This window comes from Urocitellus parryii, chromosome 10 (assembly GCF_045843805.1).
Source record: "Urocitellus parryii isolate mUroPar1 chromosome 10, mUroPar1.hap1, whole genome shotgun sequence".
Taxonomy (NCBI): Eukaryota; Metazoa; Chordata; class Mammalia; order Rodentia; family Sciuridae; genus Urocitellus; species Urocitellus parryii.
This window is the reverse complement of record NC_135540.1, coordinates 106,903,423-107,047,601: the sequence shown is the minus strand read 5'-3', so window position 1 is coordinate 107,047,601 and position 144,179 is coordinate 106,903,423. Positions and strand designations below refer to the sequence as shown.

At 40.2% G+C, this 144,179-nt stretch overlaps 2 protein-coding genes across 4 annotated transcripts in view; one reads left to right on the top strand and one right to left on the bottom strand.

Annotated features, from left to right (window-relative positions):
- The window catches only part of Ociad2 (OCIA domain containing 2), a 16,767-nt gene extending 16,277 nt beyond the window's left edge, over positions 1 to 490 (bottom strand). For both annotated transcript variants that reach the window (XM_026386777.2, XM_077803535.1), the window contains exon 1: positions 446 to 490. The gene's annotated coding sequence lies outside the window, so the exon portion shown is untranslated. The remainder of the gene's footprint in view (positions 1 to 445) is intronic.
- Positions 491 to 68,142: 67,652 nt separating this feature from the next.
- Cwh43 (cell wall biogenesis 43 C-terminal homolog) lies at positions 68,143 to 125,435 on the top strand. Of its 2 annotated transcripts, XM_026386544.2 has the most exons (16): positions 68,143 to 68,185; positions 69,877 to 70,068; positions 74,524 to 74,644; positions 75,260 to 75,414; positions 77,523 to 77,724; positions 78,839 to 78,927; positions 84,441 to 84,698; positions 87,241 to 87,366; positions 90,064 to 90,143; positions 100,337 to 100,442; positions 101,468 to 101,603; positions 104,079 to 104,228; positions 109,031 to 109,175; positions 114,139 to 114,200; positions 120,150 to 120,305; positions 125,357 to 125,435. In XM_026386544.2, exons 1-16 carry the CDS (start codon positions 68,143 to 68,145, stop codon positions 125,433 to 125,435), a joined length of 2,100 nt encoding a protein of 699 aa, XP_026242329.2. The 2 variants fall into 2 exon arrangements, with proteins under 2 accessions (XP_026242329.2, XP_077659665.1); XM_077803539.1 differs by lacking the exon at positions 84,441 to 84,698.
- The last annotated feature ends 18,744 nt before the right edge of the window (positions 125,436 to 144,179 follow it).

The following is a 144,179-nucleotide window of genomic DNA, read 5'->3' as shown; positions in this document are numbered from 1 at the left end:
GGATGGGGGTGTTTGTAGAATGGACGAGGAGGGGTGCTATCCAGAAGTGACATACTGGAAACTGCGTCAACCCCAAGTCCCCCCAAACCCCGACCAGGGCCACCCCCTCCCCCAGACGGTGTGGCTGATGGTCAGGGACCAGAGGCAGGAGGGAGCGGAGGGGTTGGAAAGCGGCCAACGCCAGCCGCGCACCCTTCAAAGGGCTGCATTGTCTATGCGCCTGTCCCGAATACCCAGAAGGAAAGCGGACATCCCTCCCGTTGTCACCTCCCCCAACCCCGGGGCTCACCCATGGGGGTGGGGGTCGCTTCCCAGGCCGCGTCCCCGGCGCAGATCGCTTCCCTTAGCGGCTGCGGCCCTCTCCCGGCGCCTTGCTCACCCCCCTGCTCGGCCGCAGCCCCGCGCCGAGCCCGAGTCCCCTGTCCCCGGCGCCCCCGGCCCTCACCTTTCTTCCGCAGATCCCTCTCCTTCCTTCCTTCTTTCCTTCCAGCTTCTTTTGCTCCGCCCCCTCACCTCGCAGCTTATCGCTCGCTTGAGTCACCGCGTCAAAGTGCATCCCCACCCCCACTGGCAGTCTTTCTGGTGGTGACAATCGAGAGAGGCTGAACCCCAGCTTTTGCCACCACTCCGGTCCCCCTCCACGGTCCCAGGCCCTGTTCTGACACCCGGCAGATTCCACCTCCTCAGGGTCTATCAGATGACTCCCTCCTCCCCACCATCACGGCAGCAACCGTTTCCCCTGGCACCCTCCCGGGGGAGCCAGGCCACCCTCCCCGTGTGCAGTCCGGTCTACAGCCCTTGAGGGTGAGCACGATTATCCTCACTCTACAGGCCAGGTTGTGCAAGGTCACCCAGGAGTCCGGAGTCACACTCAGGCCAGCTTGGTCCCTGGCTTGGTCCTCTGTCCGTGGACTTGTCCCTTCTCTGCCACCTGCTACTAAACTGTGGGGGCAAAGTTACTTCCTGGGGGGAGTGCCTTTAGGGCTCTTCCCTGGGCTGACAGACAGGGACTCCTTGGGGGTGTTGAGATGGAGAGAGATTCTGAATCGCAGTGAAGGCTCTCATCACCTTTTCCTTCTGTCCCAATCTGTCTCCAAGACTTCAGCCTCAGCCCTGGCCCAGAGCTTGCCTTTCTTTGATGCCTACCACCCACCCAGGGCTTTTTTCTGTTCTTCATGCTCTCTCAGCTCTTTTCCACCCAAGCCCTGGCACGGAGGCCTCCCCTTGCCTGGATCCTCTCCCCATGACACCCGCCTGGCCCTTTCCTATTCATGATTCCCTACCGTTCTTCAGCAGAACCTTTCTTGTGGCCCAGCCCTGTAAAAAATCAAACCTTTTCTTCTCTTTCACAGCACAGGCTGCTATTGTTTTCTCTTACAGCACTGTTCACAGTTGTTATTATGTATTTATTATGTGTACAGTTGTATAAAGCCTTCCCTTTCCTTTCATGAAGAGCAGAACAAGATGGACTCTCTTTTGTTCACCATCAAGTCCTTTGCATCTCAGACATAGGAAGGCCTTCATAAATATTTCCTGAATAAACCATCTGGGTTCAAAGATTGTGAAGACACTGCTGTTTTTTGAAGATTTGTATCCGCGTCTCCCTCGCTCCCCAGTAGATTTCCTTAGACCACATCTATTCATGTGATTTAGTGAGTTCTTTCTTCCCATAGGGTGTTTTCTTTTCTCTTCACTCCTTTTCCTCTAAGTCAAAGGGTGCATAGTTCTGCTAATTTTATATTGTGTTGCTAGAAACCAGAAATGTGATTTGGCCATTTTATGGTCTGAAGGGATCAGCTTTGTAATTGGTTTTGTGGTATATATGAACAGCCCTCCATTACATTGAAGTCTACCTTGTAACAAATACTTGAAGAGGCATTTGTCCTTCAACTTCCTGCTTTAGTATAATTCATGCCCCAGCCCCCTCTACTTTCTGCCAGAATGTTCTAATAGGTCACCTTAGATAACTAGAAGTTAACATATGTAATGTGCATGGATTATGAGTTCCCCTGTTGGTATATGTTGGGCAAATATGATGTATCCATGTTTCATTCTGAGCATATTCAGAGATAAAAGAGAAAAGACACAGTTCCTTTCCACAAAGCATTTGTTACTTTCCAAAAGATAGAAAATAACATAGACTTGGCCCTAGAAATTGGTTACACTGAATGGAACCTTTGTTATTTTTAATTCAGCATTCTACAAGAATTAAGGATCATGACTATAAAGCTGATTATTACTGGTTAATGATACAAAATAGTGACTAGTTTAGGAAGTGCTAAATGGATTATGGCAGGATCCAGCTTCGACTCTTTCTGTTGCCCTACATTGTCCTCAGGCAACGTCCAAATTTATTAGCAGGATTCTATGTGATTAAGCTCTTGCCTGCCTCTTCAACATATCTATCTTAGGGCCTCCCAAGGGCCCTATTGAGTGACTGCTGTTCTCTCCTTTCATGCTTTTGCATGGGCTGTAATTCATCCTGAACCAAACTTCCGGCTTCTCCATCCCTCTGTCATTCACTCTTTAAAGACTGGACCATGGTGTCACCTTTTCTTGGAAACCCTGTCAGACCCAAGTTTAATTCCACACTTTCTGCATTCCTGTTGCACTTTGCAATGGTATCTGATATGTCTCTGTGTCTGAATATGTTTCTTTCTTTTCTTTTTTTTTTTCTTTTTTTTTTTTTTTTAGGTGTAGATGGACACAACACAATGCCTTTATTTTTATGTGGTGCTGAGGATTGAACCCGGTTCCCGCCTGTGCTAGGCAAGCGCTCTACTACTGCTGAGCCACAATCCCAGCCCCTGAATATGTTTCTTTATGCATATACATGTATATAAATGCAAGAGTCATAACCTGTATTAAACACTATGTGCCAAACTTGTATCGGTCAATTTTGTGTTCTTATAACAAAATATCTGGGACTTGGTAATATATAAAGAAAAGAGGTTTAGTTATCTCCGTTTTGAAGATTGAAAACCCAAGATTGTGTGGCTCCATTGGTTTGGCCTCTGGTGAAGGCCTAATGGTGGTTGGCATCGTAATGATGAGACAGGAAGCCAGAGAGGGATTGAGGTGTAAGGCTTTCTCTTTTTTAACAATTCACTCTGGTGGGAACTAATTGGGCTCTCATGAGAACTACCTTACTTCCTTCTGCATGCAGCGCTCTCAACAACTGACCAGTTCTTCCTAGGTCCCACCTCTTCAGGTTCCACCACCTTCCATCATCACCACACTGAGGATCCAACTTCTAACACAGAAGCCCTTGGGGGACCCTCAAACCACATCCAAACCATAGCAGCATTCTCCTGGTCCCTCCTCATCTTTTAACTGCATCCCACAGCAGTCCATGAGTTGTGATAGTGACTTATTAGTCACATGGCCAGAAAGGAAACTAGAATTTAAACCCAAGCTCCACAGCCATGTGCTTCAGATAATGCCACCTTCCTGTGGCTCAGCTGTCATCACACTACGTTAGAACCACTGTTACTCCCTCTTGAGGTGAGCTCCTTGTGGGCAGGGATTAATCTTTTTCAGAGACTGGCACATTCTATTAGCTCATGAATGATGATGGACAAATTGAATGAGGCACAGAATAACAAATGCAAGATACCTGGCCCTTTATTCCATGAGGTTTATAGTCTCTATTAGTCCTTCCTCCTTCCCTCCCTCCCTTCCTTCCTTCCTTCCTTCCTTCCTTCCTTCCTTCCTTCCTTCCTTCCCAAAATAATTTCAGGGACTTTGTTGTTGTTGTTATTGTGCTGGGGATCAAACCCAGGGCCTTGTGCTAAGCATGCACTCTACCTCTGAGCTACACCCCCAGCCCAAGTTGTGGGATCTTTTTAATAACACCAAAAATGCAAACTAGCACCCCAAATTTACAGATAAGAAAAAGGGGCACAGAAAAGTTAAGTTACACGGTCAAGGTCACAGCTGGGAAGTGTTATTTCCAGGGTTCAGACCTCAGTGGCCTGGTTCCTTAGCGCATGCCCTTAATCTCTACAGTGTATTGTGTGTCCAGCATCCTCATTGGGCAGAGGAGGAACATAGACTCATACACAACAAGGGACAGGGACAGGTGTCTGGGTAGTAAGGGAGGCAGAGGGGACCAGTCAAGCAGCTTGGGGGAGGAAGGAGATGGGGCTGTGCAGAGCGGCTGACTGAACAGCCAGGCCTAGTGGGGGAGGTGGGATGTACCTGGACTCTGCCCAGCCTACCCACAGCTTCCTCTTTCCTGCTTCCTCCAGGGGTCTCCAACTGGTTTCCTGTCTGGGTGTTTTCAGAGTGTGTGGAGGTGGGGCCTCTTGGACATCCATGGAGCAGCAAGAGCAGCCCTCGTCCTCCTGCCATTTTTCCCTTCTCAGCTCTCCACTTGCCATCTGCGGGCTCTGCAGGAGACTCTGTGAATCACGGGGATCTCGTGAGTCACTCATTCTCCCTCTCTGAGGAATACATAACGTCAAATTTCACAAAAGCAGCGCAGTCGGGTTTAAGTGAGGTGTCACACAAAGATGGAGCACGGGTTCTGCTTCCCCTGATGAAGTGGCACTGCTGTCAGGCGAGGCACGTTGCCAGTGCTGAGCATGAAGTTTTGGACCATCAGCCCAGAGCTCTGGTTGCTGGAGTTTCTTCTGGATTTGATGTTCAGACTCTGGAAGAGGCACAGCAGGCCCCAAAGATCATAATTTTGGTCCAGCTGGGGAAAGTCTGAAATATGGAAATGAGTGTACATTGATTTGTTTGTGTCTCCAGTCTTCGTTGAGACAAGTATATACTTTATTTCACTTATGTCCTGAAGGTAAATTTACTACTTTAATATTCCAGAAGTGCTTTCCATAGCTTCTGGCATGCAAAACCTTTGAATGCAAAAACCATAATGTTCCTGGTGTAGCAGAGAGGCTATGTGCTCAAGCAGATGCCAATATCTTATGGCAGGATTTCTTTTTACTTCATCCCAAGTGTACCTTCTCATCATGTCCTCATGTCTGTCCCAAGCCTCTCTCTAAAGCAACTCCCCCCCCCCACCTAGCTAGGGTGAGGGTAGGAGAAAAGCAGTTTGATTTTTCTGGAGCAAATTATAACAGGGAGTAAATGCAAGTCAGATTTAGTTCCTTGCAGGGCATAATTTCATTATAGAAGAGAAGCTTATTAATCAAAGTCTAATTGATTGAAGATCAGGGTGAGACTTGCTTTTAAAGAGAAATTTTCTAGATTTCTTTTTTCTTTTTTTGTCTGATTCGCTTTCCTTGGCATTAAAGGAATATGCTCCAGTATCCTGCAGTCCATGTGGGAAGGGTTGCCGGGGCTTTAGTTGTAGGTGCTCCAGGAAATTCAACACCAAATTCCCTCTTTGGAGTGCCTCCCAGGCTCCCTTCACATCGTCCTTCAGGTACCTGCAGTCTGCCTTGGCAAGCTCACACTGCAGGTCTCATTGAAAGCAACCATTGAGCTCCAGAGCCAGACATTGGCTCCAATTAATGCCCTGCTCTCTGCCTATATATGAATGATTGCTTGAATTGCTTGTTGCATAGGTAGGGAGAGCTCTTAAGTTACTCCAGGGAAACCCACCCTTCCTCCAAAGCCCCTGGGCTAGAAGTCCCTCCATGTCTGTATTTTAGTGCCCTCTTTATTTGCCTCTATTCTAGGATATGGGCTGTGTGAAGGAAAGCAGGGACTGTCTTTCTCACCTTCACATTTGTGACTGGAAATCCACATCAATGTGTTCATATAAGTTTTGTACTCTTTTGGCAGCCTGAAGCAATGATAGGTATTCTCCCTTCCCCATACCAAGAAAGTCACCAAGGGTATCCTTACCTCCAGGATGGTTAATGACTTTGGCCCTGCGGGGGTCAACGGAGTTCAGCAATGAAGCGTGAAATGGGCACTTGGAACAGTGCCCCTACGTAGCATCTTGCTGAAAAGAGCCCCAGCTGTGAGAGGAAGAGGGGGTCCCACCCTGAAGGGAAGGTTCTGAAAGCTTTTTGAGAGACTGGGAAGGGGGCACAGGGGTGCAGGTCCTGGAGTAGTGGGGACCAACCATTCCCTCCCTCCCACAGATGGTCTGTGTCAGGACCTCATGGTGAAAAGCTGCATGGTTCCCAGAGGGAGCAAGTGCACTAAGCCTTTTGCATCCCAGCCTTTGAAAGACCTAAGGCTGGGGGTTTGCTTTCAAGGGACCATGAAAATTTAGACAATGAACATTTCAGCAATGTCCAGAAGGGATCAATGGACCTTCTAGAAACTTCTAGATGGTTCCAGAGTCCCCAGATCCTTTCTCCTTCCCCAGAGAGAAGAGGATTGCTGCCCCCCTCCAAATTCTTGAGATTGAATTTCCTGAGTGGATGGGGGCTCTGAATGAATGTAACTTAATTCAGACGTAGAAGGACATGACCTTTCTTAAACAGTAATAAAGTGAGAGAAAATTCACAGCTGCAACACGTTCACGCTTGCGGCAAAGGTAGGTGCATAGAATACTTGGTGAGTTGATGAATGCTGGGTGGACCTTGAAATTTATCCAGTCTATTTCAATAATGCCATAGAAACATTTTTTTTTTTTATTCATCTACCTTGAACAAAGGCTTTTCAGGGCTATTTCCTGAGCATTTAAAGCACATTCAAATGAGTTGTCTTGGAACAAAGATTCAAAAGACTTTCGTGACTGTGAGTTAGCAGGAACATCGTGTTTGTGACTCACCAGTCTTATATTGTTGGTTGCTGAAGCAACTAAGCCTTGCTGCTGTACACTTTGTGAATAGATTGGGGTCTCCAATCTGAATTTGTACCAGAAAGTCCCACCTGATGTGATAAAGCTGTGAAGACAAAAATACCAAATTCTTATTTTGCATATTGATGTCCATTTTTCACAAAGCTTCCTTCTACATTTCCTAGTCCTTGTAAAAAATGCAAATTATTTAGGCTGTTATATTTTTAGTCTCAATTACTGGTGGTTATTCATACAGCGATGAATGAATTAAATCTAATGAATTAAATCTAAGAGATAATTGAAAAATGTTCCTTTAGTCATTAGTTTCTGCTCATTCCTAGTCTTTAGAGACCATTTTTGCTTTTGTTTTAGGTGGGCTCTCACTATGTGGCTCATCCTGCCTCAGCATCCTGAGTAGCTGGGATTACAGGTGCATGCTACTCCCTTTCCCCAACTCCCCACAGACTTCTTTCTAAGCTGCTGTCCCAGTCTACAGATTTGCTTCATTTTCCCCCACCAAAACCCCCAAGAATCAATCCTTGAATTATTTTAGTATTCTTTTAATTTAAATGATGGTCTTGCTCTTAATAGACTTTATTTATAGAACAGTTTTAGGAAGACTGTTCCTCTCCCAGCTTGGGCTCTTTTCAACAAAATGCTCTAATACAGGCACAGGCCCCACCCCCATCGTCAGCATCCCCCACCAGGGGCAGTGCGCTTGTAAAACTGATGAACCCCACACTGAGAAATCATTATCACTCAGAGACAATAATTTACTTTAGGATTCACTCTTGGTGTTGTCCTTTCTATGGGTTTGGACAAATGTCTAAAGACATGCATCTACCAGGATAGTACCATACAGAAGAGTTTCACTGCCCTAAAAGTCTTCTGTGCTCTTATTCATCCCATCCTGTCTCTTGCCACTTGGCAACAACTGATCTTTTAACTGTAACCATGGTTGTCTTTTTCAGGATGTCATAGTTGCAACCTTACTGTATGTAGCCTTTTTTAAATGACTTCTTTTGCTTAGCAATATGCATTGAAGTATCTAACATGTATTTTCATGGCTTCATGGCTTGTGTGTGTGTGTGTGTGTGTGTGTGTGAGAGAGAGAGAGAGAGAGAGAGAGAGAGAGAGAGAGAGAGAGAGAGAGAGAGAACTGAATAATCCTTTGTCTTAATGGACCAAAGTTATTTATCTATACCACTACTGAAAAACACCTTGGTTGCTTCTACTTTTGTTTTTCTCACAATTATGAGTAAAGTTGCTATAAACATCGGTATGTAGGTTTTTGTGTGGATATAAATTTTCAACTCAGCTCTGGTAAAGACCAAGAATCAGGATTGCTAGATAGTACCGGTTAGATGACATTTAATTTCACACACACAAAAAAAATCACTAAACTATCTTCCAAAGTGGCTGCACCATTTTGTGTTTTCACCAGAAATGAATGCGAGTTCCTGTTGCTTCATGTCCTTGTCAGCATTTGATGTTGTTAGTGTTCTGGATTTCGTCCATTCCAATGGGGTAATAGTATCTCACTGTTTTAATTTGCAATTCCCCAATTATATATAAGGTTGAGCATTTTTTTATGGCGCTTATTTGCCATCTGCATGTCTTCTTTGGTGATGTGACTGTTAGGATCTTTGGTCCATTTTGGGGGGACAGTGCTGGAGATTGAACCCAATGGTAAAGTGCTAGGCATGCACTTTACCATTGAACTACACTCTACCTGCTTTGGTCTATTTTTAATTGGGTTGTTTTCTTATTGTTGAGTTTTAAAAGTTTTTTTTTCATAGTCTTTAATCAGATATGTCTTTTGCAAATATTTTCTTCCAAACTGTGGCTGTCCTTTCATTCTCTTGATAGTATCTTTTGTACTATAGCAGAGAATATATATAATTTTAGCAAAGTTCAAAAACCATTCTTTCATAGGTTTTTCCTTTGTAGTTGTAAATTTACTTTATTTTCCTTCTAAGTATAAGAAGAGTATCTAAAAGATAGGTAGTAAGTGGAAGAAATAGAGACAGGCTGACCCATGGCAAAGCAGCCAGGCATATCTGAAGGGGAGACATGCCACTGGGTAACTGACCTGGACTCAGCAAATCAGCATTATAAGACTGAGGGTAAAAGCAATTGATGTGACTCAACCATCAGATGCAACATACTGTCCCAGATAAAATCTTAAATCGGATGGGTTTAAATAGCTGCAAAACCTACTTGGGGGATAATTATGGAAGCCAGAGTATGTCTTGAGTCATAAATGCTATTAAAATACATTAAGATTACTATTATGGCTCCTTAGGCATTGTAGAGAAGACAAAGTTTCTCTGCTTCTGATGGCAGGTGGGGTCTGCATAAATTGCAGGCCTCTGCAGCTGAACCAGCCTGTTTTAGTGTCAGCAGCTAATCCAGGCGGGGGATGTCTGCCAGTGTCAGCTCTATAGGTCACAGCTGGCAAAGCCAGATTCTCTACTGCCATAGAGTGGCGTGTTGCAGCTTTTCAGGGTGGCCATGCTCTCTAGTGTTGCTGCAGAACCCAGCAGAACACTGTCAATTTATTTGTGAATTCTTGTCTCATAAATTTGAAGAATGAAATTGATGAACACTATTGTAAGACAAGAATGAAAGAAGTAGGATTTATTCAGGTGTGGAAAAAAGGAACAGAACTCTCCGGGCAAGAAGGGGCCCTTTAGCAGGTTGCTGCTTGAACATGCTAGTTTAGGAGTTTACATAGCTCTTGGGTTAAAGCTATTGGTCCAAATTTATGCTAATCTTGAAAAATATTAATGCTATTTATTAGCCTTTGAGTCTGAACTTTCTTGAAATCTCCATGGGGCTCTGAGCCCACTCTCATTTTCTCCCACTGGCTTTGATCCCAGATTTTTGGGAGAATGAGGCAGGAGCTTTCCAAGTACGAGGCCAGTTGAGGCAATTTAGCAAGAACTAGTCTCAAAATAAAAAACAAAAAGGGTTGGAGTGTATGTAGTTCAGTGACAGAGTACCCCTGGGTTCAATAAACAGTACTGCAGAACAGAACAGAACAGAATAGAATCTTCAAAGTTTTAAGTGGAATCAAGTAATAGGTACTCTAAGGTAATCCTAGGCCTAGAATCTTCTGGCGGGAAGATTTAACTTCATTATTCAGGACACTGGACTAGAATTAATATTTTTCTTAAAAAATTAACAAACACAATATGTATTTATAAATATGTCTCTTGAAACAAACAAAGACATGATGATTTAGTCACAGTTTATCTTTGTTGCCCACAAAGAGGAAACATATGATTTTGTAGCTATGTCTCGTGTTTTTAGTTGGAGAAGTGCTGTACTTCAATTCATATTGCAAACAGCTTTATTTCTGAAGGTTTTAAGTAATTTTTAAATTTTGGATCTTTGGTTCAGATTAATAACATATTTCTTTTATTTCTTTCTTTCTCCTAATAAGAACATAGGGAATTTTTGGTCTTTAGAAACTATGAGGATTTTCTGACCTGTTACAATAGTATTTTTTTTTATTGTAGATTGATTCTACAGTAAACTGAAATCTTCAAGATTAGGTGGGTGTGACCAGGTGCCATGGCACACTGTAATGCCAATGACTGTAATCCCAATGACTCAGGAGGCTGAGGCAGGAGGACCACATGTTTGAGGCCAACCTCAGCAACTCAGTAAGATCCTGTTTCAAAATAAAAACTAAAAAGGAGGGGAATATAGCTCACTGGTAAAGTATGCCTGAGTTCAACCCCTGCCGCCCCCCAATGATTAAATGGGTGTGTATCAGAATAAAAACTAAGTATTTAGGTTAAAGTTCACAGTCTTAAAAATTCAGAAAGTTATTCTTCTTGTGAGGGCTGCAGTATCAAAATACTAGCTTTAGAAATGAGAACAATATTTGTTATGATGCTTTCACATACTTTCATTAAGGCAAAATATTATTTAAAATCCACATATAAACGATTTTTAAAAACCTGAAATTGAGTGCCAAGTACTATGCTCTGTGCTTTACATGAAATGCTTGTGTACTTCTCCCAGGCAGCCAGGGATCTGCTCATGCCTGTGTTTCCCTTGAAGGAACCAAAACATACACAGGTCAAAAGATTGGTCCAAGATAACACTGGTAGCTTTGATAAAGGTGGGACTGATATTTACCCAGCACTTACTGGGTCTCAGGCTCAGTTCTGAGTGTGGGGATATGGATATCAGTAGAACGTCAAAACCCTGCTGTGAATATTATGAAATACAGACACAGAGGAGTTTCACTTCAGAACTAAAAACTCCTTCTTCCGTGATTAGGCAACACTCTAGGCTGTCTACCTAGAAATTTAGCCCTGTAGACAGTTTGGTTTCTCCACACTGATCATAAGTCCCCAAAGAGTGGAAGTTGGGCTCTAAATCTGTACTCTTCCAGGAGAAAAAGCACTCTTTTTGAAGCGGCTGTTAACTTAAAACAAACAAAGCAACAAACAGATACACACACACATATGCACACACACTTTTCTTTTTATCTTTTTAAAGCATCATTCATTTTAGGCCAACTTTATATACACACAAGGTCATACCTTTTATAACTCAGGACTGCTAGGCAAACAGGACTATTACTTGGTGGTTGTGTAGATATTTGCCATAATTTTCATGCATTCCAATAACAAAAGCACACCATGGTGCATTTCTATAATAAAATGACCTGCATTTGTGAGAGGTGCCTGTAGCTTATTACATATGGCTTTTGCTGTCTTAGCAACAATGGTCCCTTCTTTCCTCAGTGTGTATTCATCTCTGCAATGGCCTGTCCTCCCTGGAACCCAAGGCAAGCACAGAAGCACTGCAGGCTCCTCTCATCATAATCATGTGCACATCTAACCCACCGGGCAGGGGGGTGGGTCATGGTGCAGAGTTGCTACTTGTTCAGTTACACAGGCAAGTAGTTCTCAATAAGGAAAATTTTAACAGTCTATTTTTCCCCATAGGCAGTGGGGAAAACTTTCCACAATTTAAAATACAGCACTAACTTTTCATAATTGAAAAATATTGTGATACACAAGTAAGTGGAATTACCTTCAGCAGTAACCATGGATACATGAAATCACAATCATTACAATTATTATGATATATATATATATATATATATATTTATGTTGAAAAATTCCTTATTTTAATATTCAAACCCCTTGATTCTGGATATTCATATGTGTGCTCCCTTTTAAAGCCTTTATGCAAAATTGAATTATAGGAAGTGAAAGGATCTTGAAATAAGATTTCCCTCTTCTCTGAGATTCTGAGCTAATACTCATTTTTTTTTATTGGTTGTTCAAAACATTACAAAGCTCTTGACATATCATGTTTCATACATTAGATTCAAGTTGGTTATGAACTCCCATTTTTACCCCAAATACAGATTGCAGAATCACATCTGTTACAGTCCACATTTTTACATAATGCCCTATTAGTAACTGTTGTATTCTGCTATCTTTCCTATCCTCTATTATAATACTCATTTTTTCTATCATTCATTGAGAAAAAGCTGCAATATGATTCATAGTAATTCTGGATTGCACTTAAAAAACAGAAACCAGGAGGTTTGAGCTATGTATAAATAATTCAACATAGTTGTAGGGAAAATTCTCTAGTTCTTTTGAATTTCATGAGAACAAAAAGCTAATTCTCCTTTAACAGAGAGACTTAGGCAGTGCAGAACCATGTCCTTATATTGTTTCAATAGGAGGTATCAAATCATGAAAGTTACAATGAAAATTGATAAAGCCTTCATTTTACATCATTTACAGAAATCATTTCTGTCTCCTTGAACACCTCATTTTTGTACCTCTACCTTGTAATCTTGACTGTGAAATAGACATTTTCGTATTAGTGGAGGGTTTCTTTCTGCTGTATCTTGTCACACAACAGTCAATTTGGCAGCAAGCTAAAAATCAGGCCATTGGTTGGATAAAGGCTTTGGACTGAGACTATAGAGGTTCCAGTTCTAGTTCTGGGTGACCTGCTTAGATTCTTATTGTAGGACAAAATGTGCAATCCTTCTGGGTCTCAATTTCATCATCTGTGAAAAAGGAGAACAGCTGACCAGATTATCTTTTTTGTTTTTTTTCTTTTCAGATTATCTTGAAGTTTTACTTCTAGTGGCAAACTTCTATCACATCCACTTTTACTACGGTAACCATGAAACAAGGTGGTAGCTGGAAGAGACTATGAACATCAAATTCATCAAGCAAAATTGTAACTTAAGTTCCTTGAAGAGTAGTCCAGTTGCTCATTGGGCAATACTGTTGTGAGTGGAGAGAGAGTGTCACTCTTGAGGTTTCCTTTCATTTGAAGGAACAACCCTGGCTCTGACACTCCTGACACTCTTTGTGATTTTACTCTGTTCTTGGGGGATACAATGACTTTTCTAATTGGTGAATTTAGGAGAAACTGGGTAGTGTGGCTGATGCTTCCCTGTGGGGTCCTCTTGGAAACTGTTGTATTTGCTCTTATGATTTAGACATCAGGTGTTCCCAAAAGTTCCTGTGTTAATGAAGGAAGTGAAATTAGTAGATTATGGGAGCTGTCACCTAGTCCATTTTATGGGTTAATAATTTGAAATAATTACTGGGTGGTAACTGTAAGTTGGAGAAGTAGCTCACTGGGGGTGTGCCTTTGGGGTTTATATTTTTGTCCCAGGTGCCTTTGTCACGTTCTGCTTCCTGGTTGCCATGAACTGAGTTGCTTTCCTCTGCTGCACCCTCTGCCATGATGTTCTGCCTCACCCTGGGCCCAGAACAACGGAGCTGGCTGACCATAAACTGAACCTCTGTAATCTTAACTCAAACTTTTCTTCTTCTGTTGTTCTGACTGGGTATTTTGGCCACAGCAATGAAAATTTAAATGATACACCCGACAAGATCTTGTGTCCCCCTCTATTGTTCCATGATAGAGACTTATAGAGTCAGGGTCTCTCTGGTCTTCCATGGGTAAGTTTGTCTGGTTCTGGTTTTAATTTTAGGAAATTCAGTTGGCTCTGAAATCTAAGACACATTCTGCAATAATAACTGGAGTAAACATGATATTCTGATTTCCATGTGCCTACATTTTTGGTCTATTACTTACATGGTTCAGAACTTGGATGGGGTACTATTTTTGGGGTTCCCTGAAGTCTCAATGACAAGTATTAAATTGTTTTAATAAATGACTTTGACCATGAACTTTCCACCTGGATTCACACAGGTCTTCTGTGAATCTCTATTGACTCTGATACGGCCTTGACAGGATTGCTGCAAATTCTGGCATTCAGAACGCCAGAGATCATTATCTCTATCAATGGTTATTGGGCTACATGGCACTCATGGTGATAAAATGGAAGCCAAATATTTATTTATTTATTATTATTTTGATAATTATTTTTTAGTTGTATTTGGACACAATACCTTTATTTCACTTATTTATTTTTATGTGGTGCTGAGAATAGAACCCAGGGTCTCAAACATGCGAGGCAAGCACTCTACCGCTGAGCCACAACCTCAGCCCTGGAAACCAAATATTTAAACAGTTACCCTATACCTTAAATATCATATCCATTTTACTACAGAGCTGAATCAAGATGGGAAGAAAGAAGTCCTTAATCCATCAATTTGGATGTTGGCTGAAATTAGAATAACTAATCCACCTCATTACCATTCATTTCCCCCCTGGAATCTTGAAAGGAGAAGGCCTTCAGAAGTCACAAAAGTAAATAATTTAATAAATATTGAAGAATGATATTAGTCCATTTTCTGTTGTATAATGACATATCTGATCCCTAATACTTTATACAGAAAATGACTTCATTTATTTATTTCTGATTTTTGAGACAAGGTCTGGCTATGTTGCCCAGGCTAGCCCTTGACTGCTAACTCCAGCAATCTTTCTGCTTCAGTCTCCTGAGTAATTGGTACTACAGGTGAGAGCCACTGCACCTGGCTGAAAAGAGCTTTGTTTAGCTCATAGTTTTGGAGGCTGACAGTCCAAGATCAGGCAGGCCAAATTGGTTTGATTTCTTGCTTGGGCCTCTTGGGCTACCCTACAACATGGCTGATGGCATCTTGACTAGAGTGCAGGTGAGAGGGCAAGATCACCAGTGAGACAAGAGGTCAAAGAGCAATTCAGGGATCAAGCTCCCTGTTCCATAAAACTCACTCTTGTGGGAACTAACTGAGGTTCCATGATAACAATTTAATCTCTTCTGAAGGCAGCACCCACAATGACCTCATCACCTCCTATTAGACCCCCCTTTTAAAGGTTTCACCTCTTTGACACGGCCACCCTGAGGACCAAGCTTCCAATGAGCCCTGGGGGAATAAACCACATCCCAGCCATAGCACGGGCTTAGTAAATATGGTACCTGGGCTTTCTAGGTGCTAGGGGATATGTAGCAGTGGCCTGAGCAGACAGGATCCATCTTTTCAGGGAGCCTGTATTTTAGTGGGAGGAGATACACAATGACCAAATAATCAAATAAACAAACAAGTGAATAAAGTAAGTGAAAGTAAATGAATTAGTGTACTGTAGTGGCACAGTATCTGGAGCTAGGCAGCCTAGTCAAAGCTTGGCTCCATAACTTACAAGAGGTGTGGGCTTTGGGAAAGTTCTTTAACCTCTCTGTGCCTCAGTTTCCCCACCACTAAATGGGTTAATAAAACTGCTGAGGCTTGTTAGGAAGATGAACGTTAAATATTTTGCAGAACAGTGTTTGATATATAGTAATACCAACACAAGAAAGAGAAAAAAGAAGTATTGGGTGGCATGCAGTCAGCTCTCTGTCACTATGACAAAATACCTAAGAAAATCAATTTAAAGGAGGAAAGATTTATTTTGGCTCACAGTTTAGAGGTTTCAGGCTCATGGTCAATTGGCACCAGTTTCTGGGCCGGGTGGTGAAGAACATTATGGAGGGGAATGTATGGTAAAGAAAAGCTGCTCACCTCGTGGCAGCCAGGAAACACAGAGAAAGAATGGGTCAGGACAAGATGTGCCCTTCAAGGACATTCCTCCAGTGACCCTCTCTTTCACCTTCCAAAGTTTGCATCACCTCCCAAGAGTGTCACCGCTGGCGACCAACCCTTTAGCACAAGGCCTCTGGGGGATATTGAAGATCCAACCATGACAAGTGGGTTTGTGATTGTTGGCTGGCAAGAGAAGATGTCGATGTAAAGGTGACATTTGAATAAAGACCCGATGGAGTCAGCCTCTCAACTAACTCAGAGGAAGAGTTCTGGGCAACGGGAATAGCCTGGACTTGCTTTGGGTTCTGAGAATGGCCAGAGCCTCATGTTGCTGCAGGAGAGAAGGCAGGCACAGAGAGGGCTGTAGATTTGGGCCTCCTGAGAAGCAGAGTGTAAGACAGGAGTTTAAACAGCTGTGACTTATGGAGGATGTTCTCACAGAAGAGAGGAAAGCAGAACAGAGTGGGAGAGGGAACTGAGCTGGGACAGCCCTTTGGGGAGTTCTGGGGCAAGAAACAACCCCAAAGGTGGTCTTTCCTTGAGACAAGTGGGTTGGCCTTTAGCACCCCTCTATCAGCCACCATTGGCAGTGAGCTGCCGGGGAGGTGACTCCAGTCTGTTCTCATCTTCCCTACTCAACATCTAGTTCTTCTTCCCAGCTGTGGCCCAGGCCACCATGAGATATTGTAACTGTTAGCTTACAGAGATGGAAGCCACAAAGAGATGACCTCCTTCCACGACCCCTATCATGGCTCCTCCCTACCTCGTGTCCAGCTTGCTTTGACCTACTCACCTGCACCAGGCTGGTCAGTGGCTTTTGGCAACTTTTTTTTTTCCTCTGCTCTTACTTGATTGTGTAAAGTCTAAGTGCATAATAAATTACTCCGTAATACTCACAGCGTTCTTACTTCCCTATCGAACTCAACTGTTGCAGGAGGGAAATATAATTATCTCCATCTTATTACATTTCCAGAGGCATTTTATCATTCCTTATAGATTGCACACCAGACACCTTCCTGGCTGGCTGTCCTTGAATATAATCAATATATATCAATATAATCATGTAGTGCTGAATATAATGTCCTTGGTTTTTCCGGTAGGGAAAGCACAAAGGAACTCTTTGGAAAAAAAACCTTAATGAATCAATCTAAAACTCCTTTTCAGTGAGACATACAGCTAGAGATACAGAGGAAAGGCCAACCTTCCCCTCTCATATCTTGCAGAGAACTAAAAATCCTCTTCTATCCCTCAGGCCTGGATTGGGGATGTTATGTTCTGGTTTCTTCTCCCTGTTCTTGGTTTGAGCCTTTCCCCTTCATCACACAGCACTAAGCTGGAGAAGGGCTAGCAGGACTAAATTCAGTCATGACATTGCTAAGTTCTCTCATTCATAATATCATGGTGCCATGGAAATTGTGATGGCCTGAGACTCAGTATCTGCTTTCTGATTCTCATTGTCAAGAACCTTCTGTAGGATAGGGGGAAAATTATCAGCCTCCCTGGGCTTTAGTTTCTTTGTAATTTGTTTTATAATAGCAATGTTAGTAGAATAGGTATATGGTCTTCTGCCATATACCTAAATTCATTGCTCTTGTAGAGGCCTTTTAAAGGGTTTTGATGGTAGTTCAGTGGTAGAGTACCTGTTTAGTCTGCATGAGACCTAGGGTTCAAATCCTCAGTCCAGCAAAAACAAAAACAAATAAAACCTTTTAGAAACTTATGTTTATTTTATGTTTATTTTATTTGGATTAGAATTTTATAGCGTCTGGCACACACATCCCAGAAGCTTTTGAAGGTCGTGTGGCTTTGTGTGGTGTTTCATCACATCTGGAGGCACCCCCAGGAAAGAGCCAGCATTCTAGAACTCAGAAGGGTTGTTGGTGGTTTCCTTAATCTTTCAGCACACTGTGACCTGTTCCAGTTTATTATACCCTGATATATTATCATAACTTATTTTTGGTAGTATTCTCTCATTTTAATTAGATTGACTCTCATAAAACAAATGCCTTTAAAAAGTTTCCTGCAAAGAAGCCATGAAAAAACCATACATGTACAACTCTCACACACACTGCAACAATGAAAATAACAGCAGACAATTTTACCCCTAGGACCAGCCCTTTGCTGTCCACATCAAAGGGTAAAGATAGTAAGAATCAAATCAGATCTGGTGAAAAGTCTGACAAAATATTCAAAATTATCAAGAAGATGGTTTATAATTTGCATTTACTTCTACTATCATTATTGAGGGGCCTCACCTTCAGAGCCTTGAAATATTAACTAATGAATTATCATGCCATCATCATTGGCTAGGCATTTCAAAATAGTACTTATCTTAAACTTGATTTTAGAGAGATGGAGAGTAGATGGGTTGTTGCTAGAGGTTAGGAAGAGAAAGGAGAGGAGAGATGGGGAGGTTGGTTTATGGGTACCAAAATACAGTTAGATGGAGGAATAAGTTTTTAATGTTATAATTTGCAATAATTTATTACATATTTTATAAAGAACTAGAAAAAAGCTATTGTATTTTGTATCTGGAATGTCCCCCAGAGGCTTATGCGTTGAAGGCTTGGTTCCCAGTTGGTGGCACCATTGGGAGGTGTTGGGAACTTCAGGAGGTGCATCTAGAGGAAGTAGGTCACTGAGCCTATGATTCTGAAGGTATATCTTTTCTCTGGACTCTTTCTGCTTCTGGATACCATGAGGTGAGCAGCTTTATTCCATAACATCCTTCCACTATGATGTTCTGCCTCACCACGGGGCCCAGAATCAACAGCTACGTGACCATGGGTTGAAACCTCTGAAAACTTGAGCCCTAATAAATCTTTACTCCTTTAAGCTCTTCTCCCCCATGTATTTTTCACAGAGACACAAAGCTGACTAACACATGTTGTTGAAATAGAGAAGCTGAGGATTTTTCAGATTCATGGAAGAATTTTGTCAGGGTATTGATTTATATGAAATTTTTCTTTTTCAGTCTATATATCTAATTTTATTTTTGTTCAGACACAAAACACTCCTTGCTTTGCTCATTGATTGGTTGTTTATAGTATACTATTTTAAAAGTATACCTTATGCAAAAAATAGTCATATTGAATGCTTTAAGTAATTTTTTAAATATTGCAAAATAGAGACAGGAGACAGAAAAGGAATAGAACGTAAATGTGGGCTAAATTGCAGTAATGGTCCCCTAAATTGCACTTGATGCCACAAAAGCTTATTTTTTACTTACACAGCTCACGTAATGCTTGACAGGTAGGGCTCTGCACATTGAAATCTCTCAGGGATATTATTAAAGTAATGACCCCCAAAGAGATCTATGCCTCAATCCTGTTTCTGAACAGGCTACCTTACATGGCATAAAGCTTCTTACTGATGTAATTAAGGACCTTGTGATGGGGAGATGGCCTTGGATTACCCAGGTGGGCCAATGTCATCACAAGGATTCACATAAGAGGGAAGCAAGGCAAAGGTAATGAGAAGAGATGTGACCACAGAAATAAGAGTTTGGATTGATATAAGAAAGAGGCCACAAGCCCAGGCAGTTTTTTGGTTCTCTAGGAACCAAAAAACACATGAAATAAACTCTCCCCGGAAGCTTCTAGAAGGAACCAGCCTTTTGTCATCTCAACTTTAGCCCAGTGAGAGGGATTTTTAACTCCTGACCTCCAGAGCTGTAAGACCATAAATTTGTGGTGGTTTGTTGAGATAAATGATAGGAAAGGAATATAGAGGCCTGCGTTCCATCTTAACAAGGGTTTGCTGATCCCTAGGGCAGGAAAAAAAAAAAGCAGGGGTAAATTCCATGTGGGGTCTTTGAGCTTCAACTAGAAGCCACATATACTGTGTCTGTTCACATTTCATTGGTCCGAGAAAATCTGGTGGTCACATAGGATTTCAAAGGAAGCAAGGTGTGCCTACAATGATGGCGAGTTGGAGTGTTTGTGGGTATACCTAGGAGACTCATGTTTAGTGAGGGCACAAGTGGAAAGAATAGTAATAGGAAAGCAAAAGTGTGAGTGGGCTCAGGAAAACTGACCAGGTGACTGAGGGCACACACTCAAGATTTAAAAAAAAAAAAAAGTTCAGAATTTGTCACAAGTAGATTGGAGCAGGTACAGATGAATGAGGCTATGGTTATCAACACATGTCAATCCCAAAGACAGGAAGATTCCACCTCTTCTAGGCTCCGTGGAGCAAGAAGAGACCACCCAGTCTTGACACAAGGAGAAAGAACCCCGAAGATCAGGCCTGTGATGTCTGCTTTTGACTGGTTGCAGTTCCCAGCATCCCCTGTTGGCTGGTTTTTAACTGTTTGACTAGTGAGAGGCACTGGGAGGAAACTGAATGGTGGGAGAAGCCAGGACAGGAACTATAACTCCTCCTGATTCCTGCTTTTGCATGTCTTCAAATTCCATGTTCTGCCAGGTGACCCTGACCCCAGAGCTCCAGTACCTCCACTACTTTCTTTGTTCTACCAGTTTAGAGATGGGAATGATTTTTGTGCTTTTGCTAAGATGTGATTTACTTTCCTGACTTGTTTTGAAGCTTCTTTCATCCTCTCTGTTAAAATTCCAATTGTTCTCTGGTTTCCTGGTTGGACTTTGACTGAAACACTGAGTAAAAGAATCTGACAAACACACAGCCCACAAAGGCAACTCTGGACAAGGCAATGTCCTTGTGGTTTTAAGTAGTAGGTGGGAAAGAATTCTGGTGAAACCCCACAAGTCAGCGGGACTCAAGGCACCGTGGATAGAGAGAGGGGATTGTGCATAAAACAAGGGATGTCTCATAAAATATGTGCACTATATAATTCTTTGTTTGGGGGGCTTTCTTGTGCATATAGGATGCTTAGCAATATTGAAAACATTCTTAAAGTTTATTCATTGTTTATCTAAAATTCAAGATTAGCTGGGTGTTCTGAATTTTTATTTGCTAATTCTGGCAACCTTCATAGAGAATTAGCTCATGTTGAAAGCTGGTTTCAATGTTATGCTTCAAAGAATAAATAGGGGAGCAGGCAGAGCTAGAAATTGGGAAATTGGGCGTTGGAATCAGCTCTGCTTGACATTGCTATTATAGGCTATAGTTATTGATTGCAATTATGAAATATGGATTAGTTCAGTCAGAGGAACTGTGGGAATGAAGGCTCAGAAATCTGCCTGTGTTTGTATGTATGTATGTGCATAAATATGAGTTACTCAAACTTACCTGATATAATGGCCTAAATCCAGTAGTTGACAGAGAAATGCTCTTAATTATTTGGAATTGCAAAGATGGTGAACTAGCCTGTAATTTTTAAGGACAACAGAGAATAACAAAAGTAACTTCTAGGCCGGGCATGGTGGCACACATCTGTGATTCCAGCAGCTCAGGAGGCTGAGGTATGAGGATCTCAAGTTCAAAGCCAGCCTCAGGAAAAGTGAGGTGCTAAGCAAGTCAGTGAGAACCTGTCTTTAAATAAAAAATACAAAATAGGATGGGAATGTGGTCAGTGGTCGAGTGCCCCTGAGTTCAATCCCTGGTACCAAACCCCACCTCCCAAAAAAGTAAATTTTAACAAACAAAAGTCCAAACTTGTCTAAACTAGTGGTTTTCACCTAGAGGCAATTGTGTCCCCCAGGGAGTATTTTGCAAGGTATGGAGACATTTTTGATTGTCACAAATGAAGGTTGGTGCTACTGGCATTTCATGGGTGGAGATTAGTTAACCCATAAAATTCCAAGTTTTCAATTCTGCAAATATTTCAGTGAAATTGACACAAGTGCATTAAACTAGGTTGGAATCACTATATAAAGTTTATATAGCATATAGCATATATATATCTATATATATGCTATATAAACTTTATATATATATATATATCATATAGATATGGAAAACTATATTTTCTAAACACTAGTTATTTACCAATTATTTTTCTCTAATAGAACTCTAAAAACATAATAATTATTTCAAAAGTTATCATAAGTGGTATATTTATTGCTCAATTTGAATTTTTATAGGTGTCCCACATCTGGAATGATGGGACTTAATATGTTTTATTTATTTATTTTAGTATTATTATTTTTCATGACAATAGTGGAATGCATTACAATCATAATTATCCATTCACAACATCATTTTTCTTAATGTGTTTTAAATGTTCTACAATGCACAAAACAGTCCCCAAAACAAAGAATTATCTAGTCCACAACATTAGTAGTGCTGTTCTTGAGAAACCCTGGTGTAAGCACATCTGGAAAGAGAGTAGTCAGGGCACGTCCTATACGGGCAAGGGCAAAAATGTGCCATTTGGAGTGAAATCAGACCATTCCGTGAGGACAGACCCAAACTGAAATGGAAGCATCTGATACCACATAGACTTCCTGTTTGTTACCCCATATTGGGATTGAGCCACCAACGTAGGTCAACAGTCAATCGTCACTGTGGGTCACACATGCATGGTATCACTATGCCAGTGTAGATTTAATTACTATCCTTAACTATTGTAACCAGAACATTGTTTCTTCAGAGCGACTTATTTCTTCATGAATCAAGAGATGGATATATGGATGGCAATAAGGCTCAAGTTCAAGGAGTTCATTGTGGGGAACTGTAAGCTCAATCAAGCAAGGAGTTACTAAAGACAAGGTTGAAACCCAAAGAAGTCTTCAGTCCCTGACAAAGATAATCAAGTACATTTATCAAAGCGCTGTCCATCCTAGGGGACAGAAAACCAACTGAGACTTAAAAGCCAGAAGTTTAAAAACAAAGAGGCTATGTTGGCTCATATGATGACCATTGTTCCTGGGGCAGCTCACAGGACTGGAGAAGGAGTGGCTCTAGGACCCATTTCTGTGACCAGGCACCCCGAGAGCTCGTGGTTCTAGCCATCCTTTTCTCATTTCTGACTTCATTTTGCAGACAGACTTTCTCCACCTGGTCATGGCGACTGGCAGCCTAAATGACACCTCCTCCCAACTTAGAGCTTCTCTTTTCCACTATCCATACATCACATTGCTGAAAGATCTCTGGCTCCACTTGAGCTGTTACTAGTGGGCCATTCACTGTGGCCAGGGAAAAGGGTTCCAAGTTTGGCAGGACTGTCCCATGGGCTTACTCTTGTAATCCAGAGTGAGTTACATGTTCAAATAGTGAAGGGGGTGGGGGCGGTGAGAATCACCTTTCTGGGACAATATCACTTGGATTGCTGTAGTTCTGACGCTTTATGAATGCCACACCCAGCCCCCTGACTGCTGGAAGGAGCTAGATTTGTGAAGACTTTCATCCCTGGTTTTGCAGGGCTACCTTATAGACACCACTCCAAGTTGTTTGGCTAAGGAACTGACCCTTTTCAGGTGGAGAAACGGCCCTGTGCTCCTGATTCTTTTGTGTGAGAGAACCACAGAAATAGAATCATGTAGCAGGAATTCAATGATAACTTCTGACTGCATAATGGAGGTGATGAATGTGGGTAGTGGACAAAACAGACTCTCTCTGCAGGCTCCCATTGGTGGGTGGCCTCCCAATCATTTGAGGGATATAAGAGAAGGACCACATTCTTTGGAGTCCAAAAGACTGGATCCCATGCTAGCCCTACCGCTTCTTAGCTGAACAGTCCACTGAATTCTTTAAGTCCCATCTTCCTCATTGGTAGAGTGAGTCAATGATCCCAACCTCAGGGAGTCTAGGAGGATTAAATGAGATAATCTATGTACTGGTCTATATACAGTTGGTGCTCCAAAAAGCTTCTTTCCTTTCTCTTCTCCTCGCAGATTTTTTCTTATTTTCAGCAAAAGCTAAACATACTGGATTTCTTTTTTTTAATATTTATTTTTTTAGTTATAGGTGGACACAATATCTTTATTTTCTTTTTTCTTTTTTATGTAGTGCTGAGGATCGAACCTGGTGCCTCGCACATGTAGGAGAGCATTCTATCCCTGAGCCACAACTCCAGCCCCCATACTGGATTTGTTTAAGTTTGGCAACATACAGCTCCACTTGTGGAAACATTTTTGCACATTGAAAACACAGAGTTAACATACTTGTAAAATACCTAATCATATCTAATAAATTGAACTTTAAGACACCACACATAATAATAAGGTAAGTCAGTTAAGCTAATTATAATTTGGTTTTTCTGTTCTAAAATAACTTTAGATCTGAAAGGAAACTTAAAATTAATATTGGCTATATTTATATTAACTTCACCCCACCTTTCCAAGGTCAAATTCTATTTTTTCTTTGATGTTTCAAATATCTATAAATCAACTTTCTTTGGTAGTTGAACTTCTAGTGGGGTATAAGTGCTTGGCCAAATGCTAACTCACAGGACTACTGACAGTACACCATCCCAAGCTGCTAAGAAGAAATAAACTAGAATTTTACTAGAGCCATGGCATTTCCAGTAAATATTCTGGGAAAAGCACTTTGAACTGACTGCGTTTCTAAAGATGTCTTCGTAATAATAATTTCTATCAGCACGAGCAAGAATGAGGATTTGTACTTCAGAGTAAATGGATACTGTGTCCTAGAAACCTGGAATTTTAAGCTTTTTTAAAGTCCTGCTGCATTTGCCACATCTCAGGGGAAAAACACAAACATCATTTAATGAAGAGTTTATGTGTAAGATGTGAGGTACAAGGGCTTTAAATTTCTATTGCAGCTGAGTAAATTTTTGTCCAGTTGTGTTGGTTGGCAGACACAGAGTGAATCATACAATTGAATTATGGCTTGACAGGATTTATTTTCCCATGGAAGATCTTAACTCATATTGTTGATTTTTGTTATTGTTCCAATTACTTTACATATAACGCTTACATACATATGTTTATGCAAGTAGTTGAATTTATGAAATTTATTTCTTCTTTTATTTATCTCCCTACTTCAAAAATTGCCCCAATAAAAAGTACAATAATTTGCATAAATAATTGTTGTAAAAGGACCCTGCTTGGAATCTAACCAACATTGCTTAGGAGTACCACCCAAGATGAAAGAAAATATTCAAAAGAATGCATACAACTAGCTTAATTATTTATTTATCTGGATAAGAGTCAATAGGAGAAATTTATGGGATTGTGTGAAATTCTTTTTTATGTTTTTCTTTTTCTTTCTTTTTTTTTTTCTCTACTGGAGTTGGAATCCAGGGTCACTTTACCTCTAAGCTATATCCCAGTCCTTTTTTATTCTGAGACAGAGTTTTGATAAGCTGCTTAGGGGCCTTGCTAAATTGCCCAGGTTGACCTCAAATGTGTGATCCTCCTGCCTCAGCTTCCCGAGCCTTTGGGAATTACAGTTGTGCACCACTATGTCTGACTATGTATAATTCTTTATTGCCCTATATTCAGTCATGGTTGATTTTTTTCTCCTAAAGAAAGACTTTTCTTTCTTTCTGAACCAAAAACTGTTACGAAGATTAAACAAGATATATGTGGGCATACAGCAAATGTTCAATATATATTGTTTTTTTGTCAATTCCCTCAATAACTGGCCATCATTCCTAATGACAGAATGAACAATCCTGCAAGTTCTCAAATTTCAGAGCCCACTAGAATCCGGTGAAATACACCACTTTCTAGAACCTGGAACCTACTTCCAAACTATTGACTCAGAAACAGCAGCACTAGGGCTGGGTCATCTGTATGTCTAACGGGCTTGAGTGGACACAAGCATCAAGAGTACTGATTTCAATATACAGCTCCTGACACCATGTTCATTTAAGGCAGAGCCGAAACAACTTCTAGGTTGGTTTCTTTGGTTCCCAAATGTTGAATGAAGTCTGCATTCATTCTAAAGAGAAGTTCAAAGCCAGAAGGAAACTTAGTATATGTTCTGAATTCCAGAGCAATAAGTGACTTGTTTGGGGACCACTGGACCATGGCAGTGCAGTATTTATCCCTGGGTCCTGTGCGCCTCCAGGGCTGGCTTTGATGGTTAAGTCCTCCCTGACTTCATGTAGTGGAGGCATTTGCTTTGGGATTAGATTTTCTTACCCCTACTGCTTATACACGTCAGGACGGCTCTGGCCTGAATATGTCATGCTGATCCTGTAGTTTGAGGCTGTACTTTGTACCAAAATAGCTTTCCAAGGCTAATGACTGGCTATTTCTCACTTTTATTACCTGGTATAATTATCCTTTGCCCAGTGTTCTGTGCAGATATATGATTCATGCCGCTGTTATTCACAGTTGGCCTGAATGCACTTCGATGGGAGTATTATGAGCAAAGATCGTTGATCAAGTATTGCACAATCCCATTTGACTATTTTAGTATCTCAGGAGCATGAGAGGGTTAGGGAGATGCCTATTGAAGGGACGGTCTCCTATTTATAGCTTTTGGTCAAATTGTGTTTTTTTTTTGGGGGGGGGGTATACAGTTGTCCAAGACTTCAGATATTGGGACAGAATTTTTAAATGACCACCCACTTATTTTAGAATTGCATTATGTAAGCCTTGGATGAAAGATGATCATTTGTGATTAACAGTGATGTTTTGAAGTTGAATTCCTAAAATTAACTGGGTATCTTAAGATTAGATGTAACCAATATGTCTCTTTTCAGTGACCCGAATTAATGAATCCCAACTGCTGCGGTCTGAATGTGGCTTGTCCCCCAAGAGCTCACATATTACAGAGATGAGGTTGAGATGATGAGACCTCTTACAGATGGGGCCAAGTGGGGAGGTGGTTAGGTCTCTGGGGATCCTGCCCTCAAAAGAGCTTAAAGTAGTGGTCGTGGGTCACTGATTAGGTCCCGTAAGAGTGAATTGTTATGAAAGAATGAGCCTGACTCCTGAGCTGCTGTCTGGCTTCTTGTCTTACCATGAGATCTCTCCCCCTCTCCCTTACCTACACTCTAGCCATGATGTCATTCACCTTGAAGTCTTCACTAGAAGTTGAACAAATGGGGTTTCATGATATTGAACTGTTAGCCTCCACAACTGTGAGCAGAATAAACCTGTTTCTTTTATATACAATCCAGCCTTAGGTAATTTGTTACAGCAATGGAAAATGGATTAATACATAACCTTTAACACAAGTTATTGTTACTGAAAATTAGTCCTTCTCAGGCTGTCTGAGATTTCTGAATGATCCTCAGGACGAACATCATTTGTCTTCTCATCTTGCCCTCTTGCTGTGGCTTTGTCATTGGCTGACCTTCATGGAATCCTCTCTTGTCTTATGAAGCAGTCCTCTATTCCTAAATGATGGTATGGCCATCTGTGTGCACAGGTGAAGGGGACACTGATTATACTCCTATCCCTTAATTTCTTATACCTCTAAGGTTTTATTTGTTGTTGTTTTTGTTTGGTATTAAAGATTGAACCCAGGGTCATGTTACCAATTTACTCCAGTCTTTTTTATTTTTAATTTTGAAACAGGGTCCTGCTAATCTGCCGAGGGCTTTGCAAAATTGTGGAGGCTGGACTCAAACTTGCAATTCTCCTGCCTCAGTCTTCCATGTTGCTGGGATTATAGGCACATGCCAACATGCCTGGCCTTCTATACCTTTAAATTTTAAGGATGGTTTCTTGAAAATTTGAGAATGACAGAAAGGATCATAACAACGAGAAAGACCGGCTCAGTACTTGGTTTCTTTCTCAAGTCCAAGGCCCTGCTCAGTCTCTTTTCCAGGCTGTAACTTGCTTCCTCCTGGAAGGTGCTAATGCTTCAGGGTTTGCTCCTTCACTTCTGCCTTGCCTACTCTCAACAGCCTCTTGAGAGTTAAATATGTTAAATTCATTTCTACAGGGAAACTAATACAGGAGAGAATAAACTGGTCCCATGGCCTCAGCAAGATAATCATGCAATAGCCTAATGTCAGCACCTTTCCCAAGAGATAGGCCATTCAGACTCAAGGAAAACTCCATCTGAAACATCAGGTTGATTTGTTCCAAGCTCAATCTAGACAATCCCATCTCTTTTCATCAGGAATTCCTACATGGTTAGGTTTGGGGGTCTAGTCTTCCCTGAGGTCATCATGTTACACAGAGAAACATTCCTCAGGGTAATACTTTTCTGAGTGTGGACATAAAAGTGCTCTTCCTGTGAAAGTCACATCCCATAGGTGCCTTTGTGGCATGGCTGATATGTGAGTGTCCTCTCCTTGCTCCCTCCTTATACATTCCTTCAAAAGCTGAAGGTCTGGTTGGACAAAGGTGTCTCTGAGGGTAGTTCCTAGGGGTCAGCCTCTTAGGACACAGAACAGAACAGAAAAGGACTTGGAGGTGTTGGGACAAATGGAGAAGCATCACTATAAGTACCTGAGGTGAGAGTGTTTAGGGAGATTCTGATTTCCCTCTAGAAACACTAGAGCATTGTCACTCAGCCATGACCTTGATTTTCCTAAAGATTGGACTCAGGACTGTCACCTGGCTCTGTGTGTGGTGTGTGTCTCTGAAATGGGGGGCATGGCCTGGGGCTGAGAAAGCAGAACTCACACTCTGTGATGATTCTGAGTGCTCGAGGCAATGAACATCCAAACCTGCCCTGCTTGAGCATCTTGGGGACTTGCTGGTGATTGGGAAAGAGGTCTTGGAGTCTGGATGATTGTCATTTTGATTATGTAAGGGCCGTTTTGATGTGACATGATAGAAAGAGTAGAATCATTCTTCTTAGTAGAACAATCAGGCCAGGACTGCCCCTAATTTTTTTTTGGGGGGGGGTGTCCCAAGACATAAGTACAAACAAAAGCCCCTTTAGACATGTCTGAGTATTCAGAAGTTACACCCATAGGTGGTCCTCATTTCCAACACGACTGCTGGGCCCTTCAGCAGATTTTACCTGGCAACCTGGAGGCTGAGGAGATCACACTCTCCCTCGTAGGCCCTGTTGGCTGCCAACCTGAGTGTTAGCACAACTCTGTTGGGAAGGGCAGGACAGATGGGGGTCCGAGCTCAGGCTCCTGTGAGTGAATTCACCTGCCTTTGGCCTGAGATAGGGGCTGACCTGGGCCCAATTCCCCAGGGTGTTCTCAGTTCTCAGTGCCTTTACCATCAAAGCAGAAGAAGTCTCCTGTCAAATGGCTTTGGGAAACCCCACAGATATGTTCCTTTGCCCTGATCCTTGGGGAGTCACAGTCTACAGTAAAGGGTCTGATAATAATAAGAAAACCGGCTTAGCTTTGTTTATCTCACTATTTTTCAAATGGGGCCCTTGGTTGGAGAACCTTCCTTTTTTTCCCCATAAGTCTTAGAACTATCCTTGGACACCAGAATTCTCCAACCCACCTAAGGAATCACTGCTTCTGGAAGAGTTTTGGACCTCAGATGCAAAGAGCTGAAGGAGCAACACTCCTCAGTTCGTGGCACATAATTGTTATTGGTTCATGCAAGGTACCTCTCTCATTCATTCATTTATTTTGGAGATGACTTACCTGTTAGGCACACTTTGAGTCTCACAGTATGTTAAGGTACCCATGAAAATGATTCAGTTCTTTTAAGTTGAAGGTAAAATATACTTCTGTCAAAGATGTTTAGCACACGGTATTAATATATTTGTCTTTATCCCAATACAGTTTTTAAAAATGTTATTTTAAAATAAACTTAATGGATGAAAGGGCCCACAAAGGCAAAAGGCACTAGGGCCCCTCAAAATGAGAACACAGCTCTGCTTCCATTCATTCCCTTTATCCTATATCCTAGTCCAATTGTCCCTAATCGGCAACCTTTTAATATATGTGGTTATTTCTATTTGAATGTTTTTGAAAAATGTAGATCATTGATTTGAGTACTATAATTTTTCACTTAAGTATATTTTATATTTGTATTAGCTTCCCATTACTGTAATAAAACCCTGAGATAATCAACTTATAAAGAGGAAAAGTTCCCTCCCACCTCTCATCCCTGTTTAATGTAAATCTTCTTCTCAAGCTCTTCGTCCCTACCCTGTCCTTGTTTACTCCCCTTATATCAAAGGAGTCATTTGGTATTTGTTTTTTAAAGATTGACTAGCTTCACTTAGCATAATCTGCTCTAATGCCATCCATTTCCCTCCAAATTCTATGATTTTGTCATTTTTTAATGCAGAATAATACTCCATAGTGTATAAATGCCACATTTTTTTAATCCATTCATCTATTGAAGGGAGAGGTGGGAGGGAAAGGGAGTGAGAAGGGAAATTGCATGGAAATGGAAGGCGATCCTCAGGGTTATACAAAGTATCATATAAGAGGAAAGGAGGGGTAAGACAAGTTAATACAAATGGAAGAAATGATTTACAGTAGAAGGGGTAGAGAGAGAAAAGGGGAGGGGAGGGGAGGGGAGGGGGGATAGTAGAGAATAGGACAGACAGCAGAATACATCAGAATCTAGAAAGGCAATATGTCAATCAATGGAAGGGAAACTGATGTGATACAGCAATCTGTATACGGGGTAAAAGCGGGAGTTCATAATCCACTTGAATCAAACCGTGTAATATGATGTATTAAGAACTATGTAATGTTATGAACGACCAATAAAAAAAAAAAAAAAAAAAAAAAGAAAACCAAATAAGTCATTCAATGTATAAAATGTGCTTCCACTGGAATCACAGATGTATATGATAAGAGACCAGGATCTGGTCTTATACGTGTGCATTACTCCACAGATATAATTTGTTTTTAATTGGGAAACAGCATACATCCAACAAAGAAGATGTTTGAATTTGATGAGTTTTTACAAACTGAACCAGTGGGCTGGGGATGTGGCTCAAGTGGTAGCGCGCTCGCCTGGCATGCGTGCGGCCCGGGTTCGATCCTCAGCACCACATACCAACAAAGATGTTGTGTCCGCCGAGAACTAAAAAATAAATATTAAAGAAATTCTCTCTCTCTCTCTCTCTCTCTCTCTCTCTCTCTCTCTCTCTCTCTCTCTCTCTCTTTAAAAAAAAAAAAAAAAAAAAAAAAAAACAAACTGAACCAGTGCCTGTACTGAGAAACAAAACATCACCAGAGCCCAGAAGTTACCTTGTTTCTCTTTCTAGTCACTGTGCTTGACAAAAATTAACTCATGGGTTGGTTCTTCTCATTCTTTTTTACTTTAAATAAATGTAAACATATAGTGATAAAAAAAAAAAATAAAGAGGAAAAGTTCATTTCAGCTCACAATTTTGGAGGTTTTAGTCTATGACCGGTTGACTCCACTGCTTTGTGTCTGTGGCAAGGCAGCGCATCATGGTAGGCAGCACATGGAGAGGCAAACTCCTCATCTCATGCTGAGATGTGAGAGAGAAAGAGGGAGTGGCTAGGTTCCAGTATGCGCTTGGAAGGCATACCCCCAGGGACCTAAGACCTACTCCAACCCCACATTTTAAAGGTTTCTACTACCTCTCAACACCCTTAAGCTGAGGACTTAAGGGTGTTGGGAGGTAGTAGAAACCTTTGTTATAATTCCTATAACAATGCTATTCAATTTCTTGCCTTTTTAAGCACCATCTTTTAAAATAGATTTATGCTGCAGCAAGTGTGTCCAAATCCTGGCTTCTTTCTACCTGTTGCAAAATACTGTGCCTGCACAAGTACACCCGTTTGTTCTCCCAGTGACGCTGGACTCCAGTTCCCTGCTGTCACCATGCTATAATGATCTTCTGGGGCCATTTCCCTCCTGGATCTTTCCAAGAATGTCCCCAGGATATGTGCTTAGCAGTGGAACTTCTCAGTCAGAGGGCACCTGCCCACTTCATCTGACTAAATAATGCCAACAGGCTCTCTGGAGGAAATGCTGTTCTCCTAGTTTTCTCTTTTTGCACTAGTCATGTCAGGGTTTTGCTAACAGCTGTGTTAGCTTCATAAAGTAAATTGGATCATTCTTCTCTTTTTCTGGAACATTTTATATTGCACTGGAAATAGTTGTTCCCTGAAAGTGTCTGAGTATGGGTAGCATGGCTGCTTGGTGCCAAGTCCACTTATATAGGCAATTCTCTGAAAATGTTTTCAATTTCTTCCTCGGCTATTGGCTCTAATAAATTTTAATGGTTCTAAATCTAATGTTGGCACCTACACAGGAATAACTAGGCCCATGAAACATAAAGATGTATATTTTTGTTGTTTATTGCTTTGTGATTTGCTGTAATACCTAAGGAGGATTCTCTGTGTACATGGATGCTCGTTAACATTGTTGACAGGCTTGAAATTATGGGCCCCCTTCCCCCAACTCAGAAAATAGGAGTTCATTCTCTATATGCCATAAATACGCCCTAGTCAATGAATAGGATTTCTTTTTAATGATCTTAAAGTTTTGCTTTTACATTGGTGATGATGTCATTCATTTTTAGCATTGTATATGAGTCTGCACACGCACACACACACACACACACATACATACATACATACATCCTCAAGGATTTTTCTTCCTTAAAGAAAAAATTGCCAAGGCTGGAAGTTACTACTTATAAATCATGTTATGCTTTTGAAGCCTGAATGATTCTGATTACCCACAGAATATTTTTTTATTCCTTAATAATAGTCTCTCCAAAATTTATCATAAATTGGACTTGTATCATAAAGCTGCTCTTTCCTGAATTCTGTTTAAGAACTATAGCTTAGTGGGTGTTGGGACAGGCATTTGGGCAGCCTCTATGAGCTGTGATTAGCCTCTGTCTGACAGTTGGCAATGAAATAAACTATAGACCTATAACTACAAGGAACCAAATTCTAATAACAAGAATGATATTTGGAATGAATTTTCCTTAGTGTTAGCTCAGCTAATACCAATTTCACCGCTGTGATACCCAGAATAGACCATAGTCATGCAATGCCAGACCTCACCTACAGAACTGTGAGTTCATTAATGGGTGTTGTTTTAAGCTATTAAATTTGCGATATTTGTTATGTAGCAATAGAAAATTTGTAAAAACAACCAAAAAAATCAACCACTGTATTAACCACATCCTGGAGGCAGAACAGAGAAGAAATAGAGATTTGGTCCTGCCACTAGTTGGTCCAGGTGAGCACAGGTAAGAAAAGGGAGCCTCCTCCCAGGTTCCCCCTGGTAAATGGAGGAATGAGTCCACCTGCTTCCCTCATAAGATTGCTGGGGGATTTGAATGAGGTATTAACATAAGATAGGAAGAACAGAATAATTATTCCAATATGCATTCTAGACTCATGGAGGACTCTTCATGGGAATTCTTCCACATAGAATATATAGGTATTTCAATGAGAAAGTTCTAGTAAAGCCCAAAGATATACAGAAAGTACTTCTGTATTGAAATATTGAAGTGGAGCAATGAGCTACTCATTGGGGAATGCAGTAGCCCAGTGAGCATTGGTTCAATGTACATTCCTAGTCTGGGACTTCTCTCCCTTCCCCTTTGCAGGATCAGATCAAATCCTTGTTAATGTGAGGAAAGAGAATGAGTAACAGAGAGTGAAGTTAAATGTATCCATCAGGATCCAATCAGGAAAACAGAAACCACAGTAGATACTACGATGAAGAGAGTATAAGGTGGGGAATTGGAATTGGAGGACTGAGAGAGAAAAAACTGGTATGAACAGAGATAATAACTACCTGAAGTAGCTATTGCTCCCTGAGACTGTAGGAACCTGAATTTAAAAAAAAAAAATTATTTTGGTACTGGGGATTTAACCCAGGGGCAATTTACCACGGAGCCATAATGCCAGTCCTTTCTATCTATCTATGTATCTATCTATGTATCTATCTATGTATCTATCTATCTATCTATCTATCTATCTATTTATTTATTAATTATTTTGATACAGGGTCTTACTAAGTTTCTTAGGGCCTTGCTAATTTGTTGAAATTAGCTTTGAACCTGAAATCCTCTTGTTTCAGCTTCCTGAGCCACTGGGATTACAGGTGTGTGCCATAGCCCCTGGCCTGAATTTCTTTAATGCTTAAGAAAGAGTCTTTTTTTTTTTTTAAATGACTATTTACAGAGGTTTGTTATGTTTAAAATGACAAATATTTAAATTGATATTTTGTCTATGTTAAATTCAGAAATCTTGTTAGATGTTTTATACAGCTAACAACAAAACAATCACCTCTACTTTTTCTCAGAGGCATGTAGAGTAACTCAATTTGAACAGATTAAATTTCCCTAAACATCAGTCCCACTTACAAATTTAATTAAGCTCTCTTAAACATTTTAAACTGCATTATACATATAACATATTTAATTTTCTTAAGTGCTTCAAATGCCTTACAAGGCAAATTTATGATCTAACAAGCAAAACCTTTCCAAATACTCAGATAACTCTTGTACACGCAATAAATTAAATTTATATAGTTACCCTTTTGTCCTTTCAAACTTTTAAATTCTGGTTAAATATTTGTTCAAGGTTTCTTATGCTTTTCAAGTTAAAAATCACAAGTCAATACCCAATGTCACCTTGCAAACTGAAATCACAAGGCTAAGCCATCATATTTTCTCCTCCTCCTCCTCCTCCTCCTCCTCCTCCTCCTCCTCCTCCTCCTCCTCCTCCTCCTCCTCCTCCTGATGCTGGGGATTGAATATGGGGTGTTCTACCACAGGGCTATATCTCCAGTCCTTTTTCTTTTGATACAGGGTCTCTCTATTAGTAAGTTTTTCATTGTTGTGACCGACAAGAACAACTCAGAAGAGGAAAGATTCATTGGCTCATGTTTTCAGAGGATTCAGTCCATGGTCAGCCAACTCCATGCTCTGGGCCTGAGGTGAGGCAGAATATCATGGTGGAAGAGTGTGGTGGAGAAAAGATGCTCAGCTCATGGCAGTCAGGAAGCAGAGACAGGGACAGTGAGGAAGGAGCCAGGGGCAAGAAATAGTTCCCAAGGACACTCCCCCAGTGACATACTTCCTCCAACCATAGCCATCTGCCTACTCAGTGGTCCATTCAGAATATTAATCCATCAAATGGATTAATCCACTGACAAGATTAGAACCTCATCACCCAATTAGTTCTTAAAAGCACTACTTCTGGATTGCAGGGTTACTTTTAAACATTTGAACTTTTGGGGGACATTATATATGTAAACCACACCGTTCCACTCCTGGCCCTCAAAAATTCATGTTTATCTCACAATACAAAATTAGGTCATCTCCCAAAGTCCCCATGGTCTTAACAGTTCCAGCAATGCTCAAAAGTCCAAGTCAAAAATCTCCTCAGACTCAAGTCAAACTTTTAACTGTGAGCCCTGCAAAAATCAAAGCAAGTTACATACTCCAATATACAATGGTGCAGAGTAAACATTCCCATTCTAAAAGGGAAGAATAGAGGCATAGAAAGAAAGAATGATATCAAAGAAAAACTGAAACTCAGCAGGGCAAACATGAAATTCTATATCTCTGTGTCTAGCATCTGGGAAACATGATAATAAGATGTGGGACCCAGAGGGCTTGGGCAACTCTGCCCTAATGTCCCTGTTGGCTGTGGTCCTCATGGCCTCTTCTCTTGGGCTTGCTCTGCTCCCTGCCTGCAGTTTTTCTCAGCGGATGTTCCATATTTCGTACATTTCTAACTCCTTGAATTCTCCATTGCAGCTTTGCTTCACGCTCACAGGTTCATGCATCACCCTCTCAGGGGATGCCTTCAAGGATTCTAGCCATTGCCCGGCCTCCTAGGCCTTCATTTGACATCTGGATGGAAGCCTCAATGACCCTGTAACTCCAGCAACCCACATTCTTGCAGAATCAGCACCATGTTGATGACGCCAAGGTCTGCTGCCAACTCAAGCAATAACTTGGCTCCCTTGAACCTTGGTTGCAGCAGCCTTTTAGTGTCTGGATGGCTGACCTTGAAATGAAGGTGAAATGAATCCTGGGGAAATAACTTTCTAGTCATCCTCTGTGGGCAGGTGTCCCAGTGCTCTCTTCAAAGCAATGTCTTTCAAAGACGTTTCCAGACCCTCAAGGCATTTTTTTCTATTATCTTTGTACAAAGTCCTTTTTTTCTCCCTAATGGCACTAATCTTTTTGCCAACCACACCATCTTTGGCTCCAATTTTACGTGTGCTTTTCTGGCCAAACTACAAGTTTTCCAAATCTTTCTACTCAGCTCTTTGTTCTTGATCCTCAGTGAACCTGGAAAAAATCTGCCAGCAATACTCATGCCACTTCCTGAATGTTATGCTGCCTCGAAATTTCCTCTGCCACATTGATTGATCCATCATCACCTTTAAATTTAGTCTCACAAAAAAAAAGTCTCAGGACATGGGCAAAATAATTGCCAGAGTGTCATGTGAATCACCTATAATCCAATTCCCCATAGTTTATTCATTTCCACTTGAAACCTCATGAGCAGTTTCTGCTGCCTGCATTACCATGGGCATTCTGGTTGCCTGAGATAGTCCCAGAATTGCCCATCAAGTTCTCCTTACAACAATCTAAGTCTTCTCTAGCCTGTGTTTCCAAACTTTCCCAAACTTCTGCAAATCAGTTCAAAAGGTTTCTGAGTCAGTGTAGTCAGAGCAATGACCCCATTTCTTGGTACCAATTTCTGGGCTAGTCAGATTTTTGTACCTGTCTCTTTGTCAACTTCCCAGCTGGTATAAGCTGAGCAGCTTTCCTCTACCATGCTGTTCTACCATGATGTGCTGCCTCACTGTAGGTCCAGAGCAATGGAGTCAGCCATGAATTGAAACCTCTGAAACTGTGAGCCAAAATTAACTTTTCATCCTCTAAGTTTTTTTGTTGTTGTTGTTGATGTTGTTGTTGTTGTGTGTGTGTGTGTATGTGTGACAGTTATTTTGGTCAGAGCAATGAAAAGGCGACCAAGAATCTTGCTAAGTTGCTCAGGCTGGCTTCAAACTTACAGTCTTCCTGCCTCAGCCTCCTGAGTAGCTGGGATTATAAGTGTGTGTCACAACATCTTGCAGATTTTCTCATCTGCCATATACTCTAGACTTTCAGATTTAGAGAGCAAATCTGCTTCCTAAAGTAAATGTAAAGGCATTTGAGTTTTGGATTTGATTTGCTTCTTTGTCTGTATTCAATTCTAATCTTTTCCAGAGTTGGAAAGGCATTTACCCAATTACAGGGAGCAATCGTACCATCTCTGGTGTGTCAAGAGGGCAAGGATAAACACTCAGGACCGTTACATCTTTGGGATGTAGACAAAAGGGCCCAGTACTGTGAACTCCATGTTCCATGTACCCTGGAGGCCATGAGGAACCATTTTTAAAACATTTGTGAAAATTCAGCTTTGCAAGTCCCTTCTGGGTAACAAATAACAAAGTTGTTTGCTGATGGATTCCTTTCGATATTTGTTCTTTTTCTCTGCTTGTCATTTTAATGTCTTCTGAGTAAGTTTGGTCATAATTTAAAGACACTCTTATTTCATATCTTCTGATCTGCCAGCAGAGCATTATATCTACAAGTAGCAGGATAACAGATGTGGGTCCATGTGGGGGAAGACTGCCAATCCCTCTCTCTGGATAGTATTTGGAGGCAAAAAACAAATTTGCACTCAATGCCAATGAACCAATGCCTTTTCTCGAGGAGTGAGAAGAGTTACCACTCTCTCTCACTTTCCTTTCTGTCCTTGCTCCTGAAGGGATCTAAAGTTTGTGCTAACCTGATAGGGGCGGGGGGAGGGGAGAAGAGAATGTGGTACCTGACATATTCGTGGAGGTGGAAAACAGATTTGGATTTGAATCTTGCCTCTGCAACTGAAGATGACATGACCTAGAAGAGTTGTCTTCATGTTGCCAGTTCCATTTTCTCAACTTTAATGTATCCAGCTCATGGGATATTTGTCATAAACCTTTGAGATTATATATATAAAGCAGTGTGCCTGGCACATAATTCCCTACAATTGCCTGTTTATTGATTCACTTGTATAGACTCTATCTTCTTAGGTGTGCTATCTCTGGCAAGGAGCACAGGGTCTAGAACTAGGGATTATTTCATGACTTATTCTTCCAATCCATGAAAATATCTGAACCATTGTTCTTCTGCTAGAACTGTTGATGTTGGAGACTACTTGTACCCATACAATTTTCTTGAGGTCATATATAGGGACTGGTGTCCTGTGGCTACTATGGAGATTGTTTTGAATAATGTATGCTCATGCTGTTGGACATAAGGGTGAAGCTTCAATTGCATGTGTGAGGAGAGAGGTGGTACTCAAGGGTGAGATAATTCATGGGTCATCAACCAGGCCTCAATTCCAGAATTGGATGGGGGACATATTGGGAAACTCTTTTTTCTATTGAATTTTGCCACAGAGATATGAAGATGACTAAGGGGGGGCGGGGGGATTGTGGGAAGGAGATTTTTACATGACACCTTCCATGTGGGCACAAGTCCCAACAACAACAAAAAAAGGTCCCAACCCTTTGGAACCAGAGTAGAGTGTTCTTAGATCAAATTAGGGTAAGATAGAGCTGGAACTCAGAAAGCAGCCACCTCAAGTGAGAAATCCAATAAGTTGACTAGAGATTCTCAAATGCTTCACTGTTGATATTTTGAATCAGACATTTCTTTGTTGCTGGAAGCCATCCTGGTCATTGTAGGAGGATTAGCATCGTTGGTACTGTAGGTACTATAGCAGAGAGGAATGAAATGTTCTTCTCTCTAGAACAGTAGCACTTCCCCAGTTGTAACAATTGAATGTATAGACATTGCCAAATGTTCCCTATAAAGATCAAGGGGAGAGCTGAACTAAACTGTATTTTATATTTTCTATATTTAATTCCTTGTATGCCTTTTGGCATTTTGAAAATTCTCTACTGTCTCAGTTGTGCTAGGGGTAAGGAAATGTTTCTTGGATCTATATAAACCACATCTTTAAAAGAATAGAAGACCACCCTTAGAAGCTACTGCACATCTAAGAAGTTCTGAATAAATGTCGTGCCACTGTATTGAGGCATAATTAGAGCGGAGTTTTATAGCTTTAAACTGGGAAGATAAACATAAGTGGTTTATCTTCACAGTAAACTTATCTTCACAGTTAAGTTTAACGTGACTGAGAGCCCAGGAAACAAATATACAAAGCCCTTTATGGCCTTTCCAGCTATATAAAAAAATAAGAGAGAATGACAGTGCAGTTTTGCAGGGGCCAAGCATCTGGAAATGTTTTCCTCTTGTTTTCATGGGCACCATGGTTGACTCACACGGGACTCTCCCTCTTGGCATCTTTTACATGGAGTACTAGTTAGAACTTGTTGGCACAGATAAGATTTATGCGTCTTTCAGTTCCCCATGCTTTCTTCTTCATGTCTTTTGAAACAATCCATCCAGATTTCCAAATGCAATCCAATGGAACAACTTGGCCTGCAAGTGCAAAAATTGGGAAAACTTCCCAATCCCAGGTATCCCTGGGCAAGTGACAACCCAAAAATGGGTGTTCCTGGGGCTAATTTTCATTTTTAAAGCATGAGTTATTGTAGGATAGGTAAGGTTGTTGCTAGGAGACAGTTTGCATATTTAGTCCAAGAAACATTATTAAATGATGCAAGGGATTGGGCTAGACATTGGATAGAGTTGGAGAAGTTGATCAGGCAAGATCCCTTTCGGGAACATTCTCATTTTGTAAGGGAGTGAAATCAGGCATGAATGTAACTATGATACACTTTAATCCTCTGTAGATGGCCACGGGCTATGGGAGGGAGTAGGAAGGACATCTATTTCTGGTCCAGAAGAATATGGACGGCTTCGGGGAGGAGAAGGCATTTGAGCTGAGTCTTATAGCATGGGTAGAATTTTGACAAATGGAGGTGGCTGAAAGTGAAAGAAAGAAAGCTGTAGCAGGGAGAAAAAGAATAGATGAGAAAAGGAGCGAGATGGGCCAGTTCTGGGATTTAAGTGTGGCCAAGGTTTAAGGTCTATTATAAGCAGTAGTGAAAGATAAAGTTGGAAAGACACATAACAGGTATTCAATAAATCAATATCCATTTAATGAATAAATTAAATGTAGGCTGTAGTCACATTACAAGATGTTTGAGTGCCAAACTACAGAGTTTGGACTTTTGGGCTCTAAGTTATATGTGGCAATGGGCATTAAAAATATTTTTTTTTTTTTTTTATCAGGAAAGTAACATCAGCTTATATTTTAGGAAGATTAATTTAGAAAAAAAATGTAGAGTGGATTCCAGAAGAGTTCCTAGAACATGATAAACGCATTACTGGTGGGACATAGAATGACTATAGATGGGCAGTTGACCCTCAGGGACCTACTGCTCACTCATGGTGCTTCTGTCATTCTGGGTTACTAAATATATCAAATATAGCCACTAGGCATATGGACACGTTTCTATTTATTTGTTTACTTATTCATTTTCCTTTCTTTTTATTATAATTATTCAATCATATTAATTGTGCCAATTTAATACATTTCACTGTGATATTTACATACACACATAATTCGTGCTTTGATTGCATCTGCCCTCCCTACCATCCTTCTTGCCCTCCTCTTTTCCCTTATCTCCTGTCCCCTTCCCCATTCCTAATAGAAACAGACACATGTTTAAATGTTAATAGTTATATTTAAATGTGAACTTAAAAACTACTGTACAGTATAAAAATTTACTTTTAAAATAAAATTATTTAAGAGAAAGTAAGTTAATTTAAGGAAAAAATAACTAACAGAATAGGTGAATAAGCAAAATCCCTGGAGTCATAAGTGACTGAAGTTTGGGAAACACAGAGCCAGAAGGAGAAGAGATTAGAAGAGCCATTGACACACTCTGTGTAGTCAGCTAGATCATGACCATTGTCCTGTAGTGTGACAAGTTTGCAATAGTCCGCTCACCCAGTGTTGATGTTTTTTAGCCTTTTAAAATTTTTTTCTTTTTAGGTATATATGACAATAGAGTGTATTTTGACATATTATACATACATGGAGTATAACTACCCATTCTTGTGGTTGTACATGGTGTGGAGATTCACTGGTTGTATATTCATATATGAGCACAGGAAAGTTATGTCTGATTCATTCTATTGTCTCTCCTATTCCCATCCCCTCCTTCCCCTTGTTTAATGCAATGAAATTCTATTCTTCCCTTCCACCTTGTTGTGTGTTAGCACTCACAAATTTAAGAGAACATTTGGCCTTTGGTTTTTTGGGATGGTTAGCCATTTAAAAAAATTGGTTCTTTTTAGTTATATATGACAGTGGAGTGCATTTTGATATAATTATACAAACATGAATATATATTTTTTAATATTTTTTTAATTGTAGTTGACCCAATACAATTTATTTATTTATTTCTATGTGGTGCTGAGGATCGAACCCAAGGCCTCACGTGACCCATAACCCCAGTCCTATCTTATTCTAACTAGCACCCCAGTCCTGTGAATGTCCATAATGGTGAGATTCACTGTGGTGTGTTCATATATGTACACAAGAAAGTTATGTAAGATTCATTCCACTGTCTTCCCTTTTCCTATCTCCCCTCCCTTCCCTTCATTCCCCTTTGTCTAATTCACTAAACTTCTATTCCCATACCCCCACATTGTGAGTTAGCATTCACATATCAGAGAAAACATATGACCTTTGGTTTTTTGGGACTGGCTTATTTCACTTAGCATGATAATCTCTAGGTCCATCCGTTTAAACCAGCAAATGTCATAAAGTCATTCTTCTTTATGGCTGAGTAATATCCATTGTGTATATATACCACAATTTCTTTACCCACTTATCTGTTGAAGGGCACCTAGGTTGGCTCCATAGCTTCGCTTCACAAACACCTGAGAAGCTCTATTCTAATTAAAGGGATTTTAGGCATTGGGGAGCAAAGTGGGTGCACTTAAAAGTGGATCAAAGGAGCCTGGAAATATCAGGGCAGGCCTTTGACTATGGGAAGGCAAATGTCATAACCTTTCAGAATGAACTTGTGGGAGGAGAGGTGGCTAGTCTCTCCTTTCTGGGAGTGACTGTTCACCCAGGAAACTGTCCTAGCCCAATGTGTTTGTCAGCTTTTTTGTTGATGTGACCAAATAACTGAGAAACACAACTTAAATGGAAAGATTTATTTTGACACATGATTTCAGAGGTTTCAGTCCAAGGTCAGGTGAATCCATTGCTTTGGGCCTGAAGCAAGACAGAACAGCAAGATAGAAGAGTTTTTGAGAGGCAATCTCATGGCAACCAGGAAGAAGACAGAAAAAGAAAGGGGCTGGGAACAAGGTACAGTTCCCAGGACATGCCCCCAGTGACTTTCTTCCTCCAGTGAGGCCCCACCTTCTATAGTTTCCACCACCTCCCAAGAATACCATAGAATTATCATGGATTAATCCACTGATGAGGTTAGAGCCCTCATGGTCCAATCACATTCCAGATCCAAATTATACCACCCAGGAATGACTGGAGGTCATACGTGTGCACACAAGAAACCCATAACTGGTTGCCTGTGAGGTCAGGGCAACCAAGAACTAAAGGACAGTAATGGGAAATAGATTTCTTTCACTAGACACCCATTTGTGCTGCAGTCCGGCTGCAGCAAAATAACCGGGGGGTGACGAATAACTTGTGTACGTTGATACAGCAGGAGTGGAAGCCGTTTATTGTAGGACAACAGAGGTATTTATACATTTTGCACAGCTTATCTTAATTAGCATAAACTAGATACATCAGTCAACCAATAAGGAATCTCCACACTTAATGGCTCGCTTTTGTTACTTCTCAAACCACTCCCTCTGGCATTTTGCCAGGCACCATCTAGACTTGTTTACGAACTCTAACATTCCCCTGGCAAAATACCAGGTGTTATTTTGACTTGTTTACAGACTCTAACACATTTGTACCTTTAAAATTGTTATAATATGTATGCATTTTGTGGTTAAAATATAATTTAAAATTTTAAACTAAAGTACCACAGGTTCATATTGAAAAATCTACTAAGCCTATAATTCTACTTTTGTTAGTATTTTGAACACTTCCTTCTAGTCTTGTCTCTACTTATACATGTTTATACTTGATAAAGTTGAGATCATGCTTTGTAAACTGTTGTGTGTATTCTTGGACTACTTATGGTAATGTCATGAACATTTTCTCATTATTCTATATTCCCTCAAAAATTTATTTTTTCCATTTGGAGGATATACCATAATTTAATCGTTTCTAATATTGGACATCTAAGTTGTACCTGCTTTTCTGGACAGAAAATAAAGTTGTTAGAAATGGACTTTTCATAAATATTTCATTATCTTCTCTACTGTTGAGCTCACATGCTATTCACCATTTGACATGTGAATGAATTATTCATTATCTAATTAGATTGTAAACTCCTTCAGAGAATAAGTTATACCTCTATAATTTTTTTTTTAAAGGCCACCTAGCCAGACCACTAAAGACTACTTAACAGTTCAATTAATACAAACATACTGGGGCTGAGATTGTGGCTCAGCCATAGAGTGTTCCCCTAGCATGGGCAGGACCCCGGTTCAATCCTCAGCACCACATAAAAATAAAGGCATTGTATTGTATCCATCTACACCTAAAAAATAAATATTTTTTTAAAAATACAAACATACCACAAACAAATATGTCAATGTACCTTCATAGTTTTGAAGTATGGTTTTGTAAGCAAAAAAGATAATAATTTCCCCTAATTATAGCACAATGTACTAGCGTTGCAATTGAGTAATAATTCCTACTGTTTGGGCATGTACTAATGGGAAGGGTGGTAAGGGACTTAATGTTTGGAGATCTATCTCTTTGCTTGATTGCTAAAATTCTTATTTTCAGGAATAGATTTTTTTACAGTTCAACTCTGTTGAAATATAATATGCATACTAACTACATTTATATTAAAGTGCACAATTCAAGGCTTTTAAAAAATATATTCACAAAGTAGTGCAACCATCAATTCTGATTCTAGAACATTTTCATCACTCCAAAAAGAAACCACGTGCCTGTTAGCAGTCACTCCCCATTTCCCCCCCTGTACCCCTGGAATCCACTTTTTGTCTCTATGGATTTGCCTGTTCAGCTGTTTTGTTTACTGTACGTAGAATCATATGCCACATTTGGCCTTTTGTGACTGGCTTCTTTCTCTTAGTGAGATGTTTTCTAGGTGTGTCCTTGCTCTAGCATATAGTATCAGGAAAGTATTTTTTAAAAAACATACATCTTATTCATTTGAAAAACTTTTCATAAACTTCTGTCGGGCACAGCAGCAATGCCTTCTTCCCAGAAAGGTGGCTGATTGCAGCCTGGCTGTGGGTGTGACAGCCACCACTCTGGCTTCTCCTTCCTCCCTGCCTGCCCTTCCTTCTCACCTCCCTCTCTCTTTCTTCTTATGGAAAATAACCGTCTGCCAGCTCAGCATTCTCCAGGGCTCAGCACATCTTAACTATCAAGTCTTTCACCTCTTTCCCATTTTCCACTTCAGTCCTCATTTTCTCCCCCAGGCTAATTAAAAAAAAAAAAAAAAAAAAAAAGAACAATCCCTTTTTATAGCACATAGCTTTGCCGTCTGTATCTGCTGACTGGTCATAGGGAAACTTACTTATTCTGGGAATGACGGTAGACGAGTTCCTCTTTGGACAATGTTATGGGAAGGACAGGTAAGTACTTTTTTGTGCAGAAAACCAGAATTTTCTGAAATAGCCTTGAAATGCACATTTACTCTGTTATGTAAATATAGGATGGTCTGTGGACCATAAAGATGAGGCCATAAAAAACCTGGAATGGTAGGTTATATTCTAAGAAGGGATCCAGGTCATTCCTGCCTAATATTTCTTCCCAGTAGTTTAGTGGCCTACACTCCTAGAGAGGAAGCTCCCTGAGGACTGGAACCCTGCTCTCTTGACCTTGCCCACAGTGCTTTGCAGTGTTGGCCTCATTTTCCTTTGGATGAACTAAAGGAAGTGTATGAAAAGTGCAGAGGAAGTCAGATCCAAGAATTTATGGTTTCTGTGCTAAGCTGTGAAGGATGCAGGATTTGGGCATAAAGAATTGAAGAGAATCCTGGGAAAAGAGAAAATGCACACAGGAAACAGTGCAAGGTGTGGAAACGGAACCACGAGGAAAGTGAACTATTGATTAACTTTCAACTAAACAAGGAGGAAGTTAAAGAGGGACCACATCAGGTCGCTCAGTCTGAGGAGGGAACCACAAGGTGGTCTTCACAGAAGGAAAGGAATGGAGGTAGAAAAGGACCCTGTGAAAGGTTTGGGTGTAGCATGTGGATTAGAGACTCAAACAGACATTAAGACCCCAGGGCAGGAGGTGTTAGTGAGTCATACAACTGGAACTATTTGTACATTGTACACTATCTGGGTGTAGTCAATTAATTTCTTAAACATACTGGTAGATGTAATACATTATGTCTTCATAATTTAATCTATTAAAATGGAAAGATATGATACATTCATTTATTCATCAGCTAGTCAACAAATCTTATTAAACACTGTTTGAACTCTGGGGACACAGCAGTGAATAAGTCAGACCAGGTTCCTCCCTTTTAATGTTTATATTATAGAAAGGGAAGACAAATAGAAAAAGTAACAGAAACGTGAAATATTAGCAGAAATAAGTAGAGTGAAACATTAATTAAAAGCAATCTATTCAAAATTTACACAAACATGAACAATGGCTACTTTTTAGCTAACTAGATTACCAAGTGCTTCTAGAACACATCAGAAAATCCAAACATGATACATTCAAAGCCTCCTTGTTAGAGAAGAGGGTCAATTAAAAAGACTTTATTGTATCAAGGTAGACAATTTTTCAGCATAATATGAAAGGCAATTTGAAAATATCCAGGACACTTCAACCCAAAGTTCATTTATAATCATTTTCCAAAGAATCACACTAAGAGTTAGAAAATCTTAGTAACAATTGATAATACTTGTGATTTCTTTTTCTCTTGAAGATATATGTACATTTAGGTGCACAAGATGCAAAGATAGAGAAGATGCTATTCCTACTTCCGAAGAGCTCCAGTCCACAGGAGGTAACTGATCAATCACAAAGCTAACAAAATTCACTACATGATACTGAGCAGGGAGTGCTGAGCCTGCCCTGAGAGCTGTGTAAGCTTCACTAATAACTTTTGAACTTGCTTTTGAACATTTGTGTGTGTGTGTGTGAGATGATGGTGATGGTGGGATTCTTAGGTAGAAAGAGCTGCATTAACAAAGGTGAGGAGGAAGTGGGTATCGGGAAAGGAATTAATATTTATTGAGCTCCAAGTGCAATATTTGGCACATGATAGACACTCTATAAATGTTTGTTCGGTGAATAGGCATCATCCTTATTAGGAAAGGACCCTTGCAGTTATTTTTCAGATGGAGAAACTGAGGCACAGAGATTAAGTAATTCTTCGAAAGTCACACAGCTAGAAGCAGTAGTTGGATATAGACTCTTACAAGCTTGTGCTTTTCCTCCTTGTCCCCTGTGGACAAAGGTGCCCACCTATGACAAAAATATTGGGTGTACAATGTAGTGGGAGAGAAGAGGAAGAGGAGAGAGAGAAAAAAAGGAGTAAGGGAGAGGAAGTGGTTGTTTTGGGGGAGGGAAACAGACCAAAAAGTCTGTGTGATAGCCAGGAAGCAAAAGAGAGAACCAGGAAGGGGCTAGGGTCCCGCTATCCCCTTGTTGGGGTGCATTATTCAACTTAATAAAATGATGTCAAAGTCTTGGAATAATGATTGGCACTGAGCCAGCCCTCTGGACATTTTAGCTATTATTATCAATAGTAATTCCAAGAATCCTGGGTGTCACGGTTGGAAAGGACCCTGGTTTTAATTGGCTGTGACTTCCCACCTGCCACAGGAATGTTGCTGTTACTTTTTTTTTTTTAACTGTTCTTATCAACATGAAATGCTTGCAGCTTCTAATACAGCAGAACCCTGCAGATGAGTATTTGCTTTTCGAGATTAGAAGAGGCTGTTTATAGGTAGAAATGCAATGGCATCACCTTCAGGATAATAAGGAAGAAGACATGCTGAGGAGAAACTGGTTTTAATGTAGTGAGTCTGAGAAGCACAGTGTTCCTAATGGCAAAACCAAATAATTATAATATCGGTAAGGAGCTGTGTGCTATTAAATTCATATAGTATTTTAATTGTATAGGGATGCTCTCTTTTTGGTTCATATCTTTCTTCAAACACTAGTCCCCTAAAATACTCTACAGCGCCAAAGTGAAAGATCTGGTACCAAACACTGTACAGGAATAACCTTTTAGCTTGCTGCTGTTTTCAGTGGCACACATAGGCTGCTATTTGGACTTGCTTTACCTCACTGCCACCTGCTGGTCAAGTCTCAGTACATTCCACATCTGTTGACTATAGAGGTCAGCTTCCAACCAAAGGTTGCAAAAATGGGTTCCCATTTCTTATTATTAGAAATGAGAGTGCTGTTTCATTTACACCCAGAGGCAGATCTAGGCTTTGTGGGACATACAGCTTATTGAATTTTAAGGGCCCTCTTTAAAAATGGAAAGGTACTAAATTACAAGTACAAATCAGGTGTGAAAGATAATATTTACTTCAGAATAAGAAAAGAAATTACAAGAGGTCACAAATTTCAAAAGGCTAATAATGCCACAAATACCACACATTATAGAAAAAGGAAATATTTTTATAAATATACAGTCTCACACACCTAACATTCTTTTCATTCACAATGAAAATTTTTTGTCTCTTCATAAAAGATGAGTTTGTAATATTTTTCTAATGAGAATAGGCGGATAATTCATATTTCCTCTAACATAGTTTATCAAAGTTTGTTGATAGTTGAGGGGAATTTCTATTTGCTTCATAATTCATTGATAATGTGTATTTTAACAGTTTTGGTCACATCTGGGGAAATGGCTTTTACTCATGGATGTGCTATAAGATTTCAGGACATTTTTTTTGGGACAGCATCTAATATTGAATACTGTCTGAATCAATAGTACATATTAACCAGTTTGTGTCTCTGTCCTTATAGAAAAACCATGATTTCTATTATCTTTTTAGATGGCAGTAGTTCCTGTCCCATTAGTAAGAAATTTAAATATTTTGTCAGTGTGTTCACATTATTTACTCTTCTTTTTCATTAATGGGGTTATCAACCAAGAAAAAAATCTATTTATTACTTCCATTGGAAATTTATGTTTTTTTTCTTGATGAATTATCACTTTTGGAATGATCTAAAGTTTTCCAGTTGTAATTTGCTCCTCAAGGTCACACTAATTTATTGATTCAATTATCATAATACACTTTTGTTTCACATTCCATTGATTTTGTATGTGAATTTTCTTTAAGTTCTTTCATAAATAAATGCTAGGAAATCAAATGATGTTTATTGCTTCTTACCTGATTAACTGAATTTTTTTTTTTTAAAAAGCCTTTATAAATTGCAGACAAAATAGTATTTTCCAGTCCATTTTTCCTTCTCAGGATCCTGAAACTGCCTACAGCCACTCTAATACCCTTGACGTGAGGGAAATGTGACAGACAGGAAGTTGGCACTGGAAGGAGACAGCTGTCTGAACAAATTGTGGTTAAAATATCTTACTTTTGAAAATTTTATGTAAATACATGACCCTGTGAGCACATTGCTGGGCCCCTAAAGTGTCATTTGCTCCATGAGAAACCTGCTATATCTCACCGTGGAATTCCTCTACTTCTCAGGAGGTAGGTGCCAGGGTTTAGGGATAACTTATTTCTGCTGCTCGTATCTGTGCATAAGAGTGTTTTAATGTGGATCCTGTGGAGAGGAAATCAGGTTAAAATAGAGAAAATTCAGAATTAGGAAAATTTTCTAAATTTACACGAATGGGCAAATAAGAAACTTTGGTCCAGATTTGTCCTGCAATAACTGGACCTTGGGTACACCACTAACTTGTCTGTAAAATAAGATGGCTGGGTATGTGCTGAACTCAATGTCTAGACGATTTCTAAGATCCCTTTTAAGTCTTAAAATTCTACAAATTTGATGGACATATAGAGCACACACTGGGCTGTTTCCATGAAGAGAGAACACCAGAACTTACACCAGAACTCACAATAATCATTGGCAATGATTATAGTCAATTTTTATATGGTGACACCAGGTGGGAACGATTTGGTTTTCATAAGTGGGCTGAATGCTTGCTCCAGTTACAATCTCATGTGTCTTATTAATTGGCCTAGAACCTCATGCTTTTCTGTTTCAGTGCACAATTTCCTCAACAGTCCTCACAGTGATGATTATTGGTTTAGTACTGTCAGCATATACATACGTATTAGTAGGCAAAAGCATCCTTATGTCATTAGGCTTTCTTTTTTTTGTTTGTTGAAAATGTATCATCTTCTAAAAGAAAGTATTATTTTAAAAATAATTTAAATAGAAACTAAATTTAAATATGTATGTAAATAAAGTATTATTTTAAAAATAATTTAAATAGAAACTAAATTTAAATACGTTTTTACTACACTCAGCTTTGTATTCCCAAAATACAAAGTTTCACTGTGTCTTAGAAAAGGTTGAGGTTATTTTGAGTCACATTTCTGAAAACAGGTGTTGGGGCCCTGGTTCATTCTTTCCCAGAGGGCCCTGGGCTTCTTATGTAAATTCATTCCTCCTTTCAGGAGACCTGCTTTGCATTTCAGAGATGGAAGGAACAGTGCCAATCTGATAGGTCATTTTTGCCTTCCTTTAATGCCTCCAGGACAATATACTTCCCAGCTAAGAAGGACTGATCTATGGCTTCCTGGAACAAGAAGATACACTGCAGCTTCCGCATCCAGCTGGAATGCAGCTAAGCACCTTCTCTTAATGGGCTTCTTGGTCTCAGGAAGTTGCCTACCCTTAGAGACTATCCCATGCCACATGACGGGGAAAGTCTTGGCCCATAAGGACAATTACTAGAGTAATGCTTCTGGCTTCTCATACCACTGATGAACCCAAACAAATTCATCTTAAGATTGGGAGTCATCTTGTCACAAAGTTATGAAAGGTTCATTTCAGTTTTACTATAAAATACTAAGATTTCTATTTGGCCTGACACCCTGATGTTTAAACTTGTTTGAAATTCCTGCCTGAGCTCTGAACTCACCCATGCCTGGCTCTCCTTGACTAGATAACAACCCTCCCTAAAACCTAAATGGCCCCTCATAGATTCTGATGTTGGAATCTCACTTTACTCCCTACCTTAAAGTGTTAAGCCATGTAGATTATTAACTTCCTATCTACCTTTGTATTACGCTTGCCAGAATCCTGTTAGCTGTAAGATCCCAAGACACTCCCATTTTGTAACATTTTGTGGTATGAAACCTTTTACCTGGAAAGCTGGGGTGCTGATCTCTAGCCCAGCTTAGGGAGAGACAGCTGCTGGCCAGCTTTCTTGGTGTACACAATATAAGCTGGCTTTAATTTAAAATTGGAGTTGGTGGTCTTTTCTTTGCGTTGTGGTTCAACACCACCTTGCCCAAGTCTCCCCCAGGAGGTGCTGGTGGCCTGGGACGGAGTTGCTGGCAGGCTTCTTTCAGGCTTCTCCCCTCCTTTTCTATCTGTGATATCAGCTAGCAGAGAGCACGTGCTCTGTTCTGTACGTGGCCATGAACACAGACTGCACCACAGCAAGACGAGTGGTTTCCCAGGGCTTCCTGTGGCTGCGTGGGTGAGTCTGCCTAATTCTTGGATTCGGTTATTAGGAGACCCATTGTTGCTACATATCTAAGCCACATGGTTCCCACTTGGCTTTTACCAGTAATTACGCTGTTACTGTTTTAATCTCTGTCTGCTTGATTCCTTTGTATTTCTTGGTTGGTTCAGAGATTAGAAGCCAGATACAGGGAACTAAATTAATCAATCCCAGGTGTCCCTCTCTAATGTGAGTGGACACTCTAGCAACTATAGAGACATAAAAATCACAAACTCGGAAGGATAACACACACTCTAAACTGGGCAATCAAGACTCCTAACCCCTTTTCCCACCTGGCTTAAGTTACTCCACCCTCTGATTGAGTCACCACCCAGGTTTGCTCCTGGACTTAACTACACATAATGGAGCTCATGGTGTGGGTGGAATTGCAATTGTTTTTTTCTACACATGTTGGAATGGGTAGGGACTGGGACTAGGTAGGGAGGTGAGGGAAGGGGAGGAGCAAGCAAATTGGAAACTGTGAGGCAGACTCAGGTGCTGAACTGGTTCTAACTTGCTGGGGAGGAGTGCAGTCCCTGATCACCTTGACTCAAACTGCTGTTTAATTCAGCAGTCTCCATGGGAGCATGTGTTATGTGGTACGTTCCACATCCCTTGTCCTTGGTCTCAAAGCCTCTTTGTTAGGCTGGGTTGGCAGGCTCGGGGAAACTTCTGCTTTAGAACAAATGATTACTCTCTGGACCGCCAATACAATTTCCCTTTTCCTGATGTTGTTCCTGGTCTAGGTCAGTGGGTTCACCTGGAATGGTCCTCCCCCAGGTCCTGCCCTTGGTAATCCTCCCCATCCCTCCCAGAGATCTGCCTCCCTGCCCTGAGCTTTTGTTCTGTTAAAAGGAGACTTCCTTTGCCATTAAAAAAAAAAAAAATCTGTCTATAATGAGCACCTGCTGGATTTCATTTTCTTCCCCAGATTCCCCTAGAGGACCCTGAATTGACTTTTCATAGTTCCGTCATGGTAGAAATCTAGTATAAAATGACTGTGCAGGCACAAAAGCAATCTCACACTTCTCAAAAGACACACGCATGGATATCTATTTGATTTGCCATCTCTTATGTCTTGTTTCAGCTCAGATTATATACTCTTAGAGGGCTGTATACTTGCACCTCTTAAAATGCTTATTTAACAATGGATGTTCAATTGGCAAATGATAATGAACACATTTCCCCCCAACTCTGGAAAACACATATCAGAGATGTTTACTATGTCCTCCAATGCTTTATCCTAAAACTCCATGTGTACTTTGCATTCCTCCATGTAGACCATGCATGCTTGTTTTAACATGAAAATGGGATGAGTTGCTTTCGCTTTCACTGAGTAAGCATAATGCTCTGAGAAGATGTGCAATGTTGAATTGCCAGCAGTATACCTTCGGATACACTGCTGCCCTCTCAGTTTGAAAAGCATGAGTAATAGATGCTCAATGAATACTTATGGTATGAATAAATGGATGAAAAAAATCTGGTAATAACATTTTAATTCTTGCATTTAGGTAACTTCTTCCAGAAATTTATCTATTGGCTCACAATCCTCCAAGGGAGCTGACTCCAACCATGATATAAGTGTATGTTTCTTTCAAGTCAGACCAGTTAGTTCACTCATGCAATCATCTCTTATGTTCTATAACTACCTTCACTTTATAGGTGGAAAAATGGAGGCTTTGGAAGGTAAATGTGCACCACAATACACAATGAGTACATAGACTATCATGATCATGCCCTGGGCAGACTGCCCACAGAGCAGCTGGCTCCTGTGCCCCTTGCAGCATCTGTCACAGCTGTGATGTGTCCTATTGGTCTGTTCTGTTTCTATGGAGAACCCTAACATGGACTAACAGATTATGGAAGGGTGGAACCACAAAACCATGGGAGAGCATAGATACAGCTGACTCTCAGAAACAGGGGAGGGATTCAAAGGATGCCAAGAGCCACCCTTTCGTTCATTCATTCATTTTTAACTAATGAGTAGAAACAGTATAGATTTGTGGTTGTATACCTTATGTTTTGATACATGAGTAACTTTTGAAATGTCTGACTCAATCCAGTCTGAGACCCTTCTTTACTGTCTGCCCTCCCGTTGACATAGGATTCATTTGCACCCAACACAGCCACTCTCCTGTATGCGGTGGGAAGCCCGCCAGTCTCCCTTGGCTTCCACTGTGCAGTCATCCATTGAGGAGGCTACATATGGCCCTGAGGATGAGAAGCACCAACATGGACAGGTTCCTCAGAGAGACAACCAGGCCAAACTTGAAGATCATTAATGACTTGTGGAGTAGATTTTTTTTTTCTGGAGGAACATAATGATTTTGTATTTTAGACCTAGTATAACCTATGAAAGAGAAGTAGTAATCACACATGAACATCTGGGTTATAAATCAATGATGTAAAAATAATAGAAAGTAAAAAGGCATGTTTACACCATGTGCTAAGAATCTAATAATATTTATGATGAAGACATAAGTACAATAAAATCTGTGGAAGGGATCATGAAAATAGGTTTAAAATAAGGATAGAATGTTAATATAATCATGATGAGGTTCTGGTCAGCGGGATATCAGTAGAGGAGTGTGTGCAACTTTAAGGGTATGTGTGTATGGGAGTTACCTGTGTCCTTCTCCTTCCTTTTCTAATTCTTTCTGGTTTGGATGATGATGCAAAGCCTGGAGATGACACATCTATCTTGGACCATGAGATGGAATCTACCTGTTGAAGATGGTGAACAACAAGGTAGAAAGAACCTGGGTTCCTGATGACTGTGCAGCCTGCCATTACCTGAATGACTTGTGTCTACATTTATGTGTGAGAGATAAAACTTCGATCTTGTTCAAGCCACTGTTATTTTGGAAATTTGGTCAAAACTTGGAATAAATAATTGCAATAAGGTGTTTCCTATTCTAATAATTTCTCAATCACAATGTATTGTGTTAACCACACACAAGTGAGGATGATGATATTTAAAAATGTGCAAAGATAAAAAAAAAACAACAACCCAAACTTCCTATGGACTCTTTCTCAAGAAGCTCTTGGGATAAACCAATCAAGAGATGACATGGGAGCCTGTGAATCAGGAGCCCATCCTGAGAGAGCGGTGCAGCAATTTCTCAGATGAGGCTCAGGAAGGTGGCTGACAGCAGGCCTGCCGCAACCCGTGCTCAGATTACAGCAGAACAAGGCTCCAGGAGAGAAGACCCGGAGGAAGGGAACCCCCTCAGGGGTTTGTCTACCATGAGCTTTTACAGCTCTGGGGGATCATTTGGGGCTAAACTTGTGATTGTCACAGGCAAGTTAAAAAAAAAAAAAGCCACTATAAACTGTTGAAGATACAAAACCATTACATAAACAATAAAATAGCAGTATCTGAAAGACTCAGCAGTGACATAATTTTAATTTAAAAGCATATTACTGATTTAATAAAAATTTATTAAATAAATTTATTAAATAAAAATTTACAAAATAACTATATTCGATGGGAAGAATGTATGTATTATAGTGTGCGTGTGTGTGTGTGCACACGCACGCAGGGGAAGTAGTGTAAGGGTGGGAGTTTAAATGTCCATCTTCCACAATAAAAAAAAATTCAATGAGTCAAATTTTTTAAAGAATCAAGAAAAACTAACATAGAAGTAAGCACCAAAGAAATAGCTAAGGAGCTGATTCTCTCTGAAGTATGGAAATGAAGGATAGAACAGAGTGGACCAGGGGAAAGATGATTTTTTTTTCTTACTACATGACTCTTAAAAGTCTGTATTATATTACTCTGATAAAAGTAAAAATGCATTTAGTGTCATAAAATAAAATTTTTTTGACTATATAATCTCTAAGCTCCTTAGAGAGGTTGAATTAAATGCATGAAAAAAATTAGTGGAAGAAATTACAATGTTAGAACTAATCTGTAGAACAAAACTCCTGTTCTAGGATGATTTATGTGTCGTCATTTTTGTTATCTTCAACAGCCCATTGCTCCCCGCCCAGCCTCCCTGCCATGTCTAGGGTGGTTGGGGAGGATGGCAGCTTCTGTGCCTCTAGTACCTGGTGCCTGTCACACAGTGGGCTCAGTGCTTTACCTGTGATAGTGGAACTCATTGTTTTGACCTTATCCAGGGATACTATTGCCTACTTTGGTACTAAAAAGACCAGGCACTTTCTTCCTCAAGCCTCCTTGCTTAGTTTAATCTCAATGGGATAAACTTTGAGCCAGGAAGCTAGGGAGGCCAAGGGAAGAGATGGGATCATTCTTTTTGGCAACATGGTGGGTGTGTTAGGGTTCACCAGAGAGTCTTAGGAAACTCTTAGGAAATAGATACATATATGTAAGAGGGGAATTATTAGGGAAATTGACTCATGTGATTATGGAAGCTGAGAAATCCCATGAGAGGTCATCTGCAAGCTAGAGACCCTGGGATGCTGGTAGCATGATTCAGTCCAAGTCCAAAAGCCTCAGAACTAGGGAAACCAACTAATGATGAAGCTATCAGTTAAAGCTTGAAGACTTAAGAACCCTGGATACTGCTGATATAGATCCTGGAGTCCAAAGGCCAATGAGCCTGGAGTTTTGATGTCCAAGGATGGGAAAAGAAGAGTGTATTCCACTTTCCTGTCTTTTTGTTTCACATGGGGCTCTCAACTGATTGGATGGTGCTTCCTTATTTTGTGGGACGATCTTCCCCACTCAGTCCACCTCCGGAAACAACCTCACAGACACAACTAGAAATAATTCTTTACCAGTTCTCTAGGTATTCAAGTCAAGTCGACACCCAAAAATTAACAGTGTGCCCTGAGATATGCCTTCAAAGGGATATACTGTGAGGAGTATAATTAATTGACATCCTTTGGTATCTGCTGCAATGTTCATTCAGAGTGTCTGCTTTATACAGAAATCTCCAATGAATGGGCACCGAAGGCATTATTATTGGGCCATCCTTGGGCAGGGCAGGGGACTCTAATGGCTCCTGATCTGCCTGGCTTACCTTGGCAGAGGTCACTATGGCCCAAGGCTCTTCCTAGTTAATCCTCCATTCCTCAGATCAGGATCAGGTGTAAGGTTGTTCCTTTCCTGTTCTTTCTTCCCTTCATCTTTCACAATCATTTCCTCTCATAAACCTCTTCCACTTCTAATTCTGTCTTGCTGTCTCCTTCCTGGATGACCTAAATTGATCACTTTCTCTGGAGATGGTGACAGAAATGGTAACTGGAAAGGCCAGGTCTATAGGCCATGGTGGCTTTGGGTCTGGGGATAGATGTTTCATGACAGCTGAGTTCTTAGCACAGAGGTAGCAGTGGGGTATGCATAGTATCTGGTGCATGGTGCAGGGGAGAACGTCTCAGGTCAGTTATGCAGCCTGGTTTTTGGCTACTGTTCCTGGAAACTTAGCCCTGAGCTCGTCAGTGATCAATGGGATCCACACATAGACGGTTTATCTCCAAGAATCCACTTGTCATGGTTGCACGATGATCCCCAGGTTTCTAATGTAAAAGAATGTAGTGATTTTGTGATTTCATTTTTATGTAATCTCAGATGAAAATCTGAGAGAGGCCTCTGGGGAGCTGGATGCCTGCCTGTCTTGATTTCCCTAGGTGGAGTTCACTGGACAAATCCTCATCTGGGGCAACATGACAATTCCTGGAGGAGGGATTAGTTCAAACACAGAACTCACATTTTTTACTTGATTTTTTTTCTCTTTCTTTCCTGTGCCTAAAGGGACGTAAGATGAAAGCTACAGAAGACCCTTTAAATTTTATGCCCTTAACTCCTGGGGGAAAACCAGATGGAGGGTGTATTGGGGAAGGCAACGCTCGCCCAGAATGAATGAACCGAATCATTGCAGTGATTTCACACATTCACACCCAATAGTCCAAAGTCAGAGCTCCCTGCAGGAGGCTGGTTGCCCTCTTCCTAGCAGTTGAAGCACTTATTTGCCCTTCCTCTTGTGACTCTGCCTTGTTTTTTTTTTTTTTTTTTCCTGCCTTAGTTTTTACAGGTTGATGAAGAAAGAAGGGGAGAAAAGCAGTGGTTTTTAGCCCCCTTCTCTACAAGCGACACATATCACTCTGGTCACATTGGTGAGAACCAATCACACAAGACACATGGAGATGCCAAGGGAGCTCAGAAACATAGGCCTTGGCTTTACTTTTTACTTTTACTTTCCAGTAACAACTCTGCACAACGAACAGAGGAAGATAAGCATGATGTTTGGTAGCTGGTCTTCCGTGCTGTGGAGTGCTTCCACTTTCTTCCTAGTCAAGGAAGGAAACCTATCTGTCTAAAGTAGAGGGAGCCACACAAAGCCATACTCCATTCCTTCAGTCATGAGTTGAAGTCTGATCTCAAGCAAAGCCTGTGGGTGTCATGAAGACTATGGCTAAAACAGAGTCAAGGACCATCTACTTAGAGAAGTTTATAACTTCTCTCATTTTGTTGGAGAAATGTCACATTTTTTAAAAAATGAACTATATGGCAAAACCCTAAAATAAAAGTTAAAAAACCCACACAGGTAATGAGTATTCATAGTTTTTAGGTAGGGAGCTAGTTGGAGTGCTACAATAAACAAAACAATCCCGACAGGTTTCCAAAGGGGAATGGTTAAGTAGATTGTACATAACTGTGGAATTATGTTCTAAGCATTAAAATTTACATTGTGAAAGAATCAGCTAATGCCATGAAATGATATTCTAAATGCATTAGGCAAACAAAACAAAAACACGTCATCAAGGATAATAACCTAGGCCAGCATAGTGGTATGCATCTGTAATCCCAACGACAAGGGAGTTTGAGAATTGCAAATTCAAGGCCGGCCTATGCAACTTAGTGAAAACCTGTCTCAAAATAAAAAAATAAAAACAAGGGTTTAAGATGTAGAGAGCCCCTGGGTTAAATCCCTAGTACCAGAAGAAAAGAAGAGATAATAACTAAATGCCTACTAATCAATTATGAATTAAAACTCAAAGAGCTAATAAAAAAAAGAGATTTGCAATAGATCACATTATTGTTCAAAACACTTCCTGTCTTTTTTCTGTAGACATTGTCTGAAACAAATACCTGAGATAATCCCCCTTTTACAGAGAAAGTTTTACTTGGGATCACAGTTTTGGAGGGTCCAGTCCATAGCTGACTGCTCCCATTGCTTCTGGGCCTGTGGCAAGGCCGCTCATTATGGTGGAGAAGCCAGGAAGAGCAAAGCTGTGGTCAGCCAGGAGTGAAAGAGGAAGAGAAAGGGTTGGGGTCCTAGCGCTCCCTGCAAGGGCAGGCTCCCAGGGACCAGAAGACCTTGCACCAATTTTTTCTCTTAAAGGTTTTAACATCTCCCAAGAGGCTCCGGGGTTAGGGGACCAGACCTTTAACAAATGAGCCTTTGGAAGACACTTATCTGAATCATAGCATTACCCACTGAGATTGGCTTGGGCACTGGGCTTTCTGTTTGTTTTTTGCTTCTCCATGCTGGGATGGAACCCAGGGCCTTGTGCATGCCAAGCTTGTGCTCTACCACTGATTTCTACTCCCAGCCCGTGTTTGCTCAGCGTGAGCAGAGATGAGGTAGAGGCAGCTCCTTCAGCTGGACATGTGACACTAGGGAGAAACAGACCCCTGTCATTGTAAAGTATGAATTAGCTTCTCCTAAAGTAGATGCTTTTTAAAAATTGAGCATAATTGTGAGCCTGAGATGACGTAAAGGGGTTTCTTATTTTACCTCTTTAAAGAAAAGAATTTCTATTTTTCACTAACAGACCAGAAGGTCTTCATTATATCATGAAGTATTATCTCTTGGTAGAGTTTCTTGTCTTCTAATAAAAAGAAAAGTAGTCTTAACGTGTTCTGACTGAACTTGATGTGTTCATGCTCCAAGAGGGAGGGGAGTTGGAGGCGGTGGACAGTGCCATCAGGGCCTTCATTCATATCCAGGTAAAATAAGAATGCAAATGGCAACCCAAAGTCAAAGAAGAGAGTCCAACAAACACGAAAGACCATGGCCTTTGAAACTGAAACCAGGCAGAGTGTAAATATGAAAATTAAGGTAGTAGCACTAAACTTGGATATAATGGATGCATTCATAGGGCAGATCATACTGAATATTTCTGCTATCTCATCAGTTATAGAATAACTCCTACATGTTGGGTATAAATGTTATATAATATTGGTAGTTAAATAACAATGAAACTCAGTGGTTGTTAGGAGCCACAGCAAAAATATTGATACAGGCACCTTTGGATTTTATGACTGCCAGCCAGCAATTCACATTCATATGGTAATTGGACTCATGCTGTCTAGCTGGGCCCATTTTCAGGACTCAGGTTACTCATGTCACTCTTGTAATGGGAGAGTTCCCATTGGTTGGGAAAGGATGGTAGGAGGGTGTTCCGGGGGAAGGGGAAACCCCCCCGGCTCAGGTAGAACACACACGTGGCGGACCCACCTGTTAGGGGACGCACACGGCCTCTCTCTAAATAAAACTTTGTCTCAGTTTGACTGGCTTGTGTTCTTGTGCCCAACCGGGTTGCAAGATTGCAAGCCCGCGTGCACTGACAGCTCAGCAGGGAATTGCTCAGCAGGGGTGCCGCAGGCAGTGCTCGGCAGCAGGAGCGGGACTCAGCCGGCCCGGGACCGGGCAGTTTGCGGCATTTTGGTGGCCCTGTACTGGGAACGCCCAAAACTTAAAGGTGAGTAATATCGCTCGCCCCTAAGGAAAGGCGACAGAATGGGTATTTCTGTTTTGATTTATTCTGCTCTTATTTCAGGCTCTCTAGCCTTACAATTTTTTCAGACGAGTTGGGATAAATGGTTAACTCAAGGTTTGAAGTTATTCGGCCCTGAGAGAGAGAAAATTGACATAATCATTTTCCTCCTCTCCGTTTCTGTTTCATTCTGTTTTGGCTTTCTTCTATCCTATCTTATTGGGTTACGTTACCTTTATAGTAGATTAGAATCTAGTAAAAAACAAACCGAAAAACTGTTAAGTAAATTGTTAGAGGTCCAAGCCATGGCAGAAAACATATTAGGTCAAGCAAAACAAAAGGTCTCTCAAGCTAGTCAGATAGAAGAAAATTTGAACAAGGCAAGCTCAGGGAAAAAACGGTCGTCAGATAGGGAGGCTGCTACTAACTCCGTTCCACCACCAGAGGGCATAGTTCAACCAACAGCTTTACCTGCCTCCATAGATGATGAACGGAATCCTGAGGCGGGACCCCAAAAACTAGCATGCCCTGTAGTTGAGCAGGGAGAAGAAAGAGAACGAGTTTACCGTGCCTTAGATTTCAAAATAATAAAGCAATTAAAGGAAGCTGTAGCAGCCTACGGCCCGGCCGCTCCCTTCACAGTCAGTATGGTCGAATCTATTACCGGCTGGAACTTAACACCAGCAGATTGGGCTAACGTGTGTAATTCTGTGCTAAATAGAGGACAGTATTTATTATGGAAAATTGCCAATGAGGAATTTTGCAAGGAGACAGCTAGGCGAAATGCAGAAGCAGGTTACCCTGAACGAGACCAAAAAATGTTACTGGGGAAAGAAGAGTTTCAAGGGCAAATGCAACAGCTCAGATATGATCCTGGCGTATACGCTCAGGTCGCTATAAATGCAATTAAGGCATGGAAAACTTTAAAGGGACAAGGGGATTTTCAAGGTCAACTATCTAAGATAATACAAGGAGTTAATGAGCCCTACGCTGACTTTGTAGCTAGACTTTTGAAGCAGCCTCTGAGACATTTGAAAATACAGAACAGGCAATGCCATTTATAAAACAGCTGGCTTACGATCAAGCAAATCGTTGCTGCAAAGAGGTCATTAGACCGTGGAAACAGGAAGATTTAAACACATATATTAAATTATGTAGAGACATTAATGAACAAGGACAAGTCATGGCAGCTGAAGTAAAACAAGCTTTAAGTACCAAGCCAAAAACATGCTATAATTGCAATCAAGAAGGACATTTTAAAAGAAATTGCCCCATAGGAGGAGGGTTTAACAAAGCTAGGTATCAAAAGAGTAGAATCCCGGGTATTTGCCCACGATGCCATAGAGGGAGACATTGGGCTAATGAATGCCATTCTCAAACCACCATAGAGGGTATTCCGTTATCAAAAAATGGACAAAGACCAAGTGTCTACCCACGAGATCGTGGAGAAAGGCATCAGGCCCCGTTGTCAAAAAACGAATTGGAGGGCCCAATGCCCCGGGGCCCAAAACCACAAATATACGGGGCAATGGAGGAACCCAGCAGCACCATCAAGGTGGTGCCCAGGATGCATTATCCATCAGATCCCTCATCAGACAGACTAGAGGGAGCGCAGGGTTGGACATCTGTGCCTCTGCCAGAGCAGTATTAACTCCAGAGATGGGAGTTCAAATCATTCCCACAGGAGTAAAAGGACCTCTTCCCCAGGGAACAGTAGGCTTATTATTAGGACGCAGTTCTTCTACACTTAAAGGACTTATGATAAGTCCTGGGGTAATTGATCCCGATTATGAGGGTGAAATAAAAATCATAGCTAGTTCTCCAAGAGGTATATCAGTAATTTCATCAGGAGATAGAATAGCACAGTTATTAATAATACCAAGCCTACATGATAAATTTTCCAGTTGTAATGTAGAAAGAGGTTCCAAGGGATTAGGCTCCACAGGTGTAGATTGGGCTATGCTATCTTTAAATTTAGATTCTCGCCCTATGCTAAAATTAAATATTCAAGGGCATGATTTTAATGGACTGCTGGACACAGGCGCTGACCTCAGCATCATATCTCGCCAGGAATGGCCTAAACATTGGCCATTACAGCAAGCGACCCAAACGCTTAGAGGCCTAGGAGTGGCAACTAATCCCCATAGAAGTGCAATGGTATTAGATTGGAGGGATCCTGAAGGATGTGAAGGAACTATACAGCCCTATGTATTGGACCATCTCCCCATAAATTTATGGGGACGAGACGTCCTAGATCAATTAGGATTGACATTAACAAATAACGTCAATCCTAACGCGCCCACTACTAGGGCAAAACAAGGCTTTAAAAAAGAAAAGAGATTAAGAGATCAAGAACAAGATATAACAGCACCAATTCAAGTAGATCAAGAGATAGATAAACATGGATTGGGTTTTCAAAAAGGGCCACTGAGACAATCAAAATTACTTGGAAATCAGAAAGACCAGTGTGGGTTCCTCAGTGGCCCCTAACTAAAGAAAAGATACAAGTAGCCCATGATCTGGTCAAACAGCAATTAGCGGAAGGACATATACAACCTTCCGTATCTCCCCATAATACTCCCATTTTTGTTATTAAAAAGAAATCTGGTAAATGGAGATTATTACAAGATTTAAGAGCCATCAATAATGAGATGGTTATTATGGGACCTGCTCAATCAGGGATTCCCCAATTGTCTGCTCTACCAAAAACCTGGCATGTTCTAGCTATAGATATTAAAGATTGTTTCTTCTCAATTCCAATTCATCCCGAGGATAGTCCGCATTTTGCATTTACTATCCCTGCACTGAATCATGAAGGTCCTGATCAGAGATATGAATGGAAAGTACTCCCTCAAGGGATGGCTAACAGCCCAACTTTGTGCCAAATTTATGTTGATAAAGCAATCCAGCCACTTAGAAATCAAAACCCTGAACTACAGATATTTCACTATATGGATGATGTGTTAATGGCACATAAAGATAAAAACACATTGCTAGAATGTTATGCCACGCTTACAAACTTATTAAAAAATTATAATCTAGAGATAGCAATAGATAAAGTACAATTAAATCTTCCAATTAATTATTTAGGAGTTCTATTATCCTCAACCATGGTCCGTCCACCAAAAATTCAAATACGAGTAGATCAACTCAAATCACTTAATGACTTTCAAAAGTTATTGGGAGATATAAATTGGATAAGGCCTTATCTAGGCATACCAACAGGAGAATTAGGACCTTTATTTGATATTCTAAAGGGTCCATCAGATCCAAATTCACCCCGCATGTTAACGCCTGAAGCTAGAAAGGCATTAAAAATCATTGAAACATATATGGAAAATATGCATTTGGATAGAATTGATATAAGTTTGCCTTTATTATTTATTGTACTACCGACAAAGAATATTCCTACAGGGGTATTTTGGCAAGAAGGTCCATTATTATGGATACATTTATCTTATTCTCCTAATACTATTCTTACTAGATATCCTGAGGCTGTAGGGCAATTAATACTCAAAGGAATAAAAGCAGCAAAAGGAGTGTTTGGGATTTCTCCCAATAAAATTATTACTCCATATACTATGGATCAAATTGATGAGTTAGCTAATGAGTTAAATACTTGGGCAATAATCATGTGTAAATCTAGTGTTGCATTTGATAATCACTTGCCATCTAATCCTTTGTTGTCTTTTTGGTCTAAGCATCCTGTAGTTTTTCCAAAAATGACAAGAAAAACCCCTATCATAAATGCTCCAAATATATTCACTGATGGGTCAAACAATGGTACAGCAGCAGTAGTTACTCCTGATCAAACTTTTACATTTTTAGTACCCAAACAATCAGCTCAAAAGGTAGAGCTCAATGCAGTATTGCAAGCTTTTATGATGTTCAAAGATTCTACATTTAATTTATTTTCTGATAGTCAGTATGTAGTTAATGCTATCGTATCTCTTGAAGATGCTGGTAGGATTTCTCCTTCCTCTACTGTTTTCTCTTTGTTTTCTGCTATACAAAGTCTAATCTGGGATAGAAAGGATCCATTCTTTATAGGACATATCAGAGCACATACAGGATTGCCTGGAGCCCTTAGTTTGGGTAATGAACTAGCAGATAAATCTACACATGACATACATATTTTCTCCACAATAGAAGAAGCTATAAATTTTCATAAAAGGTTCCATGTCAATGCTAATACTTTACAAAAACGTTTTAAAATAACTAAAGAACAAGCCAGACATATAATAAAACAATGTCAAAATTGTGTGACATTTTTGCCACAAGTTAATCTTGGAGTCAATCCTAGAGGACTGATACCTAACCATATTTGGCAGATGGACGTCACACACTTGCCAGAATTTGGAAAATTAAAATATTTACATGTTACAGTTGATACTTCTTCTGGATTTTTGATGGGCTCCCTTCATCCCGGAGAAAAAACTAAAGATGTTATAGCTCATTGCTTACAAAATTTTGCCACTGTGGGTGTTCCTAAACAGTTAAAAACCGATAACGGTCCTGGTTACATCTCCAAGTCTTTTAAACAATTTTGCTCATCATTTGGCATTACTCATATAACAGGAATCCCATACAACCCACAGGGACAAGGCATAGTTGAAAGAGCTCATCAAACTATAAAAATGTACTTATTAAAGCAAAGGGAGGGAATTAGTAAGGGGTATATATCCCCCAAAGATAAACTTAAAATAACCCTTTTTACTCTAAACTTTCTAAATTTGGATTCATCAGGACTTAGTGCTGCGGAAAGACATATGTATCCGAAAAATGTACATAAGCCTAAGGTACTTTGGAAAGATATTCTAACAGGACAATGGAAAGGTCCGGACCCAGTAATAGTCTGGAGTCGGGGCTCCGTCTGTGTTTTTCCACAGGAGGAACAGCAACCAATTTGGATTCCAGAGAGATTAACTAAAACAATTTCTACAGAAAAAGAAGATGATTTGACTCAAATCCATAACAGCTCATATCCAGAGTTCCAGCCTGGCTATTCTTGCATCTGCGACAGTGATTTACCACGGTGCCTTTTTCAATATCTATTTTATTATTTGCATTTTTCCCACATCATAAAGTTCTATTTTATTTTATTTTATTTTATTTTACCTTATTTTTTAAGCTCATACAAACCTAGGTTAATGTTTTTCTGATCAGTTTTATTTTTTTGACTGTGTTTTATTTATTTATTTATTTTTAACTGTAAAGTTTTTAAACATTGCAATGGAGATTTCACCTAGCTATAGCTACAAGGCCTTTATTTACTATTGTCTTATATGTTCTATGTTATGTATGCTGTTTTGTGTTGTATGTCTGTATGTGTGTATGTCCATATTTCATTTATAAGGAGCGCTCATGTATATATAGATACAAGTATTCAAAAAAAAAAATTTAGTCACGTGACTTATATGGTTTAATTTACTTTAGGTAAACAGCTGTTATTAAATTTTGTTTTTAAAGGTGGTTAACAGATATGTTTGTTTACTTTCACCTTTCCTTTTCATTATATTTCATAATTCTGTTCAGGATAATGTCTCTTTAGCAACATGGCCATAATTCCCATCTCCATCCCAGTGCCGGTGAAGACTAAGACCAAATTACAACTTTTATGATAGCTATCACTATAAACTGTATAAATTGATACATCAATCAAAATAACTCAATAAGACTGCTCAATCAAGGACTTAATTTACTTTGGGAGGAAATGGACATATTGATAGACTCCTCCAATTTGAACTGCTCAATCAAGGACTTAATTTACCTTGGGAGGAAATGGACATATTGATAGACTCCTCCACTTTCAACTGCTTACACAACTTGCCTGGACTATGTATCACCTATATGCATTGTGCTCTATTTGTTGATACAGCGAACTGGTAGTGCTATATCTTAGCCGATGTGTCACCAGTGTTTCCAAAGGAGCCGTCAATTGGCTTGGTGTCGTGGCAATTCTGCGTCTTTCTCCCTTCTGCTAGTGATGGTCTGATTTTGGGGGCCAACAGAGGTGAGGCAAGAACCTCACCCCCCCACTGGCACCAAGGTTAAATTTGGGTGCCAACAGAGGTGAGGCAAGAACCTCACCCCCCCCACTGGTGCATAGGCCTATTACACAGGTATGGCTATATACTGGACCGGTAGTCAGTGACGGGTATGATTCGGTTACAGTGGTATCAACCTAAGCCAGGAGACTGACGCAATAAGGTCAGTTTTCCCATGACGGGTAAGAACCATATGTGAATTGGACATACCTAACAGGCACGGTCCCTAGCCACATTTGCCTGTTGTTTATTTAAACAGAAGGGGGCAGATGTTAGGAGCCACAGCAAAAATATTGATACAGGCACCTTTGGATTTTATGACTGCCAGCCAGCAATTCACATTCATATGGTAATTGGACTCATGCTGTCTAGCTGGGCCCATTTTCAGGACTCAGGTTACTCATGTCACTCTTGTAATGGGAGAGTTCCCATTGGTTGGGAAAGGATGGTAGGAGGGTGTTCCGGGGGAAGGGGAAACCCCCCGGCTCAGGTAGAACACACACGTGGCGGACCCACCTGTTAGGGGACGCACACGGCCTCTCTCTAAATAAAACTTTGTCTCAGTTTGACTGGCTTGTGTTCTTGTGCCCAACCGGGTTGCAAGATTGCAAGCCCGCGTGCACTGACAGCTCAGCAGGGAATCGCTCAGCAGGGGTGCCGCAGGCAGTGCTCGGCAGCAGGAGCGGGACTCAGCCGGCCCGGGACCGGGCAGTTTGCGGCAAGTGGTGGAGAGCAAGATGATTAAAATTTCATATGAACATTTAACTTATGACATTTGGGAATGAAATTAAAAGTAACTTCATGGTTAACTTACTATAGCAACAGAAATTTAAACTAAACTTATAAGCTACACAGGAAAGCATCAGGAATCATGACAAACTGGACACTGTGTCACAGGCCTGTAACCTCAGCTACACAGGAGGGTGGGGCAGGAGGATCACAAGTTGGAGGATGGTCTGGGCAACTTAGTGAGACTCTCAGCAACTTAGCAGGACCCCGTCTCAAAATAAAAATAAAATAAAATAAAAGGACTGGGGCTGTAGCTAAGTGAAAAAATGATCCTGGATTCAATCTCCAGTGTCCATCCTCTGCCCTCCCTGCAAAAGAAATGAATGACAAACTTTCCCACAATGTGCCCCTAGAAGACAAACTGGCAAATCAGAAAAAAAAAAAAAAAAAGATTTCGAACACAAAAGAAACATTATTATCTCTTTGAGAAGGTCAGGAAGGGGAGTCCCCTGGCATACTGAGTGCTGTTCTTGTCTCTGTAACTGGAAAAAGCCAGAATGAGTTAGAAAGTCTATAGAAGGCAATTAAAAATGATTGCTTGATGAAGATGCTGTCAATATACTTGTCAAATGTGTCCTAAAGACCTACCATGTGATTAGTCCAATCATTATAGGGGTGCATACAGATAATAATATAAGTTGTCATTTCCTAACTACTGTGAATACCACAGATGTTGAATGTGTGCCTTATAGTACTTTACTTAAATAAAGTATTAAATGGTGTGCCTTATAGTACTTTACTTAAACCCTAAAACAACTCTATTTAGTTTTCTTATAGCAGAGATTGACAGCTGCTCACCAAAACTCATTTTCTTTCAAGAAAAAGAGAAAGAAAGCTCTTAATTTCTGATGTAGTCCAATATATTTATTACTTCTTTAGTCATTTGTGCTTTTGGAGAACTCATTGTTTTAACTCTAGATCATGAAGATTGACTTCTATATTTTCTTCTAATGGTTTCATAGTTTGATCTCTGACATTTTAGGCTTTGATCCATTTGGAGTTGACAAGTATATGGTGTGAGGTAGGGGTCCAACTCTCTTCTTTTGCATAATGGATAGTTATCCTAGAATTAATGTTGAAAAGATTATTCTTTCCTTCATGTAACTGTCTTGGCAAGCTTGTATAAAATCATTTGACCCTAGATAAGAGTGTGATTTCTGGACTCTCCATTCTGTTCTAAATTAATCTATATTATTCTACTTGTGGCTGAAAGTACAGGTAAGTAGGTGATTAGGAAGTCTTTGCTCAAAACTGTTATGAACTGATAGCACTAATTGCTTAAGTGACTCTGTACTTTTTGGGCATCCCATCTTTGTTAAATTTCAGAACAAACTTTCCAAAAGTGATAAATGATAAGCTCTTTTAAAAAAATAAAAATGTTGGGGCTGCGGATGTGGTTCAAGCGGTAGCACCCTTGCCTGGCATGCATGCGGCCTGGGTTCCATTCTCAGCACCACATACAAACAAAGATGTTGTGTCCACCGAAAACTAAAACATAAATATTAAAAAAAATAAATAAAAATGAACTGAAATAAAGTACCTTGAGGAGATTCTTCCAGTAAGTTCAAGACATCTTGGGGTGCAATATTTGAGAAAGAAATAACTAACTGGCCTAGTTCACAAGCTCCATTAATTAGAAACGCCTGCCACCTTTTTACGTATAGACGGTCTCAAATACCATTACTCATACATTAAGCAGGCAGGCCCATTTTCTTCGAATGTTTTCTCTTTCCTGAGCAAGTGGTGGAGCGTCTCTGAAGGTCAGAAAATCCTGCAAATGCTAAAATTTCTGGCCGCCCTTCCAGAACGCAGTGAACTAATTGCGCGTTTCCTAACTAAGCTTAGAAAAAGTAGCGCAGACTACTAGGAACGCCAAGGTTAGGTTCGCAGCGCGTGGCCACATCAGGCACCCCAAGCACTGGAGGCCGCCTCATCTGCTCTCTTCCCCAGCTCAGGCTGCCCCATCTGGGTCTCCAGCCTTCCTCTCCGCCTTCTCCTAGGGACGCACCCCCGTAGGACTGGTTCAAACAAGGACACCACAGATTCGGAGTTGCTCTAGCTCCCTCCCTCCTGCACGCAGGCAGCGCTCCAGCGCTTCTGGCCCTATGGCGGGGTCCGAGTCCGTAGGTCCGGGGACTGGGACTCGCGTCCTTAACATTCGCGTGGGCAGAGGCGGCGGCGTTGCCAGTTCGGCGCTGGGACCCGAGGCGCCCGCAGCCGCGCAGATCGCACAGGTGGCGTCGGGCCGGGTAGGCTGGGCTGGGTGTGGCGGGAAGGGGACCGTCTAGCCGGGCTCCACCCCGCCTCGGATCTGCACGCCGGCAGGGAGCCTGGCGAACCAGCGGGCAGTAGTCTCAGGGAGGGGAGTTGGAGTGCGGACGCGGGTCTGGGAGGACGCGGCGGCTGGCGGGGAGCGCAGGGCGCGCACGACAGCTTGGATCAGGGGGCGTTTTTTAGATAGCGCCACTCCCCTCGGCGTGGCGGCGATGCCCTCCCTGTGGAGAGAAATCCTCCTGGAGACCCTTCTGGGTAAGCCGAGGCTGTCCTCCCCGCGTGTTGGTGGTGCCTGCTCCCCGGACCTCCCTGGAGCCGCGGCGCTCCACCCGATTGGCTGAGGTCGGGCAGGGAGAAGAGCGCTTTCCATGCCCAGAATGGAGATGCTTATCGTCCCCTGGGAACTTTTGCTGCAGAAGGGAATAAAAGACAAGACCTTAATTGAGGTTCCAAAGCCGGGAATTCGAGAATTCGGCGAGGCGCCCGCGGAAGAGGGTGCTTTCTGAGTTCGCACGCAGCTCTGGGATGGCGTCCGAGGCGCGCAGATTCACCAGGTGTTGGTTTTGAATTCGCATAGCCTGTACAGTCTCCCGCAATCTCCCACCCGTGAATTTTAACTTTTAACCAGTACTGAACTTTACCTTTCCCAAGGAAAAGGACACCGGTTTCCCCAGGGACTGTAGGTGAATCCCGGGCAGAGTTGCCAAGTGGCCTTGATGGTTGGGGATTTGGTGAAAAGCATCCGACTGGAGTCTTGTTTGTTCAGTTACCAGTTTTGCAAAAAAGCACCAAGGACTTACTAGTGTAATTCTGTTGGAACTATATAATTTAAATCAGAGTACCTTGACGTTTGGGAAATCACTAGCACCTCTCTAGGGTTCATTAACAAACAGGGATCTTTCTGGCCTGGCAGGGAGCCCTCCTGAATGCCTGATTTTCAGGGAGCTGGTAGCTTTCAGGAGAGCCTCAGATTCTGCTCCGCCTTGTATCTTGTAAGTTGGGAGATGGAGTAGGTTACCTCTGATGCTAGGACTCGGTACTTCATCTCATTCAAGCCTAACAACTCTGCCAATTAAGAAAGGGAGTTTGAGAAGTAATTTGAGAGAAAGGTACCACATCTAGTGGTAAGAGAGCAAATGTGGAAACAGATTGCTTGGGTCTGAGTACACGTGGCTATTTAGTACTTCTGCATCTTAACCAGGGTCTCAGGATTTTGCTTATATGTTGTGTTGTCTCGTCCTTGTTTAATTAGTTTTTGCATTTGTAAGAGAGACTAGAAAGGGTTTCCATGCCATTGGACATAAGGTGGTGTGATGAAAAAGAGGTGATTTTTGTTAATCCCCAGTACAGAGCCTAGTGCCTAGTGAGCACCCAGGAGTGTTAATCGTCATTATTGTACAAAGTCCTTGGCAGAGGTGTGTCTGACTTTAGATGGGGGTTCTCCAGCCACCCTGCCTCACTTCTTAAGGGCTAGTTTTAAAAGATCTACTTGCAAGAAAATGATTATTGCCTAACTACAGAGCTTTGGATGTAGTTGTTGGGGTGGGAGGGGTGTCCTGCTGTTAACTGCTCTTTTTGATTTTTTGAATATTTAACATTATATGTGTATGGGTCAACTTAGGTAAGGGAATTTTATCAATCAGGGTCCTGACAGGACGCCAGAATCAGCTCAGATGATCAAGATAAGAGGACTTAACTAACTAAAGGAAACATCTACAGGAATGTGGCATGATTAAAGAATGAACAGAGTATGGATAGGGGATATGACAGCAGGAAGTCATTCTCAACCAGGGCCTGACCAATGGGGAAGGAATTCTGTTACTGGTACCCAATTATGGCACCCACTTAAACTGGAGGAAGGAGGCTGGCAGTGGAGTGGAGTGGAGAGCCACTGTTGGAAACAATGCTAAAATCATAACTCACTCTCTTCTCAACTTTTTCTGTAGGCTATGTTTCTTGGTCTCTCTACCATGACTTAGGACCGATGATCTATTACTTTCCCCTGCAAACACTGGAGCTCACTGGGTTTGAAGTTTTTGGCATAGTCTCTCTTTCTCCAGCACTCCTAATAATTACTCCTTTCTGGAAGCTGGCTAACAAGAAGTGGATGCTAACCCTGCTTAGGATCATCACTGTAGGTAAGTGTTTCTTTAAGGTTTTCCTTTTTAGTTAAAGATCAAGTGAAATAATGTAGACTGTTCATTGCAGGCTGAAGGACTGAATGAACAAAACATAAGAGTTTTCTTTCCCTTACTACCACCATAGAAGAGTTTTAGTAAAATTGGAAGATTAGACTGAGAGTCAATGTGCTTTTGTGCTTTACATTTCTGACATTTCTGCCAGATTGGAAGGGCCTAAAAAAAAAAAATCACTGAAAGGAGGATAAGGATATGTTGAAGAAAGGTCAACTCTTGAATATAGTGTGTTTATCTTTTCAACTATAACTCTGTACTTAGGAGCTATTGGAAAGATTTTAAAATAATACTGCATAAGAAACACAAAAATTATGCATGATAAATACCATACAAGCAAACAGCAGCATAGAAAAACTATTTGCAACTCTTACTCAACTAATTTCCCTAATATAGAGAGTTTTTACAAACCAATGACAAAAAAAAAAAAGACCAACTCACTAGAAAAGGGGCAAAAGTATGCCTAATCACTGGAAAGAAAATAAAATCAGTTTTAAAAGGTATAATAAAATATATAGACTATAAATTATGCACATACATATTTATCTGTAGTGTCCTAAATGGATTGGTCAAGAATAAAGTATAACTGTAGTGAATCATAAGGGTGGGAAAACAAGCACTCATGCATTACTGTTGTCTGCCATGCGACCAGCTCTGGCTTCATGAAAGAAGGTTCGATTCATGAGTGAATGCTATGGAGTTTTAAATTAAAGAGACAAGACTCTTATTACCTTTAAAACCAGCTCCAGGACAGCTTCTCCTAGCTACCACCTCCAGCCACCTAATGCGGTAGCAAGGTTTATAGAGAGAGAGAGAGAGAGAGAGAGAGAGAGAGAGAGAGAGAGAGAGAGAGAGAACACGCCAGGGAGTGGACTTTTATTGGGGAACAAAAAATTCCAGGGAAAATCCCATCCAATGAAGGTTAAGGGGGGCAGCATCCCAAGGTCAGGGGTGACAATTGGGTCTTCGGGGCAGTGGCCAGACACGCCTCTTCACAGACAAGCCCTCCGACCAGGAAAGCTCTGACACAGCTGTGTTTAAGCACCTCTCACCCAGCCAGGGAGGTAACTCAAATCACGTGCAAGGATGGCCTCCCACACTGTTGGGCATGTAAATTGTCACAACCTCTATGTTGAGTACTTTAGCAGTATTTGTCCTGATTACAAATCTGTACATAACCTTTAATCAGCAGTTCCACTTGTAGAATATATCCTAGAGATGAACTCACATGGTAAATTTAACATGATATTTAAACAATGCAGGGATATTTATAATAGCAAGGCTAGAAATAACATAAGTGTCCTCTCTAAGGACAGGTTAAATGGATTATAGTTATGAAACTTGGAATACTACAGAATACTATGCAGCACAAAAGAGAGAATATTATTTATGTAATGAAGTGGGATGTTCTTCAAAGTATATTTTGCAGAAAGGGTTGTTTTAAATAGTGTCTATTATAGAATGTTAATCTTTATTTTAAAATGTTTGGGTGAGGGGCTGGGGATGTGGTTCAAGCGGTAGTGTGCTCGCCTGTAGTGTGCTCGCCTGGCATGCATGTGGCTTGGGTTCAATCCTCAGCACCACATACAAACAAAGATGTTGTGTCCGCCGAAAACTAAAAAATAAATTAAAAAATTTTAAAAAAAAGATTACAGATGAGGGCTGAGAATATAGCTTAGTCAGTAGACTGCTTATTAAAAAATGTTTGGGTGAAAATATATTTATTACTTGGTTGACCATGCATTACATATCTCCAAAAGGACTTTAAAATGGTAGCATTTTAGTTGCCACTCAGGTGGAGAATTGGGTACCAAAAGACAGAACTGGAGAGGGAAGTTTGCACTCTATCCCTTTGAATTCTGAATTTGAATATATTATATTGCCAAAAAATAGTGAAAAATTTAAATGTATACTTGATATCATAAAGAACTGAGATTTTTTTCATATTAATAAATATTTAGAAAGCTTGGAGTAGTATTGATGGTAAAAAAAAAAAAAGTAAGAACATGAGTTATAGGGAATAGATTTTCACAGGAAAAAAAATGCCATACTCCAGGCTGGTTGGACCCATAACTAACAGCTCTGGTCTTCTTGCACTCCTGTTATAACTCAGTAAGTGTCTCTGAGATTTGTGTGTGGCATTTGTTCATGAATCATGCTATATGTTCTGTCTAGAAACAGTCATTTGACTTTTTTAGAAGCAGTGCCAGGAATCACTAGGACATTGCTATGTTTGTCTGTCTGTCATTTCCTGAAGATGGCAGAATACAGTGCAGTGAGTTCTGTGGTTCCCAATGAAGGTGTAAAACTTTTTTTTTTTTTTTTTTTAAAGAGAGAGTGAGAGGGAGAATTTTAATATTTATTTTTTAGTTTTTGGTGGACACGACATCTTTGTTGGTATGTGATGCTGAGGATCGATCCCGGGCCGCACACATGCCAGGTGAGCACCCTACCGCTTGAGCCACATCCCCAGCCCCCAAAACTTTTGTTTTTTAAAAACAGCTCAGAGAGAATAGTGGGAAAAACTCCTAGAAACCGTGCCCTTTACAAAGACGGCATCCATAGGCATTGAAAGACATGTTGAGTTTGTAGATCATGAAATTTTCAGCTCCAGAAGTAATAGAAATGAAGCTTTCCACCCTGAACTGAGTACACGGTAACTGGTTTCAACTGCTGTGGGCTTACACAGTATCCTTATATGAATCACTGTGGTTTCAGCCTTGCAAGATTCAGTTTCTCCTTCCATTCCAGGTTGGCTTCTAGGGGAGTGATTTATTAGTGTCCTTCTTCGCCTTTGCTCAGTACTGGCCCTGTGGGCTCACCTACAAAGCCACCAACTGAGCAGTTGCTGGAAAAGGTTTTCATTACTTAAGTTCAGTTCTTTTCAGTAACTTCTAGTAACTATCAGGGATATAAGAATAAATAAGTGGGGCTGGGGATGTGGCTCAAGCGGTAGCGCGCTCGCCTGGCATGCGTGCGGCCCGGGTTCGATCCTCAGCACCACATACCAACAAAGATGTTGTGTCCGCTGATAACTAAAAAATAAATATTAAAAATTCTCTCTCTCTCTCTCTCTTAAAAAAATAAATAAGTTTCAGGTGGTTATTATATGATTGTGATGCCTGCTATGATTCTCTTTTTGCCTCCTCCCTCCATGAAAACCTAGCACTTTGAGTGGAAGTAGATCTGCATTTAAGAAAGTGATAGGGGAAGTCACTTGAGATGAAGAGGCCATTCTCCGCCAGGCATTCTTCCCGGTGACCACAGAACATTGTTGATGCTAAACAGAGGCTGCAGTCAGCCATGATTTCCCTTCAAATGCTCCATAAGGACAGGAAAAACTCTGTTTTTAGTATCCTAAAGGATTCTTACATAGCCACAGAGAAGGTCTGAGTGTTACATTCAATCTCACCTCTGGTACCTCAGATATTTTTAGATCATTACTATAGAATTAACTATGAAACTAGTTCTTACGCATTGACTTAGATTATGTTTGATCATAAATATTTTCACCCACTGGGATGGCCATAATAAAAAGACCGACAATAATAGTGTTGGCAAGGAGGTAGGGAACTTGGAACTTTCATGTCTCGCTGGCAGAAATGGAAGAAATGTAAAATGGTACAGCTGGTTTGGGAACCCGTTTGGCAGGTCCTCAAAATGTTAAACTGAGTTATCATATGACCCAGCAGCTCCACTGCTTGGCATGTACCCATGGAAAAATGAAAGCATATGTTAGCACAGAAACTTGTACAAAAATGTTTATAGTAGCATTATTCATAAGAGCCCCCAAATGTCCATCAGCTGGTGAATGGATAAACAAAGTGCAGTATATCCATGTAATGGAACATTACTTAGCCATAAAAGGGAGTGAAGTACTGATACAAGCTGCAGCACAGATGAACCTTGAAAACATTATGCTTAGAGAAAGAAGTCAGACACGAAAGGCCACATATTATGATTCTATTTATGAAATGCCCCAAATAAGAAAAATCCGAAGAGTAGTGATTGCTAAGGGGCTGGGCATGGGAGAAGAGGGAATGGAGAGAATGGGGGAGTGACTGTTACATATACATACATATATTTATATACATACATATATATTTATATTTATTTATTTATATATATATTTTGGTGGGGGGGTGATGTGAATGTTCTGAGTTTAGTGGTGATAGTTGCATAGCTTTGTGGATACACTAAAGATTAGTGATTTCTGTATTCTAACATGGTGAATTGTATGGCATGTGAATTATATTTTAAAAATATTTTAAAAGATGGGTAATTATTGATTAACTCTCTTGAATGTAAAGATGGTGTCAGACCTGACATTTATCGAATGTGGATCACTGAGTGGGAATGCATTCTTGCTGGAAATTTTCAGCTCTCCTTACTCTTTTGTAGGCGGCTTAGCCTCCTTCCAGGCTCCAAATGCCATCCTTCGGCTGGTGGTCCTTGCACTTGGTGTGTTTTCTTCGCTGATAGTGCACAGCGTGACGTGGTGGTCAGGAAGTGGTTTGCAAAGGTATGATTCATGTCTTATGCATCTGTGCACAAACAAGTACAGTTACCAAAGGGAAACTTGGGGCCAGGAGTTCCAAGTTGTAGTTTTTACTTTTCATATGACCTTTGCCTCCTCTTCATAAAAGAGGATGTGAACTTGCCGTCAATCTCAGTAACTTTTTTTTTTTCTTTTTTGGTATTGAACTGAGGCCTCACATATGCTAAACACATGCTCTACCACAGAGCTACACTTGCAGCCCCAGTAATATTTTTCTTTTTTTAGTACTAGGAATTAAATCCAGTTACTACTGAGCAACATATCCACTCCTTTTTTTTGATATAGAGTCTCACTATGTTGCCCAGGTTAGCTTTAAACTTGTGATTTTCCTGCCTCAGCCTCAGGAGTAGCTGGGATTATAGGCATGTTCCACTATGCAAGGCCCTAGTAATGTTTTGAGAACTAAAGAATGATAACAAGTTGCCTAGGTAATGGGCTAAATAAAGGCTAAGTCAAATATATTACTACATATTACCAACAAGACAATTTCAGATACTCATTCTATGAAACAAATTCACAATGGACGTAGTACCTTGAATTCCCATTGGGAAGTTTTTAAAAATACTTTTGCACTTGCAGGTACCACAGAATCTGGGGATTTATTTTAGGACAGATTCTTCTTGTCGTCCTCCGCATATGGTATACTTCACTAAATCCAATCTGGAGTTGTCAATTGTCCAACAGAGTGATCCTGGCATTAAGTACGATAGCCACACTTGATCGCATTGGCACAGGTAAACATGTGTTCAACTCTCCTGCAGAGTTTGTCTTTTCTATATGAATGTAGTATGAGTGGAAATGTACTTCCATTTCAGTTGCTTTCCCCCACTCTGAAATAGTAACTAACAAAGCCATCGAGTTGTTATCTCAGCAGAAGATACCTGTTCTTGATAGCACAGATGGGAAAAACAAAAAACCCATCAGTGGCATGTACCACAAAGTCGATGAGAGATTAGAACCAGGTCTTATACCTACAGGTCACGTTCTATCTTCCTTCTTCTTCTTCCTGTGGACTGGCCTCTGTTGCTGGTATTTTCCATCTTCCACCTTCATGCTGGCCCCAGTACAACTGTACAATGGGGAAGTTACTGGGATTTATGGGAGTGGCAACTACCTGGTTTTTACCCAGGAATCTGAAGTACCAAATCTGAAGTTTGAAAAGGAAGCAAATCTTACACATTCAGAGCACTATTCAAATCGTCTGGCTTTTACTGGAGCTGACTTTGTCTGAGATATGTAGATACACAGCTTGGGAGTTGCTTCCTAGGCCAACTTGAGATTCTTCTGAAAAGAGAGGACAAGTGCTCCTGGATTCTAATTAACTTGCTCCTGGCTTTTTGTGTAACTCTCAGTGAGTCACACTGTTCTTTTGTAAATACAAGGAGAAGCTGCACAGATTAACGCAGGTGTGGAGAGTATTGGCTCAGCATGAACAAAATGTGCTTGTCTGATTCCCCACCGGCCCCAGTCTCGGCATGAAACAGAGGTAACAAAATGGGGGAAATTAAGCAAGTAAATGAGTCACATGACTTGAATATTAGAACATTTAGAGCTCAGTCTAGTCCCCTAGTGTATGTTTTATATTTCATAAAACACTTATGTGTGGGTGTGCAAATTCGGAAGCACATGGCTCAGGTACAACCAGGTAATGATCAGGCCTTCAAGGGACTGCTTACCTCCCCTGACTTGGGTTTTCTTCTTTCTTGCCTCTTGCTGGGTGTCCATCTCTTCCTCTGGATTTGTCCTGTGCCCCCATTTCCAAAAATCAGATCTTCACTGGCTTGTTCAGGATCTCTGAATATACCAGATATATTCTTTGTTGTTGTTGTTGAATTTGAAGAGTTGTTGTGTCAAAGGATGGAGTCACACTCATACTTACTGCCAATTCAGTTTGGATGACTCTTTTCTCCGAAGACTCTCTGCTTAGCTGACCCCTTCCACCCCATTCCCATCACCTTTGCTTTCAGCCTGCTTCTCCTTCCTCTGATCCCATTCTTACCAGAATCACTTTCTTCTGCCAGCCTACTAGGCAGACCCTACTGCCTCCTACCCTGCAGAGGCTTCACAGTCACAAAGCCCACTAGACTCTCTGTTCCTGTACAGATACTCTCCTGCTAGTCTTTTCTTCGGTTGTTACATTTGTGTGTGTGCAGGTCTTGCTGTGATGAATTGGAGACTCTTGGTGACAGCACCATGAATTATGGCTGTATGACAGGATTAAGGAACCACACTGCCTAAACTCCAGCCTCTGTCTCTCAGTACTACCTGTGTGATCTTGGACAAGTTAGTTGATCTCTCTGGGCCTGTTTTTCTAATCTGTTAAAGGATATTAATATTAATCTCATATAAAGTTGTTGTAAAGATTGAGTGAGTTACTAAAAGGCTCAGGAGAGGGTTTGGCACGTAGTAACTGCCCAGTCAATGCACACTTATAACTCTGGGCACACACACTCCCTGTTGCGGGGGAAGAAGCCTAATGTACTGGAAAAGTTCACTCCAGTTGGATGACATTTGTCTCCTGAACATGTCATTCACTTTTTCAGTGTATATTTTTGCTCAATCTGTTAACTTCTTATAACGTCGGTAGCTTTCTGCATTTTTACTTGTCAAATTCCAAAATATCTGTTGTCCCTAAACCCTTCCTTATCTAGCCTGCCAGAAATCATCTCTGCCAGAACAGCAGCACGCCTTCTGCCTTGTATCATAGCTGCGTGTCTCACCTCCGTTCTAGAGAAAGCCTCTTAAAGCCAGACACCCTTTCCTCCTGGTTGAAAGTCTGTTAAGTAGAGAGGGTATATTTCCATATAAGGGGCCCTTTTTCATTTCTTTAAAAATCTTGTAGATGGTGACTGCAGCAAACCGGAGGGGAAGAAGACGGGTGAGGGGGCCAGAGGCGTGCCGTCTAGACCCACCCAGCTGCTGGCCGGCGCTGCCTTTGGTAGCCTCCTGTTCGTCACTCACTGGGTCTTTGGAGAGGTCTCACTTGTTTCCAGATGGGCAGTGAGTGGTCATCCCCACCCAGGGCCACATCCGAACCCATTTGGGTGAGTTTGGGTTTGGAAGCCAGTCAAGAACATGGCAGTCCTGGCTGTCTGAAGACAGTTCTCCTTTGCTAGCCTGCTGTTTCATATCCATTCTCCCTAGATGTCAGAGATGTCATCTGAAATAATCATGAACGCTGGAGATGAGGAGCTGGAGGGTATTTCCCCTGTACTGAAGGGCTGGGGCAAAACAGACAAGGGGAGAGGGAAGGCTGTGCCTGAGAGGTTCCCACAGCTTCTGCACAGCCACTTCAGGAAATCCCCATGCCAAAGAGTCTCCTCCGTGGCAGGGAAGGGACAGCATTGCTGCCCATTTCCCCCAGACCCTTCTGTTGCAGTAACGGGCATATGGTAGAGAGACCTCAGTGCCTGATGGCAAAACGCTCTCTCAGCCAGATGGACATAATAGTAACAATTGCCTTACAGACCTGCGAAGATTAATTGAATAATAACACAGATAAAAATCTTAAAATGGCGCTTAGTGTGTATTAAGTACTATTTTTAGCTTAATTTATATTATAGCTACTTAATCGAGTGCTGTATTATAGCTATTCTTGCTTCTGGATATCTCCCTAATTGAATTAAATTCTTTTTTTTTTTCCCTCTCCTCCAATGTTTTGCCAAAGTGGAAAAAGAATGAAATAGTTTGTGACTGTTTCAAAAATCACATCACTGTTAGTTATTGATCAAACTGACACTGGCGTCAGGAATGCACCAACTGTAGTACTGAGGTGGAGAAAAGAAAGAAAAATGACAAATGACATAGGAACTATTGCCAACGATTGTTTTTTTCTTTTGGTCTTTGGCAGAGTCATTTAAAATGTCACATGACCAGTATAGACTCTAATTTATGAGAAAACTTTATTATTGTGTTTACCTCGACTATGAAAGACCACAAATGCCATTTCTCTGAAGTCAGAGTTTTTATGACTTCAGTATGCCTCAGGCATATAATGTTGTCTCCCAGTGGGCTCTCGTTGCCCATTGGTTGTTTCAGACTTGAATTACCTCTTGGATGTACCTAGAGGTAGCAGGTATATTTCAGTTTTGTAATTGAAACAATGACATATTAGTAGCATGAAATGTCTTCTAGCATTTTCTTTCCTTTTTTTTACAGAGGTGCAGTTCTGCTGAGCCTGGCAAGTGGACTGACGCTCTCAGCTTGTTCGTGGTTTCCTAATTCTGGTTTCATCTGGTGGGTTACAGGTATGTGGGATTCACCTGCAAATATGCCCCTATTGAGCCTGGTTATGCAGTTTATTTGTAAAGCCTGTGCAAGCAGACGGAAGGAAGATGCCGCCACGCGATATGTACTGTGGCCAAATGGCTTGTTACAACCAGTCAAGACAACTATAACCCAGGTGTCACCAAGGTCTCCAGTGACTACCTGCTCTAGGTTCCTGATTCTTCCTACTCCACTTCACTTCACCTGTCCCATCCCTGCCCAAGCAGCATTGCCATAACTACCTCCCTTCAAAATGCCTATACAACACCCAAATGCACGTAGCACATTTTTTGAGGCAATGAAGGATTATATATATCACCAGTTGCTAAGTGCTAGATCTCTTGCCCTCTAATTTTGCTTGCTTCTTTGTTTTCTTAGAAATCTCCCCCCCTCCTCCAGACTTTTTTGAGATTCCATAGTGAAGTTCCATTTCCTTTTCTCTTTTCCATGTGACAGTTTTGTTCCCCATTCTTCTAACCCATCTTTGGGGTCATGTATGGTCTTTTTCAAAGACCCAGGCCATTTCTTCCCAGTCACACCCTTTATGATTCCAGAAATATTAATGAAGACTGTTGTACTGGTACGTGCCACAAAAAAATTAAACAGATGAACAAATAAAATTTAAAACAGTTAATAAAAAACAGGGAAATACTAATAAATTTAATTTAAACATAAAAAAAGGTCACTCTGGGTTTGATCCTCTATACCATCTCCACCAAATACACTTCACAAACTACTTGGTTGACCACAGTAAAAGAAGACAATAATCAGTGTTGGTGGCCCTCTCCCACTATCCTTTTAGTCCTTGTGAACATGAGGGAGCATTGCATTATGTTCCTGTGATTGAATGATGCCACTCCTCCTCCTTCCACTTAAATTGTTGGCATTAAGTAAACATCTCCCACTCTTTTAGAGAGCGAATACTATATTGGCTTTCTGTGAGATGTTTTTTTTTTACATATTCATTAAACAGGCAATTCATGGTATTGCCCTTGATACTGTGAGACTGTATCAGTAATAGAAAATGTGGAATGAGAAATACCGTAATTTCTGCATGTCACAGTACCCACCGTCAGCCTTACATGGAAATGTAAGTGTAATCAAAAAGGGGTGCTAACTTAATGGGGTTGGCCAGGTCCTCTTCCTCCTGGAGCTGAATGAGCACAGTTGCAGTCATGTGGAGCTGTTTGTACTTGCTGGTGTGTTTTCTGGTAGACATTCCATTTGGACTCTGGAAGTGGGTGTGTATGTAGGTGGAACCTTCTCCTCAAAGAGCTGCTACATGGGATTCCTGAGGAAGAGGGCCAGATAACTTTGTGAATACTGAGTTTGCAATGAACATATTTAATTTCTTAATCTTTTTCTTTCTTTCTTTCCTTTTTTTTCTTTTGTGTGTGTGTGGTGCTGGGGATTGAACCCAGGGCCTTGTGCATGCAAGGCAAGCATTCTATAAGCTGAGTTATATCCCAGCCCTAAATTCTTAATCTATATGCAACTTGAAAAAGGAGATTGAAACGCTTCAAAAGTTTGTTCAGCGTTTAAAGCATGCCTTTAAAAAAATAAATAAAATGTAAGCAAAGTGTTTATTGTGCAGGTAGATAGGTAGCAGCTTTGTTTTGAACCTGGGACAACAAAGGGACACAAAAACATAAAGAACAGAAAAACTGTGAATATATAGTCTTACCCTTATTTCCCCAGACAAGTAAGATCATATCTTTGAGAGCCAAACCTAATCTAGTTTTGCTGTCTCTCTATAATATTAAATAGTAGTTTTAAAGACTCCAAAGGCAAGCAGATTTAAGGCCTCTAGCCACAGGCTATTTTAAGTTTAGGAAACCAGGGCTGTAATCCATGAGCTTCATCTCCCTTTCTGATCACCTGTTCACCTGAAATAAGTAGGAGATTACACTGAATTATCTAAGGTGGTGCCCATTTTCATTGTGATTCATCTTTAAAAACCACATGATAAAACAGAATGTAGTGAAATGAATCGTATTTTCCCATCATAAATTTAAGTTTACAATCCAGCTGAGGACTTGGCATGACATTAATTATGGTGGGGACCAAAGAACTTCATAAAAGCAAAGATACAGGAGCTTTCAATTAAATTAACAAAATAATTAATAGTTATGTTAGGAAAAATGCATAGATGTAGTAAGTGCCTGGTGCACTCCACAGTGTGCATGTAACTCTCTTGTATGAAAAACTCAATCTGTTGAAAATTAACATTATTAGAGTATCTATTACTGCTAATTCTGCTTGATGTCTTGGATGTAAAGATTTGGGAAGGATTATTTGGAAGGGCTTAGTCTCAAACAAGTTAGGATATACATACAGTTAAGTGCAAAAGGCAAAAAGTGACTAATGGTGTGTGTTGTGTTTTACCACTAGTGTGCAAAAAGGAAGGGGAATAGACATGCCTATGCACTTCTTTGTCTGCCTTGAACATCTCTGGAAAGGTGTAGAAGTAAACGCTAACATTGGTTGCCCTCCCTAAGGAAAAGTAGTAGGTGATGGGTCAGATGTCCCATTTTTTTTTTGTATCATTTCTTCTTGAACTTAAAAATACAATTTTAGTTGATTAAAACTATAAAACCTATTTTAAGATAGAAACTAAGTTAAAAATAAAAGCAATAACAGTCAAGAAAAATTTAATAATTCTTTGCAGTAAGACAGATGACCAAGTCATTCTAACATCTTTAGACCCGAATACCAAGTTAGCACTCATTTTTTTTTTTAATAATAATATAGGCAGGTGCGGTGGCACATGCCTATAATCCCAGTGACTTGGGAGACTAAGGCAGGAGGATCTCAAACTCAATGCCAGCATCAGCAACTTAGCAAGGCCCTGAGCATCTTAGCGAGATTCTGTGTCAAAATAAAATATAGAAAGGATTGGAGATGTGGCTCAGTGGTGAAGTACCCCTGGGTTCGATCCCTGATACCAAACAAACAAACAAACAAACAGATAATAGGCATTGAAAACTAGTAAACAGGAAAAATTCAATCTCACTAATAATTAGGCAGGAGCAATATAAATAATCATACTATTTTCATCATAAATTTGGTAAAGAATTTTAGAAAGAAATAATTTTGGCAGAGTTTCAAAGGAGTGGACATTTTAGCAAGTTTTCTGGAAGTTGTAAGGCCTGGTACCACCTTCAGGGCAGCAATTGTTCATGACAACAGCTTTAAAATGCTTCTGCCCTTTGATGCAGGTTGTACTGCTGGGAATTTGTTTTATGGACATAATCAGAGATGTGATAAGAGATTTGTTGTCAGAGAAAGATAGTCATCACAATGTTGTTTTTAAATCCTTGACACCGGAAAGTTCACAAATGGCTGATAGGACAATGTTTACATATTTGGTGGTATGTTTATCCAGGGGAGTATTACATATGCATAAAAGTGTTTTAGAAAAATTAATAACACGAGAAAATCATAAAAAGCAGCATTTAATCCTTAATGTCATGTACACTTCCATTTATGTAAAATTGTTGCCTCTACCAATTTCATCACTTCCTCCTTACGATCATGCATCATCCTTGGACCCATGGGAACCAAAGTCATTTTTAAAGAACCTGCAAAATAAATACATAATGAGGAAGAGTGAACTTCTTGGGAGAGGAAGTAGGGGAAAGGGCAGGTACAATTCCATTTATTTACTTCTCTAGACCCATAGGAAAACACTGAGGAGAAAGACATGGAAGTATTGGCCGTGGTCATCTCAGTCTTAGGTAACCCTAAACTGCTTCTTTGTAGTTCTGAATTTTACAAATTTCTGTAGCAACTAGGCATTATAGTTGTTTTATTTCAAAATGAAAAATCACCATTGTAGAGTATATTTGAAGTATTTGATGGTCTCACCATGGAGTTAAGCTCCATGAATTGTAGAGGACCCTGGAATCTGGCTCTCATGGACATCTGAGTGAGGTTCCTTTTTAAAGTGAGGATGAACTGGCAGCCACACGGTACTGTCCTGTGATGGTGCCAGTGGAACTTGTTGATGGAGGTGAGCCATGGAACATTAAGAAGCTATCTGGAGGGGTTGAGGCTGTAGCTCAGTGGTAGAGTGCTTGCCTAGTGTGCATGAGGCACTGGGTTCAATCCTCAGCACCACATAAAGATAAACTAATAAAATAAAGATATTTTGTCTAATCAAAAAAATTTAAAAAATAAATAAATAAACAAAATAAAAGTGGGTTTTTTTAAGAGAGAGAGAGAGAGAGAATTTTTTAATATTTATTTTTTAGTTTTCGGTGGACACAACATCTTTGTTGGTATGTGGTGCTGAGGATGGAACCCGGGCCTCACGCATGCCAGGCGAGCGCGCTACCGCCTGAGCCACATCCCCAGCCCTGTGGGTTTTTTTTTTCTTTTTGTAGTTCTTTTTTTTGTTTTTGTTTTTTTTTTTAAAGAAGCTATCTGGAGTCACTTTCTGCTCTCTACTCCTGTTCCTGGAGTTACTTACTACCCTGAGCAGTGAAGAGCCTGTTGTAGATGCATTGAAAGATGGGTCCCAGGTATACAATAGTGATTGAATCGTTTCAAAAATGCTGTATTGTCTATGAGAAGATCTTGTGTCAGTGGTTCCACAGTGAGGTAGACCTAAAGTGCTGTTTCAAAACTGATTTTACAGGAATTGGGTGAGATGTTATATGACCTCACTATTGGTTCAACAGACTAATATTTGCTAAGTGCCTGTTGTGAACCAAGCACGATGCCCAACCCCTAACACCTTTTAACTCAGGGACAAACCTGGGGAAAGCCATGAACCATTGTATTGCCATGAGAGTTGGATAATAAATGAACAGACTGCAAAGTTGCTACATCACTAACTCACGTCTTCTTTTGATGCTGTGTAATTGGAAAAGCCTGTGTACATATTATAGGACAAAGTATAGCATTTAGATAGGTAGAAATTCCTTTAGAAGGTGGCTCAACAAAAATGTTCTAGAAATCAAATAACTGTACGTGTTTTCTTTTTTAAATACCATTTATGTATGTATGTATGTATGTATGTATGTATGTATGTGGGACCAGGTATCAAACCCAATGCCTCCCCATGCTAGGCAAGTGCTCTACCACTGAGCCACAACCCTGGCTCCCAACTGTACATGTTTTTGACTTTCCTATATCTGGTTGGTTAAATTTAATGAACATATTTTTGGTATTGCGGATAATTTTAGTTTTTATTGATGGTAGAATCTTAACACCAATTATTTATTTCTCCTCTTCTCCCCTGCTTTTCTGGAAGAAATAGCACTGGACTGAAACTTACTAGACCCATTCCACCTCCAGTCATATGGGTAACTGATGTGCGACCTTGAACAAATGACATTAACCTTGCTGGATCTTGTTTCTCATCTGTCTGGAGATTGAAGCAGGATACCCTTAAGGTCCCTTCTGCCTCTAAAAGGCTATAAATGGATCATCCTAGCGCTTCATTGCCTTCCCATCTGACTCACGCTTTCCTCTTTTCTCTCACACACAGGAACGGCTTCAGCTGCGGGTCTCCTTTACCTGCCCACGTGGGCAGCTGCTGTTTCCGGCTGTGTGCTGGCCATCTTCACTGGATCCATGTGGCCTCAAGTGCTTAAACACCTGGTTAGCTCGGGGACGAGCCCTGGAGAAACCATGACTGTTGCCATGGTGGTTTATGTTCTAGACATATTTTTCTGTGCATGGTGCACAGCCTTTAAGTTTGTCCCAGGAGGCGTTTACGCTAGAGAAAGATCTGATGTGCTTTTGGGTGAGTGCATTTAAAAGTTTTGGATTACAGGATCTGCTGGAAGATATCCCTGAGGACTTGCCAGGATTTAGCACTTAACAGGACTGGTGAAAACAAATAGGATGATCTTCCTGTCTTAGTAAAATCGATTCTCTTGGCAAAAACAAAACCTAGAAATATGTCTGAATCTTAAATTAAAAGCAAATTTCTTAAGTCATTAGTACATTTCAGTAACATTTATTATTCTGAACGCCACTTAAATGAGTTGTTGGGAAACACATTTAATACATAATAAAGTATTAGGAAAAGGTATGATTACGATGCTCAATTGCTTCAATAGAAGGCTCATAGATATACCTAGGAATTGTGATTTTTTTTTAGTTATCCTGAATATTATTTACCAGATTTTTACTACTAATATACAAACATATGTATGTATATATGTGTATATATATATTTAAATTTATCTTAGTATAAATAGTAATTCCAAGATCATGCATTAAATGCATTTCCCATTTCTGTGGTTATGAACTCACATGCCAAAATTAAAATCTCACAAGCTTAGTTCAGTGTAATATCTTTTTTTTTTTTTTGGTACTGGGAATTGAATTCAGGGGCACTCAACCACTGAGCCACATCCCCAGCCCTATTTTGTATTTTATTTAGAGACAGGTCTCCCTGACTTACTTAGCATCTAGCCATTGCTAAGGCTAGCTTTCAACTCTAGTTCCTCCTGCTTCAGCCTTCCCAGCCGCAGGGATTACAGACATGTGCCACTGCACCCAGTTGTTCAGTTTAATATCTTAAAAATTGTATCTGGCAATAATAAAATTACTGATGTATACCAGGTATACACAAATTAAATGTTGCTGATCATTTTAAAGTTAAAGTAAAACATATCAAGTTTGCCCACAATAAAATATTAGAAAATGAGGGGATGGGGAGCCAGTCCTTCCTTATTTATTCGTACATTCATTTTTCCATTTGTTCCCTTGTTCATTAAACAAAAAAAATGAGTTAATTCATGCACCAACCATATTCCTGATACAATGCCAGGTGCTGGAGATGAAAACACCTGTGTCCCTGCCTACCTGGGACTTTGGTCCAGTGGGCAGACACTGCAGATGAATGAGACAAATGTTGTGAATATTCTGTGGGACGAGTGTTGCACCGGAGGGGTGGCTTCTGCCATGTTCTGTCGCTGTCCTTCTTGGTGCCCTGGATTTACGTCCAGTTCCTCTGTACTTCTTGACAGAAGCTTTCCTACCCGACAAACTAGACGTCTGTCAGGACAGGCTACTGTGGGAGATTTGTTATTAAGCAACATGCTGTATTTTAGAAACAGCCTTTGAGAATTTGATATTTCTGGTTAATGCCCCAGCTCCCCTCGTATTAGGGACATACATTGCTACATTTACCCTGTGGTAACCTTGGCTTTGTGAACTTTGTATTTCTCTGGTTTCTTCCAGGTGGTTGTACTCTGTCCTGCTCTGTTTTCCTGCCCAATGCCCTGCTTTTCTCTTACTCCAACTTGCTTAGGGGTCTGCCAGGTGGAGAGAATGAGAAAGTAAGAGCCAATCTGTGCCTAAATTTGTCTCTTTAGAATATTGTGACTGATTAGCTTTTGGGTTTCTTCTTCCCACATGGACTTACAGAAAACTTCTTATTACAACTTCATACAACTAAGGTCTTTTTGGTAAGAGTTACATTATATTGGTGAGACCACAAAAATCAAGGAACAATGATAATGTTCAGAGTCATTTTTAATACAACTGAAAAGAATTTGTATCATATCCAAAATTAGTATACATTTATTTTCTGGGTTTTGCTTGCTGTTTCCTCAAACATTGAACATAACTTTTTTTTTTTTTGCTAGCCTTCCATCTAAGGTTAACTCTTACTTGACATTTTCTTACTTGACATTAACATTTTGTGCCATATCTCTATGTGCATTCATACTATACATGATTTTAGAATCACATACACTTTTATGTAAGTTACTTGTAATGCATCTCAATGTAGCTCAACTTTTTTGGCCTGTTATTGGCCAACTGTGAATTCTGGCATGCATCCTGGGCAGGACCCAGTGCCCAGAGTGCCCACATCCCAGGGCAGAATTTTCACTGCAGCACTGCTGTATTAAGAACCTGCATATGCTTCACTGTGCTTCTCAGCTTGGTGTATGCAAATACTCAATTGAGCCCTTATAGCTGCTCAGAAGGTCCTTTTCCTTGGGTTTCTCTGTTCCTACCCAGTCAATAGTCAGTAATAAGCATCATCAGCAACCCAGCAACTAGGAAATGGGAAATTCAAGGCCATCTCTCATCAGGAAGAGGCAGGGTCCTCTCATATACAGCTTGATTCCTAGAACTCTACCTGATTTATTAAGGTTGTCCCTATTCATGAGAGCACTGCTAGAATAATCACTTAGGTACTGAGATAAATTTATGCAGTACCTGAATTTCCATGATATGTTCTTCTAAAAGAAATTTTGTTTCCTGGAATTTACCATTGGAAGGATTTTTCACATTAATCTTCGATATATTCTTTTTCTTTTATACAGGGACTGTGATGTTCATTATTGGGCTGAATATGTTATTTGGTCCTAAGAAAAACCTTGATTTTCTTCTTCAAACCAAAAACAGTCCTAAAATGCTTTTCAGAAAGAGTGAGAAATACATGATGCTTTGTAAGTATGATTTCACATTCTTTTAGAAAATGTTTATTATACAAATTTTCAGTCATGAAATTAGAGCGTGTAATGAAGCCTCATGTACCCTTCACCTAGCTTCAACAACTGGCAATATTTTACTAATGATGTTAATAGCAATTTCCCACTTTCTTTCAAGAATTTAATGCAAGTTTCTGATATCTCATTTCAACCATAAATACTATTTACTAGCTTTATTTCACCTCTAACATATATAATATGGTTTAACAGGTACAATGTTCAAAATGCTGTGCTGTAATAGTTGACTCTATTTTCTCCATTTTTTTGTTCTCCTTTTGGGGAGATTAAATATGTTAATATTTGGAATGTTGATGAACTAGACACTGTCTAATATCTGCCTCATTTAAAATGGATTGGATTAAATAGTATTTATTGAATATCATGTAGGCTACAAAGACATGAATAATGGTCTCTACTCTCAAGGACTTGATAATTTACTAAAAGGTACAAAACACTACAATATAGAGAGAAAACAATAAGCTACATAGATTTTCAAAACATCTCTAAAATTTATTTCACAAAGTAGTGAGACTCTTTAAAAACCTTCGTGTATATTTCATCATCATTTGAAAATATTATATTTGAATTTAGGGGAGGTGAATTTTTGTGTGTGTACGTTGTTACGTTTTGGTGTGTCCCTTAAAACCAGAATCTGGCAGTTTTTGTTTGTAATTTTTTTTGGTTAAGAACTATAATTATTTTAGTCATTCATTAAATTCAGGCATTTGAAAAAATTTACTTAGAGTTTTTACAAAATAGACTTTGGTTTTTTTTTTTTTGTTTTTTTTTTTTTTAGAGCAGTTATAGCCAAATTGAGTGGAAGGTTCAGAGAATTCTCATGTACTCTGCCTCTGCCCACATAAACCATTCCAACTATCAAAATTACTAACCAGAGTGATAGATTTGTCATATTTAATGCTATGTCAACACATCCCCAATCACTCAAAGTCTATAGGTTACATTAGGGTTTACTCCTGGTGCTGTGCATTTTGTAGGCCTTGAAAACGTGTAACATGCATTTGCTATTAGAACATCATTCCCAAGAGTTCTGCTGCCCCAAGCACCCCCTGTGCTCTACTTGTTTACCCCTCTCCCCCCCACCAAAAAAAATAAATACTCCTGGCAACCTCTGAACTTTTAACTGTTTCCCTTTATTTTTTTCCTTTTCCAGAAAGCCAAACTTTGTCTTTTGATTTGAATTTAATCTATTTTTCTAGTGTTATAATTTCTTTCTATCATCTTACTTTGTCTTTTCACTTTCCACTTTCACAGGTACATTTTTCTCCTTCTTGATGTCTTTTGTATCAATTAGGTTTTTGTTTTTTGTTCACACCTCTCCTTTCACTTCCACCCTCCCTCCTCTCCCCTTTCTTTTTTCCCCTCCATTTCTCCCTTTTTTCTTTCTTCTCTTCCTTCTCCTCCTCCTTCTCCTCCCCTCACCTCCTCCTTCTTCTCCAAAGATTAAACGCAGGGACACTTAATCACTGAGCCCCCCCCCCAGCTCTTTTAGTTTTATTTTGAGAAACGGTCTCACTAAGTTTCTTAGGACCTTATGAAGTTGCCGAGGCTGGCCTTGAGCTTAAGATCCTCCTGCATCAGCCTCCTGAGCTGCTGGGATTACAGGCAAGCACCACCACACCTCTTTCTAGTTTAGAAATTATATCTTCAATTTCTATTTTTAAGTGGTTCATTATTTTTGTCTCACCACATTGAAAATATTACTGCTTTGTGGTTTGACTTTTGCTATCGATAGGCAATCTGTTGCTGTAACTATTGCGCCTTTGGAAACAATCAGTCTTTGGTGTCTGGCAGCCCTTAATCTTCTTCTCTGTGTTGGTATTCCACAATTTCACTATGATATATCTGGATGTGGATTTTTTCTCCATCTAGCTTGGAAGTCTTTGGGTTTTATGAATCTAAAGAGCCATGTCTCTTATCAATTCTGGAAAATTTTCAGCATTATTTCTGCAAATATTGACTCTTCCCCATTCTTTCTCCTCATTCCTTTCCAACTCCAGTTGGTTACATGTTTGACCTTCTTCTGTTCTCCAGGTCTTGTAACCACTTTGCTTTTTTCTACCTCTGTTTCTGTGCTGCCCTTTACACTAATTCTCTATTCAACTTTGTCTAAAATGCTCTTTATCTTGTCCATAATTTCTGATTTCAGTTATTATAATTATATATTTTTGTTTCTAGAAGTCTATTTGATTTTATTTTATAAATTTTCCTCCTTGCTTATTTTAGTCTCATGTTCTTTAGTCATACTTTGGAATGCCCTCTTTTATTTTCTAATCATGTTGAGCATACTTGTTCCATATTCTGATTCTGAATGTTCCAGTATCAGAAGTCTTTGTGGGGTTGATTCTGCACTATGTCTTTTCCTGTTGGTTTCTGCTTGTGTAGACTTGTTTTTGTGTAGATTTTATGACTTACTGTTACTTTAGGCTCTTGGTCCTTGGAACATGTTTAGGGAATATTCTTTGAAACCTGAATGTAAAGTGTGGATTATGTATGCATGTCATGCATGAAAATGAACCCAAGAAAGAGACATTCACACAAACTCGTTGGCCAATAGAATCAGGAATTTTGAAAAAGAATGACTTGAAAGAAGATAATTTAGTTTCTTTTAGATAATCATTTCTTCTTTCTATTTAGTTTTGTGGCTGCTTGTTGGCTTGGGGTTGTTGGGATTAGGACTACGACATAAAGCCTATGAGAGGAAATTGGGCAAAGGGGTAAGTAATTAAACATTTTAAAATAGAATTTTACATGATATGTGTATATACATATATTTTTAGACTATTTTGGTTGGATGCTATACTTGGATCTGATAGCCTTAGAATCTTGGATCTCATTTTCTTAACCCCTGGATCACAGACTGATGGTTTTATAGGCTTATTTTATAAAGCTGTGTTATTGAGGTAGGATAACCTAATATATCAGAGGGATACTGTTCATGATTTTTTTTGTGTGGTGTTATTTTTACCATTAATTATTTACCTACTATGAAATAAGAAATTATCTTATAACTGGTAGATAGTTCTGAAGAGAGCATTGTGAGATTCTTTGATTTTAAAAAAATCTTACAGACAGTTCTTGATTTTGCAGATGATGAGTAGTAGCTTGTGTATTGATGGGGGATGGGAGTTTTCTTCTCTCTCTCTATGTGTAGTTCTAAATGTTTTGATGTCTCCTTTTCTTCTATAAAAGTGAGTAGAATCAAGAGTAATCCATTGCAATGTTGTGCTTGCTACCTGCTCCATAAAAGTTCATTGTATTTCATAATGCAGTCAGAGTTACAGTTTTGGCTCATATAGAATTGTATGGTTAACTTTGCATTTCAGCAATCTGTTCAACCAGGGAAATTTCTATATTAAATACAAAGCTATACTGAGGGTGGAGACCATGTTTCTTTGTTCATTTCTGTACTGTCAGCACCACCTGAGTGCTTGGAGTGTATTCAGAACTCAGTAATTATTTCTTTTTCTTCTTCTTCTTCTTCTGCTTCTCATCCTCCTCTTCTTCCCCACACCCTTGGTAGTGCTGGGGATCTAACCCAGAGCCTTGCTCAGTCACTCTTTCTTACCAAGTAAATAATAGTAGGTCATCATTACTTGATCTCTTTCTTCTGGCTCTGTAGTTGTTAGTTTTTATTATGGCACCGTGTGTCTATCAGATGTCAACCAGAAATTCTTTTTTAAAAAATTTTTTATTACCGAGTGCATGAATTCTTTTTGAAAAGAGTTGTTTGGATTGAATTTACCAGCTGTTTAATTTAATACCTGTTCATTCATTTATTCATTTGCAAATGTTTAGTGAATGTCTTTTGATGTCCCCGACCAGGGATTCATAGGTAAAGAGACTGGATGAGATCCCTGCCCTCCCAGAGTTTGCACTGAATATGGAAGATAGTATTCAGAGGAAAAAATTTTAAAAAAGCAATCATTTTAGATTAGGCTGCTCTGAAGAATGTAGGATTATGGAGTTCCGGGTTACAGTTTGGATGGTTAGAGAAGGCTGTTCTGAGGAGGTGACATTAAAATGAAACTTGAGTAAAGGAAAGTTTTTCAGAGAGTTGACATTTAGACATAGAAAACATGAATAAAGGACTGAGGGAGAACCTTCCTGGTGTCTCTGGGAGCGTCAGGGCAAGGCTTTGGTGGAGTGATAGAAGATGAAGTTGGAGAGGCTGGGGAGGGAAAATCACATAAGGCCTCAGATTCACCAGTGAAAAGTTCTGAGTTCATTTTACTTGCAAGAGAAGCCACAGTGGAATGTCTCCAGTAGGAGTGAAGAAAATGATGTATGTCAACTGGTTACTCTGGGAAGAATGGATGATAGGAGGCTGAGAGTGGAGACAGGAAGACGAATCCAGAGGCTTTTTCAGTGGTCCAGGTGACAGATGCTGGTGATTTTGACAAGTGTAGGGTTGTGGAATTGGAGAGAAGAGGAAGGACTTAGAATATGTTTTGAAAGTACAGCTTATAGGATTGGCCAATGAGTTGGATGTTGCTGGATGAGGAACAGAAAGGAACCAGGGATGGCATCTATATTTTTGGCTTGAGTATCTGGATGGAGACAAATAGCACTTGCTGAGATGGAAAGAATGAAGGGACAACGGGTTTTGGGGTGATGAAGTCCAGAATTAAGTACAGATGTTTGTTGGGTAGAAAAGAATAGCTTCATGAATATAATTGTGCCTCTGGAAATCTCTGTTGATTCTATGTTCCGTTGGAGTGGAAGTTCTTTGTTCCATTCTCATTTTATGACGTTCACTAGACTCAGTAACCCTTTTGCAAAGATGAAACACTCAGTTCTCCTCTGGTAGAACATGCACTCTGACTTGCTCAGTGAAACAGTGTTTTTTCCTATGCAAAGACATTGCTATTTCCTTCTCCCAACTTGAACTTGGATGACTCAGTTTGAAGTGGGTTTTTTTGTTTGTTTGTTTGTTTGGTTGGTTGAGTTTTGATAGTTGTGCTCATGAGTTTGTTCTAAAGAAATCACTCCCTTTCACAGGAGCCCAGATATAGATCAGGGGGTAATTGTTTGAGATAGATGGCTAGGATTGGACAGTGCATTCTCTGAGTAGCTCATGGATCTCAAAGGAGAGCCACTAATAGGAATTCTGTCCCGGAGCTTGGCCTTCCAGTGTTGACAATGGTAATACTATTTCCAACTTGATTAGAATAGGCTGTTCACTTTATAAAGATGACAAAGGCCTCTTGGTACCCCTGTGTGTGATTCTTTTTCTCTACCAGGAGTGTGGTGTTTTTTTTTTTTTAATCATTTCCATGCCTTTCTTTTTTTATTTTTTGAAGTAATCTGAGAATTTACTTAACAATTTCTCCTTTCCTAAATCTATCTGAATTTTTTCTCTAGAACTGAGGACTGAACCCAGGGGTACTTTGCCACTAAGCTACCTTCCCTGCCCTTTTAATTTATTTATTTTATTTTATTTTGAAACGAGGTCTCATTAAATTGTCCAGCCTGATCTTGAACTTGTGATCATCCTGCCTCAGTGGCCTGGGTCACTGGGATTACAGGAGTGCACCACTTCCATGCCTTTCTTTTTTTTTTTTTTTTTTATTGTTGGTCGTTCAAAACATTACATAGTTCCTCATACATCATATTTCACAGTTTGATTCAAATGAGTTATGAACTCCCAATTTTATCCCGTATACAGATTGCTGTATCACATCAGTTACCCTTCCATTGATTGACATATTGCCTTTCTAGTGTCTGATGTATTCTGCTGTCTGTATTATTCTCTACTATCCCCCCTCCCCTCCCCTCCCCTCCCCTTTTCTCTCTCTACCCCTTCTACTGTAAATCACTTCTTCCATTTGAATTATCTTGTCTTACCCCTCCTTTCCTCTTATATGTCATTTTGTATAACCCTGAGGATCGCCTTCCATTTCCATGCGATTCCCCTTCTCGTTTCCTTTCCCTCCCACCTCTCAACCCTGTTAATGAAAATCTTCGTCTCAAGCTCTTCGTCCCTACCCTGTCCTTGTTTCCTCCCCTTATATCAGAGGAGTCATTTGGTATTTGTTTTTTAAAGATTGACTAGCTTCACTTAGCATAATCTGCTCTAATGCCATCCATTTCCCTCCAAATTCTATGATTTTGTCATTTTTAAATGCAGAGTAATACTCCATTGTGTATAAATGCCACATTTTTTTAATCCATTCATCTATTGAAGGGCATCTAGGCTGGTTCCACAATCTTGCTATCGTGAATTGTGCTGCTATGAACATCGATGTAGCAGTGTCCCTGTAGCATGCTCTTATTAGGTCTTTAGGGAATAGACCGAGAAGGGGAATAGCTGGGTCAAATGGTGGTTCCATTCCCAGCTTTCCAAGAAATCTCCATACTGCTTTCCAAATTGGCTGCACCAATTTGCAGTCCCACCAGCAATGAACAAGAGTGCCCTTTTCCCCACATCCTCTCCAGCACTTATTGTTGTTTGACTTCCTAATGGCTGCCAATCTTACTGGAGTGAGATGGTATCTTAGGGTAGTTTTGATTTGCATTTCTCTGACTGCTAGCGATGGTGAGCATTTTTTCATGTACTTATTGATTGATTGTATGTCCTCTTCTGAGAAGTGTCTGTTCAGGTCCTTTGCCCATTTATTGATTGGGTTACTTGTTGTCTTATTGTCTAATTTTTTGAGTTCTTTATATATTCTGGTTATTAGGGCTCTATCTGAAGTGTGTGGAGTAAAGATTTGTTCCCAGGATGTAGGCTCCCTGTTTATCTCTCTTATTGTTTCTTTTGCTGAGAAAAAACTTTTTAGTTTGAGTAAGTCCCATTTGTTGATTCTAGTTGTTAACTCTTGCGCTATGGGTGTCCTATTGAGGAATTTGGAGCCTGCTCCCACAGTATGTAGATCATAACCAACTTTTTCTTCTATCAGATGCCGTGTCTCTGATTTAATATCAAGCTCCTTGATCCATTTTGAGTTAACTTTTGTGCAAGGCGAGAGATAGGGATTCAGATTCATTTTGATGCAAATGGATTTCCAGTTTTCCCAGCACCATTTGTTGAAGATGCTATCCTTCCTCCATTGCATGCTTTTAGCCCCTTTATCAAATATAAGATAGTTGTAGTTTTGTGGATTGGTTACTGTGTCCTCTATTCTGTACCATTGGTCCACCCGCCTGTTTTGGTACCAGTACCATGCTGTTTTCGTTACTATTGCTCTGTAGTATAGTTTGAAGTCTGGTATCGCTATACCGCCTGATTCACACTTCCTGCTTAGTATTGTTTTTGCTATTCTGGGTCTTTTATTATTCCATATGAATTTCATGATTCTTTTATCTATTTCTACAAGAAATGCAGCTGGGATTTTGATTGGCATTGCATTGAACTTATAGAGAACTTTTGGTAATATCGCCATTTTGATGATGTTGGATCTGCCTATCCATGAGCAGGGTATATTTTTCCATCTTCTAAGGTCTTCTTCTATGTCTTTCTTTAGGGTTTTGTAATTTTCATTGTATAAATCTTTCACCTCTTTTGTTAGGTTGATTCCCAAGTATTTTATTTTTTGGGGGGATATTGTGAATGGAGTAGTTGTCCTCATTTCCGTTTCAGAGGATTTGTCGCTGATATACAGGAATGCCTTTGATTTATGCGTGTTGATCTTATATCCTGCCACTTTGCTGAATTCATTTATTAGCTCTAATAGCTTCTCTGTAGGCCCTTTTGGGTCTGCTAGGTATAGAATCATATCATCTGCAAATAGTGATAATTTAAGTTCTTCTTTTCCAATTTTTATCCCTTTAATTTCTTTCGTCTGTCTAATTGCTCTGGCCAGTGTTTCGAGGACTATGTTGAACAGAAGTGGTGAGAGAGGGCATCCCTGTCTTGTACCAGATCTTAGAGGGAATGCCTTCAATTTTTCTCCATTCAGAATGATGCTGGCCTGTGGCTTATCATATATTGCTTTTACAATGTTGAGGTATGATCCTGTTATCCCTAATTTTTCTAGAGTTTTGAACATAAAGGGATGCTGTACTTTGTCGAATGCTTTTTCTGCGTCTATCGAGACTATCATATGGTTCTTATTTTTTAGTCTATTGATGTGGTGGATAACATTTATTGATTTCCGTATATTGAACCAGCCTTGCATCCCATGGATGAATCCTACTTGATCATGGTGTATAATTTTTTTGATATGTATTTGAATCCGGTTCGCCAGAATTTTATTGAGGATTTTTGCGTCAAGGTTCATTAGAGATATTGGTCTGTAGTTTTCTTTCTTTGAAGTGTCTTTGTCTGGTTTCGGAATCAGGGTGATGTTGGCCTCGTAGAATGAATTTGGAAGTTCTCCCTCTTTTTCTATTTCCTGAAATAGCTTGAAAAGTATTGGTGTTAGTTCCTCTTTAAAGGTTTTGTAAAACTCTGCTGTATACCCATCCGGTCCTGGGCTTTTCTTAGTTGGTAGTCTTTTGATGGTTTCTTCTATTTCTTCTATTGTTATTGGTCTGTTTAGGTTGTCTATATCCTCCTGGTTCAATCTGGGCAGATCGTAAGACTTAAGGAATTTATCTATGCCTTCACTATCTTCTATTTTATTGGAGTATAAGGCTTCAAAATAGTCTCTGATTATCTTCTGTATTTCTGAAGTGTCTGTTGTGATATTGCCTTTTTCATCCCGTATGCTAGTAATCTGGGTTCTCTCTCTTCTTCTCTTCGTTAGCATGGCTAAGGGTCTGTCAATTTTATTTATTTTTTCAAAGAACCAGCTTTTAGTTTTGTCAATTTTTTCAATTGTTTCTTTTGTTTCAATTTCATTAATTTCAGCTCTGATTTTGATTATTTCTTGCCTTCTACTTCTTTTGCTGTTGTTTTGCTCCTCTTTCTCTAGGATTTTGAGATGAAGTATGAGATCATTTATTTGTTGGTTTTTTCTTTTTTTGAGGAATGAACTCCAAGCAATGAATTTTCCTCTTAGGACTGCTTTCAATGTGTCCCATAGATTCCGATATGTTGTGTCCGTGTTTTCATTTAACTCTAGGAATTTTTTAATTTCCTCCTTGATGTCTTCAATAACCCATATGTCATTCAGCAACCTGTTGTTCATTCTCCAAGTGATGCTTGATTTTTCCTTTCTTCTTTTATCATTGATTTTCAGTTTCATTCCATTATGATCAGATAAGATGCATGGTATTATCTCTACCCCTTTATATTGTCTAAGAGTTGCCCTGTGACATAATATATGGTCTATTTTTGAGAAGGTTCCATGTGCTGCTGAAAAAAAAGTGTAACTACTTGATGTTGGGTGGTAAAGTCTATATATGTCAATTAAGTCTAGGTTATTAATTGTGTTGTTGAGTTCTATAGTTTCCTTGTTTAACTTTTGTTTGGAAGATCTGTCCAGTGGTGAGAGAGGTGTGTTGAAGTCTCCCATGATGATTGTATGGTGGTCTATCAGACTCTTGAACTTGAGAAGAGTTTGCTTGATGAACACCGCTGCACCATTATTTGGGGCATATATATTTATGATTGTTATGTCTTGTTGGTTTATGGTTCCCTTGAGCAGTATGAAGTGTCCTTCTTTATCCCTTTTGATTAGCTTTGGCTTGAAATCTATTTTATTAGATATGAGTATGGACACGCCTGCTTGTTTCCGCTGTCCATATGAGTGGTATGATTTTTCCCAACCTTTCACCTTCAGTCTATGGATATCTTTTTCTATCAGATGCGTCTCCTGTAGACAGCATATTGTTGGGTCTTGTTTTGTGATCCATTCTACTAGCCTGTGTCTCTTAATTGGTGAGTTTAAGCCATTGACATTTAGGGTTATTATTGAGATATGGTTTGTACTTCTATCCATATTTGTTTGTTGATGTTACTAAACCTGATTTGTTATCCTCTTTGACTACTTTCCCCCCTTTACTGTCCTACCTCCCATTGTTGGTTTTCAATGTTATTTTCCATTTCCTCTTCCTGCAATGTTTTGCCCAGGATTTTTTGAAGAGATGGTTTTCTAGCTGCGAATTCTTTTAACTTTGTTTATCATGGAAGGTTTTAATTTCATCTTCTAACCTGAAGCTTAATTTTGCCGGATACACGATTCTTGGTTGGAACCCATTTTCTTTCAGTGTTTGAAATATGTTATTCCAGGATCTTCTAGCTTTCAGAGTCTGTGTTGAGAGATCAGCTGTTATCCTGATTGGTTTACCCCTAAATGTAATCTGCTTCCTTTCCCTTGTAGCTTTTAAAATTCTTTCCTTATTCTGTATGTTGGACATCTTCACTATAATGTGTCTAGGTGTGGATCTCTTATGGTTTTGTACATTCGGCGTCCTGTAGGCTTCTAGGATTTGGGATTCTGTCTCATTCTTCAAGTCTGGGAAGTTTTCTCGTATTATTTCATTGAATAGGCTGTGTATTCCTCTGGTGTGGAGCTCTGTGCCTTCCTGTATCCCCATGACTCTTAGATTTGGTCTTTTGATATTGTCCCATATTTCTTGGATGTTCTGTTCATGGTTTCTTAGCAGACTTGCTGAGCTGTCTATGTTCTTTTCCAGTTGAAATACTTTGTCTTCATTGTCTGATGTTCTCTCTTCTAAGTGATCTACTCTGCTGGTAGTATTCTCAATTGAGTTTTTAAGTTGGTTTATTTTTTCCTGCATTTCTAGTATTTCTATTTGTTTGTTTTTTATTTCCTCTATCTCCCTGTGAAATTGATCTTTTACTTCCTGGATTTGTTTGTCAATGTGATCTTTCATTATCTGATTTTGCTGTCTCATGTCTTCCTTGAGACTCCAGATCATCTGAAGCATGTATATCCTGATCTCTCTATCTGACATTCCATCTGTTGCACCTATTACCTCTTCTAAAGTTGAGTTGACCTGCATTGCCTGTGGTCCTTTCTTTCCTTGTCTTTTCATACTGCTGGCGTTTCTTTCTGCTTGGTGAAACTGTTGTGTTTTGAAATTTTCCCTCTATTTATTTATATTGCTCTTGTATAGTTGAATAATCACCCTTGCAGGGCATGTAGTGGCTGTGATCCTCCTCCAATTGGTGTGATCCGTCTACCACGCTGGCAGGCCCTAGGTCTGCTCTGCTGGTCGGTCAAAGGTCCGCCTACCCAGCAGGCACGAGGGGCACCTCTATCACTCCGCAGGTTGCTAGGCCTAACCTCCCGATGGGTCGAAGGTTCGCCTAGCTTGCAGGGGGCTGCTCCCGGAGCGAGAGTTAGGCCTCCCAGGGGAGCCCGGATGGTGGAGGCCGACTGCCGGTTCAGGCGGGGCGGGCCAAGCCGCACTGGGTGCCGGCGGCTTGCAAACGCGGCTGGTATCAGCAGGACTTAACTCCTGCACCCGCTGCGGGGGCACCTTTATCGCCGAGTAGCTGCGGTCGCGTGGTTGGGAACCGGGCGGGTGGGGCCGCTTCTCCCAGGGCGAGAGCTGGGTCTCCCGGGGGAGCCCGGATGGCGGAGGACTGCCGGTTCAGGCGGGGCGGGCCAAGCCGCTCCGGGATCCCACGGGTTGCAAAGGTGGTTGGCGTCTGCAGGACTTAACTTCTGCACCCGCCGCCGGTTCGGGCGGGGCGGGCCAAGCCGCTCAGGGTTCCCGCGAGTTGCAAAGGTGGCTGGCGTCTGCAGGACTTAACTTCTGCACCCGCCACGTGGGCACCTTTATTGTCGAGTAGCTGTGGCTGCCTGGTTAGGAACCAGGCGGGTGGGGCCGCTTTTCCCTGGGCGAGAGCTAGGCCTCCCGGGGGAGCCCGTATGGTGGAGGACTGCCGGTTCGGGCGGGGCGGGCCAAGCCGCTCAGGGATCCCGCGGGTTGCAAAGGTGGCTGGCGTCTGCAGGACTTAACTTCTGCACCCGCCACGAGGGCACCTTTATCTCCAAGTAGCTGAGGCCACCTGGTTAGAAACCGGGCGGGTGGGGCCGCTTCTCCCAGGGCGAGAGCTAGGCCTCCCGGGGGAGCCCGTATGGTGGAGGACTGCCGGTTTGGGCGGGGTGGGCCAAGCAGCTCAGGGATCCCGCGGGTTGCAAAGGCGGCTGGCGTCTGCAGGACTTAACTTCTGCACCCGCCACGTGGGCACCTTTATCGCCGAGTAGCTGTGGCAGCCTGGTTAGGAAGCGGGCGGGTGGGGCCGCTTCTCCCAGGGCGAGAGCTAGGCCTCCAGGGGGAGCCGCCTGCCGGAGCGGCTGATGGTTGGGGGACTAGACCTCTGTGCCCGCGTGGTCTTCCAAGATCCACTTCTCTGGGGCAACCTGTCACTTCGAGTAAACCTACCAGTTCACGGCAGCTCTCCTCTTAAGGAAGTTATGCTAGAAGTTCCTCCGTAGCTAGGCTGCAGCTGTTTCGATGAGTCTTTCATATCCCGTTAAAGTGGAGACGTTGGAGTCGCTGCTTCCTCGCCGGCCGCCATGTTGGATCTCCCATGCCTTTCTTTATATTTTACTACATACGAGAGATTCCTAGGCAATATTGTTATTTCCATGTTTTTAACTTTATCTACCTGGCATCCAACATTTATTTTACAGCTTACTTTTTTTTTACTTAAAATTATTTTTATGACCATCATCCACATGGAAATATGTAGCCTGTATTCATTTATTAAGACTACGTAGTGTCCCATGTTAAGTATGTAATATCATTTTTAAAATGTCATTTCCTATTGATGGAAAGCCAGATGGTTTCTTATGTTTTTGGAATTTTAAGGAGTGTTTACTATAAATATTTCCCAGACATTCCTCCTAACATCAAGCTTAAGCTAGAAGTTCACAGAAGATTGATTATGAGAATACCATAGAGCAAATATCTCCTTTTTTATAAATTAAATGTGAGCAAAAGTCTGAGGAAATTCCTTTGCTGAAATAGGAGTTTTTGTAGAGAGGCAGAGAAAACTGATTGCATTGTTCTGTCATGCTAAACTGCTGTGAAAACAATTCCTCAGGTGCCAGCCACAGAGTTCTCTGCTGCCATCTGGCCTCTCAGGTTTGGATATGACAATGAAGGATGGTCTAATCTAGAAAGATCAGCTCAATTGCTCAACCAGACAGGTAAGTCTTACTCAGATTGGTTCCAGGTTGTGAAAAACTACTATTGTAGAAGGAGGGTTTGCCCGGTTCTACATAATCTCTTAAAAAGGCTTTTTGCTATCATGGCAGCTGCAGGACTAGGCTTCTGTGACCACATCTGTCTTTCATAGCAATTAATTCAGTTGATTCTGAACATATCATATTAGGTGGGTATCTGCAGGGAATTCTTGCCATGTCCTTGTTGTTAAAGATACCCCTGCTGGTAACTAACTTGTCACTTGGGAACCCATTGTTGGGAACCATAAAACTATTGAATTAAAAAAGCAGAATGGGTCAAAAATAAGGCTTGTTTTTGAAGAAAATTGCTTTCAAGAGCCCCAGGGCCAATTTTATTTGTTTCTGTGTCTTAGGATGCTCATGTTTGTAATGAAGCATCCTTTAAAATAGGGGGGAATTTTGTCATTAGATCAGTCACATGGAGCATGTCGTAAGGTAAATGAAGGGTTAGACTGGTTATTCTTAATGATAAGCATCCTCCTGAGAAATTTTGGTGTGTCTGATCCTGAGTCCTTATTTAGTCTTGATTACAGGTCCCTGAGGCACATCTGGACCAGGTTTTAAAAAGGCCAATAAATTTACCTCTCTGTCAATACCATGGAGCTGTTTGCCCTGGAATAAAATGCTACGGTGCCTCCTTTCATTGTCTCTCAACTTAAGTTGGGTATTTGTGAAAAACATGAAGGTTATTTGAAATTGGAGGAAAGATGTTCAGAATATTTGGAACTTAGGAAAGTTATGCTTTTACCCCTTCCCAGTATTTCCTCAAGGTGTTCCATGTTTTAATTACATTCTGAGTATGGGAGACTTCCTTCATAGCTTGGGTTGGAACCACATCCCTTTGGTGACTCACAAAGAATTACTTTGTTTTGAGTTTTATGAGTAAAGGCAAAAGGGTTAAGGACAAGGACAGAGTTTTGCTAATTGCTTTTTTCATTGTCATGAGTCCTTTTTCCCCCCCTCTCTGTGCTTTTGTTTTTTCTAAACAGGTGCAGATTTCATAACCATTTTGGAGAGTGATGCTTCTAAGCCTTATATAGGTAACAATGACTTAACCATGTGGCTAGGGGAGAAGCTGGGTTTCTATACAGACTTTGGTCCAAGCACCAGGGATCACACCTGGGGGTGAGTATACCTTGGGAATTAATGCAGAACACAGTCCTGAAAGACCAGGCAGCATAGGCTTGGAGTGGAAAGTTGGGATTATCATGTCTTTGTCCTGTGAACATGCCCCAGTGATGCTGCTTGGGACATGGGGAGTTGCTGAAGATATGCCTATTCCTTAATTTTTAAAGTTGTTTCCCCATTGCTGGGTATTTCCAGTTCTTTACCATTATAAACCATTTGGGGTAGGAGCTAAGGTTTAATACCAGGCCTGACTGATGTGGATGCTTGTCTCAGGAAGTGTGTGTTCTAGTTTGGAAAAATAAAAATACAGTCGGAACTTTGTATCTTCAGGTTTTTTTTTTTTTTCATTTGTGGAAACTGACCTCTGGTTGAAAATATTTGGGAAAAAAAAAGTGCTAAAATGTTCCAAAAGCCAAAACTGGAATTTGCCATGTACCGAGCACTGCCCTGAGTCCATGTGAATGAAGTGAAGTGTAGGCTTTGTGTTAGGTGTTAAAAATAACCTAGAGATGAGTGCAGGAGGATGTGCGTAGCTTATATGCAAATACTAGGTCATTTTCTATGAGCGACTTGAGCATCCATGGAGTTTGGTATTCGTGGGGTATCCTGGAACCAGTTCTCCACAGATACTGAGGGATGGCTGTATACATATACACAAAGAAATAAATAAGATAACTTGAGATTGTCATAAGTTCTATGAAGAAAGCAAGCTGTGAGTCACAGTAACCAAAGGGCGGTGACCATGAGGAATGGTGGTCCTATAGGTGATATGGTCAGGAAGGTCTCTCGGAAGATACCATGATGAGGACACAGGAAGAGCTGAGGAAACCTCAGGGTAAAGTCTGGAGGCAGGATGGAGCTTGGGGAGCCTGCATTGGAGGAGATCCAGGAGGAGTTGTTAAGAAATGAAGCCAAGGGAGGGCAGTTGACCAGAGAGGGCCCCTTTTACCCACTTGGGGCAGGGTGCCACTGGAGAGGAGTCATCTGGTCTGATATACATTTTTAAAGATCATCCTGGCCATCCTTGGAGGAGCGAGAGTAGGAGCTGGGAGACAGGAGATGAGGTTGGAGCAGCAGCACAGACAGGAGGTGACAGTGGTGATGGAGAGAAGGGGGCTGAGGCAGGAACTGTTTTGGAATAGAGCTGACAGGACCTGCCGTTGGCTGAGAGGTCAAGGTTGGGGAAGAGAAGAATCAGGAAGACTCAGGGGGATGTCTAGGCTTTGACTTGATTACCTGATGGGAGATGAAGCCTTTTAATGGCAGAGGAACACTGGGAGAGAGTGCATATGTGCCGAGCTGGAGATGCGCCAGGACAGTCAGGTGACATACAGTATATACCTTGGAAGGTCGAGTAGGACAAGCCCGGCTGGAGATGGACCTTCGAGTTCACCACTGTAGAGATGGATCTGAGGGACCTGACAAGGGAGTCTCAGAGGTAGCACAAGCACCTAGAGACAGAGTGAAACCTAAAAATGAAAACGGTTACTGCCAATGAAAGGTTTAACCTAGAAACGAAATTTGGTGAGCCCATTGGGATTGGTGTACTGATCATTACCTGAAAGTATCATCAAGATTGGGTGAAAAAATATTTGCTGAGATCACAGGAAACTCAATGTTTTTTGGAAGCTTGGCAACCCCAAGTTGGCTGAGGCATGAGCTCTTCGCCTCCTTTTCATATGTAGCTCTTTGACTTTGAGTGAGGTAGATCCCCTCCCCCTATATATGTTTATAGAATCTTTTTTTACAGTGTGTAGGGGGGGACCAGGGGTTGATCTCAGGGGCACTGGCCCACTGAGCCACATCCTCAGCCCTACTTTGTATTTTATTTAGAGATGGGGCCTCACTGAGTTGCCTAGTGCCTTGCTTTTGCTGAGGCTGGCTTTTAATTCTTCCTCCTTCTGTCTCAGCCTCCTGAGCTCCTGGGATACAGGCGTGTGCCACCACACCTGGCTATAGAATTTGTGTGTGTGTGTGTGTGTGTGTGTGTGTGTTACTGGGGATTTGAACCCAGGGCCTCGTACATGTGAGGCAAGCACTCTACCAATTGAGCCATATCCCCAGCCCTGGAATAATTTTTAATGTCTAGTTTTATAAATTGTTATAAATTGCTGGCAAGATATATTCTGCATGTATTGATTAATATTAGAATTTTTATGCAAATGTGTGGTTAGGATAACAATGCAGATAAGATGGATTTTATATATTATCAAAGCCTACATTTTCGTGTCTCTGTAGTGCTGATTAAAACAGACCTGATCCTGTGCTTTTAGGGATACATCAAGACAGGCTAAATAGTGAGATGTGGTGAACAAGCAAACTGCCACAGAATTCTGTCACATTATTGCTCTGACTGCCCCTTGGTGGGATGCCTGTAGCGTGACACATCTCTTTCTAATGCATTTTCTTCATCCTGCCTACCTGATAGGATGGGACTGATGTTGATGGCCCTCTTTTTTCCTTCCAATACAGGATCATGGTGTTATCAAGATACCCAATTGTGAAATCGGAGCATCACCTTCTTCCGTCACCAGAGGGCGAGATTGCACCAGCCATAACCCTGACTGTCAACATCTCCGACAAATTTGTGGATTTTGTTGTGACACACTTTGGAAACCATGAGTAGGTTTCTCTGACTTAATATTATACAAATGCCATGAAATATCATCAACGTGTTCCTTTGATTTCTATGAAAGAATCTTTTATGCTTCCTTCTTTTCTCACCTCTCAAAGAAATTCCCCTGCATCGCTGGTTGCAACAATGAGATGTAGAAGCTTTGGGGATGCAGGCAGTCCTTAGAGGTGGTGTAGTGACGGGCTGTGTTAGCCCTCAATGACTGAAATGTGCAGTCGTTCTCTCTGCAGGTGCTATGCTAAGGGCATCATTATATTTAATCTTCACTCTGTAGGAGGTAAGTACCATTAAAGCCCCATTTTATAGATAGAGACTCTGGACATTAGACACTAGATTAACTTGACTGGCCAACGTCACACAGCTAAGAAGTGGTTTGACTCAAACTCAGCCCACCGGTGGTTGGAACCACGGGTAAGCCAGACTGCAGAAAAATTAATTCCCTTTTCCTATAGGATTATTGATAGAAATAGGAGCACCGTTGGGATTTGAGGGTGCTACATGAAGTACCTTTTTTAATTCATGTATTCACAAGGCAGAAGAATATATAGGCAGAAGAATCTGGCAGATGGAAATGAAAATTCCACTTTAATACTGATAAGACTATTTGGACAACAAGGCTTATGTGGCCATATGACCTAGCTAATGTGTCCCCTCACAGTACAGGAAACAGACTCCCCACAAACACTAGGCCTCCTAACAGGTGCAAGACCTGCCTTGTTAAGCTCTTCCTTTGGTGAAAGGGACCAGTTAGAAAATTCTCTGTCTACAAAACCAGTGGATTCCAGAGAGGAAGGGCTCGAGACAGAAATAGCCAGTTAATTTTTTCACACTTAGCTAGAAAATTCTTCCCTGAAAGTAAAGGATGGGGAGAAAGGCCAGTGGTGGTTTTATAAGTCAGTCCCTCTACAAAGAAGCATGAATGGAAAAGAAGTTTTTTTTTTCCCCCAAAGAACATTCACAACCAGTGACTTAGTACTGAATAAATAGCTAATAATGCCAACAATATATTGTAAAAGCAAAGATAAAAGTGTAGAGTTTATACTCTGCTCTTCTAAACATAATCACTTAAAACACAAATGTACAGTGCTATGTGCTTTTATCAAGACCTGACTGCGTTAATCATACAAGTAGCTATAGAACTTCAAGGGAGCACACAGAATATTAAGAAAACAACATCGTTCTACTATTAAGTTTCACCTCAACAAAACCAATATCCCTGCAAATGGTCACTATTATTTTTTTTCACTACCTTGATTTGTCTTACACTAATATGTGTGGATCTGTAAAAGCATATTTGAATATTTTCCAAAATAAGTCAGAGCATTAGATATTTACACAGAACATACACCATTCACTATCCGACTCTTGTTTGCCTCTATAGAACTGAAAAGGCATTTGGAAGACAGATACTGTAGATGCTCCACATTTCTTTAAAAAAAACTGAAGAAATGCCTCAAGTAATGTTCATGTAGCAAGTATAGACACCCAGAAATCATATCGCTGACCTTACATTTTACTCCAGTTGGGTACTTTTGTGTTTAAAGTTTGAAAGATCTCAACCCCCAAAACAGTTGAGTCTGCTCTTTTATTCCTTTGCTCTCCATTCCCCGCCTCATTTAACTCCCCCCAATGTCTCCCAAAATTGAAAGAATAGACTAAAAAAAAACCAGGCCTTGGAATGTGCATGGCAAAGGGACGGATAGGATTGCCTTTGCTAACTTTCCGTTAACCACCTACTTGATGCTTTCTGATTACACCATCCCTTCACTTGCTATCTTATGTGTCTGATTTAATAATGACAAAAAAATGACACAATAATAATGGCTATTTCCTTTTGAGGAGATGTAACTCCAGGGAGTGAAGCAGTGTAGTTTAATGCTCAGGAGGATGGATTCCAGAGCTTGGAATCAGAGAGTCTGGTTAAAATCCTAATTCCATCACTAGCTGTGTATCCTTTACAGTTCTTTAACTATGTGGAGCCTTGGTTTCCTCATTTGTAAGTTAGGGGCAATCATGGTATTTATTTTACAGAGTTCTTATAAGAAAAAAGTGAGATATTTCAGGTAAAGTACATGAATCTAGTAAGTGCTTAACTAATGCTGGCTATTATTAAACCAAATCAGGCAACTCCAAATGTAAAAAAGAAATTATTTCTTAAAAAAGAAATTATTTGTCAAACACAAATCAAGCTCTGTCATGTACCAAGCATAAGGTCAGACACAATCTTTGTCCTTAAGAGCCACCACTCTTGTCACTCCTTAGAATTTCTGTCCATGAACACTGTGGCCTCCCAACAAGTGACAGAGGAAGTTTGCACCTAGAAAAATTTGTGAAGCCATCATAATGTATTTGTGTTTGCCTTCGTTGTTTTCTACAATACTTTATAGAAAAATTCTTACTCTGGATAAATATTTAGAGATTTCCTTTCCCAGTGATTGTGGCATACAAATGTGAAAATCCTATTAGGAGTGAATTAGAGAATGCTTGTGCGTGTTATTAGCTGATTCAACAAGAATGTTTAATGTGCCGAGCATGCGAATATCTCTTTTACAACCAATAAATAGGAAATAGCAGCTTTTCTTAGAAGTCATTTAGGTAAACACCATAATGAAAGTTGATATTACTTTAGCTGATTAACCAAGCTACTGGCTAGCCACCATTGCCTTTTTCTAAATCTATAACCTGCATCATATACAGAGAGAAAACAGAACCAGCGGTCTGGAGATTTATATGCTAGTTTTGGTTCTGTTGCAGGGGATCCTTGGTGAGTTCCAATTGATCGTTTCCGAAAATCAGATAAAATCCTCTTTTTCAGCTCACATTATATTGCTATTGGGCTGATCAAATATTAACACATAAGTAAACATATAACATGTATGTTCTCTCACTCTCTTTCCCTCTCACTCCTTCCTCCTTTCTTCATGCACATAGTATACTTTTTATTTTTACTGTTATCAGTAGATGAGATTTTTCTCTTTGAGAAAATGTAGAACCAAATTCACAAATTATTTTCCAGCAATATAGTGCTAAACTATATTTGAATGGGCTGTGGCTTTGGAATTTTCTAAACCTGGATTTGAATTCTACCTGCATGTATCAGAAGGAACTGAATTCACCACAGTCCTGATGAGGCTTTACCAAGGTTGGAAGGGTCCATGGGAACACAGGAGGTGCTGAGGCTCTCAGATGCTATTCACAGTGGGAAATCATTGCCAGCCTTACAGCTGAAGAGGCAGGCAGAGGACATCGTGTTCTGAGGGTCCTGTGAGATCTAGAACCAGGAAGAGGACCACTAGACATGAAGAATGAGCTACTGCCAGAGGGACCGGCCCAAAAGACCCAACTTCACCCTTCTCCTAACATTTTATCTGCTGGTGTCTCTGGTTGGACAAGCCTCACTGGAAATCAGATAAGGGACCCAGGAGGTGATTCTGAAAGAGTCAGAATCACCCAGGACACAGAGAAGGGGAGATGGGCAGGGGAGATGGAGAATACTTGGCCTGTGACCTGTGTACACTTAGTCCTGTCTTCAGATCCTACTTCAATGAGGTTTCTCCAATCCTCTTGGTCCTCAGTGAGATCCCTCTTATCTTCCTTTGACATTTTCTTCTTAATACTCATTTATTAGCTACCTCTCTATGCAAATGCCTGAGTTAGTCTTCATTTGCTTTTGGATCCATTCCTTGTTCTTTTCAACTGTAAGGAACCACATTTCCCAAAGTCCCTTGCTTTCTGGTTTCTGGTGGGTTCAGTCACCGGCATTAGCACAAGTTCTCTTAGAGAGAACCCAGGGTATTTCTCATTTCCTCTGCTTCTGTTATCCTTGGTAGCAGCTAAATTTCTTCTCTGGCCCCAGCTCCTTCCCAGATAGTCCCAGCTCCACCTGGCAGCCCCTTCCATAGTCTATCTCCTGCCAGCCAGTTCTGGCTTCTAGACTCTGAGCTATCATCTCCTGCCCCTCTGCTAGCTGTAGGGATGGTACTAGTTTCTCTCTGTTGCTAATCTCTGGTTGCCTCACTAGCTATAGGGATGGTACTAGTTTCTCTCTGTTGCTAACCTCTGGTTGCTCACTGACCCCTGTTTGGCTTCCCATAGCTTAGGTAATGAATTCCCTAACTTAAATTCATTTTGTTTGAAACATCTGGAGTGTTTCAGTTTTTCTTGCTGGATCATATAAAATATGATGTCCTGTTTTTCCCCCCAAAACCCTCCAAAAGTTTGATACACCTGTATCTAATTATCTGTTTTATGTCTTCTATGATTAGCAAAATAAAAGCAACATGTCCAGCCCATATTTAAGCAGAAGAGCTGAGGTGGCTTTCAGAAGGTGTTTAGTTGAGGGACTTGTGTGGTAGGGTAATAAGCTTGGTGTGCTCTGCTCCTTGAATGTTTGAGTTCTCCTTCTTACCAGTATTCCTGTCTCTTTTGACTCTTTTAGTTATAATACTGATGACCAGACTTCATGTTTTTGCTATTGTTTCTTCTGATGAAAAAGTTGAACAAATGCTGTATTTAGAATAGATATTTAAATCAACTTGACTCCTGATGATTTTTTGGAGAAAAATCAGGTTGTTCTTAGTCAAAAGTTTGTCAGCCTACTCAGTTGAAGCACTGTATCTAGGCCTTGTTCATTTGTATAACTTAAGGTATTTCCCCAAACAGGAATTGCTCTGGGTTTTGTACACTGTTTGAAGATACTCTTGGGAATTTAGTTACCTAATAGTTTTTAAGAATTATTTTGCAAGTTCAATAGGAGGTACATTTTTAGTTTTCTGTTTTGTTTTTCTAGAGATGACCTTGACAGGAAACTGCAGGCTATTGCTGTTTCAAAGCTGCTGAAAAATTGCTCTAATCAAGTGGTATTTCTGGGGTATATCACTTCAGCACCTGGTTCCAGAGATTACCTACAGCTCACCAAACATGGCAATGTGAAGGTAACATAATCTTAATAGGATTTCAGTTTTATTAAGTAAAATGCTTCTTTTCGTTTCATGCTTGGGGGAAAAGCCCATAATGCAATACAACAATTTAATATGTGTTTGTTATGGTTTGGATCTGGAGTACCCGCCAAAATCTCAGATGTTGAAGGCCATGCAGCAGTGTCCAGAGGCGAGGCTTCCAGGAAATGATTGGATCATAAGGGCTCCAACCTCATCAGTGAATGAATCCATTTGTTGGACTAATCATTTAAATGTACTACTAAGAGGAGGCAAATGTATAGGCAGGTTGGCCAGGTGCAGTGGCTATGTAACCCCAGTGGCTTGGGAGGCTGAGGCAGGAGGATTGCAAGTTCAAAGCCAGCCTCAGCAACTTTGCAAGGTCCTGAGCAACTTAGCAAGACCTTGTTTCAAAATAAAAAAATAAAATAAAAACAGGCTGGGGATGTGACTCAATGATTCAATGCCCCTGGGCTCAATCCCCAGTACTAAGAAAAAGAAGAAGAAGAAGAAGGAAAAAAAAAACTATAGGCAGGTGGGGCATGGTTGGAGGAAGTAGGTTACTTGGGGCTACTATTTTATCCCTGTCCCCTTTCTCTCTCCCTACTTTCTGGCTGCCACGAGCTAAGACGCTTTCCTCCACCACACTCTTCCACCGTGATATTCTGCCTCACTCCACATCCAGAGCAATGAAGCCAACAGTTCTTGGACAGAAACCTTTGAAACTGTATGTCAGAATGAAACTTTTCTCCTCTAAGTTGGTTTTCTCAGGTATTTGTCACAGTGATGAATAGCTGACTGTCACAGTGTTTTGATTATCCACTGATGCACAGAAACCACCACAAACATACTAGCTTAAAACAGCAGCAGCCATCTATTTGCTTACAGATCTACAATTTGCACAGGGCAAGTGGGGATAGGTCATTTTTCCTTCACGCAGTGTCAGTGCTCATCTCCTGTGGATCTCCTCGTAGATGATCCATAGGAAGTAGGTTGGTGCTTTGGGCTTGGGACCTTGGTTCCTGTCCATGGGCTACTTGGGTTTTCTCACTTTATGGTGGCTGTGTCTCAGAGTGAGAATCCAAGAGCAGCAGGAAGAACCTGAATTGCTTTATATGATTTAGGCCTTTTAAGTCATGGTGTCACTTTGCTCTTGTCACAAATCTGATGGCATTCAACTAGAAGAAACAAACTCACCTCTAAATGGAAGGAATATCAGAGTTTCATCATAAGAGTTCCATATGGAAAGGGAGATACTGTTGTAGCCATGTTTAAGAAATGGAATCTGCCACATTGTGAGAGGTAATGACGCCGAGAGTAAAAGATGAAATGAAATGTCAAATAGAACAGCTAATCCACCAGACAGGGCCTCATCAAGTTGACAATGAATTCGTTTTTTCCTTTTAAGATTTAACACACTTGAATTTTCAGATATGTTCCTGTCCTGGAGCACGAAGACACAAATCAAAGCCTTGAGAGAAGGATACCCCAGAATACCAAGTGCATTGATTTAAAATGAGAAATATAATTTTTATATCTAGTGAACACCCATGTAGATTTCTTGATCCTTTGCTTCTTTTCTTTTTGTTTTTAACTTCATATCTTGAGACAGAATCTTCAGAGAAAAGTGATTGCTCATTTTGTGTTGATTTTACTACTTTAACTCTTCTTAAGAGTGTAACACTGGAAACACAGGTGACAGTGTGTGAGGATAGTTTTCTGCATGTATGGAAAACACAAATGAAAGTGGTTTGAATAAGAAAGAAGTTTGTATAAAAGCTTCAGTGGTAAATCAATACTGGCAAGGCGATCCATGATGTCTGGAACCTGAGTTTCTCTACCACGGCTCCACTCAACACAGCCTCCTTTCCCACGGCCTCCATTCACATGGTTCAATGATGTAGAATGACAGCCATATTCTAGTCAACAGATAGAGGAAGGGCCAAGAGCATATGCAAGTTATCCCTAAAGGCAAGTTCCAGGAAACTGACCTTTGATACTTCTACTTACACCTCCTTGACTGGGATTCTGTCATATGGCCATGCTTTGCTCTACAAAGAGTTTGGAGGTGTGAAATCTTGCTGGCTATATACCCAACTAAAAATGGTATTATGTTGAAAGAAGGGCAGATACTGGGGAGATGAGTTAGTCTCTTCATTCATGGAGAGTAGAATCGTGAAGCATTTCTGATTGTTTGCTTTGGTCAAAGGGTTTATGATAGTGACATATTTGTGATAGTGACATTATTCCAGAGAATACATAAGAAAGAACAGTTTTTCCAAGAAGATGATGAGTTCAGCTTTGCACTGAGTTTGAGGTATCTATGGGACTATAATGGAGATGTCCAATAGATGGGTGGATATATGGATCTGGAATTCAGGAGGGCAATTTGGACTGGAAATATGGATGAAGCAGTTGCCATCATATAAGCAATTATTAAATCATGAAAATATTACTATGAGTAAAAGAAGTGAAAAAGGAAAACCAAAGAAAATCCCCTCTATTAGTCTGTTTTGTGTTGCTTTAACAGAGTACCTAATTCTAGGTAATGTATAAAGAAAAGAGGTTTATTTGACTCATAGTTTTAATTTTTTTTTTAATATTTATTTTTTAGTTCTCGGTGGACACAACATCTTTGTTGGTATGTGGTGCTGGGGATCGAACCCGGGCCGCACGCACTCCAGGCGAGTGCGCTACCAGTTGAGCCACATCCCCAGCCCCTGACTCATAGTTTTAAAGACTGAGAGTCTAAGATTGGTAGCCCCATCTTTTCAGCCTCTGGTGAGGACCCCTTTTGCTGCATAAAATCATTCAACATGGTAAAGAGGAAGGGGAGGTGGCCACATGCTGAAGGGGCCATACTTATGGTATGACGTTACTTTGCAACAACCTGCTCCAACAAGGTGTAAGTCCCTCTGCAGACCAGCCAGTGTTTTCTGAAGATGGAGCCCTGTGACCTAACTACTTCCCATTAGGCCCTCTCTCTTAAATATCCCACAGCCTCAACACAGCCATATTGAGAACCAATCTTCCATTACATGGACCCTTGAGGGACACACTCATAACTCCACCAGTAAAGCCACATTGAATGTGGTGGGTGAGGAGAGAGAAGGCAGATTATTTCAAGAATAATCTTGAAATATTGGCTGGAGGGGCCAAGGTGGCCCCACTCTTACAGTGGGGTCCTTGGTTCTGAGGTGCTTTTTCCACATGGTTTCTCTTCATTATTAGCCTTGCTGGTTACTTCATTGACCAACTGTGTGACAGACATGGGGACAAGTTACTCAATCTTTCTGGGTCTCAATTTCCTCATCTGTAAAATGATGGTAACAACATCCTCACATCATAGGGTCATATAAGGGAATATATGTATGCACACAGCATATATGTATGGTTATGTATATATACATATATGTATGTATGTATAATATTTATATACACACATATGTATATATATTGTGTGTCTGGCTGTATATGTAAAATTAAATAATATAGAGATACTAGTACCTGGCCTATAAGATACAAAAGAATACTGGACATAGTGGTATTTGGCAAAGAAAAAATTGCATCATAATGAGGAAGGGCATTCTTACATTTCATGTGTGTGTGTGTGTGTGTGTGTGTGTGTGTGTGTGTGTTTGAGAAATATACATGGTGTTAGGGAAAAAGAATTTTATTTTATTTTTATTTAATCATCTTGTGGTTTCCACTGCTCTGGTCAAAAACTTGTGTCAAGATTGGCAGTGGATTCTGATGCTGCTTTTTCTATTACAAAGTTTATTAGTGTGGAGAGGAATTTCAATCATAAATTCTTAGATGAACAGATTTTTCTCTTTAAGAAAGAGTACTTAAATTCTGCAGCTTTAAAAGTTGACAGCATCTTTTAAAAACCTAATAAAATAAAATAATAGTTACACAGATTCATAGCTTATTATTCCCAGTATACATAGAATGATTAAATTTTTATCTCTTCCCAGGGCAAAACAGAGCAGCACTTTTATTTTATTTGCTTTTTATCACTAAAAACTTTTAATTTAATTTTTAAGATTTATTATACTTTTTTCATGTATATAAAAGGAGTGTCTATGTATGTGTGATATAAATAATAATAACAATGAACAGACATTCCTGTGTCCACCACCAAATTTAAGAAGTAGACAATAAATTGTGGGGTTTTTTTGGTGATTCTAAAATGTATTTTTAATTAAATGTTAATAGTAAAATTCAGTGGTAGTTAAAAAGTCAGGTATATCTTTATTTATAGGATATTTAAAAAGAAGAAAATGACTTCTCCTTTCAGCATAACAGCTCCCTATTTATGATTTTTCCAATGCAATATAGAAAGAAATATGTTTTTCTTCTCCTTCTTTGATGAAAAATGACCCTGGTTTCAATCTTTCAACATCAAAAAGACTTATGATTGCTCCTGAAATATGTTCATTTCCCTGATTCAATTTGACAAACACAGATTGAGCACCTGCTATACTCCAGGCCTCATGCTAAGTACCAGGCAGCCAAAAGTGACTCAGAGTCCTTGTGCTCAGGAAGGGAAGGGTGGAGACCTAGGAACAAATAACTGTGGTACTAGGCTATAGTTGGTGTGCATAAAGTGTGGCCGGTGAAGATGGTCAGTCATGCTTAAGATGAGACTTGGAAAAGCTGCAGGAGGTTGGGGGTTTTCTTATAATCACTGACTTACCTAAGTCCCTCTCTAGACCACCCTCATCTCTGTATTTCCAGTATCTAGTACAAAGATAGAGGGCACATAGTAGATGCTCAAAAAACATCTACAGAATTAACAAATACTTTGGACCTTAAAGGATCTAAATAGGAGCCATAAAGAGAAAATAGCATGCATGGAGGCCTGTTTATCATTGCAGCTCACACAGGTATTTTGCCAATTTGGAACAGAGCATTGTTTTTTTATGCTTTAAATATTCTTCTCTCTGCTCTTCAATAGGATATCGACAGCACAGATCACGACAGATGGTGTGAATACATTATGTATCGGGGGTTGATCAGGTGAGCACAGATGTTTGGTTTGTGTGTTGTTTTTTAAAAAATCTATTATTACGGTCATCTTTTGAGTTTCTCCTAGAAGGAAAAACTTTATGGATGCAATGAATTTTTGTTAGTTTTCCTAAACATTGATTTGTTCAGTTACTCTATTTCATATTGTTTTTAAGACATGGCCTAATGATTTAAGAGGGTATAAATAGCTAAGCAAATTAAGCTCAAGTATGTAGCAAGAATACTATGTCAACTGTTAAGGGAGATAAGGAAGTAACTGTCAGCATGTTAGGAGTGGTACTTTATGGTCTGGTGGAAACAGTATGGACCATTGTTTTAGTCAGCTGTGACCAAAGTACCTGACAAGAACAATTTTAAGGAGGAAAAGGTTAGTTTGGGGCTCATGGTTTCAGAGGTCTCAGTCCTCAGATAGCCAGTTCCATTCCTTGGGGTGCAAGGTGAGGCAGAACATCCTGGCAGAAGAGTGTGGTGAAGGAAAGCAGTTGGGAACATGGCATCCAGGGAGCAGAGAGGGCTCTGTTCACCAAGGACAAAATATAGACCCCAAAGGGATGCCCCCAGGAACCCACGTCCTTCAGCCACACCTAACCCACTTTACAATTACCACCCAGTTAATCCCTACTGGGGGATTAATTTATGGATTGGGTGAAGACTCTATAACCCAATCATTTTACCTCTAGGCCTTCTTGTATTATCTCACACATGAGCTTTTGGGGGACACCTCACATCTAAACCATAGCAACCATGGCATAAGGAAGTCCCAGGCTTGAATTCCAACTTTGCCAGTTTCTAATCATATAATCTTGGGTACATTACCTCACTTGGAGTCATCATTATACTGTGGTGAGATATCTATGGTAAATTACATTTTTAAAAAATGTCATCCCTTATAAAAGTGTCATCCAAAGATAACATATATATATATATGTGTGTGTGTGTGTGTGTGTGTATGTGTGTGTGTATCTCCAAAGATAACATAACATATATTTACATATTCTTGGATAATATATATCTGGATATATGTGATCCAAAATAATATAGATGCAAGATCTTAAAATTCAAATATGTAAATACATAACTGAGTTTTGAAAACACAATTTCTTTAAATAAAGCAAAGAGTAGTTTAATACCAAAAAAAGAGGTCCTAATTATTCATCCAGTCATTTTTAATAGTTTTCTAAATACATTTTTTAGTTGTTGATGGACCTTTATTTTATTTGTTTATTTATTTATATGTGATGCTAAGAATCGAACTCAGTGCCTCACACATGCTAGGCAAGTGCTCTGCCACTGAGCTGCAATCCCAGCCCTCATCCGCTCATTTATTCTATAAGTACTTATTAAGTACCAGGTATTGACCTAGGCCGTGAGGATATAATAGGAACAAAACAAAATGTTGGACTGTCACAGGACACACATTCCAGTGAAGAGACAGGAAAGAAGCAGATAAGGAATGATAGGCCAAGACAGGTGGAGACAGGTGTGATGGAAACAGGAAGAACTGAGTCACTAAGGAGTGCTGGGGGCGGGGGTAGGGTACATAGGGTGGGCAGGGTACTATGGGGTGACCTTTGGGCAGTGGCCTGAATAACGCAAGGAATCCACCTATGCATATCTTGGGAAAAGCACTTAGGCAGAGGGAATAAGGAAGTGCAAAAGCAAGAGGGGAGTATACTGAGTGCTTTTTGGTAGGAACAAGGAAGCCAGGGTGGTTGGAGTGTGGTAATAAGGGAGGAGCCCTGGGAGAGGTTCCTAGGAACAAATCATGTGGCCAGTGGGTTGATTTGCATGTCCTTCTACTTCTTCAGTGAACCGAACAGGCTGGAGACCTTCCCTGAACTCATGGGGGTCCCCCTGTTAGTTTCAAAACTGTTTGGAGATATTTGACCTGAAGCCTCCAGCTCCCCTCCCAGAAATAGTGTGGGGAACTCTGGTGCGGGCTACTAGGACAGACCTCTCTGGCCTCCATACAGAGCAGTTCATCCCCCAGAAGCATCTTGATACTGGCCCCATGAAGATAGGGATTGACATTGAATTGATCATCTCTTAAGCAATCTTGTATCTAGTGATCTGTGGTCCCCATTGATGAAGCACAATGGTTGCCTTCAAGGGACGATACAGAATCACAGAGCCAGCTCCTCTGTCTGTGGACAGGGCTTATTCAGTTATGAGTCACAGTCTAGTGACAACAAACCGCTAGGTACACTGCTCTGTTGCTATCTGCCATTCAGTAAGTAGCATTTGAGCTTAATGGATGTCAGGCACTGGGGGTGACAGTAAGCTGAGGATCCCTGCCCTGCTGAAGGAAGATAGACAATGGCATATATAACTGCATGATTTTAGAAGGTAGTAAGAGTGGGCAGAAAAATCTGAGCATCCAGAATATGGAGGCACAGTGTGATTATAAGTAGGGTTGGGTAGGTCGTACTGAGAAGATGATGTTTGGGCCAAGATTTGAAAAAGTGGATCACGAGGCTATCTGGGGAATGACCCTTTGTTGTGATGGGCGTAGGTACGACTTATGCAGTCGAGGAAAGAAATAAAGAATGTCCATGCACTTATGCCTTTATCAATGTTTTATTCACTCAAAAAATCACTCAATACAATTCACTCAATAGGTTCTTTTTTTTTTTTTTAAAGAGAGAGTGAGAGAGGAGAGAGAGAGAGAGAGAGAGAGAGAGAGAGAGAGAGAATATTTTTTAATATTTATTTTTTAGTTCTCGGCGGACACAACATCTTTGTTGGTATGTGGTGCTGAGGATCGAACCCGGGCCGCACGCACGCCAGGCGAGCGCGCTACCGCTGAGCCACATCTCCAGCCCACTCAATAGGTTCTTAATCAAGAAAATGATGATCCTTAATGCTGGGCACTGCGATAGACATGATCAATTCAAAGCAAACAATTTTAAGTTAATGCTAAGCCCTGCAAACACACTTAATCATGACAGACTATCACAGTCTGGCTGGGCACAATTCAGGAGCCACTTGTCAAAAGAAACTAACTTTATTTTTAGAACCACACACACCAAACAAAACAGCTCCTCAGGAAAACCCTCAGAGCCCAACTGCCACCACTGGCTTCAAGCCCACAAGCCTCTCACACAAACACAAGCCTCTCGCCCCCTCCCACAATCCTCCTGCTCTTGAGGCCGATTGGCTGGGTCGCATGGGCGGAGCCAAAAAAGTCCCCCAATGAGCAGCTCCGTGGTCTGAAAGGGCAGGGAAACAGTCCAATGAGCATCACCGCAGAGGAGCCAATCATCTAGATGTTGCTGGGGCCGCTGTGAGCCAATCATCAGCCGGCAGCTGGAAGTTTGCTGGCAGCTGGAAGTTTGCTGGGGCCCCTTCGGCTGTGGCTCTCAACAACATACTTATTACAGGCAGTCCGTCTGCATGCTAAGCTCAAGTGCCATATCTAGAGTCTCAAGTCTTAGTCCTTAAGTTCAGCAGATGCACCCTCCTCAGACCACAGCGATCAGGTCAGGAACCGATGGAGGCTTCTCCTGGTATGGAGTTGACAGCCAGTTGAGGCGGACGATTGTGAGGAGAAGTTGCTGTTCTCACCAGGGTCAGGAGGCTGCTGTAGAGTTTGAGAGCAGTGAGGACAATGCAGAGGATCAGGCAAATGATGAGAAGAATTGGGGTGTCAGTCCAGGTCCTCATCAGGCTCGTTTTATAAAGCATTTCATATCTCAGATTGATAACACTATTTCTGTTTAAATATGTGACCAAGTGATTGTTTTAATGGGGGATATTGGAATGTTTAGAACAGGATATTTGATCTAGACTGAAATGGGTGTAATTCCAAGTTGCAAAAGTCATTAGTCACCGAGAAACAGTGGTATTTATAGTAATCTGTGCTCATAATAGCTAATTATTGGCTACACACACACACACACACACACACACACACACACATATGTATATGTAAACATATATATATATACACACGCACGCATACTTGTATGTATATATATGACAAAGATTGCTCTGACTGCTATAACAAAATACCTACTGGATGGCTGAAACAAATTTCTGTTCTTATTGAACATCAAGATCAAGGCATCAGTCTACCAGCAAGGTTGGTGTCTGGCGAGGACTCTCTGTCACCAGGGTTGCTTTCTTACCATGTGTTCACATGACCTTTCCTTGGCATGTGTCTGTGGAGAACTCTCTCAATCATCTAATTCAAAGTTTTGCTCCTAGTAGGTGCTTGATAAATACTTATTGGGCAACAATGGGAAGTTCCCTATTTTAGCGGGAGATAGGCATTGAGGTTCCTTATCTTCAAGGGCTTTTAGAGTGTTCTTGAAGGCAATGGCTATGAGATGGGTTTGAACTTTGATCTTAGAGATTTGGGAGATAAAGAACCTGGATTTGTCCCAGAGTCAGTGACTTAGAATTACAAGTCACTTCAAGTCCTGAGCTTAGACAGTTGCAGTAACCTGGCTGACTGCTCAAACACACATCTGATGCTCAGCGGCATCTCCTCTCTTGTTCCCTACGGGGGTCAGACTTGCTGCTCCTGCCTGCCCTGGCTCTGGGTGTCTGTTTCAGTTTTGTGTGTGGTTACAGGCTTGAAATGCTCTTCCTCCTTCTACGCTGGCCCAAGCCCTCATGGTCTTTTACCTAAATTCTTGCAGCGACCTCTTAACTGCCCCACCCCCGCCTTGACTCTTTCCCTAACACCTATTCTCTTCAGAGAGCCATAGCAGATCTCTGCCCCAGATCCCTCTAATGGATTCCCATCTCAGTCTAAAAATTTGAAGTCCTTACAATGGCCTGCAGGGGAGAATTTGCATCATCTGTCCTTAACCCCCTTCCTGAGCTTTGGTGTTCTTTGTTATACACTCTGCTCCTGTCAAGGTAGAGTTGGTTCTCCAAAGTACCAAGCACACATTTCTACCTCAGGACCCCTGCATGCAATATTCTGTTCACCTTCCTCTGAAATCTGTGCATCTTGCTCCCTTACTTCATTCAATTTTTGGCTCCAGTGTTAATCATCAGGGAGATACACCTGACCATCCTCTATAAAACAGCAGTCTCTGCTTTTTCTCTATCGACACCTGACCCATATGTCCTTATTTAATTTGTCTCCCCAAATAGAATAACAGATTCAGGAGAGCAAGGACTTAATTTTGTTCACTACTTTTTTTCCCACTACCTACAAAGGTGCTGCATGCAATAGAGACTTAGTATGTTTACTAAGTTAGATAAATGAATGACTGAAATAATTGACACAGTTCCTTTTTTTTTTTTGGAAGAGGCAAAAGGTAAATAAATTAAAATGAATACTTTGCTGCTTGTGGTTCCTCCACTTTTCCATCTGAGCTCTTCAATAAGAACTATTTGGATAATGTCTGTAAAGTGCTTTGAATTTCCTGGAGAACTGAAAGCTCTAAGTCAAAACAGGATGTGGAATTTTTTCAGACATATAAAATCTTTGATTTTTTAGGCTTGTAAGTGTGGGCTGAAAATATGCATGTGGTATTTGGATTTTTAAAGGTAAGAAAGAATTTAGGTATACACTCCTGTCGTTCTGAAGCAATCCTGTTATTAACTCAAAACATAATTATATGGGAGGCAATTTGTGGAGACAGAATATTCATTAGTGTAAAAAAGTAAAGTAAGGCTGCTAAGATTATTTAGTTAATTAAACCTCTGTGTATATTTCTTATCTATCATATCATAAAATCAACACTTTTGTTAATATTTAGAGTAACGAATCAAGTTAATTCTAGTTAGGATACACAAAGTCAAGTTAGAAATAGGAAATTAATTTAATAAGGAAGGTGCTATCTTCTAAATCATGTCAGATTTTTTGAGGGCACATGGCTGAGAATTGACTCGAGAGTCTCATGGATGCTAAGCATATGCTCTATGCACCAAATCTTTATGTGATAATGAAGCCTTTATAAACCATCCCTATTTCTGTTACAGGTTGGGTTATGCAAGAATTTCCCGTGCTAAACTGAGTGACTCTGAAATTCAAATGGCAAAATTTAGGATCCCTGATGACCCCATTAATTATAGAGACAATCAGAAAGTGGTCATAGACCACAGAGAAGTTCCCAAGAAAATTCGTTTCAATCCCAGGTGAGTGGGTTCCCTTACATTTTAGGCTATGGTTATGAGCTACCACATTTAGGGAACTTCAGTATTCCTTCAAAATGAACTAGAAATTGTATTAGGTTCTAGAAGTTTGTTCTAGGGTAGAAGTTATATCCTTGCTTTCTAGAATGGAGAAACATATTGTAATAACAATCTTAGGTAAAAAAATATTCCCATTATCTTTATCATCACCATTAACACCACAACCGCCACCATTAACATCACTGTGAATGTTTGACTCGTTGTGCATCCCAGATCCTGATCTGGGTTCTTTATTTATCTCATTTTTGCCCTTACTAGGTTGGTACTTGTGTTATCCATATTTTGTTGATAAGGAAGCTCAGGCTGAAGAACATGAAGTAAATTCACTAGTATTATGTGGCCGATCAATGGTGGAGCTGTTAAGTAGATAGAAAGCCTGTAATCATCATGGGTTGCTGTGATTCTCAGCTCTTTCACACAATAGAGTCACCTGGAGGGCTTTTAAAAAATACCACTGCTTGAGTCCCACCCCAGACCAATTCATCAGGACCTACTGGGGTGCCTGGGCTTTGGGATTTAAAAACTTCTTTCCAGTTATTCTAATGTACAGTGAGGAATGAGACTGTGAAGTGTGGATAATTCACTTGCATTGCAGATATTCCACCACATAAACTAGATTGGGTTTTGGCTTACTTCATTTCCAATGGAGGTTATCCGAGAAACCCATTTGCAGCAGAACATACGATTTGGAGTACATGCTCTTTTCTCTGCTCTGGCTGTATAGTGAGAGGAAACTTCCCCATAAAACCAAACACAGAACACATCCTAGACTTTATTATCATTTGACATTTCTACTACCTTTACCAGCTAATAGCTATATAAATTTCTCAGATCTCATTTTGTTGGGGAAAAAAAAAAAACACTTCTCCATTTCTTTTTATGCTCTCCCCTCCTTACAAAAAGAAAAAAGAAAAAAAAAAAACTGTACCAAAATGTGGGCAGGGAATGTGCGCAGAGCTTTAACCAAGTCTTGGTTTGGTTCCACTGCTGTGTTTATCTCGCCCTGTGTACATGGGATGTGGTTGTAAAGAGCTAGGACCTGTGGTCAAGCTGCCCACTCCATTCCTGACTTCTGCCGTGCAACAGCTGGTAACTGTAGACCAGTTTCTTAACTTCCCTAAGCCTTAAGTCCCTCAGCTAAAAATGGTAGTAAAAATAGTAGCGCCTACCTCCTCAAGCGATGTGAGGTTCGGATGACACGTAGAGTTCTTAGAATGGTGCACAGGGCGTACTCTGCATGAGCCAGTTGCTGCAGCAGCAACCGCAGTATTTGTAGTAGTAACAGCAGAAGTGAAATAGAAGGTTTCCTCTCCTTTGCTGATTGAGATGACTTCTTCAATGAAAGCTAGAAAATGTGGAAGGAAAAATCATTTCTTGTTTCCTTATTCTTTATATATGGGGAGTGTGGAGAAATCCAAGTAAAATATTTTTGGCTAATCACAACCGCAGACTGAGCCAAAACAACTGTGACCAGAGCTAGATCTGGTTTCTGACCCAGTTTAATTATGCAAATGACAAAGTTATAAGCAGAAGTCTTGCCTTACTTTAAAAGTTGTGGTGAGAAGGTTTAAGATCTACTCTCTTAGTAGGCTGAAATGTGTGACATATTATTAACTGTAGTCAGTGCGTTACAAGAGCTCTCCAGGATTTATTCATCCCATGTAATTGAAATTTTGAATCCCTTGAATCAACATCTCCTTCCAACCCAGCCCTGGCAGCCACCATTATACTCTCTGCTTCTTTGAGTTCAATCTTTTTTAGATTGCACATATAAGTGAAATCATACAGTATTTGTCTTTCTGTGACTGGATTATTTCACTTAGCCTAATGCCCTTTAGTTTCATTCATGTTGCTACAAATGACAACATTTCCTTCTTTTTAAAGGCTGAGTAGTATTCCATCATGTGTGTGTGTATGTCTCTCTCTGTGTATACATTTTCTTATCCATTCATCTGGTGACTCCATATATTGTCTATTTTGAATAATCCTACAGTGAACATGGGAGTACAGAAATTTCTTCAACATCAAAATCCCTGTGGACATATACCAAGATGTGGGATAGCTAGATCATATGGTAATTTTAGTTTTAGTTTTTTGAGGAACCTCCATACTGTTTTCCATAATGGCTATACTAATTTACATTCCCACAACAGCATATAAAGGTGTTTTTTTTTTTTTTTTCCCCCAAGTTAGATGCAGTGGTGCAAACCTGTAATCCTAGCTACTCTGAAGAAAGAGGCAGGAGAATTGCAGGTTCAAGGCCAGTCTGGGCAACTTAGCAAGACCCTGTCTCAAAAGTTCAAAAAGAACTAGAGTAGCTCAGTGGTAGAGTTCTTGCCTAGAATGTATAAGACCTGGGTTTAATCCTTAGTACTGGGCAGGGGAGTCCTTTTTCTTCTCCATGTCCTTGCCAATACTTTTTATAATTTTGTCTTTTTGATAATCACCATCCTCACAGGTGTGAGATGACATCTCTGATTTGAATTTTCATATCCCTGAGTAGTGATGTTAAGTATTTTTTTTCATGATCTGTGAGCCGTTTGGATATGCTCTTTTGAGAAATGCCTGTTTAGCCTCTTTGATTCTGTGTCAGGGTAATAATGCTGGCCCTGTAAAATGAATTTTCAGGTTTCCCCTCTTCTTCAGTGTTTTGGAAAACTCAGGACTGGTGTGAGTTTTTCTTTAAATGTTGCACAGAATTCACCAGTGAAGCTGTCAGGTCTTGGGCTTTTGTTGTTGTCATTGGGAAGTTTTGAATTAATGATTCGATTTCCTCACTCTTTTACTGGACTGGTTAGATTTTTGTATTTGTTCATGATGGAGTGCTGGGAGATTTCATGTTTCTATGAATCAATCCATTTCTTATTGGTCATCCAAATTTATGGGTGTTTAATTAGTCATCATAGTCTCTATGGTCCTTTGTGTTTCTGTGTTATAATGTCTTCTCTTCCATTTATAATTCCATTTATCTGAGATTTCACTTTTTTTTCTTAGTAAATCTTTCTAAAGGTTTGTCAAACATTTTACCTTTTCAAAAAAGTAATTCTTAATTTCATTGATCTTTTCTGTTCTTTTTTTAGAAAATACTTTTTAGTTGTTGATGTACCTTTATTTTTTATTTATTTTTATGTGGTGCTGAGGATTGAACCTGGTGCCTCACATATGCTAGGCAAGTGCTCTGCCGAGGAGCCACAGCCCAAGTCCCATCTATTCTGTTCTTTTTTCTATCCTTTCATTATTTTTACTGTGATCTTTATTGTTTCCTTTCTTCTTTTGACTTCAAGTTTAGTTTATTCTTCTATTTCTAGGTCCTTGAGGTGTAGAGTCAGGTTATTTGAAATTTTTCTCCTTCTTGACGCAGACAATTTTTTTGCTATCAGCTTTTCTCTTAAATTGGTTTTTGCTGTATCCCACATATTTTGGTATGTTTTGTTTCTATTTGCATTCCTATCAAGATTTTAAAAATTTTCCTTTTTATTTCTTTTCTAACCATTGAGTATTCATGAGTATACTAATTCCCACATACCTGTAAATTGTCCAGTTTTCTTTGTTATTGACTTCTAGTTTCATACTAGAAAACATGGAAAAGATAATTGATACAAATCTTCAAGAATTTGTTAAGATTTGTTTTGTGGCCTGATATTGGATTTATCTTGCAAAATGTCCCATGTGTACCTGTAAAAAAAATTTGTATTCTGCTGCTATTGGGTAGAATATTCTATATATATTTTCTTAGTCTACTTTGTCTATAGTGTTGTTTCATTTCACTGTTTGCTTACTGATTTTCTGTCTGGATGATCAGTCCATCATTGAAATGTACAAGAATGTTGAATGTTGAAGTTGCTTACAACAAATGTAGCCTTGTCTACCCTCTTCAATGAATCTTTTCTTATTTCTATGCCACATGTAGATGCTGTAACCGCTCACCCAAATTTCTTAGTTCATGTGAAGCTATTTTGTGCATGGACGGTTGTTCAAGCTGATGTTTTTGTGAGAGGATGAGTGTTGGGAAATCTTTTCTGCCATCTTGCCGACCTCACTTCTGCTTGTATCTTTATATCACATAATAATCACAATTCTAAAAATGTATGATACATATATGTATATGTGTTCATTCTGTTTGTGATGATTTTTCCATCCAAATACCATATTAAGAACTCCCATAATAAAGTATTCTATTTAAAATATTTTTAATGGTTACATAAAATTCCACTGCTGGATGTACTGAATGTTAGCTAATCCACAGTTGTTTTTGTACATTTATTTTTGCATTATTATAAAGTCTTCCAGTGTTGTGGGCATATCCTTGATTACTTCCTTAGAATCTATTTCTAGAAGTGAAATAGCAGTCAGAGACTACAGAATTTTACTGTTCCTTGTCATTATCACCTTGAGTAAAAAAAGTCAACAGCACTCCCATATCCTACCTTATAAAAGTTATTTGGATATTGTTTCAGATGAAGAAAAGGCAGGCAGTGGCTTCACTTGTGCAGGTCTTAGCTTCATTCCCAATGCTTTCTGTGTTTCATCAGCCCAAACAGATTTGTGATTTGTCTGCAAAATAAAGATTTGGCCTGTAGGTCATGTAGAGGATTTAGAAGTTGTGCCCATAGAGACTTTATATGTGCATAAATGCAACATGAATAACATATCATGCTTCCTGACACATTGCCTGTGAAATGGGTATTATTCACACAGACAAGAGAGAAAATGATTTTTTTTTTAGCAATGTTAACCAGCCAATAATTCTTAAAACAGTTTTGCTTTTGGAATGATCCATAATCATGGAAAGAGAACTTTGGGGCTAAACTGTTAGTCTGCCTTTTCCATATGCATGAATCCTTTTTCATTTCTTCATTTGTTGGTTGATAAATTGATTACTTCAATTCTAGTTCTATGGTAGATAAGTAAAACCACAATAAATTATGGTTGAAACTGTACAAAAGAACATTCCTTTCTGAAGAGTTTTTATATGTCAATTATTTCTTTTTTAGATTTGGATCCTACAAAGAAGGACACAATTATGAAAACAATCATCATTTTCATATGAATACTCCCAAGTACTTTTTATGAACTATTTAAAATAAGAAGTCATTTACTGGGAAAATCTAAGGGGAAAAATATGTACAATAGAAAGAATTTAATGCAAGTGGGAAAAGACGCACGGAGAAGATACATTTTTAAAAATCATGGTGCTATGCAGTGGGGAATTCCATCCATTTCTAACTTATGTTGTTTAATAAAAACATTTATTTAAATCCTTTTTCTTATATTTTTGATCAGGATTTTTAGAAGGGAAAGGGAAAGGTGGCCTTGTAGCCAAGGTGGAACCGTTTGTTCATAAAGCAGTAGATGAAGGAGGTGTTGGAGAGCAGGAAGATGAAGGAGATGGGGGTCCCCGAGAGGTGGCGCTTGGCAGAGATGGTGTCATAGGCCTGACAAGTGGTCGCACTGAATATGGGCAGGAAGAAGAGGACCACGATGACCATGAGCATGGTGATCCCCACTTCTTGGTGATCAGGTTGCTGGCAGAGCCGCTGCTCCTGGAGTGGCTGGGCCTGCCGTGGCTGCTGCAGGTGGACAGCTGCCAGAGCTCAGCTTCCTTGGGTGCTGGGTCTTCTGCAGGTAGCAGCCATTGCTGTGCTCACATTGGCTGCCACTGACTGTGCTTGGTTTCTTCTCTGGGTGGGCAAGTGACATCACTTGTTGGTCAGGAAGGGTCATGTCAGACAGAGGGCATGGATCCTGGCCTCCCTCCATCCGGGAGGCAACATCAAATTTGAACCTGAAGAATCAGGCCACCTCGACCTACATTAAAGTTGGGTGAGTATTGATCTGTACTAGTTCTCTCCTTCCAATGAAAAGCCACTTAAAACTTGTAAAATTATATACACACAATATATATTATTAAATAGTAATATTTAATATATAGTAAATAACTACATAGTAATATAATGGTGTTCCTATTCAAGATAAAATAGTTTTTTTTTTTTTTTAGAGAGAGTGAGAAAGAGAGAGGGAGAGAGAATTTTTTTTTTAATATTTATTTTTTAGTTTTCCGCGGACACAACATCTTTGTTTGTATGTGGTGCTGAGGATCGAACCCGGGCCGCACGCATGCCAGGCGAGCGTGCTACCGCTTGAGCCACATCCCCAGCCCAAAATAGTTTTAAAATGACACCTTTTCACTGCTTAAAGATAGTAAATTGGCTTATTGATTATCTGAAAGGATTACTTAAAAAAAAGGAGCTTTTGATTCTTCTTGGGACAAAGCAGGGGGAAAACTGTTTACAGATTAAGTCTAATTGTTAGATGAATACTGTGTGAGTGAGACTGCCACTGACTCAAGGGCACCCCACCCCATCATCACCATCCCTGAGCTCTGATAGAATCATCTCTTTCCTCCCATGCTTATGTCACTCCATGGCTAGATGTGACACACTGTGTTGCTGTGTCCAGTCCGTCCACCTGGCTCTCAGGGAACACACCTCATACACAGCAAGATCTCACGGAATGAGTTTTCTTCCTTAGAACAAAACAGGTAGGTAGTGGGGAGGTTCCCCCCATTTAAACAGATTGTGATTTAAACGTGGCCAGGAGACACATATGATCTTAGAGCTGCAAAGGACCCTAATATTTCCTACCACCACCTTGTACTGAGTACCACATGTAGTTCTGGATATAACAAAAAATGAATAATTTGTTTGTGGTGGCCAGGCTCCTATACTTACTGGAACATGAGTCAATTTAAGGGCCATATTATTTATCCATTGATGTTTGACAAATGATCCCAATATCTAGTGGCCAGAAACAACCAACAGTTAAAATCTGCTAAGCTAGATGGTTGGGGCACAGGGTCTCTGGTGAAGCTGCAATCAGTTGTCAGCTGGGACTGGTGTCGTCCAAGGTACGACTAGGGCTGGAAGGTCAGTTCTTCACCACCTGTCAGTGAAGCTGAAAGCACATGGCAGCTGATTTCTCTGAGAGCCAGACAAAGGCAGATTTAGGCTTGGGGTCACATGCCCTAAACACCAAGTGTGGGAGTTGGGAAGTTACAAAGACAGCTTGAATAGGAACTAGTGATCATTTACTTGCTATTGCATTGGATGCTTTACCAACATTGTCTCTGACAAGACAACACTATTGCAAGGTTAAGTAATCCAGTTACCAACTGGAATCTCTCTAGCTTTCATCTCTGGATAAGACAGCCAGAATCCCCATTCCATTCCGTCTTCCCCAGGACTTGGGTGACTTGTGGGAGGTGAAGGGCACAAGACTCATGCTCTTGTAGTCACTTCTCTCACCGACCTTCCACTGTGATATTCCAATCTCATCTTTGCATTTTTGACCCCTGAATTCTGTTACTGTGCAAGGTAAGCACAAGGAGAGAATGTGTTTAATACACCTAGAGAGCACCCAGGGCTCAGCAGGTGCTCAGTATGTTCCAGAGTTCTGGGGAGGCAGATCTCCACTGAGGCAGCAAAGCTCCTCTCATGGCCAGCAAATGGAACTTGGCTCTTGCCTCTTGACTTCCTCAGAATGAAGTAAAACAAAACCCTCTGTTTTAGTGTGTCTTGTATTTTACTGAAGGTGTGAAAAGATAGGAGTTGACATGATAGAAACTCAAAACATCTTCAAATAGATATTCCCTGGTTTCATGAATCTTTTATCTCCTTCACATATGTGTAGCAGATCTCTCTCCTCTGGGGTTTTCCACACCTCCTCCATATTTCTGTTGATTTCACATGCAAATTAGCTTAATTATCTCTTCTTCTTAGTCTTCTGTTTACTAATCAGGCTTTTGGGACTTCATCTTCCATCTAAAATGGCTCATCCAAATGGGAGATTGTAGTACATCTCTCAATGAGTGATAGAGCAGGCAGAAAGTCTGAAACAGACATTTAAGTGACATATCTAAAACAGTGCCTGAAAGTAACTTCAAATTGCTCATTCAAGTGCATGTAGAACATTTACCAAAATTGGACCATGTGCTAAGATAGAGAGCAAGACTGAGCAAACATCAAAATTCTGAAAACAGATTATATTTTCTAGGGACAATAAATTAAAACAAATAATAAAAAGATAACAAGAAAGCCCTAGGTATGGAAATAGAAAAACAAACTTCTAAGTAATCCATGAGTAAAAAAATATATATCACAATGAAAAATGTTTTGAACTAAATAGTAATGAAAATATAGCCCATCAAATATCAAAAGTTTTGGAATGCATTTTGTGTTTTGAGGAAAATGCACAGATTAGAAAAGAAGAATAGCTAAAAATCAGTTTCTTAAGTTTCCAACAGGAGAATCTTGAAAGTAAACAGAAAATTAAACTTAAAGGAGAGTAGAATAAACCAGGCACAGTGTCACATGCCTATAATCCCAGGGGCTCAGGAGGCTGAGGCAGGAGGATCACCAGTTCCAAGCCAGCTTCAGCAATGGTGAGGTACTAAGCAATTCAGTGAGACCCTGTCCCTAAACACAGAATAGGGCTGGGGATGTGGCTCGGTGGTTGAGTACCCCTGAGTTCAATCCCCAGTACTAAAAACAACAACAACAACAAAAGAGTGTAGAATAAAGGAAATAAGGGTAAAAGCAGAAACTAATGAAAGGGAAACAAACAATAGATAAAAATCTACAAAACCAATAGTTGGTAAACTAATAAAATTAATAACTCTTTGGTAGGCCTGATCAAAAAAAGAAGGAAAGCAAGAAGGCTAACTAGCCCAACACTAGTAAAGAGAAAGAAGTATAACTACAGATCTTACAAACATTACAAAGAAAATGAGGGAATTTATGAACAATCTCATAATAATTAATTTTCCTTAAAAATATAACGTACCACAACTAATGCAAGAAAAAATAGGAAACCTATTACAGAAATAGAATTCACAATTAAACAAACAAAGCAGAATTTCTGAACTGCACATCAAGATCAGAAGCAAGAAATGAGATCCAGTGACCCTCAGCTCATTCCTGGTGGCTGGATTGTGCTTGCTCTCCCCCTTTTTTATGTTCTTTTTCCTTTTTCCACAGCCTTCCATGTGGAATCTGGCTCTGGCATTAGGCCTGAAGACAATGAATGGCCTTACAGAGATGGCTCAATCCACTTCCACAGTTGTGTAGGGTCAAGTCTCTGTAATAAATATTTACGTGTATTTTAGTAGTTCTGTTTCTCTGATTAAGTCCTGATATGACTTCTCACAATGAAAACTCCAGGCCCAGATAGCTTACCAGTGAATTTAACAAAATAAGAAATTATACCCATCTTAGCCTCTTTCCCAGAGAAACAGAAAATGTGGACTAATTGTTAACTTCTCTGAAGTTATGTGGGATACTTCTTAACTTGTATTAAGTTAGCATAACTTTGGTATCTGTGAAGGTTAATTTCTTTTGTCAACTTGACTAGGCCATTAGGTGCCCTTATAGTTGGTTAAATATATTCTTGGGTGTGTTTGTGTGGGTGTTCTGGCTGTGATTAACATTTGCATGGGTAGACTGGGTAAAACAGACTGTCCAACCTGATGTGGGTGGGCCTCATCCAACCCACTGGAACCCTGAACAAAAAGGCAGAGTAGGAAGAATTCATTCTCTCTACCTGACTCTCTTTGAGCTGGAACATTGGTCTTCTCCTGCCTTGGGTTTGGACTTGGAGTGGCACTCACACTAATGGTTTTCCTAGATCTTAGGTCGTCAACTCAGATGAGAATAATACCATCAATTCTTTTAGGTCTCCAACTTGTTGACTGCAGATCTTGGGACTTCTTAGCCTCCGTGGCCATGTGTGTCAATACCTTATAATAAAAACCTCTCTCTTTCTCTCCCTCTTCCTGCATCACAATTGGCTGCACTTTTCTGGTGAACCCAGAATAATGTAATATCAAAATTGAAAAGTACGTTAAATTAAGGGAAAAAATTATGGCTCTATAATATACATAGTTATATGTTTTAGAAACAAAATATTAGCAAAACAAATATATCCTTCTATAATAAGATAATAGTATGTGACCAATTCAGGTTTCTTCCAGGAATGCAAGGTTAGTTTAATGCTCCACATCAACAATGTATGTAAAAATAGATGTGAGAAGCATTTAACAAGTCTTAACACCCATTCATTATTTAAAAAAAATAAAAACCTGTTAGCATACTAGGAAGAGAAAAAACTTTCTTCATCGAATAAAGTGTACAGAGGGCTCCTTGGATTATAGTGGGGTTATATCCTGACAAACCCATCATGAATTGGAACTATTATAAGTTGAAGATGTGTTTAATATACACCTACCAAAGAAACACCATAGCTTAATGTGGCTTACCTTAGACATGCTCAGAACATTTATTTTAGCCTACAATTGGACAAAATTATCTAACACAAAATCTACTTTATAATAAAGTCCTGAATACTTCATATGCAAAGACAAGTGGGCATTTTGTGGAAATGATGGAAGGTAAAAACACAATTCCAAAAAATACTACCTTGTGCATATACTGTCGAGTATGAGTTGTTTTCCTTCATGACAGTGCAGCTGACTGGGAGCTATGGTTCACTGCTGCTGCCCAGCATCACAAGATAGTCTCAGACCATATATCACTAGCCTTAGAAAAGATCAAATTTCAAAATTTTCAGTCTGTTTTCTGTTAAATGCATACTGCTTTTGTATCATCATGAAGTTGAAACTTCAACAATAATAAGTTGGGGACCATATATATATTTGTATCAAATCTTCTGGTGAATATGGCCATTATGAATTTTATTGAGTGTTTTCCTGTTGGGACCAGGCAGGAGGCATGAATGCTTCCATAACCACTTCTGTTTGATATTTTATTAGAGGTCCAATAAGGTACAATAAAGCTAAAAGGAGAAAAACATTATTTTCCACACAACATGACTGATTGTGTGGGAAACCAAAAAGAATTTGCAGATAAACTTTTGGAAGCAGAAATCAAGTAGGAAACTCCCATGTTAGGATGAACTGGAAGTAAACCAGAACTCAAAAGAACTGTAAGCCTGCTTCAAGTTATTCAATTCCCTGTTCCTTGAAGTGTGGCCCTTGTGCCAGTAGCACTGACATCACTTGGGGACTTGTGAAAAATTAAGAGTCTCAGGACTTGTTCTAGGTCTGCTAGATCAGAACTTGCATTTTAACAAGATTGACAGGTGATATATAACCACAATAAAGTTTAAACAATCCTAATCTTGGTGGCCAAGAGACCACAAGCCCTGATCTGAGATTAAGATAATTTGGGATGGCCCATGCTCTCAGACACCTGGCAAAAAATAACTAAATGGGGCTGGGGATGTGGCGCGCTCGCCTGGCATGTGTGTGGCCCGGGTTAGATCCTCAGCACCACATACAAACAAAGATGTTGTGTCCGCCGAAAACTAAAAAAAATAAAATAAAATAAATATTGAAGTATTCTCTCTCTCTCTCTCTCTCTCTCTCTCTCTCTCTCTCTCTCTCTCTCCTTTAAAAAAATTTATAAAAAAATAACTGAATGACTAAAAGATGCTATCTCTCTATATATGAAAACTTATTAAATAATCCCTTGCTTCTTCCTATAGTAGTGTGTTTAGTGAAAATCAAAGTATACACTTTTAACTAGTTTTAGCAGAAAGTACATGGAGTATGTATGGGGTTATGAAAGTCCCTTAACTCAACATTCATTATTGCAACACCCCTGACCATTTTGGCCTCATAGATGCTTCTTGTTGTCGAACCTGAGTTAAATAAAAGCCCTGGATGTTTTGGGTGGGCAGAGGGTATGACTGACCACAATTTCTCTGCTTGCTGACACCTTTGAGCAGATCCATTGGACTGCCTTGGAGAAGGAAGCTAAAGCCTGTAGTAAGTTTTGGGGTGGAGGGAGCACTTCCTGGGAACTGATGAGGACTTCTTAATGTGGAAACTATAATAATATGGCTGAGGTTAAAATTATTAATAACCCTCTGTGATCAGCGAAGATACAGATATGTTCTTAGCTGTCATTTTTAAGGTTTCCGAGGAAAACTATGTAGACTAGAAATAAATCAATTCTGTGGAAATTTGGGATCCTTACTATTGATGGCACTGGAGCAAAATTTTATGATTGGATCTAGAACAATTAGGAGTCTGGCATCTAATTGCTCTTCAATTCAAGTTTCCCTTGTAGAGAAAGAAAGTGCAGATTCCTCAGGTTTGCTCTGCTTTTTAGCAGGGTAAAGCACTATATAAACATTTCTCTCTGCTTTTTTCTTTCCTTTTTGGCCATAATAGAAACTTTCTAACTCTATCTTTGTAAACATTTTCTAATATTTCTGGCAAATTTCCACTTTTTTTCTTTTTAAAATTTAGCTGCCCAGCAAGATGTTTCATTTGGATTTGGGAATGCACTTATCTATTTATTTTTAAATTTTCCTAATCCCATTTACTTCTGTCATGCTACTTTCTATATGTACTTTGTTCTATTTTTAAATGTAGACATAATAGTTGTACATATTTATGGAGTGCCTTATAATAACTTGATACATATATACAACATATAGTGATCAAACAGGGATTACAAGTACTTCCATATCTTTCAATTTTAATCATTTTTGTGCATTAGGAATTTTGTACTCTTTTATTGATTTTGGAATATAGCAGATGACTTTTACAAAGTTACCCTACTGTGCTATAGAAAACTGGAACTGTGTGTCAGTGCCCTGCATTTAACTTTTTCTCATTTTCCTTCCCCACTGCCCCTCTCAGTCTCTAATGAATACTATTCTATTCTGTTCTATAAGATCAATGTTTTAGTTTCCACAAATGTGCACCCATTTTTAGTGCACTATTAGGGTGACAGATCTGATAATCCAGGAATTCCCAACCTAGGATGGGAAGGGTCTGTAGATTGAGGAAGGCAGAATCCTATGGGAAAAATTGGAAATATTAAAAAAAATCCCTTATTTTACACTGGACATACTCTTAACAGTGTCTCTTTCATTCTGGAGATCAAGTGTTCTTTTTTGTTTTGATTTATTAAAAGTATTTATTGAAGATCTATTTAATACCAAGGCTAGTGCCAAATGCCAGCTACACAATGTAGATCCAGAACAAACACGATTTGTTTTGAAACATTAAAATAGAAATTTGTAAATCAGTAGTTTCTTCTCCTTTCTCAACAGAGAATTAACAGAGACTTGACTGCTAAGAAGTGCAGAGATTAAGTAAAAATTGGACAGGGTTTAGTATATAATAAAGCAATAGGAAGAGAATCAGCCTTCACAACTGTTCCCTTTCTCTCCACACCAATTTCTTGGTAGACTTGTTTTGAATACATATTTCTTTAATTTTGCATAAATGGTAAAATGTTCTAAAGATTGAGGTTGTTGGTCACCTAAAACACTCACCTCATAGTTTGTCAAGTGGCAGGGTCTGGAAAAATGATTGGAGTTGTTAAGAGAGGAGAATCCAGACACCAGATAAGCAGTATATGTCAACTGCCCTGTCTCCTGTCCCATGTCCACTGTAGACATTACTAATAGATCACAGTGGGTCTGAATGTGGTCTGAAAATCCTTCTCATTATAGTAAGCTCTCTGCTCTTCCCTACTTGTTAGTAAAATATGGCAATTTAAGATATTGTCCTCTTGCTTCCCATTTCTCATTTGCTTTCAAATCATAGTATGCCTTTTAGATGACCAGACAGATTCTGGGGACATTAAAAGAGATAAGAAAAGAAAGTGTTTATCAACTATTTTGTGAAGTGATGATTTACCTCATATATTTGGTATACTGAAGTAGTCCCTTCTTATCTATGGTTTTGCTTTCTGTGGTTTCAGTTACTTGAGGTCCACAGTGATCCAAAAATATTAAATGGAATATTCTGGAAGTGATTCATTAGTTTAAAATTGAACATTGTTTGATTAGGTGACATCATATACCATCCATTTCATCTTGCCCAGAAGATGAATCATCCATCCCTTCATCCAGAGTATCCACATTGTATATGCTAATCGCCCAATCACCTGTAGTCATCTAGATTATCAAATCAACTGTCATAATATTACAGTGCTGTGTTCAAAACACTTATCTTAATAACATTCCCAAAACGTAAAAGTTGTGAGGCAAGCAATTTGGATATGCCAAAGAGAAGCCAGAAAGTACTTTCTTTCGTTGAAAGTACTTTCTTTCTTTTCATGAAGATATTTTTGAAAGAGAGGCCATATTCAAATAATTTTTACGATATATTGTTATAACTGTTATATTTTATTATTGTTATTGTTTTTAAACCTTTACTGTGTCTAATTTATAACTTAAACTTATCATAGATATGTAAGTTTAGAAGCAAAAACAGAATATATAGGGTTTGGCAATATCTGGGATATTCAGTATTCACTGGGGGATTTGAAACAAATCTCCTGCAGATAAGGGGAACCATTGTAGCTATTTTGATTCCCTTGGATTTAGGAAACATTTGGTTATTTTAACTATTGCTTCCAATGAGCTAACATCAATGAAATATCTTTCTCTCTGTTTCTCTATTTCTCTGACTCTTAGACAACTTTAATAAAGATTAAGGACTCTATTTAATATGTTGAATTCTCTTTGTTATATGAGCAGCAACATAGTTAAGTAATTTCAGAGTTAAAGAGTAAAGAAGGCTTAGAATGGTAACCAATTAATTAATCAAACATTATTATTGATTGATAACTAATAAGACACCCTCAATAGAATATTATTTTCTACTGCATTCAATTTTTAGGTATATTAGAGAATATGCCCATATCAGAATCCTGAAATTCATAATCACAGGGCTGGAAGGGAACATAGAGATTGTATAATTTAGCTTTTTAATGAGAAAACTTAATTGGAGAGCACAGGGTGACTTGTGCAAGGACAGTGTGACATAACAGAAAAGCTAGAACAAGCATGAAGTTTTCTTGATCCCTAGTTGTTACAGTTTGGACCCAGAATGTCCCTCAGAGGCTCATGTTGAAGGCTTGGTCCCCAATGCAGCAACAATCAGAGGTGGAGCTTTGAGGAAGTGATTATATCATGTGGGCTTTGATCTCACTAATGGATTAGTCCATTGATGGATTCATAATTGAATGGACTATGATGAGGAGGTGGAGACTGTAGGTGGTGGGGCATAGTTGGAGGAAGTCAGTCACCAGGAGCATGCCCTGGAAGGATATATATTGACCCTGGTCCCTTCTTTTCCCTCTCTCTTTCACTTTTCTGGCTGCTACAAGGTGGGCATCTTTGTTCTGCCACATGTTCCCATGACATTGTTCCTCACCTCAGGCCCAAAGCAACAGAGCCATTAACCTTGGATTGAAACCTTCTTACTTTCAGTTTATTTCTCACGTATTTTGTCACAGCAACGGAAACTAATTCACTGGTCCAGCATTCCACCTTCCTCAGGATATTGCCTCTTACACAACTGGTGGGTAAAATATTTCCAAAGTAATTTTTTTTTCATTTTGTTATTTCCAGTGTATTTTTTTTTCATTTTTCAGAAGCATTGATTTTATTATAAGATTTATGAGAAACAGAAATTTACTAAGGACTATCTCTGCTATCCCAGAGACATGGGAGAAAGAACAGAGAAGAGCAGGGCAGGGCTAAGTGTCCCAGGAAAAACAGTCTCTGATGCCTTTCCTAGTTGGTAGAGGGACCCATTTGTGGGAGGATCCAGAGACCCTCCTCACTGGCATCTGTGTGGTGAAGGCTTCAGTAATCTGTGCACCTTCCTCCTACAGCTGTTCCATGTGAGATCCTGTGGCATCTGTCTTTCTGCATTGATAGATATGTTGATGAGCACGAGTTCATCATCCCATAATGTAGAGCTTCATCTATAAACATCCCATTGTTTACCATAAATGTATAGTTATAATTTGTCAGTTGAAAATGACATTAATAAAAGCATAGGTAAGATAAACAAAATGGTTTTGTCTGTCCTAGATGTCCACTTTCTTTGGGGCATATAGATGTAATACACTTGTTTCTGAATCCAAGTTGTGCCTTTCAGCTGGTAGGACGTAATACAGCATGCAGTAACATATTCTTAGAATACAAGTGGCCATCCTAGCCACCCCCTTCTAACCCTGGCTGTTGTCTGGTACGGGTTGCAGGCCCACCTTGGGGTTGCCCTATGGAGAGAAAATTTTCTTCTGATGAAGTCCCCTGGGAGGACTTTCAGCTCTCTGCCTACCACTCACTCACTGCTGTCCACCCAGGGGCTGGACAGTGGGGTGAGTGCAAGGACATGCTTAGGGGTCATCCTGGGAGGGGTCCTTACCTCCAGACTGCAGAGAGGAATGGCAGGCAGGCTGGCTCTTCTGTCACCCTTCTGTACTGACTGCTTGTGCCCCCTCAGCCAGCTGATGCTCAGAGAACAGGAAGGGGAAGATGTGAAGGGCAGACTCATAGGCAACCTTCTTTGGGTGGAGAGTGAATCCAGAAGGATCTGAGAAGGATAGGTAAGACTCAACTTCTGGATGTGCAGGCTTACCTTGGGTTGTGCAGTCTGCCTCCTAGGTTGTTTGGTGCTGGAACATGAGATATATAGCCACTGCCTGATAGAATTTTCAGTTTACCAAAGATAACCCAAGTTGCTGAAAATTATAAGTGTGTACCACCATGCCCAGCTGTTTACTTGTTTAGAAATTAAAACCTGTAGGATGCTTCAATGACCCTTTTATTTTGAATCTGAAAATCTGTAATAACTTTTGACTTTTAAAGGCCTCATCATATCTACACTCAGGTATTCAATTCTTTTTTTTTTCCAATTCGAGATTTCCAGGGTAATCTTAAAGATCAGATATACAGTTCTAATTTGTACCCCATAAAAACTGACATTCCAAATGGCAATTCAGCATCTAAGGCTTAAGTCCTCATTGAAGACATGAAAATTTAGGTTGTGTTTGACTCACCCGTCTCATCTACACAGATGCCACCCAGCCCTGGACTCACTGCCCCGCTTGGATAGAATCTGACATTCCACCCAAGTCTGTTTCTCCTTCCCTTCCACCATCCCCCAGACATGAGCCCTATCTCCCCCTCCAGTGCAGCTTCCTTTCCTAGACACCTCTTTGACTCATTTCTTCCTTTAACTTTGTGAATTATCTGCGAGTCTATGAAAATCTGCATCCCCCATTTGTGAAATACCCTTACTAGAGGGACCCTAAGCCTGCTTGCTGGCTGCCATTGTCCCTGATAGTCCATTCAGTTGGGTGTTTGACTATTTAAATTTGTCCCTCTCCCTCACAGCTCTCCTTCTCTATCCTTCAATTTCGTTCCCTTCTTCCCTTACCTATAATGGAAGCTAGGATAGAGACTCAATGTCACTCGTGTGGCTAAGTCAGTTGGCTCCTTTTCTCATAGCAGGGCTCCATCGTAGAGGTCAAGGTCCACTTCTGTTCTTGCTTCAGTTCCAGTGACTGATTTAAAGGATAAAGTCAATCATCTGCAAACATTTTGATGTGTGCAGCTCTATTACTTAGAAAAAAAATTGATCATGCACTCCCAATGTATTTACTTAACCCTTACAAACAAGTACTACTATAAATCCATAATTAAATATAGGTAAAGCTTATATTTTTGCCAATATCCCTAAAAAGAAATATAAGTTGAAGTCGTAAAAGTTTCTCCCTGCACTTCTTTTCTCCACCCGTCATATCTTGAAACTGCTGAATTAAGCAGTGGGTGCTCTGGGAGCCACACATGGGCTGGGCTTGTTCAGTCACAGTAATAAGAGTTGCTGCCATGTTTTGAGCACTTACTATGTGCCAGGAACAGCATTAGGCCTTTTCATAAAATGTTCCATTGAATTTTCACAGGAGCTCCATGTGGTAGGCTCCCTGGTTCTCATTCTATTGTTGAAGAAACTGAGGCTCAGAGATTCTGACCTTTGATCACCATTGCTGCTATCCAGAGGCAGAGCAGAATCAAAGCCAGGTCTCTGACCTGAAGCATGTCTGAGTCACGGTGCATTGTGGAGTGCTTCCTTTTGCTAAGCTCTGGACATGCTCAGACAACAAGACAGATGCCTCTGGCATCTTTAAGCTGCCATTCCACAGTGCTCTGACATCCTGAGGGCTCTCTAGATCTGATTGAAAGGGGATTTATCTGATTGAATATATTTTAAGATTTTTTTTTTAAAGTTTGCTACATGACATTGGCAATGAGGTTTTTTTTTTTAACCTTAAAATGTAATATCAAACAGTAATATTTGGAATTCTATTGGTTTTGTGTCTTGCAATGTTATTCATAGAATTATTTCATTGGCGAAATGCACTTCAAGATTCAAACACCCACTTTACAAGCTAATTTTTGGAATGTCGTTTTCTCAAGAGTTTGGTTTCCTAACCTCCTGAGACAATAATAAATAAATAATAAAATAAAGCAAGTGGAAAGATTTTTAATAAAAAGCATTGAATTAGCTGAAATTTTCATATAATTAATTAGCATACCACATTCTGAATATTCTTGTTAATAGAAATTGCTTTTTTCAAAATACTCTAAAGTAAATGTAGTCATAGAAAAGAAATCATTGTTCCAAATTCCTTAGCCAATTAAATAGCTTAGTCTTTTGGTACATTGTTTTTCAGTTGCAGTTTGCCTTAATTATTATTTTTTTTTAATTCACAAAGCCCTCACCCTCATCAAAGTAAACAAGAAGTTGAATGTGTTTCCCTTTATCTTCACCACTGTCACCTGATGGTAATTGACTTCATCACTAAACAGTAATGACAGATGTCACAAAAATTAATAATTAAAAACTCTAGAAAAAACCCTCTGGTGTTCAAAGACTGCACTAGTTCTCTCATATAATATTGATAATGTGCATTGCTTTGTAGTTCTAGAAGTCCTTTTCCATATACAATTTCTTTTTGATCCTCACAATCACCTGTCCATCTAACAGTCTGTTTGCCTACGGTTGCATAATAAGCTGTATCCCATGATTTTATGGGTAAAGCATTTGGACAGAACTTGCTGGGCAATAATCCTTCCACTGCATGTAGCATTGACCAGGGTCACTTGCTAGCATTTGAGTGGCAGCTGGGCTGGATTGGAGGGTCCAAGCTGGCTTCACTGGTATGAAGTGTCTTGATGATTTGGCTGAAATATTGGACACAGCTGTTTTCTTTATGGAGTTTGCCTTTTTATATGGTGACTCAAGGGCCCAAGGGGTAATAAATGAGAGCTTCCAGAATAGTAAGGCCTAACCTCAGAAACTAGAACCATGTCACCTCTGCTGTATCCTCTTCACCAAAGTAATGGCTAAACTCAAGCTGTAGGGACCAGGACCCCAGATCTTAATGGAAAAGGTGTTGAAAAGTGCAGCCATAATGCAATTAGATTTCAGGAAGTAGTATTTGCATTTTCTACTTAGCAAGTTGCTTGGGCCTCACTAAGTTGCGTAGGCTGGTCTTGGACTTGGGATCTTCCTGCCTCAGCCTTCAGAGTCACTAGGATGATAGGCATGTGCCACTATGTCCAACTTATTCTTCCTCTTTTATTTATTTGTTTATTTATTTATTTTTTTGGTACCAGGGATCTAACCTAGAAGTGCTTTACCACTGAACTATATCCCCAGCCCTTTTTATTTTTTATTTTGAGACAAGGTCTCACTAAATTCCTGAGAGTCTGGCTAAATTGCTGAGGCTGATCTTGAACTTGAGATCCTCTTGTCTCAACCTCACAGGTCACTGGGATTACAGATATATACCACTATGCCTTGGCTTGTTCTTCCTCTCTTAAAAGTTATTGAGGTGGAGGGGCAAACACAGCGAGGGTGCTGCTTGGTGAGTGTTATCTTGAGTTCTGAGCAAGTAAAGGGCTTACCCCTGGAAAAGCAGCATAATACCTTCAGTTCTTTGGAATCTCGTTTTAAAATTGAGTCACTGTCTGATAAAGGCAAGGATATGCTTCAAGGTCATTTTCCTGTACATTAAAAATGGCTTTTTGAAAAGCACCTCCTAGTACCTGACATTTGCTGTATTGCCCAGATTTGGTCATGGGAAATCCTAGGGTTATCTCTGCCAGAAAGCACATTTTCTTCACTAACAACCTATGTTTCCCTTTTCTTTTATCTCAAAATATCAAAAGAAACTTCCTTTCTCTTCCACCGAAGCAATGGTAAAAGCGTGCCCTTTCCTTTGTTCTTATCACAGTGAAGCCTATGGCCAAAGTACCCTTTAGATTTCAATTTGTCCTCTAGGTCTTTGCAAACTCCTTATGCTCTCTCCTCTCAAAGTGCTGAGATTTGTTTTATTTATTGCATAGAAACCTGCCTCATTTTTCACCAAGTGGCACAAGCACTAAAGAATACCTGGGAAATCAGCATCATACGTGAGCAGGGAGAGATGCCCTTCCAGGTGCTTCTGACTGAAACCCATGCTGAACGGTTCCTCACTGACACAGAGCCAGGACTTTAAAGTTACAACAAAATTAAAGTTCAATCCAAGTGTCGTTCACTTGGAACAATTTTGCTTTGTGGGTATCAAGTAACCCATGTACTGGTAGTAGCTCGAATTTCCATAAAAGGAACAACAGGAGTGCTAGATTGCATTACTTAAAAGTGATGCTGGCTGTTATCATAAAAGGGGAAAAATGAAGGCAGAGGAAAGATTGTAAGAATAGAGTCGGCTGAAAATGAAAGACAGAGTGCCTGAGCACTACGCTGCGCCCATCTGATGTGTCCCTCTCTTATCTCATTTATTGGCAGTGTCTGAGGTTTAGGGAATGTCTGTGGGTTGCTAGCTAGCCTGCCTCTCCACCAGGAAAGCTCATGTGCCTCAGGTTAGTGTAATGGCTTCCAAAATGGGTCTCCTACCTCTAGGTCTGCATAAGACCATTCTCTGGAGTGCCGGGAAAATACTCATCAGAATTATTATTATATTCCATTGTATTTTGATATTTCAAATTTCTCCATTGGGTTTACGCTAATAGTAAATGCTATTCAAAGCTGGGGACAGGTTAGAAATGCAAATTCTTTTTTTTTATTTGTTCTTTTGAGATATACATGACAGTGGAGTGTATTTTGACATAGTATACATATATAGACTATAATTTATTCTAAATAGGATCCCATTCTTGTGGTGGTATGTGATGTGGAGTTTCACTGGTCTTGTAGTCATATACGAACAAAGGAAAGTTATGTCTGATTCATTCTAATGTTTTTCCTATTCCCATCTCTTCTCCCTTCCTTTCATTCCTCTTTGTCTAAGGCAGAGAACTTCTGTCTCCCCCTCTTGTTGTGTGTTAGCGTCTGCATAACAGAGAGAATATTTAACCTTTTTTGGGGGGAGGGGGCTGGGGGGAGGAGACTGACTTATTTCACTTATTTAGCATCCTAGAAACGCAAATTCTTGAGGCCCATCTGAAACTCTGAAGAAGGGGCTGACAGTCTGTACTTGAACAAGCTCACTACATGATTTTTATACCCAGTAAAGTTTGAAGAGCAAATGGGCTTCCAATATATACAATATACTTGTCAATAAACACGGTTATGAGAGATGCTCTAGGAAGGTTTTGCTTATGGATTGCTCAAGCAAAAATATTGGATGATGCTGTAAGGGAATCTTGCTGACCCAGGAATCACAAATTCTCCTCTCCCTTTATCTCCTCATTGTTACTTAATGGGGAGATTATTTAGCCTCTTTTTCTTCCTGGGTGACCATAAGTGAGTAATATAAATATAAAAATGATACGAGATGTCACCATCTTGCAGGCCATTGCGAGAGCTCAGTGAGCTCGTGTATACCCAAAGCACTAGGAACCTTGAGCACAATGCAGGTGCTCGGTTCTTTTCTGTCTAGCAGGAGATCACACAGCAGCAGCAGTTTACGCTCTTCAGTCTGCTGGGGTAGATATATTAGTCCCCAAACACGTCAGTGTGCTGTATGTATGGAAGCTGATGAAGCCCGTTATGGTCTTCTATAACCTGATATATATCACACATTGTGAAACCTTGACAATAAAGGCAAATGGAGAGAGCAGTGAACGAGACTGTTCAACATACATTTACCCTTTCCAAAAGCTGCATGTGATTTTCCACTTTAGCTCTGAACCGTTAAGAAGTAATCCATGGTGCTGTAGATTGTAAGCGGCTCAACATCACACTGTCATGAGGATCAGCTAGTAAAGCCACATTTCTGGTTATCCTGGTAGAATAAGTGTTCAGAGTTCTGACTGGTACATGCTTCAGCCTAGCATCTGGACACAGCTGAGCGAGTTCATGGGCAGTGTCAAGTGTTGGCCAATGCTTTTCACTAAGACACCCAGGATGATGCTCCCAACCTTTGGCCTTTGTAAAAATCTTCTGGGAAGCTTACACAAGTGGCAAATTTCTGGGATTTACTCCTAGAGATTTTGATTCTGTCGGCCTGTAGGTCTGTTTGATTCTGAAGCAGACCTAGGATTCTATTGTTAATAAGTTTCCCAGGTGATTCTATTGCAAGTGCTTCATGCAGAAGAGGATTTATATGACCTGAATCGAAGATGTTGTAGAGCTGATAAGCACTTTAGAATTTATTCGGTATAAGATTTCTGAATCTTTTTTTTCTTTCATAAGAACCAAGATGATTGCCATTAAGATAAATGTATGACACTTTCTTATTTAACATTTTCAGATTCAATAAAACCACAAATGTTAGAAAGAACTAAAAAATGCCACAAGATGAACAGCAATAATTCATTGTAGACTGAGGCGTAGATAAGATTGTCAGTGTGTTCTACTCAATTCTCTACTCACTACCTCTTAAGAAAACTGACAAGAATATAAAGGAAAAGAATAAGTGTTAACACAGGGATGACCTTGAATTCACATGTTTTAAAAATGGTCATTAGTAACCTTGGACACTCTATTAGTGATAGATTTCCTGATCATACAAAACACGATTGGGACACACCAATGTAACAGAGCCTGCTAGTTGTCCCTTGATATTTCTGTTCCCCTCAGTTCTATGTAAGAATCTTCAAATTTTAGCTGGGCACATGAACACACTGAAAAAAAAAAAAAAGATGACATTTCCCAGCTTCCCGAAGGTAGGCAGAGCCATTGGACTAGATTCTTACCAATAGAATATAAGAGGAAGTGGCATGTGACTTTCAGGCAATGTTCTTTAAGGGAGGGTCATTTGGGTCTAAAATTGCTATTTTCAAAAATCATTTTTTTTGGAGGAGGGGTGGTACTGGAGATTGAACTCAGGGGCACTCAACTACTGAGCCACATCCCCTGCCCTATTTTATGTTTTATTTAGAGACAGGGTCTCACTGAGTGGCTTAACGTCCCTCTTTTGCTGAGGTTGGCTTTGAACTCACTATCTTCCTGCCTCAGCCTCCCAAACTGCCGGGATTACAGGTGCAGGATTACCGCCCCTGGCTCAAAAATCTTGAACGGCTTTTCCTGCAGCTCTATCCACCCCCTCGAACTCAGGGATGTGCTGCCCTCAGGAGATGAAGATGCCATCCGAGCCGCAGAAGCAGGAGTGGGATGAGAGGGAAGGCAATCCCTGGCATCATGGGGGTCCACTATAGGGAGCAACATGCCTGTTGAGCCATGTTCCTTCAGGGGAAGTCTCTTTGATCAATGGGCTGTAGGGGGTACAATGAAAACTCTAAGAAGGATAACAAATGTGGGCATGAATATAACAAAGCCAGCAAGGAATTACAGCAGAAGGCTGTGGGAAAGAGTAAGGGAGGTGGATGGAGGCAGGAGGATTGACCCGCCGAGGGAGTTTCTAGGTCTGTTGTTTGCAGCGCTAAGAAATCCAGACACTGACCTGAGAGCTACCTCAGGGTGCGATGCTGGAGGAAGGGTAGGTCCAGGTTTAGGTGAAATAATCATGACCC

What these genes read in the sequence shown, in the direction of transcription:
- Cwh43 (XM_026386544.2), top strand. Translation starts at nt 68,143, where the DNA reads ATGCCCTCCCTGTGGAGAGAAATCCTCCTGGAGACCCTTCTGG. An exon ending in AAGATCTGATGTGCTTTTGG is followed by an intron (nt 84,699 to 87,240) that starts GTGAGTGCATTT and finishes TCTTTTATACAG; the next exon opens with GGACTGTGATGTTCATTATT. An exon ending in TCAATTGCTCAACCAGACAG is followed by an intron (nt 100,443 to 101,467) that starts GTAAGTCTTACT and finishes TTTTCTAAACAG; the next exon opens with GTGCAGATTTCATAACCATT.